Source organism: Anopheles funestus, chromosome 2RL (assembly GCF_943734845.2).
Source record: "Anopheles funestus chromosome 2RL, idAnoFuneDA-416_04, whole genome shotgun sequence".
Classification (NCBI taxonomy): Eukaryota; Metazoa; Arthropoda; class Insecta; order Diptera; family Culicidae; genus Anopheles; species Anopheles funestus.
The window spans coordinates 5,160,829-5,281,622 of NC_064598.1; the positions used below are offsets into that span (position 1 = coordinate 5,160,829).

Here is a 120,794-nt window from a genome sequence, read left to right on the forward strand (position 1 = left end):
AGCAAGCTCGTTTCAGAGCGGAAACTTTGATGCCCCTCATTGTAGCCCCGGTTTTGCTTACGATGTCCTTTAGGGCTACCACTTTAAGAAAACGATCATAAATCAATTTCATCTTGCCGCACGTAACCATCACTCAAGCTGACGACGTGAAAAATCACCAGCTAGGTGGGGTGAAAATTTATGTTGCACGCGGCAATGTTGTTCACCCAGCCATCCACCCACCCCGAAGCGTTTGTCGTTCTGCCGCCCGTATGCCGTGTCGAGCTTATGAGGAACCGTTTCCAAGGATTAACGGTAAGCCGAAAACCAGTTGCCCGGATATGTTTGAGCAAAAACCGAACCCCGGCTAGAAGGAAACTGGAAAGAGAAAATATAGAGCAGCAAAGGCAGTGGAAGCGAATGAAAATGGGTTCGCAAACGGTGGGAGGGAGGAAACGGTGGTGAAGGGAAATCTGTGTTACGTACTACCCGTGGTTGAATATTGCCGCCATTATATCGAGACGCGTCTATCAATGACGTGTAACGGTAGCGGATTGTGTGCAGTTAGAGATTTTGGGATAGCTAGAACCATGCCTTGTTGCAAACAAACCCTGCAGTTCGATGGATAAGCAACTTCAAGCCAATCTCGTCGGGTTTTGTTGCGAATCCATAATCACAACCGTATGTTCTATACTATCGCAATCACTAATCTGAGCCTTCCAGTTTCGTTTTGCTATACCGGTCCCAGCGAAACAGTTATACTTTTTTATTCTCTTTTTTTATGAAAAAAATCGAAAAAAGACCACCAGTGGAAGCTCTAAGAATCTGGGCTCTGTTACGGTTTTGGCACTATGTTTTGCCCGCCGGCACGTGCACGAGCATTCGCGAGATCTGGAGTCTTTTTTCTTTGGCTATCACTGACTCAGATCGCATGATGTATTTTCAACCGATTTATTGCGTTCTTAGGTTGTACATTAAGTAGCGATAGTTTGTTTGCCCTTAAGACGAGTAAAAGAATAGACAGTTCTTTTATGAATTATTATACTTTTGAGACTACCGAAACTATTCCAATAAGTTATTGTTAGACAATTGTTCTAGAAGCGGCTACAACTAAGATCTCTATTAGCTTTAAAAAGACACTTTAAATTTGACAGCTGTCAGAAAGAAAATAAAATGCGATAAGTAATATTACAGTTGTAGAAAATGATATGTACAGTGTGATTTTTGTAGTCTTTTTCCAGGTTTAACCCAACTGTGAATGTGCCCAAGTGCTCTAACCTAAAGCTGTCAAAGTTTTATTCTCGCATTCCATTTGCATTGACCCTGCGCTCGGTACTTGATCCGACCTGAAGTGGAGCAAGTATCAGCATGGAATTCGGCAACAGGATCACCAGTAAAGCAGAGATGAAGAAACACAACAGCAAAAAAAACATCATCACAAACAGCGTTAAGCCACATGGCGGGGCGTTCATAATCATAAGTCTCGTCTCGGTGCTGAAACGGCAGCATTGGCGACCAGTATCCGAAACCTTTGCAATCCATCATTTATCTTCCCTCCCGGCCGTAGAACTGTGCGGCGGCAGATTAACGGTCGTCGGGTTCTCGGAAGTCCGGCCAAGAACGGAGTTCTTTCAACGGAAAATAAACCATGTAAAAAAATAATATCGCTCGACAACCGGCCAACAGGAGGGAGTAAGGTTGCGCACCGTATGGAAACTGTTTTCGCAGCACGTTTTGTTTTTGTGTTTTATTTTGGGGGTGCTGTTCTTACAGTGCTGATACTTTCTTAAGAATGAAGTTTTTTAACTCATTCTGTTGGCTGCACACCAAGAAAAGGGTGTGAAAGCGCCGGAGATCATTCCGGAGGTGCCCTTTAATCGTTTCCCCGTTCGGTTGCAATTTGGAGTGAAGCGTCCTAAATCGTGGATGTTCCGCTGGGCATTCCACGAATGGTTGCTAGTGGATTCATTCAACTTGAGACATAACATATTTCATCGTTCGCTTAGTGAAATGTTTGAAAATAACGTGACCGTTGCATTCGGAGCTATCGATATCCGTCTGTGTCTTGATGTCGCCCGTTGAAGAGCCCCCCAATAAAGCGCACGACACAGTGACATATTGACCATCGTTATAAAATGGTCGTATTTCATCAATCAAGCCATTATATGTAAACTATGTATTGCTTTTGATCCATTCTACTGCTCACTAGAGATGTGCAAAGTGAGTAAGAGTGAGTTGAAACGTATTTAGGTATTGAAAGTATTTAGGATATTTACTATCCTAGTCCGAGGCCAATCATCCACTTCGCAAACTAAGCGGCCACGAGGGACCCCGAGGCAAAAGGGGTCATGAAATTTTTGGCGCTTGTAGAGTTCAATATGCATGTTTTACAATATTGTAATACTTTACTTATTATCTTTCATTGGTTGAGCCCCCCCCGCCCTCCCCCCCAACCTAAGTTTGATCCGCCACTGCTCCTAAGGCTATAGCCTTTTTTGAGTAATTAAAAAAAAAATTAAACATTGATTTATTTTGATGCGAATTGGTTGGAACAAGTTTCTTTTCACTCAAATAATGCTTTAAATAGAAGAAAGCATAAAAAATAAGAAAAAAATAAAAAAAATCTGAAAACCCCAAAATTTCCTAAGGGGTTATCCTTGGTTTTTTTGGGAAATTTAGCAAAATTTTAAAAATTGATTTATTTTGATGCGAATTGGTTGGAATAAGTTTCTTTTCACTCAAATAATGCTTTAAATAGAAGAAAGCATAAAAAATAAGACAAAAATTAAAAAAATCTGAAAATCCGAAAATTTTATAAGGGGTTAGCCTTGGTTTTTATTGGGAAATTTTGCAAAATTTTAAAAATTGATTTATTTTGATGCGAATTGGTTGGAATAAGTTACTTTTCACTCAAATAATGCTTTAAACACAAAAAAGAAAAAAAATCGGAAAAAAATTAAAAAAAAAATTTCAACTCGAAAATTTTATAAGGCTTACCCCTTACGATTTTTTTGGGAAATTTTGCAAAAAAAATAAAATTGTTTTATTTTAATGCCAATGGGTTGCAATGAGTTTCTTTTCACTCAAATAATGCTTGAAATAAAAAAAAGAGTGAAAAATAATTTAAAAAATCAAAAAATTGAAAAAAATGAAAATTTTCCTCATTTTTGCACCAAATTTTGCCTATAACTCGGTCGGTATCCAACGGATCGCCAAACTTTAACCTGTGGTCGATAGATGGCACCAATGGCTACATTTTCTTCTTGGACGGCCATGCCCTCAGATGTCTGTGCCAGAAGTTATTCGAGGAACCAAGTTCCTTACCCTGTTTGAGAAAATGTAAAATTTTCTTCATTTTTACACCAAGTTTTGCCTATAACTCGGTCGGTATCCAACGGATCGCCAATCTTTAACCTGTGGTCGATAGATGGCACCAATGGCTACATTTTCTTCTTGGACAGCCATGCCCTCAGATGTCTGTGCCAGAAGTTATTCGAGGAACTAAGTTCCTTACCCTGTTTGAGAAAATGTAAAATTTTCTTCATTTTTGCACCAAGTTTTGCCTATAACTCGGTCGGTATCCAACGGATCGCCAATCTTTAACCTGTGGTCGATAGATGGCACCAATGGCTACATTTTCTTCTTGGACGGCCATGCCCTCAGATGTCTGTGCCAGAAGTTATTCGAGGAACCAAGTTCCATACCCTGTTTGAGAAAATGTAAAATTTTCCTAATTTTTGAGCAATGTAGCAAAAATTTTAAATGTGATATATTTTGATGGGAATTTATTCCAATAAGTTTCTTTTCACTCAAATAATGCTTTAAACACAAAAAAGAATAAAAAATCGGAAAAAAATTTAAAAAAAAATTTTAACTCGAAAATTTCATAAGGCTTACCCCTTACGATTTTTTTGGGAAATGTTGCAAAAAAAATAAAATTGTTTTGTTTTAATGCCAATGGGTTGCAATGAGTTTCTTTTCACTCAAATAATGCTTGAAATAAAAAATAGAGTGAAAAATAATTTAAAAAAATCAGAAAATTAAAAAAAAAATGGAAATTTTCCTCATTTTTGCACCAAGTTTTGCCTATAACTCGGTCGGTATCCAACGGATCGCCAATCTTTGCCTGTGGTCGATAGATGGCATCAATGGCTACATTGTCTTCTTGGACGGCCATGTCCTCAGATGTCTGTATGTCTGTTTTGATGTCTCAGATGTTTCTATAAATATGCCAATATTCTAAGGCTAAAGCTTTTTTTAAAAGTAATATCGCAAAATTTATAAATTTGATATATCCCAAGTAGCCAAATTAATAAAAATGCAACCATAACGCTGCTTGCAGGCTGCTTAACGAAAAAACGAACCTTGCCCGAACCTTGGGGTCGTTTAAACTGCACACCGTACTCGATAGAACTATGGCGCTTGTTAGTGGTCGGTTAATGGTTCGTTATGGAACTATAAGGTCCATCAATAAGCACACGGTACTCGATGGAACTATGGGGCTTGTTATTGGTCGGTTAGTGGTTCAAAATGGAACTACAAGGTTCAACAAGAAGCACACGGTACTCGATGGCATTTTGTTTACAATCCCATCGCTAATCTGTCAAATGTCGGCATCGCAAAACGACGCCATGTGCTCCGAAAAGTGAATTTTAATAATGCAATGTTTTCCGGTGGAAAAAAAAATCGGTGGAAATTTAACGTAAACGCGATCAAATGAAAGCGCTGTCGTCTTCTGTGCGTTAATGTAAACGTTTCTTGTGTCGTTTATTTTACCTCAAATGATAAGTTTTGCCTTGACTGCTAACTGCTAACAGTTCCTTATGCCCTCAAGCGTCCACAGTTTCAACGATGTTAAACGGCATCTTTCGACATTCAAAGAAAATATTGTGATTGTGACTGATGTCTGGAGGATGTATAAATGCAACTCCAAGCAGAAATGAGTCATTTTTTCACATTTTCTTTGGTTTTTTGTAATATAATGATATAATAACATTAACAATAATAATAATAACATAATCTTGCGTGAAAATAAAACTTGCATAAATACTTTCTTTAACATTTTGACGTTCAGGCTGCTTAAGGGTCGGTTAAAAGTACGGCGAACTTTGAAGCTGTTTATCTACTGCAAAAGTCGTATTAGAGAAGCGATCTTTAGCGGGCTCAAAATAGCTGCTTAAGATAATTTGGCTATTTGGGATGTTAATGCAAAATTGTTGCAATGAGTTTCTTTTCACTCAAATAATGCTTTAAAAGAAGAAAAGAATAAAAAATAACAAAAAAATAAAATAAATATTTTCAACTCGAAAATTTCATAAGGCTTACCCCTTGCCATTTTTTTGAGAAATTTTGAAAAAAAAAAATTAAATTGGTTTATGTTAATGCCAATCGGTTGAAATAAGTTTCATTTCACTCAAATAATGTTTTAAATAAAAAAAAGAATAAAAAATCGAAAAAAAATTTAAAAAAAATTTCAACTCGAAAATTTCATAAGGCTTACCCCTTGCCATTTTTTTGAGCAATTTATCAAAACTTAAAAATTTGTTTTATTTTAATGCGAAATTGTTGCACTAAGTTTCTTTTCACTCAAATAATGCTTTAAAAGAAGAAAAGAATAAAAAATAACAAAAAAATCAAAAAATTTGAAAATTTTCACTCAAATAATGCTTTAGTAAAAAATACAACCATAAAAAAAATTGAAAATTTTCTGAGGCTTGAGCCTTAGCTTTTCTTTTGAGTAATTTAGCAAAATTTTAAAAATTGATTGAAATAGGTTTCTTTTCACTAAAATAATGCTTTAAATTATGCTTAAAACTAAAGTAATGCTCCTGATTGCCTCCTAACCATCACTCATATGCGACCATCATATCCAACAAGAAGTCCCGACATACTTTGGCCAATTTGCCACCAAACACGCAATGCACGATGCACAGTTGATTTCACTCAATGTGACTGAGCCACAAACACAATTGAACCAGTCGCATTGGGAACTGGTTAAAAATTCTTCGTTACTCTTTTTTTTTGTAGAGCACTTTTCGGGATTACGCTCCGTTCCGTGCACTTGAGTTAATATTTGCATGTTATTGTATCATTAAGTTCATTCAGAAACGTTGCTTGCCATTACCTCCGGGTGTAGCAGAAATTGAAATAATAGTACCCATCAAAATTATCTTCCGCACGACCAAGGTTTTGTTGTGCATGTAAGCGCAGTAGCAGTACGTTTGGAAGAAGTGCAAGAATTTCGGCAACTGTGTAAGTGCTACTTACTGCGCTTGGCAAAGGGATTGCTCATCTTTAACTTTTTGTTGGTAACGTTCAGTCTGCGCCGTTAGGAAGGCGTTTGGCATTTGTCTTCCCTCTGCTCAAATCGGTACAATCGGTACAAGTCTATATTTCGGTTAGCTGACTACGCCGAGTTGATGATCCTGATCCACTTTACCAGTCTACAATATTCCCAGTCACTTGCCGTTTTGGAGAACGCCCGGTGGGAAATGGTTTTGTGAGAACAATGCACGGTGTTTCCTGCGCATTTCGCGATCATACGGAAAACTTGCAAAGGATTATGCTTTGCGCGAACATACCACGAAGCGTTGCATATCTTCCACCGTGCCCCGGGGCAATATTTGTGGGTCAATTATGTAGGCAATGGTTTGTGTTCACGATTTTTCGGCCAACGTCTCAACGGCTAATGATTCATCCGCGTTGCGTAGTGCTTTTGCTTTTGTTTTTCTTCTGCGCTCGGTGCAACGGTGTGGTGCGGCAGTTATTAATTTTTCCGGGATCCTCCTCCCGTTTGAGTCATTGAGAATTTTTTGTTCTACCGGTTCAGCCCTTACCGTAACGTTCAACTGAATGGATTTGGCAGTGGCGATTAGTGCATCTCCGCATCGTAACACCATCAGCCCGTATGGGTGCACTGGTCGGAGTGGATTGATCTTTTACGAGGGTTTTCTTCTTGCTTGGTTTTAAGATGCACCACAGACGCAGTGTGTATGGTTTGCCACCAGTTTGGATACCAGTCAACACAGTAGGGCCACACAAACGGACCAAAAATTCAACGTGTAGCATATAATTTTCTTTGTTGCTTTTTCTCTCTTTTGGTCCGTTGTCGAAGGACATTGGAATCGATTTCGCAGGGGGCAGTTGAACCGAACGCATCAAACCGGAGTTGATTTTTGGCCTGGCAAACGATTGAAATCTAATAAAATTTGTACAATTGAGAAAATTAGCGATTTATTGCAAAGCAATTTTAAAATCTTCCCCTTTTTAGTTTCGACTCGCGGAATGTGTTCCTGTTATTGGGATGATGGGGTCCGTACGATAATTGAAGTGATATTTGATAAATTTATGTTTCTTTTCGACCTGAATCGTACGATCGTGAAGCGGACAAAAACATATCTGGCTGTGAAATGTATTGTTATCAAGAAAATAATGAGCAATAACGAGCAATAAAAGTAACGCCCCGATAGCGAAACTGTAATTTTAAGTGAATTAATGTTAGGTAATTTCCTCTGTTTCAAACAAATGTTACTTTTAAAGAGACAAAACTTTTTTTTGAGTTTTTTCCAAAGAATATTTTAGCTACAATTAATCGCAAAAATCGTAAAATCGCTAAACCAACTGATGATGACACAAAACTCAATAGGATGAAAAGTAATCAATCATTGCCATCTTCCTTGAATAAAGCTGATATGAAATTCAGAAATTAATTGATAACCTCCAAATGGTTGCCAACGGGCAGAAAATTGAAATGACAACAACTCGCACAAATTCCCGTTCCCCTGCAAGCATAGCCCGGGTAAGCTGCAACGGCTACAAGTGGGTGGCGTGTTTTTGAAAAAAAGGATACAACAAAAATATCCTCCCCACCGCAAGTGGGCACAGATCGACAAGTCGGCGATTGTGGCGAGGAGGCACTAACAATTGTGTGCTTGACGGGAACCGCCTGACAGGGGCCAGCTGTGGCTAGAAGTCAAGTACAAAGTAAACTTTTCCCCGGGTGTCGTTCGGTTTTCATTTATCATCGATCTCGCCCCGTTTAGCGTGAGTGTTGGTACTCGGTTGTTGGCACTGTGGTGGAAGGACGAAAATGTTACACCTGCTCGATGCAACATCGTTGGTTTCAAACGTGACATTCTTGGGAGGAATGCACGAGAGAGAAATGTAAACGCGAGAGCGCGAATAATCGTGCGTACCGGCTTCGGTTTGTTGTTGGTAAGCCTCAAAAACAAAAACAAAATCAAAACAAAAGAGAAAAATGGATGATAAATCAAACTGGTTGAAGAAGAAAACACAGAATATTATAAAACAACATTACAATTACATAGACGAAAAAGAATTAACAACTATAATTACATAATTGTATAAAAAATACAAGCGTTTGTTTCATGTTTGTTCCCTACAAAGCATTTGCTACAATTCTTTTAGGGTATGCAGTATATTCGAGCCCCTAACTAGCTACATTTTCTGCCTCTACGACAAGACTTGAAACTCGTTTGGCATAAATTTAGAAACAAGACGAAAATGTTTAATGCTTGACCGAAGTTCGACACCTTTGATTTGGGAACCACATCTCAGTTGATTGAGTGATTTTCTCACAGTGAGTGCCAGAGAGAAACACTCATTCTCTGGAATGAGTGCACTTCTCATTGGAGTGCATGCAAGCAATGCGTGACATGCGTAACAGAGAAGTTACAAATAAGTTTAACGGTTAAATACTTTTAAACAAACAAATGGCAAACACATAAAATTTAAGTGGCATAAAAAGGATGTTTTTTACGATTGCTGCAATACCTGAAACATATGTGATTGATCAGTCTATCCTTACATCAACACGGTTTGCTTAAATTCATGACTTTTTACTTTATTATTATTATTGATGAGTCGATTTTAAGGTCACCGTTTATGCTACAAAACCCTTATCATTGAAGCCAATCCATTTGAAGCTTCATGATTTGGAAAGGTATGTTAAACACTTTTACATCAAACCTACAGCAAATGTTTTAAACATTTAGTCATGTTTTTTATTTCATGCGAAACAAACACGTTGACGGTTACAAGTAAGCAAGCAAGTAGAAAATTAATCAGGAGAGCAAACTATTCAAAAAGGTAACTCACTCATGTTGCTCAGCGTTTGCTGCTTGGGCTGTGAGTTGGCCGCCGTGGCGCAACATGGTACGTTTGTTGCGCGGTTTCTCTCGGCACGTTTTGTTGGGGTCCGATGCCGCATCTCCATGGCCGCGCTCAGCAATTCTCGTCAAGCAGCAAAGACGAACGAACGAATTCGAGCGTCCGGTGCGTGTGGTTGTGAAGCTATCTCCGAAGTCTTGCTAGGGATTGTATGTTAACCCGCGGAAAACGATACCTAATTTTCCACCAGCAGTACACGCTTGTACGCTAGTACTGGCAGTAAAACCCTTGACGGGAGGTGTGTGCGCCGCGTGTGCCCTGTTTTCGTGCAAGGAAGTGAACATCCCCGGTGCAGGTAGGCCGTTGTGTGCGAGTGTGTTCGGATTACGCTGCAGCAGAACGTGATTTGTTTCGACACAACAAACGCCGGCAATTGGCCCGGTGTGTGCATTCGTTATGCACATCGCGGGTGGATCCAGTGTAAAGCTGCCGTGTGCATTATGCTGCGTTGTGTAGCAACCCCGTGGTGCGTGCGTGTTATACTGGCGCAGGTCTGACCAGTGGGCGGTGTGTAAACGTGCACGTGCAGTGTTTAGCGTGGTGATCTAATTTTGCGTGCATGGTGCATTTCGGTTGCGAAAAGCAAAGGAAAATAGTTCGAAAATTGATAGCCCCATGTACACAGGCCCCCAGCTGTAATCCGTGAAGCGTGAAGCGTACGGTTCGCGGTTTACCGCGCATCGCTTAATGTGCTGGTGCATCTAGCTATTGTTGATCTGAGCGGCAGCGTACGCAGAGCGCCTGATGAAAGTGAGATTGGCAGATTTGAAAGGAGTACAAAGAAAAGGTAATAGAAAAATGCACCACCAAAAAGGATGAATTCGCTTCTCAAATTCGCCAATGTTTTGTGCGTGATTGTATTTCGGTGGATGTAAAGGTTACGTTTGCTATCCGAATCGAAAGTGTTGGTGTGTAAGCGTAGACTGTCTTTTGTTAATTGGCCTTGCAGTAAGAAGATAATCACCTGTTTGGATTGATTCTTCTCACCAAACGTTGGTTGCAAATAATTATGGGAACGGTCGTTACGTTTGTTTGATGGTTATACACGATAAAGCTGACACGGTGACGGAACGCGGATTTTTCCACCGATCGGCATGATTTGAATTGAGTGAAAGTACATGCTTGTTGGTGATTAAACCGATTTCCTTCGTGGGATGTCCTGTGCAAACCAGTTCAATGTAATGCTGTGTCCGACGGTTACATCCTACTTAGTGCGTTGAACGTGAAAGTGATCCTCAAGCAAACAATAGGACGTGTACGGTGGGATCTTTGCTGGTGTGGATTCTGCAGATTAAACAAAACAAAAAAACACGCATAGTGAGTTTGTGGCGGTTCGTGAGAATAATTCCCCACCATAGTGAGTGAGGCAACATGTTCCAAACAAAACAGTAAAATAGGAAAAGATAAGTCGTTGTTAGGTCCAAAAGCTTCTCAGCATTGTTGTGGGGCGCCTTGTAGGTGGATCATCTTGTTTTGGTAAAGGTCTTCGGTATTTCCATTGCGTGTTTCGTTCATTACGCCCTTGGAGTAACGAATATCCATTCCACTTTGACAAGTGAGACACCGGAGAAAACTTTGGTGTTGGAATATGTACATCCAAATTTTAATAATGCAACACACATTTATACGAATTAATCTGGTTTGTAAAAAATCGAACCACAATCGCTCTTTAGCTTAATTTGCAATATTATATTACCAGATTTCGCTAGTCTTGTTACTTCTTTTATCCCGTAAGATGCCACACACCAGCCCCGAAAAAAAAAACAAAGATGTGAACTTTCGGTGTACAAATCTCAGCTTTCAACGCTGGGAAAGGTCAACCGGTAAGCTTATAATTGAATTGTTCCTCACAGATAAAACATAGTTGCATCTCGTGTACAACATTGCTTGTTGCTGCTAAACGCACAAACAAACGTACAAACGTACAAACGTACAAACGTAAACGTACAAGAGAAATGCAACCCCTCCTGCGGGATGGGGATGAACAGGGCAGGTTCTTCTGTGCGAAGGTACAGGAAAAGGCTAATTGTTTGTTGCTTTCCAGCTTGTTCCGAAATTGTGTGCCGTTTTGAGATGCTTGCGCCATAATTAAAAGCCATTCCAATGAAACAATCGCTGCGAGATCTTCCGAGAAGATGTTGCCACAACGACGCAAGTCGTCTCCCACGCGGTACTACACTTTCGGAGGACTTTTGTCGCTGTTTGGCTGGGAAAATGTATGCTGGCAAATGACAAGAGCGAAACACAGTTTGTGCGAAAGGGTGTGATTTTTGGCAAAACGAGAGTTGAGAACGTGCTGCAAAATGACTGGTTAAGGTAGTTGATAAACTCCCAAACTCCAGCAGCATGGATCGTTTGATTAATGAAGGGTGGCTAATTACTCTACACTGCTGCTGCTGCTGATGCACGATGCTCGGAGCGCGATAAGATAACTTTAAACCAGATCTTTTGTTGTGTTCCAAAAATGTGTTCCAATATATCAACAGTTGCAATGGGCACTGTCAGGTGCATGTCAGATGTCTTTCAATGTACTACGTCCTAGAAGTCAAACTCATCGTCAGCTTCTCAAGCGCAACTAGTTGCTGTCGGGGATGTCGAGGATGATCGTACATTTTATTCTCGTTGCCGGTTTAGTCTGCTTAGCAACTCAATGATCAAACTCGCACGCCCTCCTACCTGAAGGAGAGACGCCGTTCTAGCAATGGAACGCGTGCACAAACATACTCTAGAGAAAACTAACCAATTTTGAAGTCGACCGATTTGAAAACTCATTAAAATTTTATAATAAAAATCCCACCCCAAAAAGACACGAACGGATGGACGGTTAGGTAAAAAGGGTTCGTCCCTTTACCCCGCTCGCGTGGGGGTCTTTACCCCCTTTCCCCCACTCGGCTATTTCTCACCCATGACTGGCGTGATTCTCTTCCCGAACTTGCAAGCCGAAAGACGACTTAGTAATATCGTGAAAGTTTTTCAATTAAAATTAATAATTTTCCTCCCTTTTGCACGGCCACTCGTTAGCTGTACCACACCCAACGAGTGTTTTGTGTGTGTGTGTGTGTGTGTGTGCGATAACGCAAGGAAAGGTTGCTTGTTTGTCGATTGCAGTCATTCGTCGTTGATCCGTAACGCATGCTAGAAGATACAAGATGTTACGGATTGCACCGAACCGACATAGACGCGCGTGTTTCCCAAGCAGGTGGATTATGCAGGTAGCAACGTGCATCCAGTGAAAGCTAGCAAGGTATTGCGCAGAAGAACTGCATTATACAAAGTGTAGCTTTCGAGATTTCGCGACACATCTTCATTAGCTTCAAGAAGTGGAATGAAAACGGAACATATTTGCAGGCAAAAAAATTGACTTACCCTCTGGAATTGGTTTGTCCAGGTGTGGTGTGATAAATGTTAGCCAACATCTTGTACATTGTAGATCTCACATCATCACCGCAACGGAACACCATCCCAGTTATAAGAAACTTCACGCAACTCGCAAGCATGCGTCCGGTGCAGAACAGAACGTTAACAAAATTCTCCCATTACCAAGGCAGCCAAACAAATATATCATCGGTTATCGTGCCAATTTGTTACGTTTCCTTCTAGTGATGACTACCTCCTCCGAAACTTCGAACACCTCTCTTGCTTCCGTTTGTTTTTGGCAGCGCACTATCATCGGGCTGTGATTATTAGATTGATACTTTCATCCCCGATTTGTTCAATCCGAGTATCCATAATCTTGTGCCATATTTCACCCGTAATCTGCCGTACGTCGGAAGAGAAACTCGTGTTTATTTGCCCGTTTGCCGGCAAGATTAGAACTCTTCAAGGCGGCGGCGAATAGATGGCGCCACTAACAGCCACGCGGCTCGAAAGCGAAAACCTCCGTTCCGGGAGGGTACAACGCGCGGAAGATGAGATTTATCTGTTTACTCAAGTTGGGAGAAAAATTTGATTGACAAATTGATCATGGTGTGTTTGTGTGTGTGGGTGATAGGAATTGCTCGGGTCTCACATCTCGTACTTATGCGTAATCGAACGTTGATAAGCGAGGGTAGTTAAATTGAATTATTGTAATTTATTGACTGGTTGGAAGTTTGCTATTTGATTCACATCCATTTGTGTTTTTTTTTGGCAAACTCAACGAACGGCGCCGGGATTATTGTTGAGATTGAAAAATGAATACGGTAAAAAGAAAACAGGAGACAAAAAACAAATACTTTGCTGGTTTGCCCATAGGAGCTCCATCTGTTAAAGGTGTCGTTTGAATGTCGAATTGAAACATCGTTATACAGTATGTTAAATAAGCAAAAAACCCCAAGAGAGACTTTGTTAAGGAAACATTAAAGATTTAAACGGCAGGCAAGAAATTAAGACCACCGCTACAATGGAACGAATGTGAGAAGTAAAAAAGGACATAATTAAAAATTCTTTAGAAAACTTTCGGCACTACGGTCATTCCACGAATCGTTCGAATCTTCGCCTCCACGGTCGGCCTATTAATTGTTGCCAATTAAAACCGATCGCAACTACTGACCAGCGCTGCGCGCATTAGTTATGCACAAAGGAATGCGATCAAAGGAAAGCCAACGTTGGACGTGGAACGAGGTGGCATATTTTCTTCTGATTAATTTACGGAAAGCGTCACCGTTTTTGGATTACAGTGCGGTAGCAGGGAAAACGTTTGCTAAAAAAACACAATGCTCAGAGAAAAGGGAAATCAACAAAAGCGGCCGAAAACAACACACAGACACATTAGCCTAGTGGAGCGCTCCAATTAGTGATAACCACGAGACGAAGGTCCTGGGCGGTGTCGTCTAGGTTTTTCCGTTTATGAAGCTTTGAAGCGTCCGATTCGGTGGCCGGGTATAGAAGGTTGGAGAATTGGAGGAGTGAGGTTTTACTTCTAATTTGATTCCTTTCAATGTACGTGCCAACTCCGGAGGGTTTGCCCAAGGACATCAAAACAAAACCATTAGTGCGTGCGCTGAACGGCCCGAAGCGACGATGGGCAACAGTGGTCTAAAGAGAGGAAAAGCGTGCCCTTAAGTGGTCTACCGGTGGGCATGAAAAGGTGCAGTATTTATTTGCAACTGGCAAAAAAAACAGACTCACACAAACGGAGATCTCTAGCACTCGGGCACCTTAGCAATTGATAATGGGATATAATATTCTTCACATAATTAGTGTAGCTGGGCTTATCGTGAATTTAGGTATCAACAGAAATGGAAACGTCAAGCTTAACAAGTAACGAACAGTCCCTCTCGGTACGTTATTTATCTTTCCGCTCTTGTTGCTTGAATTTGAATTTTCGTTGAAGTCAAAAAGTGAATCCCTCCTACACGATCCGATCACTTCCCGCAGAGCCTAACGTTTGCACAATAATTTGGCTATGATATGTTTACATTTGCAGTGAATTCGGGCATGAATGATGTGGGCGAGCATTGCAAAGCGCGTGTTTCATGCTGTGTTCTTTGGCAGTGGATGTTTTTCTTGCTCAGGGTACACTCTGCCCTTCTTGCTTTTTGGAAATGTTACCAGCTAGAAGGTTGTTTCAGTTTTGTAATAGAATAATTATGTATATCGGAGATGGAAGGCTCGTCTTCCAATGATGAATATGTATGGAGTCAAGAGTCAAGAACTCTTAGAACAACAATTCTAAGTAAAGAGACAATAATGCGTAATTTTTGTTTTGTTTTTTCTTGCTTATGTTGCGCTCAACTAGTCTTAAGATTCGTTTTCATTCTTGTCGTTTTTACCAATTGTTTCACCAATGTTTCACCAAATTATATAAAGATCACGACTCCCTGCTGCCTCTCAAACTCATCTCACTGGGCAAGAATTCATAGTGCATTTTTGTTTGTAAACCAGTCAAACAATTATGTTACGCAAATGGTACAATCTGTTTTAGATGCCATTCCTTCAACCAACTTTAAGTGTTTTTACTCCTTTAATGAACCGAAACATTGAGTATCAAAACTACCAATCCGTTTCAATACACATCCCAAAACAACTCCAAATGATGACCCGGTTGTTGTGTTTTTTTCCCGATTTTCAACCTTTTTCCCCCGCCCCACTTTTCAACTGATTTCATTGAACCTACAACAAATGGTGACCGGTCAGCCGGCGGCCCCCCTTTAAAGGTACAGGGCACCGATAATTTTCCAGATGAATAAATAATGAAGCAGTTTCCGATGAGATTTCCAAATCCTACCCTCACTCAAACCCTACTACACAGACGCGTGTCTCGCTTGGTGCACGCACGCACGGTGAATTACGGTCGTTATCTAATTTTCTCTCGTTCGTGTGGCTGACCTTTTGTAGCAGACTTGGGTGGGTGGTCTTTGGGATTGTTCTGCCGGAAATCAGGTCGAAGGAAAAATGCCCCCCACCAAACTGGGATGGCAAACAAACGGCAAACGGGAAAGAACAGCTTTCCGATTTTGCCACCATTTTTCCGTTTCCCATTTTCCCCCAAAAATTCCAAAACACACAGCAGACAACTTTTCCGATTGTCCGATATTGTTGTTGCCTCGCACAAGTGTACCGCGCCGGTGGTGTACAATAAATGATAGATCCTGTATAACAAAGATCGTGTAGCTGTGGTGTGTGATTTTGGTTCATACTTTTTTGTGTTGTTTCGATTTGTTTGCCTCCAACCAACCACCGGAGCGTGCTTCTGTTTCCTTACGGTGCTTGAATTCTGGCAAACGAGGCAAACATTTTTGCACCATCCCCTGGAACGCTCTCGTTGTTGTTGGTGGCTGCGGGTTTTGTATGTTCCGGGTTGTTTCCTTCGCTCGAAGCATGACGTTGACAGGAAAGCGATAGCGAAGATTTACGTGCCCTTCCGGTCGGTGTAGGCAAGCAAGGATATTTCATATTTTCTCTCCCCGGCGTTGGAGGGCTTTGAACGTGGCCACATTAATGGGTATGAAGCTGTTATTTAATGCCTTGTTCATCGTGCAAGTGTGAACCGGGGATAAAACGTGGCGTATTCGAGAAAAGGGAAACGTACAAAGGAAATACGATGACAAGCCCTGTTTCCGATGGTTCCGATGTACCTCAAATCAAATTCGCATGTAGCATCCGGACGTTTCCTGACTTGGGTATCGGATTACGAATGGGATAATTTGATATGATGCGTATGCCATATTGCATGATGTTTGCAAATTGACACTGTCGATAAGGCGCACTAGCGAAAGGCGAGTTTGTCGAACATTAGCCTTAGCTACTGGTCGGCCTAAACATGATATTAGCATTGATGGATACAAAGCATCGATGGGTATTGAAAAGTAGTTCGGTTTGCAGTCGCAAATGTTACATTCTCGACGTGAAAGCCCGTCAATCCAGGACTTCCGACCCTTCGTTCGCGCTTGTGGGTGTGTTACACACATCCTGTCAATCCTCTTTGATATTGGAGCACCAAACTGTTGCGCCTCGTACGAATCGGACGCCATTTTCTATCCCGAGTTTATGTTTGCGGTAAATTCCAGGACCAAGCAAACATTCCTCCTTATACAGGGTGGGAGTGAAAAAGAAGGTGAATAGTAGTATGAGAGTAAGAGAGCTAAACGAACGTCATGTGTCGATGCCGAGTGGAAGATAAAGATTTTCCCAAATCCAGAGCATGCGGGGAAAATGAAATTTGCTTCTCGCTTGCTTTCCATTCCGCTCACAAACGACCGAATTGGGACCGATGAGATCTTTCTGCCTAGGGTGGACGTTACGTCCAAAAACAACGCCAGGATACCGGGATGTCCATCATGCTTGTTTGAGGCTTTCGTCTTTTCCAAACGGTCGGCTAAATTGTTCACTACGGGATGAATTTACTGCCTCTTCCCATCGGCGAGGGTTGATGAGAAAACATCACCAGAAAAAGCATGTCCGAGAGGATGATGAAAACATCGTCCCATCGTTCGGTATAGCACATCCCTGTGCAACAAAAACGACCAAAGGGAAATGGACATCATGAGGAGGAGAAAAATCAAATGAATAAACGAAAGTCTGTACCACCACCGACAACCCCAAAAGCACATGAGATGGCGTGATGAGATGACCGGTGCGGAAAAGGAGATTTTCTTGATCCGAACTCCAGGGAAGGTTGGCTTAATGAATAAATTAGCAATTTTTCCACCAATCACTACCATTCCCCTGTCCATCCGGTCTCGAGGGAAGAAAGAAAAATCATCCCATTGCCTAGCGAACGGAGGTGGGGCACCTGTTTGCTTTGGCACTCACTCGACTGCAGAATTTTCTGCGGTGAGAAAATGCGGCAAAAATTGGCGACTAATTATTTCCTTCAGTGCAAGGACAAGAGGCTTTACTTGTCACATCCGCTGTGAAGAAAATGGTGTCTTATCGATCGACGCTTGGAAAAAGGCCTGGCGGTCGTCAGAGGATCACCGTAATGACAGCCCCCGGACGGGGTGTGACATTGTAACACTTCAATCCCCTAATCAGCAGTTTGTTCGATGTCGACCGTTTGAAGGCACACACGCTGGTGTGTGTGTGTGTGGCTGTCAACGATGGTTGTCAGCCGGACGAAGCAACGGAACCGTGTCGCGCTTTGCACAGCAACTTCCGCTAAGTTTGCCGATGCCGTTGCTATCGTTGGAGGACTGGTTTTTCTTTTCTTTTCATTTTTTTTTTCTCGCCACTCCGAAACGTGTCCCGAGCGTCATGCTCTGGTGTGCACTTGTTGAACTTGTTATGCAAATAGCTGCCGTGGCACCGTAATCGATTTGAAGATGACAAGACATCTTACGGCGATAACGATATGTGTATATGTGTGTGTGTGTGCGTGTGTGTGCCGGGTGACGACGCGTCCGTACCGTAATAGTCGTTTCAGGTTGACACCAGTCGTTACAGTATCCTTCACCCTTGCGCCTTCCACCGTATGTGATCTCCAAGTTGCCGATGCCTCACATCGCAAATATTGATCCTGAGCTGACGAACAAGTGTCACCGTTGGTGGAGTGTTTGGAGGTGAAAATGATAGCCTTTTCTTCGGTTCGGGCGCATCTCTTCCTGGCTCGTGTGCATGTACGTTCTTTGCAAGCGAAGCACTACTCGTTAGCCGTAAGGGGTACGTCAAGTGCACACCATCCCGAATCCCGAAAGGGTACAATCGGTGGATGAAGTTATGTCTTTTTCAAGCATCCAGCACAGAAATATGATTCCGTGTTTTGTTCCTTTTTTTTCTGTCGTGTATGCTCTCGCTATTGAGTATGCTCTTTGAAGGTGGAGATGGGAAAGAAACACGTTCCCCCGTTTATAGTTTGCCCTTTGATCAGCATGTCAGCGCCGGGTGATGTCTTTTTGTTCGCCCTCTTTCGCTGCTCCCCCGCGTTTCCATATGCTTTGGCTGACTTTCTTCATCCTGTTTCTTGAGCTGTCAACGATTGAAGTTGTGTTCATCGTCCTAATGAAGACCTTTTGTACGCGTTGCGTTGCAGGTGGGCCCCCGGCATGCGATGGTTGGAAGTTTGGTTTGGCCCCCCCCTTCTGCAATAGGCATTCCGCTTCCGGTCAAACACCGGCCGGCACTTTCATCCGGAGCGCGTCGAAATTATTCTAATGATATCGCGAACCGATCGGGGAACTTTTGGGCGGAAACAATCTACCGATGATAATCTGCGATGACGCATCTCGGAGTTCGAATCCCTCCCCTTCCAAAAAGGCTGATGCCCGTTGATGATGATGATCTTATGCTTCATCGGTTCGATTCGATTTTTCGCCGGAGATTTGGATGGAAACTAGGGAAAAAGAAAATCACAACGTTAATCATGGTGCGTGGAATGGGGAGATGGGGTTTGGAAAGTTCTTTAACGAATCCGTAGAACGGAAGAGAATAAACGGGAGGCATTAGCGAACTGTACGTATGAAGAAAAAAATCCCCCTCCGAACCCGAATTCCCCAGCCATGATGCGTACTGACCGAGAACGAGTTAACATGGGGCGAAGAACGCAAAGGGAACGAAACAGAAAGAACCGTTCGTTGTGAGACGCTTTTTTTTTAAATAGTTTTCTCCGTTTCCATCTCTAATCCGCTGAAAAGGTCTGTTTTATGTTCGCTTTATTTCTCGCCTCATTTCCTCATTCGCTCTCCCTACCATCCAACCTCCCTCCCCCCCCTTGCCTTTATCAAGTTCTTGTTCCGGATCGGGGGTTTGACCCATTCAGCGGACGGCTTTATCGCTGATATGCTTGAAAATCGTTTTCTTTTATCATTTAAATTGGATTGATTTCCCGGTGCTCTCTCTCACTCTCTACTTACCAAATTCTGTTCCAGGTTCCAGTTTGTCTCTCTATCTGTCCCACACTGGAGCATTGGAGTCGCACATACATCCAGAAGATCAGCATTGGCACTGTTGTGTCTGTGTGTTTACATGCAACAGACTGTTACGTAAAGGACTGGCCGTTGCTATCGCGTTCATCTGGATTTTTATGCTCGCGCTCGGCAAACTCCCGTCACACACTGGCCGGCCTTTCCCACCTTTTCACGTCCAGGTGACCTCCGGGGTTTGGCGCGATTCGCGCAATCGAGCGAAAGAATTTGAACGAATGACCCATTTTTTAGGGGAGGCCCGCGGAACACCGACAGGACCCTGGAGATTGGAACTGGTGGCAGCGACGTCGATGATGATGATTATTATTATGATGGGTGCTTTATACGGTCGCAATCGATCGGTTGTTTGGTGAGGCGAATCGGTTTCTCTAAACTGTTATGATTGTTGTGAAGGTTTTCGGGTTTAACGGGTTTTTCCCTTTGCTGTCCTTTCTGGCGTCATTTCATCGAAATGAAGATTCACGAACGTAACGGGCATTTAATGGATTTTTGTTTTCGGCCCAATGGGCATGTGAAGGAAATGTGAGGCGAGGCAACCAATCTATGACATCTTGGTACGGTTATGTTTTACGACGCTTTAAAAATTGAATCTAGCCCCCTTTTTGATGATCGGCTGACACCGCAAGATGCTGACCGAACCGCGCCGGTCCCTTTGCTGCTCCAACAATTTTACAAACCGTGATAATGGTACTCAAACAGTTTTTTTAGCATCATTGTGTGGAAACAAAAGTGCACGATTTCCCTTTCGAAACAAAAACAACGAAAAAAACTCCTCCTTAATGAATGCATTCTTCCTAAAGGCCGTTCTAAAGAAGCGATAATGTGTTAATTGACAGCAAAGTGTATCTTCATTAGCACGTGGCTCCCACACGCTTTCAGGAGGCGCCCGCCAACTTGTCTCGGCCCAAGCTAGTCAGGTGTATGTGTGTACGTGCACTTGCCGCGGTAATTGTCGTTGCTGTCGCCTTCGAGTACTTCTTTGTGCAAATTTGAGCAGTAGCAATGTTGGCCGTATAGAGACAAGCAAACAGAGCAAAAAATTGCCTAGTGATTTAAGGGTGTAGATTGCAAGGCGAAGGTTTCACCAAAACTGCGAAGAGCTGATGACAAAGTAATTTCAAACCCATCCAAAGTTGTCCGGTTTATCCGAAAAGAAGAAAAAAGCCCTGCTTGCTGATCCACTTGGCAATGGTTTAAGCGAACGAAGGAAAGTAAAGTAGATGAGTTCTCGTGGCTATTTTTTACTTGCTTTGTTCAAATGTGTGCAAAGTTGCTCCGATACCCCGGGACAAAACCCTCTGGCAGGGAGAGTATCATCGCATCGGTTTGCGGTCGAAAGACAAACAGCTTCCATTTAGTTCTCGGTTCTGCCTGCCTTCCAACCCTCCCCAAAAGGTCCATCCGGGGTGGATGTGGCTGGCTAGCTGGCTCGTATTACGTTCGGAGTTCGCTTTTGAACGCACGTTTGCGACGAAACATTCAACAACCAAACTTCCTGGATCTGGACCACTCAGCGTTCTGTTCTGTGTGTTCGAGTGAAGCGTTTAATTAATTAATTAAAGAAAGATAAACACCATTCCATGCATCTGGAAAGCACAAGACGCCAAAAGCCAACGCTCGGCATGGTTGTCGATGGTGGAGAAAGCAAGCGTGTGCGTGTACAAGGGACACAACAGACGGAAGAAATCATTCGCCAAGGGGAGAAAAGAATGTATTTTCCCCCGGCCTTCTGGAAGATCATGCCGGACAACGATTTAAAAAAAATACAAGCCACTAAAAGTTCCCTCCTGACCACACTGTTTGAATGTGTGTGAGGTAAAGTGGTAAACTTCACCAACCGGATGGTTCCGGTTGAGCGCTACTCCAACGGTTCTTCTTCGCTTTGAGCAACCGTGCCAAGATGTTTTCGTTTTAGCACGTTTTGTTTGGGCCCGTTTTGAGGCAGACCTTGTTGATGCCTGAACCAATCTAGCGGGCCCGAAACGAGGTGAGTTGGAAGGCATTTGAGCAGTATTAGCATGGCCGCGGTTGGTTCAGCATACGCACTATGTTTCAGCGTGTGAAGCCATCGTACTGGCTCCCGAGCGAGAATACGGTTCCCAACAGGGCCAGGGAACAACCTGAACCACTTCCTGGGAACCGAAATCCAACTCGTTGGATCTCCAATAGATTTGTAAGCAGCGCTCCGTCTCATCTTCACCCTGGTAGCCCCCTGTTTTATGGTTCATTTGAATTTATACTGTAATCTGCGATCCATCAACCTCCAGCATGGAAAACAATAAGAGCCTTCAGATCCCTTCTGTCCGCGTGCTGACCTCTTTTTCCGCGGGTTACGGGTTTCAATCAAAAACAGGTCAAACGGTTCAGCTATTCTCTGCACCGTTTTGCAACGCTGACTGTCAGCCATGGATAACGGCAGCGATTGGCTGACATTTCCGAGTGACAGCCGAGCCGATCTTCACATATCGCTCGCACATTCCGGCCCGTAATAAAGCGTAACGTTTAATCTCGTCTTTTGCGTGCGGCGATGAGCACGTTGCCGCATCTTCAACCGGGCACGCCATGAACAATCGGTCAGCATGGTATGGGGCTCAGAGGCACCGCAACAAAAGTAGGACCCCTAACGGGCTAGCGGGACACACGTGAGCGCGTGTGCTTAAAGATGATGTTTGTGTTTAATTTTCTCTTTCGATTGAGGATCACTTACTCATCAACCAACCCCCAACAACCAATGTGCGAAATGTGCGTGTGTGAACACGGCTGTGTTGCTTTCGTTGATCGTTTTCCACCGTGACAATGCGCGCAGTGGGAGGCAGCGTTTGTAAAGCGAACTACAAATGAGTGCCGGAGTGTCGGTTTTTTTTCTCAACATTTGTTCGACCGCAATTTGTGGTCTAGGGGAGATATGAAACGTCTCATTGCGTTCATTTCATTAACCTCCTTACGCGATCGTAGCTAATTGTGTTTGTGTACACGAAGACTGGTGGGGACAACAGGGGGCTAGGGGAGGGAGGGGTTTGGGGGTTGGTTTCTTGTCACCTGCTTTGATTCTGGAATACCACTCCAGCTGCATGTCATCGTGTTCCATGTTCCGTTGTATTTTGCCAGTGACTCCGAGCTGAGTCATTTTAGTTTTGGGTATCGTAGAAACTCCTGGCCTGGAACTAAGTGTAAACATTCCTGAAGCGTAACATTTGGTTTCGATTCTTCCCCGTACGCCTGGCGTTGGTGTGTTTGCGGTGTAAAAATATATCCCATTAACTATCCACACAGTCACTGTTGGTGAGTCTTGGCGCCTTAGCTGCAATAAGAAGAAACACACATAGAAAGTAGTAAATGGCAACCATCTGGATAGCGAATGTGTTCTCACCAGTGACGAAGGGCGTTGTCAACCTTTTGCCAGCGACATTAGTTCCGGTGCATTGGCATCGACCGAACATTATGGTCCTGCGTGTTTACGGTAGCAAGACAGACAGCAGCCAAACGGCGAATAGATGTTGTGTAGCGAATTCCAAGTACTCGGTTACGTCGACACGCACGTCCACGGAATGCGTCTTCCTTCGCGCATTTGCTGCGAACTCTTTCACAAGTCATTGGTTTTAATGTATCGGTCCATCCGGGCAAATGACCTCGGGCAGCGAGAAGTGCCGGAAAGTGAATCGTAGATCAAATATTTATAATTAAAGAACCTTTCACCGAAAGCGGACCAATAGAGGCAGTAGAACGGTAGGATTGCGTATGCTGGCTTGGAACAGCTCCACTCACTCACGGTTCTTCTTCTGAACCGAAGCTCTTGTTCAGACGCCACACATTTTTCTGCCTACAGCATCCACTAAGTGGCACAGTATTTACAATTTAGCTCTGCCGTAGCTTCTGGGTTTCGCACACTGGACGATCAGCTGGTCAAAAACACCAAGAAAAGCTAATTTAGTTTGTGTTTTGTGAACTAAAATTTAAAGTGCAATTAAAATAACACATGAGATATACATACAGTTGGTGTTGGGTAATATTGTAGTCCTGGCATTATATAATTTTAGTGCGCAAAAGTGTTTATATGATGTGCTTCTGTATCGCGAATTTCTACAGTAGACTCAAACGCAGAAGCATCACCGAGGAAAAGCACGCACGAGATGAGCATCTGAACGAGGCCTACCGCTGGTCAGTAATAACTAGGTATCGGTTTTCCTTTGCTTGAAACGTTTTACTTGTCTTTGCCTTAGTCTGGTGGAATCTTTGCCCAAGACTGCCACGATCCACCAGCAAGATATCAATCATCTAATGAGAAAACATCTCCCGCTACTAACGAAAAAAAAGGGAGAATGATGCTGATGGGGCATCGAAAGTGACGCTAAGCTTTCGTCTAATGTTGGAAGCAACGTCTAGAATCGAATCCACTTTTGTCGGAACCGTTTTCCTTCACGTGCACGGCAACGCAGCCACTTGCTAGTAGTTGGTGCCGGTGCTGGTCAACGTTCGTTACGTTTCGTTACGTTTTTCGTGGTGTCCATCACCACTGATTGAGATATGTGATTATGGGTACGGGTGTTCAGCATACTCCATTTTTTCTTCATCTTTGATTAGCTTCCAAGCATACGCTCTCTCACTCTGGCTGCTGCCGAGCCGGAATTCGCCCGTTTGTGTCGATAGATGATTGAAAACCGCAACCTCCGGAGGTTGGAAATCCAGAAGGTAAACATATATTTGTTTGCGCTTTTTTCCCTCCAATCCGGCAAGATGCTGCTCTTCTTAATTTTGCTTAACGCTTCTGGTCAGTGACTCGTACGGCGGCTGTCATGCATACATCAGAACAGCAAGCAGTAGCGCAGAATTCTTTACATCCTCGCCAAGATGCACCTGTTATTTCCCTCCCAAGCGGCCAAGACGGTGGCCGGTAAGTAAGAATACGGGAGGGAGAAAAATGTACGATCGTACGAAAAGAATTATATCTCATCCCGCAACCGAAACCACCCGTACGATCCATTGGGTGGTGAATTAAAGATATTTCCGTTAATCGTTTGCTGTTTGCAAATGAGGCCTCATCGAGACAAAGCGCACTGGAAAGCGGGATGTGGAAAATAAATTTACCATTGACAAATAGCCGTTAACGAGATGAAATGGCCGGCAAGGAGTTGGATTGGCTGTGGGTTCCGTCTTTGCGTTGTTGTGTTCCAATGCTTCGGTGCTAATTATGTCGAACGCTACTCTTTCCTTACCGGTGGTTTAACTATTTCGATAAATCAACAAGAATTGCCTTCCGTTTGTGCAATCGCTCTAGGGTCGAGGTTCGGTGTTATTAGTGATAATTAATTACCTTATGTTTAGTACAGCTGGGTTGATTGCCGTGCCGGCGCAGTCTTGGATCTTGCATTGGTAGTGGAAAAGAAGCAGCAAATGCAAAGAAAAGGTGGGCGAAATATTAGAGCAAATTTTACCCCTTTCGATACCTGTAGCTTTTCGTTCAGGCAGGCACGTAGCCCGATCTGGAGCGGAATTGGTGCTAAGATGAGCTGTACCGTAACCGCAACCGAGCAGTTGGACCACCAACCACTGACCGCAAGCGTCGGTGTCGACGGGAAGAACAAGTTTGACCCATCAGAATCCCGAACCCGCCCGAGGTTAATACGATAACGGACGGCGTATCTCGTTCCGGATGCACTTGCGCTCTGTTCCCTTTCGCTTCATTCGCAAACGCATCCGGGCATCGGGCCAGGCTACTTTTTATTTGCCCCCGGTGAACGATGAGCGTACTGTCGCTCAAGATGTGCTCCGTTTTGTGTTTGAAAAGGCGTGATCTCAGCAAGGTACAAAGAGGGATTCGGAGTCGGTATGGCATAATCCCCACCGGAAACCACAAATTATCCGTTCGCCTTTCGCCGGCCGTGAAGTTGGATAAGACGGCACGACATCTTTCCCACCCTGCTGATCCACACCAGACGGATGTTGTTATCCTGCAAAGTTGGCAAGTGACGTGGTACGTGACTGCTTCGGTTCTGCCATCGCAACGGGTTGCACTTTGTAGCGGTACACACGTTCGCTCAAGTAATCTCACCTCTCACCGAGCAGATGTACCTTATCCGTGGGTTTCTTTTTTCGGGACCAGCAGTGTCGTGGTACGATGGTCCCCAAAAACCGCAAGTAGCACTGGATGTTGTTCGAAGATGGTCGCGTTCCGGTCGCAATGGCCACCGGTACCTGAAGTGAAGGTAGAAATTTGCATGGAAAGAGGAAATTGAATCATAAAATTTATACCCTTAATGGAAGAAATTCATAAATTTTCCACCACAACCCCACCCCAGAGCAACTCCCCCGCTAGAGGACGGGATGGCGTAGTGTTGTCCTCATTCATCGGCCTGTCGTTCATTCTTTTGGCGTTTGGGAATGGATCGGGAAGGCACACGGGAAGGCACGGTACAGATTAAGCGGCAGAATTGATGAGAATGGGTCCACCGGTAGAGGGACAGAACCAGGCATAGGCTTGCTGTTCCCGTTTCCCTGCTGCTGTTGCTACCATCGCTCATGATGATGATGATGGTGATGAAGTTGGCCACACTTCACCACGCTCTATTCTATTCAAATTTTACGTAACGTGAAGCAAACGTGGTGCGAAAAAAAGGGTTCCTGCGGGTCTGTAGAGCGACCAGAGAAATGAGCACACCCACCGGTTTGATGCTTTCTTCGCGTAATAAACATCTGCGAATGGTTCCCGGTACCCGGTACCTTATTCCACCGTATTAGCGCTTCAGCTGAATCTTTTCGCTGCGCGTAATTGAAAGAAAATACGGTCAAGCGGGAACGGACCGGGCGCGCTAGTGGATGTGCCAGACTGGAAATTACACTTACCAACCCTGCTACTACCGTTCGGAACGGAGTCGGTCACCGTACATCACATCGTGGTTCGAAGTGTGGTACGTTCGTTTGCGGGGTGTTATTTGGGGCGAATGGATCATTCACTAGCTGGATTAGTGCTTCACAACCTCGAATGTCAGCCGTCCTGCCATATGTGGCCGAAGGGCATTGGGAAAGAATGGAAGAGTAGGCATCCCGTTTACACTTAATGTGAGACGGAAAAAGACATTTATGCTTGCACAGTTGATTTTCTTTAGTGCAGGAAATGCTTACTACGGCCCAAACGATGCCCATGTGTACGTCGATCGTAAAAGTGTCCCGGCAGAACGCCAGAACATCTGCAATCACAATCGAGCTGAACCGTGTTTTCGATTTGGTTTGGGGAGGAAAAGAGCATAAAAAAGAAAGGGATGTTTGGAAGGTAAACCATCCGGTGGATGAGCTCGTGTCGTTGTGAAATGATTGTGTACGTTCGAACCGACTGCCCCGAGAAGTTAAAGTCGTGGTCATAAATGACGTTCAGACCACTTGCGTTATTTATTGATGTTTATGAAGCTATTCTTTGAAGAGTGGACTTTTGATCTTCGCTCATAAAATCATTAATGTGAGGAAAAAGTTAATATAACGAGTTGGTTCTTTTACGTGTATAAAAACCACTAACTTAACTTTGGTTTTATAATAATGTTATTTTATTGGTCAATTTGGTAAATTATTCAATTTGATTTGATATAACTTGTTTGGTATATTTAATTTTAGTTTGAGTGTTTATTTATTGCCTGCAATATTGTCACTAAGAAAATAGTCCTGTTCGTGAACCAAAACTAAAAGTCCTTTGGCGTATATAATTTGTTTGCCAGTCGTAACATTCGCTCTACGATCTTTCAAGAACTTCTACCAAAAAATGTTGGGGTATCTGTGTACTTTAGTTATAGTAGCTCAAAGTACACAATGCTTGATTAATCCCACCAAATACAGCAATAAACAATAAACTTTCGGATGGAGCTTTATGCACTTTGGAGCCCAATTTGCATCTCAACGCCATTTTAACAAAATACAACATTGTGGCTGTTAAAAATTGCAATCGAAATCAATCTGCCATCAACTGCATCTTCGCCAGATTAAAAACCGTGACCGAATTGATACAGCACAGCTGGTGGGACGATTGCCGCAATGTTGACGATCTACTTTGCAAAGATCATTTTCTTCTCGCCTTCCCATAACATCTCGCAGCTCATCTTCCATTTTCCACCGAAAAGGATGAGTGAATCGGGCCGGTTTGATTGGGAGATTATTTTATTTTGATCGACCAGCAGACTCCCTTCCCAGCGGTTGACCTCCGAACCGTACCATTACATCAGCTCGGTACCGAAGAAGCGTGCGATCGTTTGTGGGAAGATTAATGAATCACCTTCAAATGTGGCGGTGCAAGCACTTTTTGGCAGGCCGCAGATCGCACTGTTCACGAGTTCACGGGGTGGAAACTTCTTCTACCGAGCACCGAAAGATGAGCTGCGGGTATTTCTCACGAACCGTCACTGTCCACGGCGCGTACTAAATTGTTGTTAATAAAATTCACTTCGTTTTACGTTCGCGTGGTTTGTGGTGGAAGCTTTTGCGACGATTCGCTTGTCGTTTGCGATTCTTTCATCCGTTGCGCAAAAGCAACCGGACCGTAAAAGCTTGCTGATGATGCTTTTCTGGGGCGGAGTGAGAGGAACCACGAGGAGGACACCATAAAGCCAGGTGTGGAGTTTATGGTATTATACGCTTTTGTGTGTGCGCGCACGCTTGTGCGTACTGGTTCGTCGGTTCGCGAGTGAGAGATTTTAATCTTCTTTCGGTTTCCAAATCAAATCAAATTACAATCATAGCGACCGGTCGGTTGACCGGACCGGGAGAATTAGCCTGAGCGCGCCTTGCGCGTACGCCATCTTCTGCCGGTGTCGGCGGATGGCGCGGTAGCGGGTAGATGGCAAGGGTCGAACACTGGCCAAGGGTTGTAAAGTCAGCGATGCGCAGCGAGGGATTTGTGCGGATGCGGTCAGTCAACGCGTAGTTATGGTGTAGTCATCATCGGGCGTTACGCAGTCGCTGGTACTTGTCCAAAACATGGTCGAACGAAACTGGTGGTTCCAGCGGTGGCAGGGGTCCTGGTGAAGGTGATGTCTTGAATATTTAATTTTCCCCGAAACGGCGAGAAAAAAGGGATTGGAAAATCCTAAAATAACATCAGACGCGCGTGCAAGAACGTGCCGGTACAAAGGGAGGCACAGTTCCCGGGGGTGCGCGGGGAACTTAGAACGCACGGGTCTGTATCATGGGTCAGTGGGAGCCAGCAGTAGATTGACCGGAGCGTAGGATGTGTATAGTTTTAGTTACTCTTTCGTAAGCAGCGCAAGCAAAGTACCAGCGTCGAGGGATCGATCGTGCACAAACACCGAACAAGAGGTGAATGTAAATTACTCCCAAATGCGTTCTTTCTCGATCGCTGCCAGTACGAGCACCCCTTTGGATGGTGGAGGCACCGGGTCGGTTTTTGTTGGGAAAGAACAACAAAGTCCAGAAGTTCGGGAAAAAGTGTTCGCGATGATGGAATATAGACAGGCGGACGGACAGCCAGACAGCAGGCGAGAGTGTACGGCGAGCTGCAAGCGAAGAGAAACCCGAAGAAGCTGGGGCGAGATGTAAGAAGAATGGGAAAAAAAGCTGAAGGGAGTAACAACTCCGCCGGCAGACAGTAAATATTTTTCCCGTTATTTATGATTTTATTGAAGTTGAATGAATTTTTTTTCTTCACTTTTTCCTCCCCTTTTCGAAACCACGGAACTGGGAGAGCACGTTGCACCGTGGCATCCGCAGGTCGCATAAAAACGATCTTGACGGATGGATGGATGGCTGGATGGATGGGAGATGAGTTGCCATAGGGGACGTAACACGCTTGCAGGGATGAAAGAGTAGTGCAGAGGTGCAACATAGGAATGCGCTGTACGCAGAAGGAATGAAGAAAGATGCTCAACTGTTTATAGTTCATGCATCACCTCCGGATGTGGATCGGTGCTGCTTGTTTACCAGAGACACTCCGGTTCGGTCCAAACGGCTAAGGAAAGTGTTTGACTTATCTTAGTGTAGTGCAGTTAGAATAGGGGGTTTTCTTCACTCTTTTACGGGATGAAAGAATTACACTCTGGAGTGGAACGGACGACCAAGCAAGAAGTGTACATGAGCTAGCTTTAAGTCAGCAAAACTTTTGCCAGATTTCATTGAGCGTGAAGGTAGTTTTTAATAACGTAAAGCCATCGTAGAATGGAGTACACTTCTTGTCTTCCTCTATTGACACACATTTCTTCCGCATATTGCAATGCGCTTCCGGAAACGATGACTCATACCGAGGGCCAAAGCACGGGTTTGTCGAGAGAAAAAAAAAAACTACAAGCAGAAGGCATCATAATCGGGTAAAGGCAAGCTGAAGGGTTCAAAAAGTTGGTCACACCGGTCAACAGCATCAAGTGGCAAAGGAAGGACGAAGCAGCGAACCTTATTGAAACCGACTTGCACTTCCATTTTACCGGACTTGAAAGTAATGGCTTTGAAAGCGATATGAGAAAAGTTTTCCATTTTCTTCCTGTGTCTTGCAGCTAGACACTGCGGCAGAATTAAATCTACCGTCTTGTGTTCCTGCCAGTGGCGTAGACATGGCGCCACGGTCCAGTTGTGTCATCCCGTGTCAGCCACCGTGAGGTAAATGCTAGATCCAAGGCGTAAGTCGCGGCTTTTAGCAAAGCAAGAAAACTCGCATCCAAACACACACACACACACATACAAAGTTATCGTGGTAAAGAAAAGTGCATCGTGGCATATACAGTACGGTCGGGTGCTCACTGAGTGTGGAGCAAACAAAAAAAAAGAAAGAAAGAAAAATTTTGCCTTTTTTATGTAACCGTTTGCCTCACGGAGCTTCACTTTTCCGTCGGGGTGGCCCTTTTTTTTTTGCTTTCCTTCAGCACCATTACCACCCGTGGCCATCCGAGGCGCGTGAGTGTGGTGCCGGATTGCACCATTGTAACCATATGGTACGGGGCTAACCGTCTTCGGACCCAGCCAATCGAAACTGACTGATGGCGCATCGGGCGTGTGTGTGTGTGCGTGTTTGTGTGTGACGACAGCTAACCGAGGGCGACATGGAATGGTAAAGAATTTTGCAATTCCCAATTGCATTATAAATCACACCGTCCATTTGTGTGTTTTCCTTCCTCCTACTCTGTGTGTTTTATTATTTCACCCGTGTGGCTCGCTTTCTTAGCTACAATGAGCACGAAGATACCCCCTGCTGGTATGCAACTCAGCGCGACCATAAGAACAGCTGCCCGCTGCTCTGGACGACGGATTCAATCTGGACCGTCCATGGAACCCGGGAAGGAGGTTGCCCGATTCCACATGCTGACGATGGCCATTATTGCAATCGTGACGTTCCGTTCCGTCCCGTTCCATTCCTTTTGCCAATGTTTTGCCGGATCCTCAAATTACCGGATAAACCGTCACCGTCAACTACGTCAACTAGGGGAACTGACTGTAGGAAATCGAAACGACTAAACTTGGAATGGTTCCGAATTTCCATCCGTGCATGGTAGTATAATCGAAAACCGAAAAAAAAAAACGGTACCAATCCGTGACTCCGGAAGACTTGAAGCTTGTAAAACTCTACCAACAAACACACTTACACACGGAGTCAGGAAGAACGATTTGGATCTTAAGCGATTGAAATGGTTAGGAAGGAGAAGGGACAGAATTCCGACAGAAGTAATCACGAACTCACAAAATGGTACATTTTATTGCTATTGCTTTGAACCGATGACAGAAGGGTGTACTAAAACGTCTTGAGTCGCTGTTGGAAAACGTAAGATCGCAGCACAGCAACAGTCCCTCCTGAGCACGATCGCGTTGGAGTGTTTGAATCGATAAATGCCACTTTTAGACATTCCCTTGTTTGTGTTCAGTAAATGATACTTTTTGATCATATTTCATTATTCTCATGCGAGTGCATTTGTTTCAATGTGACAGACCCGTTAAAAGTGATAAATGAGCTATTATAGCCTTAGATAAATTTTAGAACAGCCCGAAGTATGCAATTCGCCCTACAGAATTGCTTTGTTAGTTAAGTTTGACGAGGGTCTCACCTAGATTTGTTAGTCTCATCAACTGATAAATTATTGCTAGTGGCAGAAAAATTCAATGTCACGCCGCGCTGTGAAGGCTTGCTGTGAAGTGAAAAGATGTCACCAACATCACTTCCAATATGACATAATTCGTAGGGATTTTTACGAATGTACCGGATCTCGACCTCCGAAAGCCGAGTAGAAGGTCTTCTAAACGAGATGTCATTTGTTCGTCGTCCTAAAGTTCGAAGCAATCGTCCAAAACGTAATGCCAGAACCAAGATGAATGGGTTTGTTGTCACTTGTTCTCTTTCGGCCAGTCTGCTTAATTTTATGTCATACCACTTTTCCGTAGTCGGGCTTTTACGGTGTTTCTTATTAATATGACGAGTCCGCAGTCCCAACCAGCTGTATGTATTTACGCCCGGTGGGCCCCGGGTCTAGATAATGACTGTTCCAAATTTGTTCGTTAGCTTTTGCACACTTTGTCCGCACCGTTCCTGTTCGTTTGGTGTTGCTTTTTGCTCCCGCCTGGCTGAGGAAGGTATCGTTGTGTTCTGACGAGCAGCAGCCGCAGGAGGAGGATTACTTGAAGACGTGGGCTTTTCATCATCGCGTCGCTACTGCGTCGTCTCGTTTGACCCCGGTACGCTGGGCGGGTGCGATCACATCTGTGACAAACAAAGGTGACAAGCCGAATGACCATCTTCAGTCATCGTTCAGGTTTCTCCTTCCCGAGGGAATGGAATTGGATTTGTGAGCTGCCTAACGGGGGGAAATGTGCAGTACTCTCCGTGAGTTCAGAGGCGTGCGCGCTGCCTCGTTCCAGTTATGCAATGATTTATTGTACGCGCATCCATCATGGTTTGTTGGAGCACGAATGCCGCCAGGCCGTTGTTGGACACGCCTGAGACACAAACCACAAAACCTGTGTTTGATCGCTGGTAGGTACACATGCCATGCACGCGTGTTTGTGTGTGCTTCGAATGTCATCAACCCGCACCCATGATCCGGCGTGTCGTTTGCCGTTACTGGGTGGTATTAATTTTCCGCCTGGTAGAAATTCTACATTGAAGCTAGCCGGTGTCGCATGTGATGGGGTCGGTTCACAGTGGGACATCGCCTTAGTGAGATGGACAAATTGTAACGATTGAAGTACTGTTCGTGGATTTATGGTAATCGTATGGATACCGCTTGATTGGAGATCGCCTCAGTTGTGTCTGAGATTTGAAAAAAGTGTATTTCATCAAACTGACACTTACTATATCAAGACGATCGTATCGATCACATTGATGGTTTATCGTTCAATCGATCCTACCAGTTATCTCGTTACGGCAGCTAATCATAGAGAACCGTCGTATCTTATAAATACGTCCTCCGGGATATTTTCTCACCCGCAGGGGCAATGAACCAAAGGCAAGTGATAAGTGGAATTAATTAGCTCGAACGAACTGCATGGAACTCCCGTTACTCCGGCCCTGCAGGAACAGGGCGCAAGGAGGAATCCTGATGAACCTAGCGGCCCGATGAACGAAGAGAAACGAAGCTGACGTAATGCGTAAGTCGGCTGAGTAACCGTTTATGGGCATTCCTGCTGTCGACATTGTTGTGCCTTCAGGTTGCAGTGCGTCGGGGTTTTGAACTCGATCAGGTTTGCACCGGGTGTCCAACAGCCGGTAAGTGTGGACGATCGCGTGCACTGGCGGTGATAGCGTGTGTGATGATCGGCTAGCTGAGTTTGCGGTGTGATCGAAGTTGCTGGAGTCTACTGGGTCAAAGGTATTCGGTGACGTGATTGGTGCGCATTCCTGCTACTTAAACTCGTGTCGGTTAGCCTCGAACTTGACGAAAGTGGTGGAGCCGTTGGTTACCGTTGTGAAGTCTGCCTGTGCCTTCCAGACGTAGTGCTATGGAGCAGCTTGTTCGATGTGTTTCTTAACAAGGTCTTTGTGCTTTGGGGCAGCCGATGTGTGTTCGTTTTGTTTTGCTAGCTCCCGGTTGTTTTCATGCAGTTGTGGATGGGAGGAAACTATTAAATCACCAGCTGCTATGCTGCCGCTGCAGGTACGCCCGGAAAGATGGTAGCTCGCGAAATGGTTGCAAGTGGATCACGACTAAAAAGAAAGAAAAAAAGCCAGCATACACTCACACTACACGGGACCTATAAAACTGAAACCCATTTCGTGTTTTGCTAACGGGGTCTCGTCGGAGGTGCTTAAATTAGATCCATCTTTTTTCCCCCCTGCTTCAATGGCGTACGTGTCGATGCACTGCGTGGCTCTCTATTAAATCTCGGTAGCCCTAGGACGGTTGCATTCGCAACTCCAACGTTACCTCATCCCATCCAGCGCCAGGGTGGTCAGTGACCGGTTGGCTAGGTCTAGTACCAAACAGCGAAAGAAAATGCGAAAAATCGTTCCTCACGCGCTGGGTGACGCATGCCTGCATCGAGACAACATTACGACAAAAAATGAGCGTGTAAAATTCGCAACGAAGACACAAACCGTCTGCCATCGAGATGAATGTACTAATAAAAACGTCACCCCCGTAGCTCGCTAACGGAAATGGGGAAGGTGTCGGTAGCTGTGTTGTGCACAATTTTTGCGACCGCGCGATCCCAACACGGGCGTACGTTCGGGGCGGCGTAATTCGATCACTTGATCACATCGCACATCGGATGGGGAGAGAGAACGAAAAAGAAACCGCCACTAACGATGCACTTTGCGCCGACCGACTTCTGGTCAACTTTGATGCCGAAGGAGATGATGAAGCACATAATACGATAATTGGCCGTCGGTTGGAGAAACCGTAATTGAAATGAATCTCCACCGCACCGTGCGCTGGAGAACTCCGCGGAACAGTCCGTCCCCTCCGACGGTGGATTACGTAGGAAGAGTACTGCATTTAGTGAGGTCTCTTCCGTTGGTAAATTATGGACTAAATGCACTAAATTCAACAGCAAACGAGCGGTACCGTACTATGTTGGTGTGGTTCGTTTCGCTTCATTTCGCCAACCCGGAAGTGTAGCAGAAGTGGAGATGCCTTTACGGGACGCGCTGTGATCTATGGATGATCGTGAATGAGCAGCCTCAATTTTTTTACAGAAGGCGTTATTTCGCCCCAAAAAAAATGTTTGCTCATCAACATGCGATCAGCCATAATAATAGCCATAGAAGAGATTTAGCAAAATTAGACGATCTGCTGAATCTTTAAGAAAACCGTTGTATATAAATTTGAAGAAAGCGTTTGCCTAGAGCTGGAAGAGCTGGAATACGATCGACACACTTTAATATTATCAGATATTTCGCATCTCACTAGCTTCTTTTGCACCGCAAAAGGAAAAAAGTCGTGTAGCAAAGTGTGTGATGACGGAACTAAAGATTGTTTGACGAAGACTGTCATCAGCTGCAAAATGGACGATGGCTGACCTACACTGTTTTGACCAGTGGGCTAGAAATGCTAACAATGAGTAGTTATATTATGACACCATAATTTGCTTCATCGCGATAAGTGTGTCTGACATGGCTTAACGAAGCAAGTTTTGTGACGTGACGCTCATCCTTAATGAAGATGATAGAATCTTCCTAAGAAAGGTTCGAGTTCTGGGAAATCTGTCCCGATCAGTCGTTCGTTTCCTGGTGATCACCATCATATGTTGATTCCGGATCGCCCGCACCACATCGGGGGACAGTTCATTGGCATACGCTTAAACAATCAGAGGAAAACATTGAGGCCATTGACTGATCTACAGCTGGATTAAGATAGAGCCCGATCACCTTCTGCCCTTCTTTTCAGGAAACATGAGCGTGACATTTTTGCTTGAGCACACATTTTACGCCATATGATCCGGAATTTATGCGTTCCTACCCCGATCGAATTCCATCCGGCTCCTCGTCGTTCGCCGTCGAGGAAATGAAAGGGAAAATGGTGACTCAATTAGAGCGCATAACCAACGTACCCCACCACCTCTACCGAAAGCCCTAAATACCGCACTGGAAGGGTTTGCCAACCTGGAAAAAATAGCTGGACAGTAATTCGTTGTGACAAAGTAGGCAGCAAAACAATTAACAATAACCAAATTAAGGAAAACCCCGCAAATATCCTTCTCCCGTCACCACTGTACCGAGCGGCACTGGAAATTGGACGCATTCTTTGCTTGTTCGAGTGTCAGGCAAATACCACAAGAACAAGACGTTACGTCGCTCGCGCCATTGGTAGAAAAGGTTGACGTAAGCCGGCCGGTCAAGCGTTCGCGAAAAGGCGAAAGCGAAAGTACTACAGTGGATATTGTTTCCATTCATTTCGCGCCCGTTTCTTGCACACTTCGGTTACATGGCAGGAGCATTAATTAAAGCCAATTGTGATGTAGAATGACTTATTCGCGGCGTAGGTTTGACGGTACCGGTGTCTGATGGAGGTTACAGCTGGACATCTCACCCACGGACTAGTTCGGTGAAGGAATGTAGACGTTCTAGACGTGCCTAGATGTGTTCCAGATTCCGTGTGTGTTCGGTCACTTCGGTCGACCAAGCGTGGTGTAGTGGAATTGAAAAATGATCGTACGAAAAAGCGTTTGCGTAGTCGTGAGATTAACATCAACATCCACAAATCGGGACACGCTGCAGCATAACTAGTACGAATGGGCTTTTCTAAATGACGTCCAGATTTGACAAACCCACTACAGAATGCAAATTTTGAAGCTAAATTTAGATCCAAATCTACAAATAAACGTGCTTGTATAGCACTTATCTTATACGAAAACGAACGTAAAATTTAAATCCCACCGAGATGTCAGCATGAAATTTCCTGAAGCTTTTACAGGGCAACGGTAGAAAAGATTGAGATAGCACACGTTCCACTCGAATTAATTTTCGCTTCCGAGCGTATTCGGTAACCATTCTAACCGTTTCCCATCCTTCCCATCCCGGCAGTCGGAAAGGTGTAAGCGATGAAATATGTAAGACAATTCCTTACAGCACCCCCACATTGCCTCAAACCGTCCACGAAAAAGAATGCCATACGCAGGGACGAACAGCAAACCAGTAAAGTTCAACGGAGAAACCGTTTCATCTTTCCATCTACCGGCAGTCTTTTCACGGGGAGTTTGTCAAGCCGAGCGCGCGTGTAAACTTTGTGTGCGCCATCCTTCCAGAAAAGGGCATAGAATTTCTTCCGCACCTCGGTTTCGGTGAAGCGCGATGAGACGAATTTTTGGAATGTTTTGGCAAATGTTTTGCAAAGATGCTATGTGATCATATAATTACGCTTCGCTTGTTGGTGGCTCGTTGTTGGCAACAATGTTGCAAAACTTGGGACGGGTTGGTGCGGGAAGTGATAAAGTTCTCAGCGCTCGTTTTTGGTAGTAGAAGTTAGCAAACTTTTCGGAGGGAATTTTACAGCTATTTGATAACTGTGCCTGTGGAACGATGAATTCTGGTAGTTCTAAAGCTATTTAAGATGTTGTTAAGTGACATTAATTCACGCTTTGCAGAAAATAAAGCTCTTTTTCTGCTCGCCAGCTACTATCCTTACCAGAGACACTAGGATAATTTACTAACAACTCTCACGCCGGACTGCAGATGCTTCACAAATTCCATGTTTGTCCAAAACCATGATCCCTATCACTGAACTGTAGCTAATGCAGCTCAAATCAGTGATGCGTTTTAGTTTAATGATATTCTCACCTCACCAGGCCACCATACACACCGTTCTCGGCTCGCTGTCCACGTACCGCTGTACTATGGTGACTTGTAGCAAAGCTGTCAACAATTATAGGGCAACTTACCCGGGCAGGCAACAGCCTGTACACTATAAGCACTCCCGGGCACACCATCACCATGACAACGGACGCTGCAGCATCGCGAGCATTATCCCACCTTCGCAACCAACAACCAGCATCCAAGTGCATTCTCGCGAGTGGACGGACCCGGGGGTCGTGTGGCAGTTGTTATGTTACCGTTGTTGTCATTCGAGTGAAAGTAGATCGACGATAATTGCCAACTTGTTTGGTTACCTCGATATTTATCCTCTGCTCCGTGCACAAGCCTCTCCCCTCGGGGAGACATGTCCATGCAGTGGGCCAGTTTTTATCAGCCTCTTTTTACTAGATTTGTTCCACTTTTTCGGTGAACGGTGAATATACTGTTTGTCTTCGGGCGAGTAAGAACTTCGACCGGGAATTGTTAACGCCGGGTTCAGCGACGAAGGTTCTTGCAGGCATGCGCCCGGTGCGTCATCCTACGGGAAGAAGTGAATGAGCCCACCCTTATACCAGACTGCACCGTATACCGTTAATGATGTGTCCCTGCCGTGCGCACCCGCTGATGATACGGGGTGTGTTCGCCGAAGGTGTATATAGATATATTCACGGCCGCGCTTTTTTACTACACACCTCTTCACTGGCACGAGCATCACGGCAGACGCAGACAGGAGGTTCCGGATCGGGCGGATCGTAATCATTGATTGGATGGAAGTATCATGGGACACGCGAATGTGTTATTAGCGTGATTTGGGATCACACCACACACACCACAGGACAGCCCGGTAGGTTGTAGGCTTTCAGTTCTTTCTTTTCTGCCCTGTTCACACCAATTCAATGGCGTGTCAAGGCGAAGACCGCGCCACAGTCGGCGATAAGCACCGCGGGACCAATTTTTGCGCCAAACCGAACACGGCGAACATCACGGGATGCATGTTAAGCGGATTTTAAACGCCCCGTTTGCTTATCGGAATTTGTATTTTTTTTTCGCCTTCCAAACTGCAGATGGTTTGAAGTTTTTTTCCCCCTCAGGAACGTTCTTTGATATTGCTGAGGTGTACGAAAGTTTATTTTGCGCTGGAGAAAAACTGGACACTACAAATACCTAATTAATGGTGGTTTTGAGAAGAACGCTTCCCTTGGCAAGGGAATGGCAACATGCGTCGCCATTAGGGCACATTTAGTGTGTGAAGCAAGTGTTTGAAAGTTTCATAATCACCCCGACGCACACAAGGCAATGGGCAATGGGAGTTTGGGACCAACCATTGGCATTTATGGCACTTCACTAGCACTTCATACATTCGTTAGGTCTTAATTTTGGGGCGTTTCAAGGTGCTTTCAGTGTGTGGTGTGTGTGTGCTGATCGTGTACTTCTTCTGCGAACTCAATGAAACTCCACTTAGGACGCCTTTTCGGAAGGTTGAACTTGAAACAAAATTGAAACGGGGAGATGTAGCCAAAAAAAGAAAAACGAGAAGCAAAAACCGATGCTCACCATTACCACCCAGGAACTCGAACCGCCTTGGTAATGGGCAGGCAAAAAGAGAGCCAATTTGGAGACGCACTGAATTAGGGGTTTATACAGTGTCATTGCTACTTTTGTAGCGCCACGGGTTTACAGTACAGCATTGTAGACAGTCTTTTCTTGGGTGGCCATGGACAACCATCACGACCTCGGTTGGAGATGGGCTGGTGGTGGAGCATAAAAATAAATCAGGATATTACGCTTCGTGCAAAGACAGACACCGACGACCACCAGTCACCGGCTGAATGGGGACTGTGGCACTTTACCGTGGCAGAAATGAAAGACAAAAAGGTAGGGGTGGCAAAAAAAAAACCATCCCGAATCCACCTTAACGACCGGAGATTGTAATTGAAATAGTTGGCCCAAAAGCGTTGTCCCTTGTCCGTACTCGAACCATGCGCGAAAGATGATGGTGGGCGTTCGTTTGTGTGGATTCTCAGCAAATCCACACCAGGCTGCCAGGTGCAGTGGTGGTACGATTAAGAAGCTTCACCGGTGCCGTTGCTGGTCGTTCAATCGCTGCCAATGACACCTTCAAGAGACAGTCCACTTGAACATGAGCTGCATAAGGTACGCCGGTAAAACGCTTCCGTCAGGTTATTCTGGTGTCGGAAAGGCGTAGAATAGTTTTCGAGCGCCACTTGAGCACCGGTTCGATTCAACAATGGTCTACAGCACAATTGCGGCTCGGGTCGGGAAGAGTAAGAGCCGTGTGTCCGTACTCGTTGAGGTCGTTACTTCCCAAGGATCCGAAAATGGTGTTGCCATGAACTTGGTTCAAGTGGAAGTCTAAATTTTCTAACTTCCAGCCCACTTTCTCAGTGCTCAGTAGCCTCAGGAAAATGTAGCCGCAGTTGCTTTGAAATCAGAGAATGACACTCCTCGTACGCCTGTCTACCGATACGGCATATCAGGCAGCAACCATCAATGGGGGGAGGGAAACTCGGTGTTGATAATTTATTTCAATTACTCTTCACGGTTTTTCTCACTTTTGTCCCCGTACGTGGATCGTATCGCAAACGCCGCGACAATCACATCGTTGCTGCCTGGGTCGTGCCTGGTATTGATATGCTGGCATCGCAATTGAATCATCGCATCGATGCTCCTTTTTTCTCGCTACTTCTCCGATGCTTGCCGGGAGATAAATACGGTATGCACACGGTGATGATGGTGCATGATTGAGCGACCTGCACCTCACGGAAGGAAACCATCCGTAGAGTCCTTTTCCGTAATTGCTGTATGATATCGTTCGTTTGAAATCGTTGACAGCGCTTTGCTGTGATAGCTCTCCGATGTCACCGTACGTCCTTGCTAGCCACAGTGGCGGCGACAAGGTTTGAACTGAAGTCCCTTTGCTGATGGTGGATAAGTTATGAACCACCACACCAGTGTGAGGCAGGGTGACGACATCATCAGCGCATAAGCTGGGGCCACGAACTCGTTATTTGCCGAGCTCTGTCTGCTGGGATCTGGGTCCACATACCATAGGGCTTGCTAGTTGTTGCCGAACGTGCAGATGCTTCCAAGATGATTAGTGTGGGGAAATGGAACACAAAATCTTGCCGCTGAAAGATACCTCCCTGCGCACTGAAGGTAGCAACGATTGCGGAAAGAAGTAATTGCCGTTCAGTGGAGTATGATGCGCTGAAAAATTGTGTTTTGCCGATTAAAATCTGGTGCTCAAATTGGAACTTGTTACTCGGACTGAAATGAAGCGCAAGTCTAAGTGCTTTGGGGGAATGTTTGGTTACCTAAGGCTGACGTAACACTCCACTGTAAAGCGTACGTCTTAGTTAATGTTTCCTTTATGATTTTGCATGTGAAAAAACAGCACTATGCTAGCGATCTGGTAGCCGGCACATGTTTTTTTGGGGTAGTGAATAATTTGATGAACCCGGATCTTTCCCACCACAACCGAGCAAGATCTCATCCAGTTTAACTTCATCCACCATTATTGCACCTTTCAACGCACATATGTTAACGTGGGCACGTCAATCTATCGACGGTCTCGCGAGACTCGCCTAATAACTCCAGAAGCTGCCATTCCATTGAAAACATCCAATAATAACCCGAGCATGGGGAAAGGGCTGTACTGGCTTTCCAGCCACATTACCCACCTCGGCCCGACGAAGAAGGGGTGCTTGATAATAAGTCTGCTTTTGATTCTACAACCCTACTGACATGACTTCTCTTCTTCTCATTCTCGTTACAGCTGCGCGAGATAATTGTGTGCGAGAGTTCAGGGCTTAATCGCAACAAACAATAACGCTGGCATGGCGCATTCCGGTGTGTAATTTATCAAGACTCCGAACCGAAACCTAAACCAATCAATCAATCAATCAAACAAGACGATCGTTTGATAGGTCGTTCAGGGATATCAGGATCATATGGTGAGCCATACTCCTGGAGGGAGGTGAAAAGACGGTGACGGTTCCCTGCTGTCTCTGCCTCCAAATGTGGAGTGTCGAACGCGCTAAATCTGGTGCACCTCCCGGTCTTCACCGTACAGAGCATGCCTTGACCTGGGCATGAGGTGTCCCTTGCGCGTGTTAAATACTCTCCGCAATGTCGAAGTGCAAAAATAACAGACTGAAATAAAATAAATAAAAATCAAGTGCGGTATCTCCGGTAGGGTGGAGAACGAAGAACGAATACACGGTACAGGTGAGATGCGGTGTGTGAAATGGCTGTCAAAGAACCTTGACCGTTGATACCTAACTGCCTAAACCTGAGCCGAGTGCGAGACAAGTGCTGCCTACCCAAGAATGTCGACCGATCGAAGAAATACATTTTTGACGTTCGCTGATGTGGAGTGATGAGTTTCGGTGCGTGTGTACCGTCCGAATCTGTGCGAATGGATGGTTTGGTGTGGTAAGTGATGAGTTCAAAGTCTTTCGTCAAGCGTGGAAGTTGCGTGTAGAGAGCTTAGAGAAACGGATTCGTAGAAACGCACTGTTTGCGATTGCGTGACGCTTTAGCAGTGAAAACAAAACGGTGACCCAGACAGGGTCAACAGTGCGAATAGTTCGATAGTGGTGTTTATCTTCCGAAAAGGACAAAGAAACGTGCTAGCAAAATGTATTGCCTTTGCCGATCGTCGAAAACCATCACGGTGCGGATCGTGCTGCTGGACGAGACGGATTTTCTCCACGAACTACAGGTAAGTTCAATTTGGTTGTTGCGTTGGCGTTCGGTTGTTGGGTTTCATTAATTTCTTCAAATCCTCCACCTGGTCCTCCACTCCGATCGGTAATCTTCCATCCCGGTGCCGGAAGTCAGATAATTCTTAGTAATTTCTCCGGAGGGGTGTTTGCGAGGTGAAAGAAAGCTAGCAACACCCAGAGCGTGTAGTATGCTGAAGCAATCCCACCCAATCGGCCTTAAGACGAATGGAAAATTGAATGGAAATTGAGCTCGTTAACAATCGGCACCTGTGCCAGCCGTGGCTACGCTACCACTGGTTCTACCCTTATTCCCGCCGTCGAACAGCCTTGAGCGCAAAAGTCACCGGGAGACATCGACTTTGGTGCGCTCTCGGTGCGCTCAACGAAACCGTAATCGGTCGTGCGCCATCTTTGCCGCTCCGGCACACCCGATTACCCCCCCTTGGTGTGGGGCGCACCTGCGGCGCACCGGATCAGATGAAATTTATTCGAATTGAAAATCAAATTTATTCAATTCGATACAATAGTTATATTATCGCCTCATTGTTCTAGCCTCAAGACGGTGGCCAGTCACCTTCCCGGTGGGTTTTCCGTTTGGGAATTTGTTCGTCTCGCTCAACCCATGGGTTTTGTGCGCGCTTGTGGTTCGATCGTAATTTTGCTTGCCACGTTCCTCGGGCATTCGGGAGGGAATGTGTCTTTCAGCATTATGGTATGGCTTCGGTTTGGAATTTTGCGTCCAGAGGACGGTGGAATGAATAATCCGCCACTCGAGCGCTGACCAGCAGACGGTAAAGGAGCTGTGTGGTACCGGGTGTTGAATACAATTGTAGAACGCAACCCGGTTGATCGGCCGGTACCGATAAACGTAGGCAGAGGAGTTTACGCGTCGCAAAATATTGAAAGAGTACTTGGAATCCCAGGCAAGTTTGCGCTTTCATGTTGCTGTATATTGAATAATTTACATTTCTGTTAAAACAAACCAAATTTGACAGAAAATTAGATAACTTTAACAGATCAAACGACACAATTGGAAGGAAGCGAAGACCTTACATGATCTTTTCCCAGTCTTTATACACAATTTAAACATTTTTTTTAACAATACACTTACATCTGTTTCTTCTTCTTTTTGTCCCATCAACATCCGTTTTTGCACCCAGCGTAAAACTCATTATTTCGTTCATTGTACATTTTTATCACCCAAGCACACCCAACGAAGCGAAATGCCAATTAAAACCGAATCGTTTCACCCGTCTTAAGTCGTCCGGGGTCCGGGTTCGTACGCTTCGAGCCCGTGTCCTTGACACAAGGGAAGCTTCCTTCTGTGGATTCATTTCACTTCGATAAGCCACTGCAAAAGGCAACGAAGTGCAATTTACAATTGCAAAATAAAACTGTCCTCTAAACCTTGTGTACTACGTGTGTGTGTGTGTGTCTCTGTGTCCTCCGGGTTCACATAGTTTCAATGCGATTTCAATAGGGTAAAAAAACTGCCCGATACGAACGAACTCCGAGGCGCTTATCGTCGCTTAGCAGAGCAAGGATGAGAGTAGAAGAGTGAAAATTATGTGCCTTAAATTCTGACCGTGGAAATGGATTCGTTAACAAGCGTCCGTGTCCGAGCATGGATGGGACAAACACGGGCATGTTGTTTTACCAGGACTTTGTCTACTTTATTGTTCTATCCTGAAGGCACTGGTTAGTGAGCATAAACATTGGCAGCGTGAAAATGGCACTAGCGATTGTAAAGTACTCGTACGCGGGAGTGTTTTCAGCGTTCGGGAACGATGCGCATGCTAATTGTAAATCGTAAAGTTGTACATGTCGTTATCTTCAGTGTATCATTTAAGCATGAAATTAAACCTATCTATCGAACGGGGAAGCATGTTTTTTTGTTGTTGTTGAAAGAGTTGCGCTAAGCGATAACTCGAAAGCTATAAAACTTCCAACTATTGATAGGGGAAATATTTAGTGCCAAGCGCGGGAGTCTGTCAAAAGTTATGTTGTTAAAAACCTACTCAATCCAATCAAATTGTAAAAGGGTCCGGTTCTAGATAATAAACCGCAAACAGACACGGATGCTGGTTCGCTCCGTTCCGACCGCCCGTACGTATCCTTTGTCAAACAGACGGATTGTGGATAATCGTTTCACACCTAGTGGAACAGTGCTAGAACACTATTTACTGATTCATTAGTCCATCTGGAAAACGAAGCTTCACGGAGCAGAACGGAACCGTATGTTCCTTGTGCTTCGTTCTTATTTATGTTTCGGCCAGTAAACCCCCCCGCGTTAAGTTTCATCCAGCCACATGGCAACCCTGCAACAATTATAGACCTATTTCTCTTTTCGAATGATACGAACAAAACTTTTACCGAAACACCGTACCGAAATGCCCGCATCACCAGGCAACATCGGTTGTATGTCTTTAAGATGAATGGTCCCAGTAGGATAAAGGGCCCAGAGCAGTGTTTGTTCTCACCGATGCAAAATAAGCCTGAGCTGCTTCCGAAAATGATGGTAAGGGTGTGAATTATGAAGACCTTTGCTGCTCCAATAATTCACGAGTTTTATGGAGTTTGCCATAGTTAATGTTTGGTGTCGTTCGGTGCGATGAAAGCTTGGTTCGATTTCATGGTCTAATTGCGACGAACGATCCTAGCGGCTGTAAACTAGGCCGATGGGTGCTTGTTCTTATCACAATGAGGATAAAAAAAGATAAACGCAAGAGTTAAAGCAGTGTAAGAAAGTTGTAGTATTTTAGCATAGATTTACTCACATTATATTCATTAATCTAGATGGAGATTATATAGAACGTAACAACCTCATAAAAGAAAAGAAAGTAATCGTTTAATCGGATCTGCTAGAAATAGGAAGGAAACATTGCTTAAATCTAGCGACCATGTACAGAAGGATGGAAGCAGTTCTGTTCCCACAATACCATCATAAAGTAACGATGCTTTGAGCTTAGTGTGTTCCAGTTTATTCTTGGTTAAGTCGGCAAGTCGGCAAACGCTGCTAATTAACTGCTGGATTATGGGTTTGGCATGTTGTTTACCGCTGATGGAAGTAAAAAGCACACGCTATGAACCGGGAATGGTGTTAGGGTGAGCTAAACATGAGCCTTATGGGTCACAGTAACGATGGGATATATCGGTAAGTAGTGCTCACCATTTTCCCGAAACAAAAAAAAAACAATGCTTGTTCTCGGTAGTCGCACAGGAAATAGGTCAACTCAAACTCCCAAAGAATGACAATGGTTGTTGGATGGTTTACAAGTATCTTCCCATGTTGGTGAAGGTTATAGATTAGGGGATAAATAAAAATAGAGCAACAGATATAGGTTGCGATCAAAATAAGTTTGATGAGAAAAAGAACAATATATCGGTAATTCTCAGCGAAATGGAATAATATGTGCAATAATTCAGGGAATTGACGGATAAACTTTACAATTCGATTGTAAAATATGTTATTATTCTCAAGTCACAAAATTTTATACTAACAGTACCTTCTTGCAGTTAGTGTTGGGTCAAGAGCGAAAGAGGTACTTCAATCGCTCCGCTCATCTTATTGTGCGCGCTGCCGTACAGCCCCCGAGGAAAAGAGGTAGCCCCATACGGAGCGTTACACACAGGAGCGATTGTGCGATGCGCTCCCACAAGCAAAGTTTCGCACCACAAGGAACGCTACACAAAGGAGCGATGCGCTTCACAGAGCGAAATTTCCTAAGGCTATAGCCTAACCTTTTTTTTTGGAAATTTAGCAAAATTTTAAAAATTGTTTTATTTTAATGCGAATCAATTGAAATTAGTTCCTTTTCACTCAAATAATGCTTTAAAAGAAGAAAAGAATAAAAAATCGGAAAAAAATTTAAAAAAATATTTCAACTCGAAAATTTCATAAGGCTTACCCCTTGCCATTTATTTGAGAAATTTTGCAAAAATAATAAAATTGATTTATTTTAATGCGAAATTGTTGCAATAAGTTTCTTTTCACTCAAATAATGCTTTAAACACAAAAAAGAACAAAAAATCGGAAAAAAATTAAAAAAAAAAATTCAACTCGAAAATTTCATGAGGGGTACCCCTTGCCATTTTTTTGAGAAATTTTGCAAAAAAAATTAAATTGATTTATTTTAAAGCCAATCGGTTGAAATAAGTTTCTTTTCACTCAAATAATGCTTTAAATAAAAAAAAAGAATAAAAAATTAAAGAAAATTAATAAAATTCTAAAAATTTTAAAATTTCATAAGGCTCATTTTTGCACCAAGTTTTGCCTATAACTCTGTTGGTGTCTATTGGATCGCCAATCTTTAACCTGTGGTCGGTAGATGGCACCAATGGCTACATTTTCTTGCTGGACGGCCATGCCTTCTGATGTCTGTGCCAGAAGTTATTCGAGGAACCAAGTTCCATACCCTGTTTGAGAAAATGTAAAATTTTCCTCATTTTTGCACCAAGTTTTGCCTATAACTCGATATATATCTAACAGATTGCCAATCTTTAACCTGTTGTCGATAGATGGCAACAATGGCTACATTTTCTTTTTGGACGGCCATGCCCTGAGATGTCTGTGCCAGAAGTTATTCGAGGAACCAAGTTCCATACCCTGTTTGAGAAAATGTAAAATTTTCCTCATTTTTGCACCAAGTTTTGGCTATAACTCGGTCGATATCCAACGGATCGCCAATCTTTAACCTTTGGTCGATAGATGGCACCAATGGCTACATTTTCTTCTTGGACGGCCATGCCCTCAGATGTCTGTGCCAGAACTTATTCGAGGAACCAAGTTCCATTCCCTATTTGAAAAAATGTAAAATTTTCCTCATTTTTGCACCAAGTTTTGTCTATAACTCGGTCGGTATCCACCGGATCGCCAATCTTTAACCTGTGGTCGATAGATGGCATCAATGGCTACAATTTCTTCTTGGACGGCCATGCCCTCAGATGTCTGTGCCAGAAGTTATTCGAGGAACCGAGTTCCATACCCTGTTTGAGAAAATGTAAAATTTTTCTCATTTTTGAAGCAAAAATTCAATGTCTCATTCAATGTAGCAAAAATTTTAAATGAGATATATTTTGATGGGAAGTTGTTGCAATAAGTTTCTTTTCACTCAAATAATGCTGTAAACACATAAAAGAACAAAAAATCGGAAAAAAATTAAAAAAAATATTTCAACTCGAAAATTTCATAAGGCTTACCCCTTGCCATTTTTTTGAGAAATTTTGCAAAAATACTAAAATTGATTTATTTTAATGCGAAATTGTTGCAATAAGTTTCTTTTCACTCAAATAATGCTTTAAACACAAAAAAGAACAAAAAATCGGAAAAAAATTAAAAAAAAAAAATTCAACTCGAAAATTTCATGAGGGGTACCCCTTGCCATTTTTTTGAGAAATTTTGCAAAAAAAATTAAATTGATTTATTTTAAAGCCAATCGGTTGAAATAAGTTTCTTTTCACTCAAATAATGCTTTAAATAAAAAAAAGAATAAAAAATTAAAGAAAATTAATAAAATTCTAAAAATTTTAAAATTTCATAAGGCTCATTTTTGCACCAAGTTTTGCCTATAACTCTGTTGGTGTCTATTGGATCGCCAATCTTTAACCTGTGGTCGATAGATGGCAACAATGGCTACATTTTCTTTTTGGACGGCCATGCCCTGAGATGTCTGTGCCAGAAGTTATTCGAGGAACCAAGTTCCATACCCTATTTGAGAAAATGTAAAATTTTCCTCATTTTTGCACCAAGTTTTGGCTATACCTCGGTCGATATCCAACGGATCGCCAATCTTTAACCTGTGGTCGATAGATGGGACCAATGGCTACATTTTCTTCTTGGACGGCCATGCCCTCAGATGTCTGTGCCAGAACTTATTCGAGGAACCAAGTTCCATACCCTATTTGAAAAAATGTAAAATTTTCCTCATTTTTGCACCAAGTTTTGTCTATAACTCGGTCGGTATCCACCGGATCGCCAATCTTTAACCTGTGGTCGATAGATGGCATCAATGGCTACAATTTCTTCTTGGACGGCCATGCCCTCAGATGTCTGTGCCAGAAGTTATTCGAGGAACCGAGTTCCATACCCTGTTTGAGAAAATGTAAAATTTTCCTCATTTTTGAGCAATGTAGCAAAAATTTTAAATGAGATATATTTTGATGGGAAGTTGTTGCAATAAGTTTCTTTTCACTCAAATAATGCTGTAAACACATAAAAGAATAAAAAATCGGAAAAAAATTAAAAAAAAAAATTCAACTCGAAAATTTCATGAGGGGTACCCCTTGCCATTTATTTGAGAAATTTTGCAAAAATAATAAAATTGATTTATTTTAATGCGAAATTGTTGCAATAAGTTTCTTTTCACTCAAATAATGCTTTAAACACAAAAAAGAACAAAAAATCGGAAAAAAATTAAAAAAAAAAATTCAACTCGAAAATTTCATGAGGGGTACCCCTTGCCATTTTTTTGAGAAATTTTGCAAAAAAAATTAAATTGATTTATTTTAATGCCAATCGATTGAAATAAGTTTCTTTTCACTCAAATAATGCTTTAAATAAAAAAAGAATAAAAAATTAAAGAAAATTAATAAAATTCTAAAAATTTTAAAATTTCATAAGGCTCATTTTTGCACCAAGTTTTGCCTATAACTCTGTTGGTGTCTATTGGATCGCCAATCTTTAACCTGTGGTCGGTAGATGGCACCAATGGCTACATTTTCTTGCTGGACGGCCATGCCTTCTGATGTCTGTGCCAGAAGTTATTCGAGGAACCAAGTTCCATACCCTATTTGAGAAAATGTAAAATTTTCCTCATTTTTGCACCAAGTTTTGGCTATAACTCGATATATATCTAACGGATCGCCAAACTTTAACCTGTGCTCGATAGATGGCATCAATGGCTACATTTTCTTTTTGGACGGCCATGCCCTCAGATGTCTGTGCCAGAAGTTATTCGAGGAACCAAGTTCCATACCCTATTTGAAAAAATGTAAAATTTTCCTCATTTTTGCACCAAGTTTTGTCTATAACTCGGTCGGTATCCACCGGATCGCCAATCTTTAACCTGTGGTCGATAGATGGCATCAATGGCTACATTTTCTTCTTGGACGGCCATGCCCTCAGATGTCTGTGCCAGAACTTATTCGAGGAACCGAGTTCCATACCCTGTTTGAGAAAATGTGAAATTTTCCTCATTTTTGAGCAATGTAGCAAAAATTTTAAATGAGATATATTTTGATGGGAAGTTGTTGCAATAAGTTTCTTTTCACTCAAATAATGCTGTAAACACATAAAAGAATAAAAAATCAGAAAAAATTAAAAAAAAAATTTCAACTTGAAAATTTCATAAGGCTTACCCCTTGCCATTTTTTTGAGAAATTTTGCAAAAAAAATAAAATTGAGATATTTTCATGCGAAATTGTTGCAATAAGTTTCTTTTCACTCAAATAATGCTGTAAACACATAAAAGAACAAAAAATCGGAAAAAAATTTAAAAAAAAATTTCAACTCGAAAATTTCATAAGGCTTACCCCTTGCCATTTTTTTGAGAAATTTTGCAAAAAAAATAAAATTGAGATATGTTCATGCGAAATTGTTGCAATAAGTTTCTTTTCACTCAAATCATGCTTTAAAAACAAAAAAGAACAAAAAATCGGAAAAAAATTTAAAAAAAATTTCAACTCGAAAATTTCATAAGGCTTACCCCTTGCCATTTTTTTGAGAAATTTTGCAAAAAAAAAATAAAATTGATTTATTTTAATGCGAAATTGTTGCAATAAGTTTCTTTTCACTCAAATAATGCTTTAAACACAAAAAAGAACAAAAAATCGGAAAAAAATTTAAAAAAAATTTCAACTCGAAAATTTCATAAGGCTTACCCCTTGCCATTTTTTTGAGAAATTTTGCAAAAAAAAAATAAAATTGATTTATTTTAATGCGAAATTGTTGCAATAAGTTTCTTTTCACTCAAATAATGCTTTAAACACAAAAAAGAACAAAAAATCGGAAAAAAATTTAAAAAAAATTTCAACTCGAAAATTTAATAAGGCTTACCCCTTGCCATTTTTTTGAGAAATTTTGCAAAAAAAATTAAATTGATTTATTTTAATGCGAAATTGTTGCAATAAGTTCCTTTTCACTCAAATAATGCGTTAAAAGAAGAAAAGAATAAAAAACAAAAAATAAATAAAAAAATTTTAAAAAATTTGAAATGTTCCTAAGTGGGTCAAGAGGGAAAGAGGTATTTCAATTGTTCCGCTCATCTTATCAAGAAGTATGAAACATTAGTGGAGTCATTTAGTAAACTGCTTGAAACTTCCCTTAATCAGCTGAGCAGATTTAATCCATTTTAATCGAAACGGTAATTGACAGTTTTGGTAACTTTTCTTGTCGAATGTTTTCGTTGAGTCAATAAGAGCATTTATCCGTCTTTCCTAAAAAAAATGAAATTTCATCAGGCTCATATGTCAGGATCACAGGATGAGTACCTAATATGAAATGGATGTAAGCAGCTGTTCGATTCATTAATTGCCCATTTTTAAGGAAATCCACACTGACGCTAGTTAACCATTACGCACGATGCTTTAGCATAACAGAACTCTATTGGAACCGGTATATTGTTTGCGCTTCAGCCAGCCAGGAAGGTTCCAGTTTCCAATCACGTACACTTTCTACGATATAATTAACTAACACACGTGCGTGAGTGTGCACTATATGGTCTAAAAGTGAGAGGACACATAGCCCCCTTCGGTATGACTTATATGGATTGTAGATAGTGTGGATGTGTGTACCGCTAGGTAACTGCATTCCGCACCACTGCACAGCAGCAGAAGTACCACACACGCTCGGTTGGATGGTTCCACAGCCAGGCACAAAGAAATCGTAATCGCTTTTGGGGTGAAAACAACCCCCCGGCCGAAGTGAAGACTCTTCACCATCCTCACAACCCTCAACCCCTTACCCCGACCTCACCACGATCATCCCCGGGAGCTTTTCCCCGTCGTATGAAAACACTCCTCGATCCAATTAGCTCGATCGTTATCGGCGACGGTAAGGTAAGATCGGTGTACGAGTTTTCACAGATATGCACGCTTAATGTTGCATCGCATTTGATTTTCCCTTTTTTGTTCACCAACCGTTTGCTCATCCGGCACAAATACGGGTGCTCGCGTTTAAAACACGGGATCGCGGATATAAATCAGTTTTCCACTTTTCACAACTCCCCAGTGTGCGAAGTGCAGCCACACTTCTGTTTCTTCTTCTGCAGAGCTGCATAATCGATAATGGGATGGGGGAAAGGGCCAGATTTCCCAAAAAGTTAATTATGCACGTACCCGGCTGGGCTGAAACGCATCAAACATGGGCAGTTTTCAAGTGGCTTGAAACCTCGCATCAGTCCCATTTGGAAATTATCGCCATTCCGATGAACCGTTTTATAGGCTTCATTGACGCTGTATGTTCTCGAGTGGCTTGTTGCAGCTTTAAGCACAGCTTTTTATTGTGCTCTCCAACCAACGGACTCACACTGCCCTTCCTCCCTCTCCTATCCCCGCACAGGAAGGGTGAATGCCCTCTTTGGTGCAGATAAATAGTTCGATTTTCAATAATTGCATCCGAAACGCATTCCGCTGACCAAGAACAATATGCAAACGGTGATAGGCGATCGGGGATGGGTAAATGAAAAACGGGGGGTAAACATTATTTTAAAAATCATTACCTCGTTTATAATGCAAATTTCATTTTTGATCTGTAAAGAACGATGGTAGGACGGGGTAGCGCACAAAGTGGTGCACTAAATTGCATTTTGTAAAGAGTGGATTGGCCGCAGGGTGGGTGACGCAACAGTGGGGATGGGAGCGGGGTTGTGGTTCACCGTGGTCACCTTATTTGGGTGTTGGATGTTGCGGTTGATTTTATTTGATGAGCTGACCGGCTTTTGATGGGAATAATGGTTTGTGATGCAAATAATTAAATCATATTTATTCTGGTATCGGCCGATTGTGTTTACAGTTCGAACGTTGGAGCATTATTTAACGTTTAAATGGTTTCGCTATTTAATGGAGTGTGGCGAACGTTTCATTAGCTAGGTATTAAATGTTAGAATAACTCTATTAGTTCGTTTGGGAAATGAAATCATAAGCGCAACACACAAAATAGAGCCACCATCGGGGGTGTCATTGGTGATGGTGATCAAACCGTGACAGGCCGTTCCAGTCGCGAGCGGTCCGGCAAGGAATTTGAATATTTTATCGTGCCCTCCTTTCGACCTTCACTCATCAATCAGTGTGTGCGGGGTCCGTGAGCTTTGCGTTCTAAAACAGCATCTTATAAAGCGGAATAAGTCATCCGTGAGCGGCAATATGGCGCGGGGTACGTTAACCCGTTGTCGATTGCTTTGGAACTGGTGTGCGTCCGCTTGGATTTGGTTTTTTATTTCGTTTTTGTTTGCTCCCTCTCCTTTTTTCCCGTTCTATAACCATTCTCCTTTCGATCTTTAACCGCCTGCTGGTGGAAGGTCGAGAAGCATCACCATCCCACTTCCTCGCAAACACTGTCCAGTTTTTCTCAACCCTCAACCGGGCCGGACGATTGCCGATGCTCGGAATGCTTCACATTCAACCCCCGGATTTGTTTAAGTTGAAATCGAACTTGATCCTGTGCCAAAAGTGTTTCAAAGGTAATCGATTCTGCTATCCGGAGATTGAGAGGTGGGAAAAAAGATGCCACGGGGCGGATAGTGGAACAGCGCACACAAAGTAAACCGGTGACCGGTAGAAAGGTGGAGTGGACGAGAAGAGGAAAAAAAGGTATTGAAGTATAAAGTTAAATAAAGCTACCTTTACTAGTTCTTCGATCGGAACTAGGTAGGTAAGACGCGCCGAATGTCTTCAGGGGATGGTTGGAAAAACTGAAATGTTCATCAACGATAGAGATGAATGTTTGGCCGATAGTATTGAAGTTTATATTGAAGCTCTAGTGGCAGCCGGCAGCCATCTTCAAACGAGGCTAAACTTCAGCACAATAGATGGCATGCGATGCGAGTACAAAATTGCACATTTTATCAAGCTTCATTCAAGGTCTCCAATGTACCATCAACGTCACATCAAAACAAATAGGTTACACAGTGGAAGCAAAAAAAACAACCAAAAATCCACCGCAACATAATCTTCTTTTAAAATCGCGCAAAAACTTCCTATCAATCATACACACAAAAAGGCACAAACAAAAAATAAAAAAAAAACCCACTTTTATTGACACACTATTCCCATCGTCCATTCTTCCGAAAACTCATCATTTAAAAGCGTTTTCTTTATTTTCGTTTAACCGCCATAAAACTACCCCTTTTGCGGGTGTGCTTATTTGCGTACATTTAGACAAAACGCCGTCCACCCTCGGTGTCAGGGTCGTTTTTTTTGTGTATCTGTTTTCTGACTTGCACTTTTCTTTGCGTGCTTTATACCACCAGACCAGTTTCGAGGTGCCATCCCTTGGTGGACTTTAAACGTTTTTTGTGGTTTTGTTTTCTTTTTTTTCATTTCTTTGTTTCTGTTTGTTTTTATTACTTTTACAGCCACACAAAGTGTTTTTTATTCCTTACCCCGCTTGTGCTTTTAATCGTATCTAATCGCGTGTTCGCCCATAATAGTAAGGTGAATCTTACTTTCATGAGATTCTGTGACGCTTTTAGGGGGACAATGTTTGGGACCTTTTTTGGGTTGTGTGAAAAACACTTTTACATTCAAATCTTCTATCCACCTGTGGATGGTCCAAATATTCTGTACAGGCAGGGTTGTTCGGTTTTATTCGAATGACATGGCCAGCCTAAAGGACTTGACCAATGGAATTCGTTTGTAATGGTGAGATTTTTAGTGATTTTAGAGAGGTAATTATGTCCAATTACCTCGAATGTGTTTACATCGATCGTAACAAAAGGCCTTAGTTTTTTTCAAGAGTACATAAAAGAATTTCTGTTCCATCTAGACATCTTCAGAATCTGGCGCACGGCGAAGATTTGTTCATGAATTGTTTGTTGCTCAGTTTTAGAGTTCTCGTTGATAGCATTTGCATATATCTCGTGGGAGTGGACTAGACCGATCTTGAAATATGAGAATGGTCGTCTGGTATTGGAAGCGATAATGCCAAGATTCCAATCACAAAGCATCAATTCACAAATACAATGAAGTTGTTTCTTGATAAAAAACGCATTTCGGACAGTCTTTGATTTGAATGCTCCGATCACTGTTATGTTCCTGTATCTTGTAAGCATGCCCGATAAAAATACCTTCAACTTACAAACAATTTACGAAAAATTAATGTTATGATATATGCTTTATTTATAAATAATCTGTTTGTTTTAGAAAAACAGTAAAGTATTCAACACGAAAAAGCTTCTCCCTGTATAATTCTAAAAAATAAACTGGAACAGGTTCTGCTACAGATCGTTTTGTCCCATTTTGCGCGATATGCTTTTCAATTTCAACTAATTAAATTATGTGAATAAAAATTTGATTCAATTTCACCAGCGCACCCGGTCACGAAGCATCCCAGCAAACGTCAACGAGAAGAAGCAAAACAAAAAATTGGAAAAAGTACATTTAAAACCGCTCCAACAGTCGAATTGCAAGCGCAATCAAAGCAAAACCTGCCCAGCACACCCCGGGTCGGTACACAGCTATAAAAGCCAATAAAAAGGAAAGGCACAAAACAAAAGTTTACCATCCGGCCACCTCAATCAAGTCGGGCCCCGTAGTCGAACAGGAAGGGTGCACAACAGCGCATAGGTCAAGCTCGTTATGTGTGTTTTGCACGCCGTGGCTTCATGTTATGGTTTGCAACTTTTATCGTTATTTTTATTTCCTCCGGTTTCCGACCAACGGGGACTGCACGTTTGCAACTGCACCGGTCTGGCCGCGTGTGTCGCCCTGGCGCACCGAAAACCGAAGGGCGAACCACGTTGTGTGCGCCATGTCCTGTCAGTTGCATCTGCATCTGCACGTTGGCATCCCACATCCGACATCGTGCGGCCAGATTCCGCAACAACGCTCAAAAGTTCAAAGTGAAGTCTGTGACGCTATGTGGCACTGACTGGAAGATGTGAGTGTTTTAACCCCCCCAATCCCTCATCCTATGCCTACCCCGCTGTGCGAAGTTGTCTGGTCTTGCTACGTCTTGCTGCTCTCATGATGAGTGCCTTGGTTGTGGTCTTGGGAATCTGGCCAAAAAATGGCCTTGGGTCAGCTGGGACGAATGTTTTCCGGTCGAGCAGGAATGTCCCCGACCATTCGCTGCACTTACCATAACCACGGCTGGCATACACATCCCATATCGGAATGATGTTTTATCCGTGTATCTTCTCGCTCAACTCCACCACTCCCTCCCGCCCGAGGTCACCCGGCCGATTGGTGTGAAGACAGTCCGGCGACTCTAGTGAACTCTTGTTACGGCCATTGCCTGGTCGACACGGGTTCACCGTTTCGATGCTGGGAAGATACTTTTGCCGAGATTGCTATCTACGCCGGCCCGGCTTTGCGGCGTATCGGCGCCAGCAGTTGTGAACCTCCGCAATTTCGCTGCAGAGTAACTATTCTCTGGGCAGGAAAAAAAGCCATAAGAACACAATGCTAATTCATTGTTGCCATAGGTTTTTTTTCCCTATCCGTTCCGTACCCAACCACAAACACACACACAAGCGGGCAAAATAAAACCATCAACACTCAGAGCACACTTGCCCTGGTTGGTTGCTTGCTACCTTTGCTGCTCTTGTTCCATATTCATGGTTGATAACGTTCCTTTGCCTCGGTTGTTAGAGAGTATGTATGTTAGAGTGGAATTTTCTTTTTTTTTCTTCATTTCATTAAATTTGTTTCCCCCATCCACAAGAAGAATCCCATCCGCTGGGAAGAAACCGGGCTGAAACAATAGGACCAGGCAAGATAAAGCCTAATGATTATTTAATTTCTTCCTCTGTTTATTGACTCGGGGCACTCTTTCGCTCTCTTCATGCTACCAAGAACAGAGCCGTAGGTTGGAGCATATGAGAAGTTACGAAGCTAAGTGTGGAAAGCGTTTTCCACCCCCGCATCACTGACGATATATTGAATATAAATAATTTATCAAAACTTACCCGTGCATGAAAAGTGCCGATGATGGAATATTTACGACTCGGTAAGCATCCGATCCAATTATTTCCGACCCGCTCATCCTTTTTCTTTGCTGAAGGATACCGGCCCCGATGTGCAGTATGCTAAAACGCTGCATATTTACTTTTCTGCTGATCAGTGCCGCTTATTGTATCATTGTGTTGTGCAAGTGGTTACGGTTTGCTAAGGAAGGAATCATTATCCACACCAGTTCTGTTTTTTTCTTGATACGGGAGTATATGAGGCAGAGAAAATAATTCAACTGTATGAAGTAATCTTTCTGCACACAAATGTAGACACTCCAGCGCAAATTGGTATAGTGACAGTCTGTTAAGATGGCAAACGAAATGTTTTATGCTTACTTCGAGAATCCAGTCATAGACATCGTTTATCCGTGGCACTGCTGATGACTATCCCCGTCTAGCATTATATCCTTCCCCTAATTTGGCTGCTTTGAATTAACATCCAGCCACTTGTTTAAAATGTCTGAAAGTTTTTCTTTTTTGCTGTTGTCGAATCATGGCGGGAGATACAATACACTTACTGGTCTGTACTTGAATACATAATCGAATAAAGTAAATTAAGGGCTTTTGGCAACGGAGAGTCGTCAACCGATCTTCCCTCTCCCTAGGTTAGATCCACGGTTGTTCAGATCATCACGGTGTATCAGATCGATCAATGATGTACGAGGCTATGTCATTAGAGATGAGAATAACAACTCGTTATTAGAAGTCAGTTCGTTTAACAACTCATTTCGGGTTCAAAAAAAAAACCCGGCATAAACGTATAAGTTAAGGTTCGGTTAATTGGATGAAATACGTTTTTTTCACTCAATTAATGCTTACAAGAATAAAATATAAAAAAATCTAAAAATTTGAAAATTTCCTAAGGGGTTAGCCTTGGTTTTTTTTTTGGGAAATTTAGCAAAATTTTTAAAATTGATTTATTTTGATGCGAATTGATTGGAATAAGTTTCTCTTCACTCAAATAATGCTTTAAATAGAAGAAAGCATTAAAAATAAGAAAAAAATAACAAAAATCTAAAAACTTGAAAATTTCCTAAGGGGTTAGCCTTGGTTTTTTTGGGAAATTTAGCAAAATTTTAAAAATTGATTTATTTTGATGCGAATTGGTTGGAATAAGTTTCTTTTCACTCAAATAACGCTTTAAATAGAAGAAAGCATAAAAAATAAGAAAAAAATAAAAAAATTCAAAAAACTTGAAAATTTCCTAAGGGGTTAGCCTTGGTTTTTTTTGGAAAATTTAGCAAAATTTTAAAAATTGATTTATTTTGATGCGAATTGGTTGGAATAAGTTTCTCTTCACTCAAATAACGCTTTAAATAGAAGAAAGCATAAAAAATACGAAAAAAATAAAAAAATTAAAAAAACTTGAAAATTTCCTAAAGGGTTAGCCTTGTTTTTTTTGGGAAATTTAGCAAAATTTTAAAAATTGATTTATTTTGATGCGAATTGGTTGGAATAAGTTTCTTTTTACTCAAATAACGCTTTAAATAGAAGAAAGCATAAAAAATAAGAAAAAAATAAAACAATTCAAAAAACTTGAAAATTTCCTAAGGGGTTAGCCTTGGTTTTTTTTGGGAAATTTAGCAAAATTTTAAAAATTGATTTATTTTGATGCGAATTGGTTGGAATAAGTTTCTTTTCACTCAAATAATGCTTTAAATAGAAGAAAGCATAAAAAATAAGAAAAAAATAAAAAAAAATCTAAAAATTTGAAAATTGAAACATGATTACACTTATGAGTGAGTAATTGAAAAAAGAGTCGCTAAAACTCCTCGTGGTGAGTGAACGAAACTCGTTCAATACATCGTTTCAACTCACTCCACAGTCACCATGTAGGTATCACAGCAGTGATGGTATCACTTTCTGCCAAGGGATAAATCTCTCAATTGTAGTTTTATTGTAATTCACCACCTTATGCTTACACCTTTTGAGTATCTTTCGTACAGAAGCGTATAAAAAACTAATTTGAATCAAGTTAGATTTTCGATAGTGAAACGTTAATCATTATGACAAAACATGTCACATTCCCACAACAACCTCGGACCACGCCGTGCCATTAGGTCCATCCTACAGTGGAAGCAAACACAGTCCAAACACTGCGGGTGGTTAAAACCCGTCACACACTGGCCGCACGCCTTCAGCACGGAAAGGCAGTGGCACTCTTCGGCGTGAATCAAACTATGCACCGTGGTGGTGCTACCGTGGGATCGTTTTCCGCGATTCGTTGCGCTTAGCTCCCGGGATGCGCGTAGGAAGCAAATGACGTCTCGGGGTACGTAGGAACAAAATCGGTCCCCAGGAACCCATGTGCTCTGTCGCAGCCGATTGTTGTAGCACGCGGCAGACGGTGATTTTGCCGTTGTTTCTGTTGCCTCGCGTTGTTTTGTTCAACCCTTCTTTTCATAAGCAATCATTAACAATTCAAAACAACTACATAAATTATATCACAAAAATGACAACGTGGTTCGGGGCGATAGCACCCATGTACCGAGATGAGGGAATGAGTCGCGCCTGGCCTCTGTAGTGGACCTGTGGAATAGTGAGGGAACGTTACGGAAGCATACCTTTGAATGCGTTTTTATTTCGGTTGTTGACATGCAAACACTCCGTGCAGAGAGACACGACATGTAAAGCCCTATTTTTGCCAGAAACAGCGATGTGACTCCATTAGCCTTGATTGTCTGGAATGAAATGCAGGTTTTTCCGTTCGGTGTGTGAAGTGCCGAAAAAAATAACACGTACAACCAGGAACAAATGTATGCACCCGGTACAGTTCGGTACCATGATTCCCTAGAGACCCACTTACTCGAGTTCTAGGTGTACGGTGGTTAGGTGTACCATCTGCATCCGTTTCGCGCAAAAGTGGTGAGCATCAACGTAAGCAAACAGTTAGTGCTCTCAGCACAACAGCGTACAATGCGCGTCCCTTTTCTATTTTTTGTTGTTGTTGTTGAGCATGATAGCAACAACCACTTACGTTTGCCGTGAGCCTAAAAGCTGGCCCCAAGAACCGCTCAACCGGCGTAGCATAATGACATGAAAACATTTTCAAAAATTCAGCAAGCGCAAAATGGTGGAGTGTTGCTAGTGAATTTTGTTTTTTACTGTTCAGATAACGATAATGGGACTTCAGTTTACAGTTGAGTGTAGTTAGGCAACGGCAAGAATATGATTTTTATTTGCGACACATTGCAAACTAAGCTAGGTTAAGTGTGGTCGAGTTTTCGTGTCGGTTCTGTGCACACTTAAAATTGGCCCTAAACCCTGATTAAGGTTGATGTTCAACTCTAAAATGGACTTTTTGTAGCTCTAGATGTAGTTCCGCCAATATAATCTGCTTCATTTAGAATAATTTTATTTCTTCGGCTGTAAAATGTAAAACAGTTTACATTTGTTTTAAATATGTCGTGAGAGTTCTACGCCTGGATGTATGCAATCACAGTCCATATAGTATGTTTTTATTGAATACGAAATTTAAGATGACAGTTCTAAAATGGTTGGATATCGTAGAAAATATTTAATGTATATTTAGGTACAATTATGGACTATTCCAATAATTCGTAAGCATCCCATTTTGTGAATATTTCTGGCAATGTACACACATTTAATATCGCTTGTTTTTAAATAATTGAAAGACTGACAAATACTTTAGAGTCACCAATCCTGTGGCGAAAAATAAATAAAAAGCAATTGTTGGATTAATGCTGTATCGGACGAAACTAACCACCGTACATATTAGATTACGGAAAAATGGAAGGCAAAGCGCATGTTTAACTTCTGTGCAATTTATCAGGAAAAATTATCTATAGCCAGCTTCCGTCCGATCCCATATCATATATCCACCTGCAATCGGCCAAGTGCACATGAGCAGGCAGAATTGTGGCTCAAGAACACTTCAGGACCTCCCGCCGACAGCACTTAATCCGTGTCGACCACGATCACAACACCAGCATATAATGTAATCCATTCGCAGTTATGCCGCGCAAGTATCCTCGAGCCACCGCCTGCATTAGCCTCGGGTTAACGAGGGAAAATAAATGGTACCACCGCGAGCAGCAACAGCAGAACCGCTGCTCTCGGGTGGCTTCGGTGGCGGTCGGTCTGGCGTCTTGGTCAATAATCGGCGAACGGGAGAGTCGTAATAAAATGGTATAAACAGCGATAATAGCTGTCGATTATAAGCGATTTCGTATAACTTAATATCGGCAATTATCATTCGTAATTATGGTAGAACACAAACACACAGCCACACACACACACATGCATGTATGTCCCGGAACCGGATACGATCCGGCAAGCGCCTAGTGTGTCGACTATTGGACCATTTTCCGTTTTGCTAGAATGCTGCCCTCGCATGCACAGAATCACATCCTCGCCCATGCAGCGAATGTGTTGATTCAGAATGCAAAAGCGCAATTTAGCATGCGAGTGCTGCAGGCTGCATATTAAACAAGACAAGAAGCGATTCTTCGCGCCCCAGCGACACTGGTAATCACGGCGACCACAATCATTGAATAAAGTTCAGTTAATGAGCTATAATTACGTCTCCTTGCCGTTTTCTGTGGGGAGGGTTCGTGTTCTGTAGCGCACTGGCGGGTCTGGCGGCTAGTTACATTCCCGGGGTATTTGCCACGCTAAGACGGGTTTTTGCCGAGGGACGTATATTTGATGTGCTGCGGTTTTTCGGATTTCTGCCCTCCATCCGAGCGGTTCGAGCGCGCGGGGTTAATTGAAGTGGTTTGCTGGTTTCGGCAACGCGTTCGCGTTCTGGACGAGCCATCCACCGAGGGGCAGGGATTGAAGAAAATCGCATTATTATTGACGGAAAATTGGTGTCGCTAGTGTGATGGGATAATCATTAGCACGCAGGTGTTGGCTCGAGTGTGTCAAAGTTCATTGGAGAAGAAGTGTTTAATTAAGTTTATGCACACACAATAGCGCGCCGTGTGGGCGAGGCGTTGGGTGACTGCTCCAATTTAGACGAGTTCTGGTTGCTATGGGTTTTCCAGTACCGCATGCCCTAGCGCCTAAATGTCTACTTTCTAAATCTCGCACACGATAGCTCGTTGCTTTGTACGCCACAAAACGGGCCATAACTTGGAAGTGCTGACAGCAAAACCTTTCCCTTATTAGGGTCGAGATTTAAGGAATGAATTATACGAGCCCAATCCTACCACGTATGACTCACTCTCGTGCCCGATTGCCTTATCTAACGCGCCTAGCGCTGGTTACCATTTATAACCCGGCTGAATGTTGAAGGTCACGGCATCGTCACAGTTCGCCGGGCTTTTCCGTTTGATGTCCGGACATACAGAGCAGTGTGGAACGCTTCGGGCGCCGTGACTGTGAGATGCAAAAAACCCGTGAAGACGACGACGACGGTGGGGGTTTTTTTTAGCTCCACTCTCACGACCGCTCATCTCGGAACCGCTTTTCCACACGCGTCCACCAGCAGCCCATTGCACCGGGGAGGTTTCCGGGGTCGTTATTTCGCCTGCCGCTGTCATGCCCGTTGCAACGGCAACGGATTCTTTATGCAGCCCGATGCAAGCGATGGGCTTTTGTTGCATTGCCGCGAATGCCATTGCCGTGATGTCTTAATTATGGAATTGCACTCGGTTACCTGTCGTCCCTTCGTCTTTGTCCATTGCGCCGCGCTATGGTTCGAGGCAGATTGGCAATGTGGAGTGCAATCGTATAGCTTCACGTAATTTCATGCTATTTTATTTTTTACCCTTTCCCAATCCCTTTTCCTTATCCTCCTCGGATTGGATAAAAGGGTAACAAAAAATTAAAAAAAAGCACACACACCCATCAGCTTACAATGCAGTGAACAGTGAGCAGTGAATGTACAAAAAATGCCACCATACAACCGACCAAGGCACTCTTGACGTGTAGGGACAAATGCAAATGAAGAATTGCATCTCACTTCGCTCTGAATTCCGGATTGCCCATTGAACACCGTCCGGTGAGTGTTTTCCGCGCAGATACGTTTTCGCGTTTTGTTCGCGAATCAATTGCTCCGGCACCTTCACGTGCGCCCATGTCAAGGGCCCAGATTCCGGAAGGTACCGCATCCGGAGTGGCGCATTTGTTCACGCCTTCCGATCACCACCACCCCCGGAAGACACCCCGTAATGAGCCAGTGCATGAGCAGTTTCCTGTTCTCGTATACTTTTTTTCTCGTGTTGTTGGTTTGTTGCCCTTCTGTTTGTCGTTTCATAATTTGCTTCGCTTGCGCTCTTCCATGGACCATCGTGTGGAGCATTATTATTTGAATATATTCTGGGCGCAACCGTGCTGGTAGCAGTTTTTTTTCGGTTTGTTTCACGAGCACGGTTTGTAATGTTCCGCGACTTCTTGCCATCCGGAAGGTTGAGCATCGGAATGGTTGGGCTGTATGATGGAGTTTGCCGGTAGTTGCGCATTTTGTAGGGTGAGCATCAGCCCACATTGTGCTGCCCATAAAGAAGACTTTATCGTCGTCTCCTGGACGAGCGAAGGCAATGTAGCGGAGAGTGTGAATTTACAATTAAATTATGTGTTTTATGCTCTGTTTTCCTGCACGTAATTAAATGTTTCCGTGTATGCCGCTAAAAAAGGCGGTGGGCGAAAAAAACCAGGAGCCTTGGAAAAGCTTCTGTCTTTACCACTGGTACTGACATTCTTGCTTTTTTTTGCACTTAAGTTTTTTTGTTTTGTTTTTGAATACCACAATGGGAAATAAACTTGAAGCCTAGCAATGGCAGAAACCATTTCCAGATGAACATGTCTAAAGTTTGTCCTGTTTTGCCAGCGGCTCGCAGAACGGGGGGTAAAAAAACTTTAAAATAGAAAAAAGAAAACATCAATTCTTGATTAAATCTTAATGTCTTGCCGAAACGCTACAGTTTAGTGCTGTTTAGGCGCAATAAAATGTCTGTTTTCTTAATCTTCTTACTCGGCGGCTACTGGGATGCCGCTTTTGATCGCAAAGTTAGCAAACCTCGTTAATAGCTTAGGCATAAGCGTTTGCAGTTAGCCTTTGGGGTCAGTTGAGACGTAAGATATTTTGGGCAGTTTGTAACGTATCGGTCCGATCAATCCGGCATGGTTTCATGTCAGCGGTGCCCATATAAAGTGTGCAAACAACCTCCAAACGCTCGCCAGATAATAACGACCAGTGATCGAGAGTGAGTGAAATATACGTCCACAAAACACACACTAAACACGAGCATAATACTCGGCTAGATTCCGGCTAGTAAAACGCACATTACGCCGGTTCGATTATTCCAACCTGTCAGGTCGGGGAACGAGTTCGATCACTCACATCACTTTATGACAACGTAGCATGATCGAGCTGGCCCAAATGCGTCGCAGTTTCACCTTCACTTTCATCGTTTGGAAAATTATCCGTCCCGTCCCCACCATCCCCTGGCGGCCGTCTGACCACCTAGACCACACCTCGCTGCAAACGCAAATGGTTCAAGGTTTTTTAAACTTTTAAAGTGCTAGGAGGATTCGCGTGCGCTTGCCTCGTAGATCACCCTTAGATATGCGCAAGTTCTCCGGTGCAGGCTCTCCCATCAAGCCCTTTAAAACAAAGCAACAAAATGGTCGCACAATTTATTATCGACCAGCACCAGCACAAGGACCCCTTACGATCGGTGTCGATGCCGGATGACGGATTTCTGACGAGCTTTTCCGCATTGATCGCGAGCTGGTTGCGATCGGATCGGATTAGCCGTCGGGCACAAATTAGCGGGCGATCGAATCGACGCGCAAGAATCAGAATCGCGCTTGTGTTTGGGCTTGCGAGGAGGTTTAAGTTAAGTGCACAACACCTAGCGCCTAGCAAAGCGCTCAATGGCTATCGAGATGGCTGCAGGGTCCGTAAGGCCGTTTAGAGGAATATCACGATTAGCCGAGATCAGCATTGGAACATTGACGGTCGGCGTACGGATGAAGGAAGAAACGAAGCTAAACGGAACAGAACAAGATTAGATTCCTACGCGTTTGTGTCAGCTCGCTTGGTGGTGGTGGTGGTGGTGCGTTGCCGCACGCTTATCTTACAGACATGATCTAGTCCGGTGCGTGCAAGGCCCCATGGTGACTTGATTGATGCCTAGCATTTGTGAGAACAGTTGTTGAATTAATTATGACTAGCCGCGCGTGGAGGTGGAGACGCTAGCAGGATGCAAGAGGTGCCCGATCAAGATCCGAAAGTTATTTAGTTGTACATTGAGCACGCGGTAATCGAGCGGATTCGCAAAAGATGGAACCACTTCAAGGTCTCTCGGCACGGTGCGGCGTTTATAGTAGCTCATCCAGCTCCGGACACACACTGGGAGCTTTTTTTCTGGTTTTTTTGCTAGTAAGGATAACATTTTACAACACCCCCGGTACGGCTTTATGGAGGAAATATGGTCGAAAGAGCAAGCAAGCAGGACACCATTTCGCCACGTGCGTTGCCTACCTTGAGAGTTAATTATGATTTTTCGAGCTCTGTTTTATTAGCCAAACCAGCTCAAAGCTCAATCTTCATCTCGATTTCGGACGAATTCGAAACCATTTTCGGTAGCCGGGAGTGCAAGATTGATAGGTTCGATTGAGTTTTCTGCTTTTTATAGACCGCAGTTAAACTTAGTGCATAGTGCTTTTTTTGAGTTCCGAACACGGCCGACCATTTTCGTTAACCATTATGATTTTTATTGATTTGTTGTGAGCGATTTAGCGAAAAGGTTGGTGATCGGGTTGGTTTGAGAGTGGAGAAAAAAAACCGGCAGCTCAACATCATAAACTCATTTCAAGGCTTTAAGCTGTCCATCTAGTGTGAAGAGTTGAGGATGGACCTCAAAAAAAATCTCCGCCAAGCCTATATTTATGGCCTGGCTTTACTTTTAATGGATACAGGTCGGTTTGTTTATATGCAGACAAAACCAATATTAAAATTAGTGTGCAGGGTTTCACACACGTTCACCACTGTTTGGCCTTTTTGGGGCGAGTTAAAACTGCTACAGTCACACATAAACCAGAGAAAAATTGTAAGCAAAAGATCATCTTTCTTACCACGGTTTTAACGAAATTAGTCAACCACAAGACGGAACGGTCATCATTAATTTACCATACTCTTTCCTTTTCTTCGCTCCATTTGCAGGTACGTTTACGCTACTTGGTCGGATGCGCCACAAACCCATCTACGGAATCCTCCCATTTCTCTGAATATAAGTAAGTAAGAAATGAGTGTTCCTCCCACTTGAGGCACATTAACCCGCGCCAAGAAGGTGTGTGTGTGTGTGTGGATACCTTGAGCTTGGGGGATACTTTGCTCTCCGATTGTAAGACAAATGTCGTACCATTCCCTGTTTTGTCGGTCCGAATGTGCGTGGCAATGTAGCTGGAACCTGGGCAAATGGATGGCAAACTTCTGGACACGATGTTCCAATGCCGAGGCTCATCGTGATCATCATCATCCTGTGCCGGCTGGTACTGGTCCGAGCGTCACCTACGATAGCGCATGCAACCAGATTCCGATAATTTGCTGCTGGTAACGAAATTAATTACACCATTAATCAGCTCCCATTTTCGGTCACCTCCGGTTCCATCCAGGCACGTATGGACGGCTACTTGGAACTGGCCGTTTTTATTTTTTGGCAGGTCACCTGCACAGCTTGTACCGTCGCGGTAACGGTGTAAGAGCGTACGGTGGATATCGTCTTATCGGTGATGTTCGATCTGTTGTTAAGATCAAAACCGAGCAACGAAACCGACGACGGGACAGTACTGAGAAAAATAAAAACCTCACACACAACCCACACGGATCGATTTCGTGAGTACCAAAGGGAAGTGGCTTTACCGTGCGACGGCAGGGCGAATAAACCCGGGGTGTACATACATATATAGCGAAGGGTTACAAGATTCGGGTAGGTTGTTGGACAAGCTTGTCAAAGTCGAGAACCGTTCGGGGCAGCGACACAACGCGATTTCTACGCGAGATCGATACGCACCGGAATCAACATTGACAGGTGGTCATAAATACTCATTAGCATTTTTGGCGGCTGCCGGTATGGTATGGTAACAGCACCCGACCATACCCTGAGCAGAGCAGTACAGCAAGGCGCGGCATTGATTGTTCGGTCGGGATTTTGCCTATAATCAGTCGCACCTCGGACCGGATTGAATTCATTGCATAAACGTGTTTAATGTTTCTGTTGCACTCTCTTCCTCTGTATCACTGTCGCTCTCTCTCTCTCTCTCTCTCTTTCTCTCTCTCTGGACGCAACAAAGTGATACAAAATCACAATTCTATGCTATATTCTATTCAATGAAACAGTACAGCAAACACACACTAGACACTTCGGCCCGCAGGCTTTGTTTACAATGTTTTATCAATCTGTCGAGGACTGGTCGCTATCCCGGTACATTGGCGGGCTGGCCAAAGCGATGCATAATTTATGGTCAAACCTTTTAAGTCCTTCAGCTACACCGTCTCTATCTCACGCCCTTTTTGCTCATGTTCAGACCATCCGCGGGATGGAATTTGCTAGCTGGAATGTTCTGGCTACGCACGGCGTTTTTTTTCGTTTGCCTTCTCCACAATGTCCCTTCCTTTGGGGGGGAAGTTGGTGTGATGCGTGTCGGTTGGATGAAAAATCCACATTCGCTTTTCAGTAATAATCGCACCCGGTGCATCGCGATACCCAATGCATTCCGACGTGGAAGAGCCGGTGTCAGGTCTCATTGAACTTATTGTGCACGATAAGATCGCGGCTTTGCGAAGTGGTGCATATAAAAGAAGGTGAGGCTATTCTTGGTCGTACCAACATCCACCACAACAACAACAACGGAGGGCTTATCGAAGTCGGTAGATAATGGAACATGGACAAGTTTATTAACGTTTTGTGTTGGAGGTGGATTCTCTTTTTTTTCTTGTGCCCTATTTTTCGTCCACCATCGTACAGGTGTGAGTAGACACAAAACAAAGGAGAGCATCTTGTACAGGGCACATAAGCTCCAACAGAACCTGATCAGAACTGCGCAAAGCAAAACGCAAACGTACTGTTGTTCTCTTGCTCCTTTAGGGCACACTACACCCTAAAAGAAATCTGCCGCCACGTCCGCTTATTTCTGGGTTTCATTTACTTTATTTATACGCAGAGCTGACTGTAATGTGTACAAAGAAAATGAGGGACAGATAGGATTTTGTACCCATCCTGTCTTGGGGAGACCGACACTTCTACCACTAAACCACCGTGCGTGTACTACGACCCTCAGTCAAAAGTCTATCCTCTTTACGTTCTTCAAAAAAAAGTGATCCAAAAGAAACGCTAGTTAATTGATTTTCGCAAACGAAACCACCAACTGCGAATAGATAGACCTTCCATCACGCGTATCATTGGTTCGTGCAATTTCAAATATAGAAGGACATTGTTTTATTGTCTGTCAGTGGAAAACCCACAATCATTGGCTATCCAATCAATGGCGAACTGCGGCATTGGTACATGCAAACAGGACAACTATTGCTCCACACGATCCGTCCCATCCGTGGTCGGTGGTTTCCAGACGATCTCCAGTACGGCGAGCTATCGTGATTTATTGTTTTCCGTCGCGCTGTTTGTAAATAAAAGCAATATAAGCGATATTTTACTTGCTTCTTATTATTTTCCATTAATAAATCCTCCAATAATCTCGCACATGGCTGTTGCACCTCAACCTCTCCTTCCGTACCGTTCCGAAGTGGGAGGATAAGGATGTGCATCGGCGCATATTTATCCTTTGCATCGGGCGATTGTTCGGTCTCCGTCCACTTCATAGGTAAGCGAAGAAAACGAAACGAAACACACACACAAAAAACTAGTTTCACTCCATCCATTTTTGCCGTATGTTTCTTGTGTTCGATGAGGTGAGTCTTGCGAAGGATTTATGGACCAATAAGTGGCAGCATTTGCTTCTCGCCACTAAACTCCCCAACCGTCCACTGGCCGTGCATTCAAACGTCCAACCGGCTAGTGTTAGTGTTTTTGGATAAGATGCATTTCGCGCTTCACCCAACCCGATCTCACGGGTTTACACCGCATGGTTAAAGTGTGTACGTGTGTTCGGGAAGTTTTTTTTCTTCTTTCGTATGGCTGCATGGTGTCTTATTTCACTGACTCTGCACACTGGTGGTAAAAGATGACCATCGAGCCCTTTCTGCACACGGCGGGAGTTGCGACCGGTGAATGGCTTTGACTTTATTATCTTATTACGCTAATCAATTTGACTTATAATTGCAAATTGGAGTAATTGTTCAAAGTCCGCCCAGTACGAGCAGTACGTAAAGGGAAACTTAAGAAAAGCTTTTCCACTCCCTTTCCCTGGTGTCCGGTCACAGAAAAAGTAACGAATTCATTATAACCTTTAAAGCGTGATTTACGATAGCAAGTGACTGAGAACCATTTGGTGGACTTTGGCGAACGTTTTGGAGCCAAACTCTAGGGTGCAAGTGCTTCCCCATGACCGTGTCGTAGTCGTACCAGACTGAAGGGTAAGCGTTTAGTTTTGATAAACAAAAAAGCTTACTGTCCCGGTTCTTGCAGTCGTCGGCAAGAGTATAATTAATACTCACTCTCGTACCGGTCTAGCCTTTGGGCGGTTTCGGTAATAGTCACAGAGTGGAGTAGATAGTGAATCTGTGCCGATATTTGCATCTCGCGGAACATCTCTTGCACACAGCTTCCGCTGCTTCTTATCCCGCTCTACTACTGCAAGCTAACAATTAACAGCAACACAGCAAACACACAAGCACGGAGAGTCAGAAAAATCAAACGACGATAAAACGAAACCAGCGCCACCAGTGTAACGAAGATCCCGGTAGAAAATCCATCCGACCGTTTTCCTTTTCGTTTGTCTCGTTTAAGGGGGGGGGGACGCTTTTGGCTTCCAGTCTTTTTCAATTTATGATAAAATGGTTTAAATAGTTTTAATTAATACACCGCCTTCGGATGGAAGGATGCAGCATGGGGCGTAACCTTTGCCTACGTATGTGTAACTCCTAGGAAGGGATTTTATCTCTCCCGAGCTCCTGTTACGTTGCAATTCCAGTTCCCGAAGATGGCAGTGCTAGGGAATGGGGAAAAAATGCATCTAATGAACACTTTTGGTCGATGACCGCTGGTAAGAAATTGCTGAGATGACGCTAGATTATGCCTGCGAGTAGAACTATTGTTTTTTGTATAAATTATTAGTTTAAGTCTTTAAAAAATGTTTTTTAAATCGTAACCGCTATCTATTATATGTATCCATCAACCATTAAGAAAATTAATTGTATGCACCATTATCACATTATCGTTATCAAGCAAACACGGTCACATAAGTAATTAAAATTCCATAAAAAGTGCATTACAATTTTCTTTACAATCCAACCAGCTTTGGTTTCGGCACATCACGCATAGTATTGGGAAAAAAACCCTGGCCACAACGCCACCACCATTATCCAATGGTGCGTTTGCAACAACATTCATCCATTCATTGAACTGATAATGAGCTCGAAAAATTCATAACCATCACTGGGTGCAGTTCGATGAGATGCAGTTTATCTCGCGTTGGTTTTTTTCGTTTGATTTTTCGGTCTGTTTTCGTTTCCCTTTCACTGTTGCGCGTTATTTACATGTTCGCAGTGCTGGAAAAGCGTTTTCCACCTCCAGTTCCGGCTGCTCGTCATTGTCTATTCAAAAACCAGGTCTGCATTTGATCGATTGAAGGTAAATGCGAAAGGATGTTTGGTGAAACGAACTCCCGCCCCAATTCCCGTTTGCAGTTAAATTGTTTTAAAAGGATGCGCACATACATACAGCTTACGCTTTTGAATGTACGGAAAGTTGAGGATTTGCTATACACATATATCAGGCGGGTCTCACCTTTCCCCCCTCGCCGTCCATTTATCGCGCACGAAAGCGCGTTGCGTTTTAATAATGTGCTCTATTCACTTTCCGTTCGATGGAATGCGTCCATTTTGTGTGTGTGAGTGGGCTCCATGCACGGAACGATGGTGCACGATGGGCTGGGATTATTTCAACATGTGATTAAAATGTAAAAGGCTTTCCACCAGGGGATGGTTTTTCCTTTCACTGTTTTTGGTGTGGGTATCGGCGGTTCGAGCTTTTCAATATCGATCGTTAAACGATATTGATAATTTTGCAAGAAAGATCTCCCTGATGAACTAAACGGTTTCGGAGTGGACCTACCCAGCGGGAAAATCAAACTGTCGTTTTCCATAGCAGCGGTTTAAATTTACCGGAAAGTTGTACAACAAACCGCTGGCCATTCGATGTGGTAGATTTATTTCCAGAAAGGTCTATTTACGATGTAAAGGCATTCGATCTCAAGGAAAATTCTGCCCAAAATCCTAGCCACAAACATATCCCTTGACCTTAAAATCAATACTCGGCGTAATATTCGCATCATAAGCCGTATCTTCCTTTCCGCCTTAAGTGCCAAAGTAAAGCGTAAGGTCCGGTGGTTCAAGTTTTCAAGAAGTAATACACATTTCTATTAACGATATGGGTTTTAATCCACTTTATGGATACTTTACATTCATGCACCCGATCATATTTAACGGGGAAAATTCCTTACTTTATAGGCGTGGAAAGTTTACCGTCCGTACGGCAATCCGCCCAGCCGCCGCACGTTTAGACGCCGTGCCATTTTGTCCTTTCCGTGTTCGCAAATCCACAAATCCAAATTTATAACACATCTCTGGCGATTTTTCTTGCGCTTCCCTGTGTGCTCTGCCTGGTGGGAAAAATGTTTTGCCTTTGCAGAAACGGGCACATGTCGGAAACATTCCGGCTATTGCACCCGAAATAACAGAGCGAAAATGTCGCAATAAAAATTCATGAATTATTTTATGCTCACACACAACGGTGACGCAGGGTTATGTTTGGTGCGAAAAGAAACTCGCAAAAACAATAACTGGCTGCTAAAAAAACAAAAAAAAAACAAGAACAAAAATCCCCCTCCAGAAAGTCCATTGGCAATTCTTATCCGAAACCAAGCGGCGAAAGTAAAACAACAGACACACAAAAGTGTAAGTAAGCAGCATTTAGGTTGTCGGTGTGATCGAAGGCATAAACCGCACCACGTGGCATACTTTCGCCAGCCATAATCGTTAAGTTTAATTTTCTTCCCCCAACAACATTGCCAGGCTTTTTGTTTCGCATCCCCAGCAACGACTCCGACGTTTGGAACGATTTGATTAGATGTTTGGTTTTAGGTTTCGTTTTGTTTTTATTTTTTCCTGCTTTTGCTCTTATTACGCCCACCGCTTATCGGTTGTACTTTGGCTTGGTGTTGCGTTGATCGAAGGGATGGATAACAGCACCCTTGTTCGAAGGGGTTGGTTTAAGGGCAGGTATGAGCCACCAACGAATACGTTCGATTGCTCCAGTTTTGCTGCAGGTTAAGTGTCCTGCATGATCATTATCGGTTTCGATCGGTTTCGCTTCACCGTATGCATTCGGTTCGACCCCATCCGGCAGTCCATTGGAAGGAAATTGTATTAAAATGCGCAACACCAACAGCGCGTAGCCCAGCGTCTAATGCATTAGCTCAAAGCGATGTGCTGGCGCGGTGCTTTAATCAAGAACCGGCCACACCTTGGTTATGGGCCGTGGTACACTATGGGCTGTTGTCCGGTTCTTGCGTGACGGATAGACCGACACTCGGTACACGACAGCTTCTTGGCTTTTAGTCGCCTAATCGTACCGTACGGTGGAGTTTTATTAAGGGGGCGTTTACTTCAACATCAGGGGTGTTTCATTTCATCAACGAAACAGTGTTGTGCAGAACATTAGTTTTCAAAAAAAACGGATAAGAAATTTTAAATTCGTTAGTTGTAATATCAAAATTCTTAGTAGTTACAGAACCTTACAAATGTCACCTGTCAAATGTGACATATCAAGAGACTTCAGCCAATAGCTTAATTTTGATAAAAAAATGTAATGGAAAATAAGACAATTTTAATCTTTCGTTAGTCGTTTTAAATAATTTAATAAACAAGAGTTATTTTTTCTCCCAATCTAATGCGATTTTTCCCATCCAAAAATAATTCTTCCATTACTGTGAAATAGCAAAGTAGATGCAGGAACATGGGATTGCAATGGAAATCGTCGGAAATGGAAATAGAAACCAAGAGCGAAGGTGTTCCATTCGACTGGCTGTAATAAAATGTACCAGAGCAGTAAAATCTTCTTTAATAAATAATTTGTAAGCTGTATCTTGCGCTCGACGAAACGCACTAGAGGAAAAACTGGGTCGACTGGTGGGGGTCGGGAAAACTCATTCGCCATCCTCTTCCTCCGCTTTGTAGTAGAAACATTTCCTACGCATACACGTGCAAAGTAATTGAGTAACCGAAGGGAACGCTATACGACTCATCCCACTACTGGCCAGAGTTTCCCGGAACGACACGCAACTTCATAGAAACCAGACGAAAGAACACAGTGAAACCAGAACACTCCTGCAGGACAAACATACAACGTGTCGATGGTGAATAAAGGAGAGAAGGAAGGGCAGACACAGAAACGGGGCATCGAAAAGAAAATCTTTCCCCAAGGAGTTCGTGTTCGTAATGTGTTTCCTTTTTCCTTGTACAGAACGATCACGTGAAAAGACGGTGTGTCGTTTTTCTTGGCTTTGCTTTGCACTGCGCAAAGGGCAAAAAAGCCGGAGGAAAAAAAGGGTGCGACTGTGAATGGGGGAAAACCGTACCACCAGGAGTGCCCATAAAATTTCCTTATGTGGGAGGCGAAGTGTATTTCCTTATCGCATCACCAGGCAAAAGGCAGGCACATGCGTGCCCCACATGCGGGGCATTTCGAGTTTTCATCCTTGCCGATGACGGTTGTCGCTCGTTTTGCAGCTAAATGGTAAGCCTAAACGGTGGTTTTGACTGGTGTGTGTCTGTGTTATCTAACAACAAATTGAAAGTTATTGCGGTCAACTTTTCGGCCTTGCTGTCTTAGAACGTTCGCGCTGCTGTTTGATGGGCTTTGAAATGGATGAAGCTGAAATTGATGGAGTAACAACTACACAACACAAGTAAAAAAGAAGAAGTATAACGAACAAACATATACATCCTTCTACGCGTGAATTTCTACAACTCATTCGATCGGAATCCTTTTATCAAATCCTTTTTTGCGGATCCAAATCCGCAGTGAAGAAAGCATGCGTGTGTATCAGGACGATTTCGGAAGGGAAAAGTTTGTTATCAGTATCCTACCCGTTAGCGCGCTTCAGTGCCCCGACGGATGGTAAAAGACCACTAGTTCTTGATGATTTTCGACCCAAAATGGGGATGGGAAAATGAAAATGAAATGGTGTCCTTAAACCGGTTGAAAAGCTTTCCAATTAACTAGTCGCCAACTTTTCGAACAAACTTCTTTACCGTGTGGGTTGATTGTTTGTTGGGCAAAAAGGGAGGAACATCTCTGTACCACGTATGGATGAAGAAGTTGAATCAAACAAAAATGAACGTTCGCTTTGATTAGAAATTCTCAGACACGGACGTGGAAGATATGAAATAATTTAGAGCCTAGATTTTACAAGAATTATGAGAAGGTTTCGTTAGTGGAATGAAATGAACATGCGGGAAAATGTTCTCCAATAAATAATGTGATTGAAAAGGGCATGTTAAAGAGCGATAGGTTTGGCAAGAGGTGACCCAATGCCTATGGGAGTAGAGCAATTATTAAAATTATTGTTATACATTAATATTTACTTTTAGGTAACGCAACCTGCCGATTATAATTCCACAATAAATAATTAAAACCGATCCATTTTCATTCGCATTATTTTAATTGTTTTATAAATTGTTTTAATAGTATGGATATGAATTTATAGACACCTTTGGTGGTATAAACAATATATCGATCGTTTACCGTATAAAACATGACTCAAGTGTTACCCATACGTAGGCCGATCGTACCAGACCAGAATGACACACGGCACAGCAAAACAGTGCGCGCGGGTCGTAAATAGTCCGGCACCAGTCCAGTAACACCGCCGGGTTGTAAAAAGGTGGACAGTTGGGTAGCGAATGTCATGTCCATGCAAGGTAACGAAGCATTGTGCAGCGAGTCTTGTTTCGCTGAGACGGTTTGCAATAACTGGCACTTGTCCACCATGTACCCGGGCCCTCCTTACCATCCCGGTCGAAGATGCAAATGCCATCCACCAGTGTGGGACCCTGCGGAAAGGGAACGTTTCTGTGATCAAACATATTGCACCGAGTTCGTTCTCTTTTTGTGTGCTTCCTTACAGCAGAGAAGAACTAAATAAAAAAGTGAACCGAACACGTTTACTACAATAAACGTATTATAGCAACACGAAAAAAGCTATAAATTTCTCAATCGCCCGTCAACACCTAGCAAAAATGTACACGTTCCGGGTACGTTGGTTGTGTTCCTTGGTTGATTCCTTCAGAGGATGGTCATAATGTGTCGAAATTTGGATCACAATTAACCTTGTTTACCCAACAACTCGAACCCTGGGGATGGTGGAATTGATCCCTGTGGTGGGTAGCTTACCGTGAACTAAAGTCCGAACATATCACTTTTCCTTTCACACATTTTACACCCCAATCGAAGTGAAATTTATGACCGTATCGTTAAAATCCAAGGTTCCGTCGGATGTTGATGCTGAAGAATAATCATCATTGTGTGGAGGATTATTCGATTCGAACTGGAAAATCAACTCCGCTCCAAAAAGGACATAAACAGAAACATAAATAAAATCTCTTTTTAATGTACTGCAAACCATTACCTGTTGTGTCGTACAATGAGTGCAATAGTGCAAAAAATCGCTCCCAAATGTAGTGCATTTTCTATTTCTGCACTTGCCTTGATCTATAGCCATCTCCATTCCGAGCGAGCAGATATTGAAGATGACGGCTTCAGAATATGTGCATCGTGAGCATATTAATATTGGAGGACATATTTGCAGTGAAATGAGTGCGAGTTTTGCAACAGAGGCCCCCTTGCCCTGTGCCGGCGGGTGGGAACGCATGTCAATCACATCCTGGTGGAAACTTCAAATACCGGAACCGTTGCGTTGGTAATTCAAGAATTAATTATTTGCTTCCCACCGTGCAAACAACATGATGAATATACACGCACACACGGTGTACCGTACCCTTTTACCCTCGCTTTTGAGGGATGACGGCGAGCGAAAGAGAGATGGAGCAACCTTTCAGGATGAAAGTAATCCTGCGCCATCGTCGCTAGGAATAGGATGCCCGGGATGTGGTTGCGGTTGCAACGTAGCGTGGTAAACCACATTAAATACTACTCACTTGCCGGTGGTGGATATACACCCGGAGGGGGTTGCTTCGTTGCGCACATTGTCTCAGACCCTGGCAGTTTGAAACACGGCTATGGTAATGGTATGGGCCTCCATCACATCACAAAGGGAGGTCGCAGTTTGTTGGCTTTGATTCGGATTTTGAATTTGTAAATGAGATTTTACGTGCCAGGGCGAACGCATGTAAGCCTGTTTCTCTCTCTCTCGCTTTGTCTGTGTGTGGTTTTGTTGTGTATGTGCACTCCCAAACGGGGAAGCTTTGGAAGCTTTGATGAATTTTGCAGCCCTTTCATCAAGCCTTCTTACACGGAGGGAGACACAAGGATCAATCTGCACTCCTGCATCCAAAGCACAAATACACACACACACACAAGGTGCAGCATAAATGAGGGAGAAAATCATAATGCAATTAAAAGCACACTACAAGCAACTTCATAGTTCCTTCAGAGCGTAATAAGCGAAAGCATCTACCTTCATGTCACGTTGAATAACTTCACGAGTGGTAAATTTGTAGCTGATTTTTTCTTGTTTGAAAAAAAAGAAAACAAAAGCATAAGTATTTTCCTCACATGCTACCCAATCATAAGGTACTAAGGTTGATGGGAAAAAAAGAGAAATTCACCTTTTCGCTACTCCATTGCCCTAAGAGGATCGACTTACCCTACTCGAAGGTCAAAGACGTAGGAGGATGGTGACCGAGGAAAAGGGTAAAGGTTATGCCCATTTACCACGTACATTTACTTTGAGCCCGGCCAAAGAAAACCGAGCTTTACTGTTGCTTCTTTGAATGTTTTTTCCCTCCCACTGTCTGTGTTGCTTTTTTTCCATCACCCCCTGAGACCCCTGAGTGCCTGACAGCCTGCTCCCTAGGAGGGGAAAAAAGGATCTTCTTTACGGTGCCGGACGGTTAAGAAATGTTTCTCAAACAAGAAAAAAGGTAACCGGCTTTAGCGGAAAGAAATGGTATAGGATACTTTCAATACAAATTTCCAGCTTGCTAGCGTTGCATTTCTTTACTTTTTCTTTCCACCCCCCCCCCCGTGGAACCGTGGGGAAGTGGAGATAGAGGGAGGAAGGGAAGAAAGGTTTTTGCTAAGTGAAAAGCGAGAGGACATGAAAATGGTTGAAACGAAAACTCTGATGTAAAGATGGAGGCATAATACATACGCGGTTTTGTTTTCATAACAAAAGCCACTTTTATCCTTCGTCAATTTCAAGATTTTGAGGGGTGTAATAAGTAGAAAACATTGCGTAGAAAAGCATGGGGCAGTAAGAAACAACCAAAATAAGAGAGCCCAACTGAGCAAGCCTCTTGTACTCCTATTTTTTTTGCTTTTCCACATTGTCCAAACTCCACAGTTCTGGCAGCTTGTTATTACTAAGCTTAGAAAAAAAGGTACGTTCATGATTTTGCCACTCCATTTGTCACGGTTGTGCAGATACTTCAAGCTCCACCAGAAGGATACGTTTGATAGTGAAAGAAGACAAAAAAGCGAGCTGGGTAAATTAATTTAATCATAGCTTTAAAAATCTCTGCCCGCACCATTCCGACACGCAACAACATGGCCATGGATGGACACCCTGTAATGCAACGCGAAAACAAATATTTGCACAAAAACAAAAGTACACTCACCGGGACGGAAGTAGTAGGACGTACGGTGAGAAGCATTATTGTGTTTCCCGTATCGGTGTGGACAGAGGAAAGAGAGAGAAAGAGAGAGAGAGAGAGAGAGAGAGAGAGAGAGAGAGAACAAGAGTCGGACGGAAGTATAAAAATGTGAACAGATGAAAGCCACCTAGCCAGGGCTCGGAGTTTTCCAACAATTTTCCCATCTGCGAAAGGTGCGATTTTGATGGGGAAGGACATCCATGAGAGGGGAAGCATCGTGTGGACGGGTTGGTTGGTTTTGAGAAATAGATGAGATAAGAGAGTTGACAGCCGCCAGGGTTGATGACGGGCTAATGGTTAGGATAAGACCGGCGAAAGGAACAACGCGTTGGTTGAAAGTTGAGGGAAAAATGTGAAAAATGATTTTAAAAGTCAACGTTAAAAAAAAAACACACACACACACATCCACACATCGGTACGCAAGTCAGCAGACCGAAGAATGCAAGTGCCACTCATTCTTCTCAAACCGCCCAAGCCACCACTCATGAACGCAACTTTCCTTGTTCACTCATTTATCCATGATGCTTTTTTTTCTTTCAAGAGACGAGTGGGGTTTTGTTTTGTACTTCCCTTTTGTGCCTCATAAAGCAGGTGGAAAGAAAGAAAACCCAGGTAAACCATATTACGGATGCGGAAGTGTACGATGTCTAGTTTCCCATCCAACCGGAGGCAATTTATGCTGTCTTTATGGATGGATGTGAATTGTGGGGTTCTACGGATCCATTGCGGTATGCATATTCTGCTTACCATTAAAGTGAATTGTCCTCGGAGCAAGGCGAAACGTATTAATGCTACAATGAGAGAAATGTGTTATTTTGCTGTAAGAATTGTACCAAACTCAGCCAGTGTTCGCAAAACTATCTATACTAACCTCACCCCGTTACTAAACGCTTTTACGATTCAGAAAATGTTTGCGAACGCGAAAACCATAAACTTGTCTATCTTCTAAGGCTATAGCCTTACTTTTTTTGAGAAAATTTACAAAATTTTATAAATTGATATATTTTAATGCAAATTTGTTGAAATGAACTTCTTTTCACTCAAATAATGCTTTAGGTCGAAAAAAAACAAACAAAAAAATTAAAAAACTAAAAAATTCTAAAAATTTGAAAATTTCCTTAGGGGTTAGCCTTGGTTTTTTTTGGGAAATTTTGCAAAATTTTTAAAATTGATTTATTTTGATGCGAATTAGTTGCAAAAAGTTTCTTTTCACTCAAATAATGCTTTAAATAGAAGAAAGCATAAAAAATAAGAAAAAAATAAAAAAAAACTGAAAACCCGAAAATTTCCTAAGGGGTTAGCCTTGGTTTTTTTTTGGGAAATTTAGCAAAATTTTATAAATTGATTTATTTTGATTCGAGTTGGTTGGAATAAGTTTCTATTCACTCAAATAATGCTTTAAATAGAAGAAAGCATAAAAAATAAGAAAAAAATAAAAAAATTCTGAAAACCCGAAAATTTCCTAAGGGGTTAGCCTTGGTTTTTTTGGAAAATTTAGCAAAATTTTAAAAATTGATTTATTTTGATTCGAGTTGGTTGGAATAAGTTTGTTTTCACTCAAATAATGCTTTAAATAAAAGAAAGCATAAAAAATAAGAAAATAATAAAAAAATTCTGAAAACCCGAAAATTTCCTAAGGGGTTAGCCTTGGTTTTTTTTGGGAAGTTTAGCAAAATTTTAAAAATTGATTTATTTTGATGCGAATTGGTTGGAATAAGTTTCTTTTCACTCAAATAACGCTTTAAATAGAAGAAAGCATAAAAAATAAGAAAAAAAAATAAAAAAAAACTGAAAACCCGAAAATTTCCTAAGGGGTTAGCCTTGTTTTTTTTTTGGGAAATTTAGCAAAATTTTAAAAATTGATTTATTTTGATTCGAATTGGTTGGAATAAGTTTGTCTTCACTCAAATAATGCTTTAAATAAAAGAAAGCATAAAAAATAAGAAAAAAATAAAAAAATTCTGAAAACCCGGAAATTTCCTAAGGGGTTAGCCTTGGTTTTTTTTGGGAAATTTAGCAAAATTTTAAAAATTGATTTATTTTGATTCGAGTTGGTTGGAATAAGTTTCTTTTCACTCAAATAATGCTTTAAATAGAAGAAAGCATAAAAAATAAGAAAAAAATAAAAAAATTCTGAAAACCCGAAAATTTCCTAAGGGGTTAGCCTTGGTTTTTTTTGGGAAATTTAGCAAAATGTTAAAAATTGATTTATGTTGATTCGAATTGGTTGCATAAGTTTCTTTTCACTCAAATAATGCTTTAAATAGAAGAAAGCATAAAAAATAAGAAAAAAATAAAAAAAATCTGAAAACCCGAAAATTTCCTAAGGGTCTTGGTTTTTTTTTGGGGAAATTTAGCAAAATTTTAAAAATTGATTTATTTTGATGCGAATTGGTTGGAATAAGTTTCTCTTCACTCAAATAATGCTTTAAATAGAAGAAAGCATAAAAAATAAGAAAAAAAAATAAAAAAAAACTGAAAACCCGAAAATTTCCTAAGGGGTTAGCCTTGTTTTTTTTTTGGGAAATTTAGCAAAATTTTAAAAATTAATTTATTTTGATTCGAGTTGGTTGGAATAAGTTTCTTTTCACTCAAATAATGCTTTAAATAGAAGAAAGCATAAAAAATAAGAAAAAAATAAAAAAAATCTGAAAACCCGAAAATTTCCTAAGGGGTTAGCCTTGGTTTTTTTGGGAAATTTAGCAAAATTTTAAAAATTGATTTATTTTGATTCGAATTGGTTGCAATAAGTTTCTTTTCACTCAAATAATGCTTTAAGTCGAAAAAAAAACAAAAAAAAATCAAAAAACTAAAAAATTCTAAAAATTTGAAAATTTCCTAAGGGGTTAGCCTTGGTTTTTTTTGGGAAATTTTGCAAAATTTTTAAAATTGATTTATTTTGATGCGAATTAGTTGCAATAAGTTTCTTTTCACTCAAATAATGCTTTAAATAGAAGAAAGCATAAAAAATAAGAAAAAAATAAAAAAAATCTGAAAACCCGAAAATTTCCTAAGGGGTTAGCCTTGGTTTTTTTTGGGAAATTTAGCAAAATTTTAAAAATTGATTTATTTTGATGCGAATTGGTTGGAATAAGTTTCTTTTCACTCAAATAATGCTTTAAATAGAAGAAAGCATAAAAAATAAGAAAAAAATAAAAAAATTCTGAAAACCCGAAAATTTCCTAAGGGGTTAGCCTTGGTTTTTTTTGGGAAATTTAAAAAATTTTAAAAATTGATTTATTTTGATGCGAATTGGTTGGAATAAGTTTCTCTTCACTCAAATAATGCTTTAAATAGAAGAAAGCATAAAAAATAAGAAAAAAAATAAAAAAAATCTGAAAACCCGGAAATTTCCTAAGGGGTTAGCCTTGGTTTTTTTTGGGAAATTTAGCAAAATTTTAAAAATTGATTTATTTTGATTCGAGTTGGTTGGAATAAGTTTCTTTTCACTCAAATAATGCTTTAAATAGAAGAAAGCATAAAAAATAAGAAAAAAATTCTGAAAACCCGAAAATTTCCTAAGGGGTTAGCCTTGGTTTTTTTTGGGAAATTTAGCAAAATTTTATAAATTGATTTATTTTGATGCGAATTGGTTGGAATAAGTTTCTCTTCACTCAAATAATGCTTTAAATAGAAGAAAGCATAAAAAATAAGAAAAAAATAAAAAAATTCTGAAAACCCGAAAATTTCCTAAAGGGTTAGCCTTGGTTTTTTTTTGGGAAATTTAGCAAAATTTTAAAAATTGATTTATTTTGATTCGAGTTGGTTGCAATAAGTTTCTTTTCACTCAAATAATGCTTTAAATAGAAGAAAGCATAAAAAATAAGAAAAAAAAATTCTGAAAACCCGAAAATTTCCTAAAGCTGTAGCCTAAGCATTTTTTGGGAGCTACTTTTGTCGCGTTTGCAAACGAGACAATTGCTAAGCATGTAGTGACGGGGTCAAAGACGAAACAAATTACAATGAAAATATTGATCCTGAGGTTTTTCCCGGGGTTTTTGGTTATTGTTATTTTTGATTTAAACGTTCCAAAACCCACAGCAACCGGATCATTACTGCAGTCGGTTCGAAATGTATTCTCTCTACCCATCGAAGCGTAGCAGTAGTGTATCATGTTGCCGGAAGTGGATAAATTTTTCGAAACAGCACCGAAACCACCGGTAAAGCTCTCCGGCTTAGAACCTCCGTTGGGAATTGTTGGGAACACAAACAATAGCACACGAGACCGGTGACACACCCGGAGAAGAATTGTTGGAAAGAACCCATGCTCACATTACCATAAATTCGACCATAAAGACGCACCGGGACACAGTTGGCAATGGTTCCGTAAACAAAAAACGCCCAAGCACACGAAGCACCGGATGGCGCAGTTCCGGAATTTATGCCCAACCAGTGCAGACACATCCACACAGGGGAGGGTGGACATGGAAGGAGTGCGGTTGGATCCTTTGCTTGAAGTTGGATTTCTTGATGCCACCGAGCCACAGCATACTATCGATACATGACATTCGACCTGTATGACCACGGCATTGGAACTAGCCGACCGGTAAACCGATGTCATACAAAACACGACCAGAGAAATGAGGGTACAAGAGTAACAGGGGATGAAGACTCCACTACCATTCCTACTGCTCAATTGCCAACAAGAGTTCCCAAAAACCGAACCCCAATGAACACACATACAACCGGTGTGAAGCGTTTACTACTGCGACGTTCGAGCGAACACACACGCCAAGCATCGGAAGTATCGCATTAAATTGAGACAAATAAATTACACCCCCGTTTGAATTTCCCCCTTGCATCGGTTTTGTGGTGTGTGCCCTCCCTGTGAAATGATGTTGTCCATGATTGGAAGCTAACTCTTGGTGTAATGGAATCAAAGACCATACCCGTACGCGTACAAGGATTCTCGTGTACCGAAATCTTTCGAAAGGTTCCCATTGTTAGTTGGCTTCACGTGTAATATGGCTGCATGGGGAGATCAGGAAAATGAAAGCGATAACCGCAAATCCGTCCGTTCTAGTGTGTATTGGAACTTGCCCGCACTCGAGACCAGCTGGGAAGCGGTTTTTCGATATAGAAAAGCGAACCATTTCCACCACACAACGGCTCATCATCAGGTCTGTTGTTGAGAGCGGTCTGTTTACTAGCCTGAATTGTTCGTACACTCCTCAATCACAGACACACACACACACTAACGCCGGATATGGGATTTGTTCACTCCTTTGGCGTAAAAGTTTGCCAGGTTCTTGATACATTCGTCTTGATTTGTGAACTGGACGAGGTTTCCGATTAAGGAATCGAATTGCACCGAGAACAAAAGAGTTGTGCTGAGCACGTACCATAAAACGGTACGAGATTGCTAAGCGGTTTTGGGTACAGTGTCGAAACGATTGTTGAGAATTTACAGATTGCAACTGTCAGAAAAATAGCGTTTTATTGACAAGTACAAGCATTACATTATGTTGACACTAACTTGAATCTTGGCTACTGTTGCTATAATTTACTTAGCTCTTATTCGGATGTTTTCGGAACACTACAAAAGTTTTTGTTTATGGATGTCGACTTAGTCGACATTCAATTCGGATCTGATTATTTTATAAACCATTACAGGTAGGGACTCTGTTTGTAACATTTTGAAGAATAAACAATGCTAGTTATAGTTAAATTGAAATTACATAAGGCAAGAATATCTCTTATTCGCCGATTTCATTGTATTGTGAATTATACTCTTTCTTACGTCACAAGTTGCTTATCACCATGGTTAATCCCGCAACCAACGCAGAGTTCAGAAAGAAAATAATTTCCACGTGATTAACTTGAACAGCGTATCTAAAACCTTGACGATTCCAGACTAGCAAACGAATCACGATAAAAACGATCCTTACCTGTCGTCGGCAGCTGGATAAACATTTTATGCAAGCAACGTGACAGAAAAGACAGCCCGAACACAAACACTTACTCTCTCTCTCCCCACTTAATTAGAACCGTCACTACCCGTTTAGTTCTAATTGACTCACACCCTTACACAGCCGTAGAGTAGACACAGCTGGATACTAACCGATGTCGTTGACAAATGACAAACACAACATTTGTAATCCGGTTCGTAGCGCGGAGTGTGCAAAAAGGAAGGTCACTGTAATTACTGTCACCGTCCATGATGAACGTTCATTGTAATGACGATTTTTTGTACATTCGTGTTTTTCTTTTCCTTCACTTGCAGGTACGATGGAATGGTTGAAAATCCCCGGGGCAGCAGCTTATCAGCAGGAAGTGAATGGTTTAAATTGGAACATTTCTACATACCTTGGCAAAAGTAGCGAAAGATACCATATGTCCTGATATGGATCGCTTTAATATCAGTATCCACTTACAACTACTTTAGCATCTTGCCTGCTGCTGCTGCTGTTGCTGCACTCATCTTGTGGCCTGATGCTTATCCAACCTTGAGCGTAACAGAAAGCAATCAGCGAAATGATACGACGGTTTTATCATAAAACTGGCTTGAGAAAGCACCCCATTACCACCCCATGTGGAAGGGATTGCATAACTACGATGTTGCCATATCGTACCGTTACCGCAATCGAGTGTCGTTTAGTGGTTCTGGTGGGGATGGTTCTCCGCGCACTGGCTACCGTAACGTAATCGGGCGCACTCTCGGTAACGTGAACATGATCGAAACATTCAAATTAATAGATTATTAAATTGATATAAATTCCTCGCACCATCTTCTTCTGCCGCCCTGTGCTGCGATGGATAGGCCCGGCTCTATATCGATGGGAAAATGTATCGGCGAACGATCCCCAATCCCACGTGTGGCTCACGTCCGGTACGGTTGAAGCCGCAAAGCAGTTTAGCCACAGGTTCGATGCGATGCGAGATGGTGCGAGAAGCGCGGTCCACCGCGTTATCGATCGGGCGGCAAAATAAGATATGTACTTATCAAACGGCCGCACTAGGATGCACACGTCTTTCTTCTGGGAGAAACTATAAACGGGCCGAGGAAAATTGTCTATTGACTTTTGATGCTATCGGTGGTAACGGTGGTAACGTGATGGTGGTACATGAACCGACACCGGGGCACGGATAAATAAGGGCCCCGGAGATGATTAATCGATACGCGGTGTGCAATTAACCGGCGTCGTTTGTAGGTTTTTAATAAACTAGAAACCGTTTTTCCTTCTTTCGCAAAGGGTTGAAGGATGGCCGGAGGGCCCTCGTGATGATGATGCACTGCCCCCGTCCGTTGCTTTCCTTCTGACTTTCTGGATGCGTAATGCGTAACAATGAATGGGATTCTCTAACGGTACACACATACACACCCGTTTGGAGTTCCGAAGAGTTCAAGATAAATGATGGCAGCCACCCTTGTTAGTAGGAAAATGGCAACTTAACCACGATGCACTGGATGCAGTTCATCCATGAGGAGTTTAACGAACGATTGAATGATGGTGATGGCCTGCATTGCTTGTAGCGCTTGATGATTTTTATTACTTAAAGCGAGAAAGAGAAAGAGAGAGCGGAGGCAGCACACCATAAGTTCAAGGAAATCATATTTTACTGTAATTACCATGTGCAACGAATGATACAGCAGGCAACTGGACGTTTCTTGGGAGCTGCGCGACATTTGCAGAGAATTGAATTCGGTACCAAACGCCATCGGTACGAGCTTTTGCCGACGGAGACACTAAACTAAAGTGACATGTGTCAAATTAGTCACCGGCTACTACACATTTGGTCCTGGAACGTTCACCAACATAACTTACCCTCTCTCTCCTCTCCCTCTCTCTCTCCCCATGACAGTTCTACGTTGTCACACACGCCCGTGCATTACTTCATTTCCATTGCACGATGTGGTGGAGTCGAATTGCAGTCACGATTAATTTTTCAACACGTTCAACCCAACCCGTCCCATACTGTCCACATGCACTTACCGTGTGGCTCGTAAGCTCCGCTTTAGAGGAGAAGAAAAAAAAGTACCCCACAATGTTTCAATGCAATTCAGCAAGAATGGAATATCTCAATTGATATTAGCGTGTGGCTTTTTTTTGCTGCGAGTAAATGTACATAAATTTATCATGTCGCCGATGGGAACTCGTGCAGACAGTTGGGGACCCGCTACCAGTCTTTACTCAGATGTCTAATCAATAGTGCGGCACGATCTGTTAGTAAACGTTTCTTTTTTTCGTCGTACTTCTTTTTTGACAACCAAAGTTCGTACTCCTGCTGTTTACAATCGAGGGTCGGCTTCTAAGACAGGGCGGTACCAATATCGATTCCTTAGCAATTACGCTCCCTCCCAAAATGGACTATTGAATTATTAATGAGTTCACTCAGGGCTAGCATGATTGGGCCTCGCCTTTGATTTTTCCCTCACCACTCACCCTTTCTCTCTCCTGAATCCCCAACATCTTTCGCACACTTCTCACGCACAGTGGTGTGGAGAAAAATCACCCGAAGCATATTGCTTTACCACCGAGAGCACCCTTACTTGATGATAATTTTATCACATTACACGATCATTTCACCACGACAAATCAACAACAAAAAATCAACGCCGTAACCCATTCGGATTCGGGTGATAAACGACCATTGTATTTGAGTAAATATTGTCAATTTTCCCTTGCAGCCCCGGTGATGTGATTTATCGAGCGTATTAAATAAAGATAGCCCTCTCAGCGCGGCTGCAAATGTGGTTCGATTTATATGATACGAATGCGATTCGTTACTTGCCGCGCGTTCCCCTTGCCGATGTCGCTCGATCTTTTAAAGCCCCTCGTGTTCTTTAACTTAATCGAGTGTATCGAAAGCGAAACAAAAAAAAACAGGCGCAAGGCACACCATCCTTCGCTGTGTTACTGTTACTAAAGCTCTCTAGGGGTGTACTAGGGAGTACCCGGTGCGCTCCATAAATCAAGCACGGAAGCACACACACCGTACCGCGTGTGCCAATTGGTTTATTCAACCATTCCCGCGCAAATGAACACCCAAGTGCCCCCGCGTGAGTGAGAGTACCATGATGCATCCGACTGGGTACTGTAGCAATTGCAGCTGGTCTTCGGTGGCGTCCGAATAGTGCAAGCGCAACCACCGTCCGCAAGCGAACGTGTTCCGATGGTGGTGTGAATCGAACGACGATGTAAACGATTCCATTAAAAGAATGTACAGTGAGGGAAGCAAAGAAGAAAGAAGAAAAAAACAAGCAATCCTATTAAAAAGTGGTAAATAAAGAAGATTACCAGTGCGCGATACAACGCGATGCACAATGACCATAATTATGTCGATGCTGGGAGAAGCTGGAATTGTGCTCGTGGGAGGCACGATTGTGTGCCTCAATGGGCAACCGTATTCAGTCTGCAACAGGGTAGGGTAGTGGATTAAGAGGTGGCAAAGCAGGGTAGAACTGTTGCTGAAGAAAGATTCGCAAAATAAAAACATATTGATTGAGATACGGTGCAGCGGTGCCCGTTGAAAAGTGCATCGTGGTGCTGTTTGGGTTCGGTCACACTATACTATCGCTTTTCCTTCGTGCGGTTATGAATGGGTTTTAATTAAAACTTATCGAAATCCTGAAGTGAATCATCAAGCTCCTCTGGCGTGGGGGAACATTTCTTGTACTCCTCCCTCCCGAAGTAATGTGGTCGTGCGATGGGGATGTTACTAGTCAATTTTTCATCACAGAACGATCATTAATGTCACATAAAAACGATCGTAGGTGCGGTTGTTTTCTTCATTCTGAACGGCCGATACAGCGAATCAAATGGTTGAATGGTGCTTTGTTTCCATTTCCAAGTGCAACGCTTTAAAATTGTTACCCACAATCGAGTAATGTTTTCGGAAAATTTATGAAAATAAGATGATAAAAATCAGCCAATTAATGCAAAAAAAATACAATGAGTAAAAAGTCGTGCCCATGATGGTTGCATTTTCATTTCAATTCACTTCCACTGTACATGAGAGTCAAGGAGATTTGGCCATAAAAAGCACCGCATCCGGTCGAGCGAAAGCTTTTGCAAGGTTTGACGTTACATTATTTTATGTGTTCCTGTTTTGTCGAGATGCATTTTTTCTGAACGACACTGTTGCTGGTGCAACTTTTCTCGGCAACCTGCTGCAAAAATGTCAACTAGCCAACGTAACGTTTCCTACCGTTTCCCGTTCACGCTAGTTTTAATTAATGTAATTTATGTTGGTGTCTATTTACGGTTGGTTGAGTTTCCACTTTCAAGCCCTGCGCTGTGTTAGAGGTTAAAGGTTTTATATTTGTTTTTCCATGATTGTACCTAGCAAAGAGGAAAGTGCAAAGTTGCATCCTTGCAAGATCTCACCCCGGTTAGCGAATGATAGCCGGATCTCAGTTTCACCGTTATTGTTATCAAGTGTCCTTTCCGGGATGGAGTTGATAGCAGTTGATAAAGGTACCCTTCGCTACGATTGGGTTAAAGTTTCGCCACGGCACATTTCTCCGCCCAGTGCACTTAATATTGTGACTGATTTAAGATGACCCTCCTCTGTCGTCTCGTCCTGGCAATAGAGGTCACTATTAGAGATGTGGAAAGTGAGCAAAAGTGAGATTGAAAGTGAGTTGAGTGAGTTGAAACGTTGTAGTGAACGAGTTTCGTTCACTCACCACGAGGAGTTTTAACGACTCTTTTTTTCACTTACTCACTCATGAGTGTAAGCATGTAGCCGTGGTGAGTCGAGTTGCAAAAAGAGTAAATACGTGAGTTGAAACGAAACTTTTGATACAAATGAGTTGAAACGGAATACATGTGTACAATACCCAAACCAGTCAAATAAATATGCTGCTCGCACTGTATAGAAAAAAATTCTATAAATTTGAAAATTTCCTAAGGCCTTACGATGTTTTGGGAAATTTTGCTAAAATTTTTAAATTGATTTATTTTAATGCAAAATTGTTGCAATGAGTTTCTTTTCACTCAAATAATGCTTTAAAAGAAGAAAAGAATAAAAAATATCAAAAAAATTAAAAAAAAATTCTACTCGAAAATTTCATAAGGCTTACCCCTTGCCATTTTTTTGAGCAATTTATCAAAATTTATAAATGTGATATATTTTAATGCGAATTTATTGCAATAAGTTTCTTTTCACTCAAATACTGCTTTAAACACAAAAAAGAATAAAAAATCGGAAAAAAAATTAAAAAAAAATTTCAACTCGAAAATTTCATAAGGCTTACCCCTTGCCATTTTTTTGAGAAATTTTGCAAAAAAAATTAAATTGATTTATTTTAATGCCAATCGGTTGAAATAAGTTTATTTTCACACAAATAATGCTTTAAACACAAAAAAGAATAAAAAATCAGAAAAAAATTTAAAAAAAAAATTTCAACTCGAAAATTATATAAGGCTTACCCCTTGCCATTCTTTGAGCAATTTAGCAAAATTTAAAAATTTGTTTTATTTTAATGCGAAATTGTTACAATAAGTTCCTTTTCACTCAAATAATGCTTGAAATTAAAAAAAAAAAACAAAATATAATTTAAAAAATTAAAAAAATGTATAAATTTGCTAATCTCCTAAGGCTCATTTTTGACAATTAAGACCTATTTTTGTCTATAACTCGGTCGGTATCTAACGGATCGCCAATCTTTAAGCTGTGGTCGATAGATGGTACCAATGGCTATATTTTCTTCTTGGACGGCCATGCCCTCAGATGTCTGTATGTCTGTATAGATGTCTCAGATGTTTCTATAAATATGCCAATATCTCAAGGCTAAGGCTTTTTTAAAGTAATATCGCAAAATTTAAATATTTGATATATTTTAATGCAAAATTGTTGCAATGGTATACAATCTAAACATATGGTTGAGCCAGAAAATGAGAATTTCCGATATCATAGTGCATAAACTTGCTTCCAGAAAGAAACTTATTCTAAGTACGTAAATGTTTAGCAAAAAAAGCCCAGGTTCTATCGTCCTCAGTCGAGTTGTGTTCTTGCTGCACGCCCCCAAAAGTTATGCAAATTTTATTTTAAATTTCTTCCTTTGAACGGTGACAAAGAAGAATGTAAAGAAAAACCCCAATTGAATGTAAAATGTATTATTCAAATGATATATTATCAAACAATAATTTTCCTTTTGCTTTTATGTGTGTAAAAAGCAATCATTGCAGAGCAACATCGATTGATTCATTTTCCCCCTGATAAAAGCCGCTTATCAAATGAAGCCATTTTTATGGTAATTAAATTCATTGCAAACCAATGTTATTTATTCGCGTATATCTTACACTTTCCTCTCAGCACATCGTTTAATGTGCTCATTGAACAGGAAGCGTGTGCACTGTGGAGCTTTTAAAATGGGTCACATAAATAAATACGTGACGGGAATGTGCAATAAAACAAGGTGATTCGAAACCATTTTACCACCGTATACACCACGGATGGTTAAATGGCGAAACCGATCATTGTTTAATTGATTTGGTACGCCATTTGATTGTGTGTGTGTGTGTGTGTGTGTGTGTGTGTGTGTGTGTGTGTTTTTTTTTTTTGGTTTAATGCACACGACTCGTTCTCACCACTCGGAGCAGATCTTGACAAATGGGACCAGTATTCCAGTATTGAGTGAATGCTAACACCTTCTTCCAAAACGGATCATGTTTTGTCAGGTGTTGAGTTGATCGTTCGACAGTTCGGTTACTTCTCACACATTCCTTAACCGTTTGTTCGCGAAGCTCGGCTTCGATGCAACCGAGTGCAGCTGCCGCGGCCCAAACTCGTCGCAGCGAACGTTGGGCGAAGAAATCCATTCCACACGGCATGTCAGTGACGCTGACAGGTCTGTCGGTGTTTAGCCGAAGCGATCAATTAGCGTCGATGAAAGGGTAAAATCAGCGACACCGTCACACTCGATGCCGAATGCCACAAAACGCAACCGGAGTTGGATCGGCTCGGGGTTTTGTGTGAGTGGTTTGCCAAGTTTTGTGGTCTTGGCGAAGGCGTACTGTACGGCTGAGCCCGGCCCAAGACGATTGCAGCTTGAGCTGTGTGATTAATGCTTAATTTCTCTCCTCCCATCCCTACCGATTTACCCACCGTTACCCGCCGTCGCAAACGATTCGCGAATACATTACGCCATTTTTCACCCATTCGATGGGCCGCTTAAGTTGATGTACAACGCGATCGTACCGAATGCTTTTAATGAGCTTTTTTTTCTTCTTTTTCGAAATTGAATTAAGAATCATTAGCCCGGTGGCGTATGAGTGCGACCTGTCACGGACCGAAATGGAGAACGGCGCGATCGTCTCGCTCGGTGGGTGGGATGGAATTTAATCCATCCCAAGTAGCTCCCACCGAGGTGTCTGGCCGGAAACGCGGTTGATTGAGTTTTGAAACTGTCCCAAAAGGTGTTTCCTTTGCCTTTGCCTCACCCATGACGCTACTACGCACTTAAGCGTGCAACGTTGATTAATGACAGGCATTGTCCGGATTCACCATTCCGGACGGGGCAGATCATTGTACCTAGAGGCGTTTGCAGTTCAATTGAAGCCCGATCGACCAAAGCACACCAAGGCACATAATTAAGTCAAATGGGGCAGACACAATCGAACGGGGTAAGCAAATTACCGTCCCGCCCGCATCCACATCGTCTGAGAAATGGGCCACATCAAGGTCATCGTTTGGGCCAAGGACATATCAGCTTCATCCCTCTCTCGATTGACAGTTGCCATTGGCCAACAAATTATAATTCAACGCTTTCCTACCGCTAATGAAGCACAAAAAAAGCTCGCTCAGTCCTATTTCCTTCTCAACCACCGAAAAGATTTCCCTGGCAAACACAGGCAGCGAAGGTTCGAAGGTCGAAGCTAGACCGCCGAGTGTAATAGCCCCATCTCATTGGTCACTTTAATGAGCGTCGTCGTCTGAACGCGTCGTCCTTACGAACCATCCAGTGCCGGAATGCATCAGGTTGGCGTGATTGATGCGTTTATACAAATTATGTTTCCTTCTTTTGGTTTCACAACCGTTCAACGGTTCCAGCCGCACGCTGACGATACGTTGACGGTTCATGACGATGCGCCTGAACAGTATGCAATCGTCAAAGCATTCGCTCGCTGCACACGGCTAATCGTGTGCAATGAGATGCATAATTGTGGCTATTTATCTTTCTCTTTAGCTTCGGTGTCATCGCGACTTTTCAAACCACCAAAACACACCGAGATCCACTGCCCAGAAGATTCAAAACTGATTTATACGAAACGACTTCATTATCGCGTGTGAGCAAAAGGCTAACGCAAACAAGCTGCAAAGCACACCAACTGCTTAGCGGAAGATTGTACGTTTGAAATGAGCATCGCGAAAGGCGCTTATAAATTGGTCTGCTTTTTGCCAAACTAACTACCAAACCACAAGCTTCCCTGCACATGGGAACGTGCTCTATTCAATGCAAAGTAGCGTCAACAAATTAGATAAAATGTTTACCTTTGAGGAGCATGTATAATTATTCCATGGTTCGTGACAGACAACCGGGAACCATGATGATGATGATCAGGTTCCGTTTGGGCACATATTGTAAGTAAAGCGGAAGCGCCCCGAAACCGGAATAGATGGCCATCGTCAAAATGGGGGAAGCCTTTTGTTTGAGTGTTTATGACATTGAATAAAACATGACCTTACTGCGTGGTTGCGAACTTCTCACGCATAATTCGTGACCACCGTGCGGAGAAGTCGTTAAGCTGATGTCTCTATTATTAATGAATTGTAATAAGATTCTTAAAAGTCAGACCTTCCAGCGGCTGATTCCATTAGAACACTTTGCAAGAACAATGAACCAGCTGACAAAATGAAACTGCACACCCATTTTGTTGCACAGATTGTTCTCTCTTACCACTACTTCCAAAAAGGTGTATATTTGTGTGTTCAATTTTCCTTATTCCGGTGCACGAAACTGATTTTTTTTTCGTTTCTGCTTCTCATTTTCCCGTAAAAACCATCTCCCATCCAGTTTAATTCCCATTAAACTCTCACAAAAAGAAGAAGTCAAAAAAAAACGCCCTAAAGTCAAAAGCAGCAAAAGGGCACACAATTCGGCCGGAAAATGGAGCACAAAAGTTCACTTAAATAGATGATGACAGAGTCTTGACGGAGGTTCCGTATCCCGGGCGTATCGGATCCTGGAGATTACGCGCCCGAAGCGCACGAAGGAAGTACGGGGAAATACGAACAGAAAGTCAACCACCGTTTTCAACCACCTGTTAACGTGAGCTTTCCACCAGGGCGGATGAACTGAAGGCTGTGGAGGCGCTCACGTTTCGCTCCGGTACCTCCTTTCTGCTGCTTCATCGAGAAAATTCGGTCACAGACCGAACTCGTTCGCCAAACCCGAAAGCGAGTGAAGCTGCTGGGAAAACGTCACGTTTTCAATTATCTCTACGATCTTTGGCGAAGATTAAATGACACATCAAAGAGATGAACGGGAACGGATGGTTAGTGTACTTCAGTGGCAATAGTTCATTGCATTGGTGAAGAAGTGCATTCGCTCTGTTCGATTGATTTTTTCATACATTCTTTCTTTTTGATCGGAAAACTCAATCACAATCATGTTTGCAATTTATAACCTGTGAGAACTTAGCAAATTAAGGTAAAACCTTCTGCAAAACTGCATATGGCAGCTCGAGTGCGGAATATCGAAACTTCTGTTTTGATTTATTTACCTTGGGTTCAACAGTCACCCCGAAGGCTGCGGATGAGAAGAGACCGATTAGTTCCGACAGGAACAGTAATCGATTGTGACCCAGGTGCACCCGCTGGCAAACGGATGATCGATGAATCGCGTTGCATCCATCACTTACAACGTTGCGCTTCACCTCCCAAAACGCCACCGAGATGGTTAACCGATGCGTTACAGTGCACATTCCACCAATTCGTACCTTAAGCTGGGAGACGTGTAAGACACTATTGTTACCGCCAGAATTCCGTGCAGCTCGGAACGTAATTTAAATCCCATCAATATTAATGCAAGGCCACCGGGTGCAGTCAGTTTGTCTGCACCGATCGGCAATTGAAAAGCCTCCGCTCGCAGAACAGAATCACATCAGCGGAACCGTCTTATCAATGCCGCGTCCTGTGTACGAGGGCTGTCTGCAGCGCGTTTACAGCGGTGCATATTAATGATCTGCCCTTCCAGTAAGTCCCTGCAGCTTTTCCCGGTAGTCGATGGCGTGTTTGTGTTGTGGTTCGCATCATTTGTCGTGTGTTTGTAGAACAATAAGCAAGCCTCATGCTGGAGGCATTTTGTCGTATGATAAGCATTGTGGTGGTTGCTCATACTATTGCTTGCCGAATGTTTTATAAGCGTATGCCAATGTAATGTCATCCATGTTAATGGGATGTTTATGAAAGCGCCAACTGTTGGAACATGCGTATGACTAAATGATTTACATGACGAGCTTCGTGAAGCACTGCTCACGATATGTGTGATGGAAGTGATTTAAAACTGTATGTGAAATTTAATTCTATTACGCTTCTCCAAGGAACGTTCTCCTGAGGCTTTCACGCGCGTTCATAAAACTACACAGCCAAGCGGAACTTCAGAGAACTGATAGAATTTTCTCTCCTCACAAATAAAGATAAATTGTTGAAACTTTGCAAACCACTTCTTTTACAACTTATTATTTGACGATCAAAAGAGGTGAGTTCCTATTGCGTGAAGCTCTTGAAACTCAAGCCTTGCCAATTAGCACTAAAGGGAGCTGTATACGTCACTTTAGTCCTTCTTTTTTATTCTATTTGGATTGTTAGATATTTCTAAAAACTTAACAAAATATTTTAAAAATTAAGAACTACTAAAGTTAAAAAAATCTATAAATTAATTTTATTTTATTTATTTAACAACCAAAAACGTCAGTATAAAGTTGGAAATAGGTAGTCCTGTGCCACGTTCCGTACAAACTCTGGTCGTTATAGTGTTAACGTACCAATCCACGGTGTGTCCAAGAATGTTTGCTGTACGAGAATCCACCCCTATTCCCATGTTGTGGGTGAAAATGCAAAGCGTACAGCAGTCGCTATCGTCGCTCGATCCGTTTGGTGGTTGTGAAAAATGAGTGCACAATAAGTCTTGAAATAAGATTAACGACATCATAAACCAACGCCTCACGGGTACACGCAAAAGGCTTCCGGGGAAACTAAGGCAAATGTGCACCAACGTAACCATCGTGGCCCAGAATATCTGGAGCACTTTCCACTTGCGGGGGAAGAAAAAAATGGTTCCCCTTTCTCCTCTGGCTTTGTGCGAGGTGCAGAAAAGTTAATTTGCACTGATAACAGAAAAGTTGTGCTTCGCGTAGAACAAGCGCGTAGCAACACGAGTTACTACTCTTTTCAGTACTATTAAGGACACACTGCTCTAAAGGTACTATTGAATCGAATCAGGAATTTTGCACCAAAAAAAAAATGGATTCTAAAGAGTGGTTGTGCAGCTTGATAATGAGCCACTAGTTCACACCTCAGAAGATTACTCTAATTAGGTACTTATAGACAAAAGCATGCCAATCTCATCTACCAGCTAGTTTTGGCTTTTCGCACCTTTTTGTTTGGACACAAAAAATTAATAAAAGAATAACGCACTTCAAACAGCCGCTATTCAAACAGAGCTTCAAAACACGTCCCCTCATCTGTGTGCCCGTGTTGTAACGTGTCGATGTGTATCGCAGCTTTGGTGAGGCACTCGTAAAAGCATACTAACCAACAAATGCAAATTCCCACCAACATGAATTCTATCAAAGCTCCCAGCAGACAATTTATCATTTCGTATTGCCCGGACGAAGTTCAAGTGCTGAGTGTGGCGCATAACCATTGCTTCGCTGACTCATGGCAAGCTGACGGACGAACGAAGGAAAGGAGAGTTATGCGCAGCAGGAAGTCCTAGTTCTCACCGTACGCGCTCGCTATTGTGCTTAGCACCATCGGTCTTTCAGAGATTGGCATGCGATAGTGATGTGCCAGGTTTGCTTGAGCGAAATAAGATTCCCATTTTGTAGCGGATACTTCCAGCTGGTTGAACTATACTGTGCCCGCTTCCGTGCTTAGTTCGTGGATGCTTCCCCACTTTGGAAGGTATCGTACATCGGTCAATGGACATTACACTTCCCGGACACCAACATATCCTCAGACACACACATATTGGCCCGCACTAAGAAGCGGGACTGTTTCGCAAGATGTCAGAACGCGTGGGTCTAGCGTGACGCTGCAAATCGTTCCAATGGTTTCTTTAATGACAGTCACGTAGAATGGGCCCCTCTAACATAGGGGTTCACATTACTATGTTTGAAAGAAGTAGAGGAGAAAAAAATCCTCAAGCATAGAAAAAAACGGAACGAAAACGGTTCGTAAACTGCCCAAACGATCAGGAAGTATAAATCAAAGAAACCTCCTCTACCGGGGATACTTTACCATCGATCATCTTGTTGAATACATCCGTCGCATGTGTTGCATGTGTCAGCATGCAGGCTGTCACGCGGTGCAACCCTTATTATTGACCTCGTTTCCTGGGGAGGGGGGTTGTAGAATGCAATACGATTGCTCTTTTGCTTCGACCTGGATTGACCCGGTGGTGGGTACAATCAAATTAGTGAGCCCCATATCCATACGCCATACAAATTTCGACTCACAGGCCTCTGTGAAAATTGGAATCCCATATCCGAACCACCAAAAACCCTCCCCCAACCCGTTGTGGTTTGATATTAATTGAACTTTTGCATTGTTTTGCAATTTACCCACCCCCCAGGGGGTGGGGGACGCAATCATCGTCCCCCAAAAATGGGGTGGGTGCTGGTGAACATTTTGTTTATTTTATATTTTCCCCAAAAACGGACTGCTGACGTTTCGAATCCTTTATGCCGACGTCAATGTTCAACCAACATTTATCATCATAACAATGCCACCGGTACCATTAGCCAGCAAACAGAACGGTCCGGCGCGCTTATAAAGCTTCTTTTGCCAAGCCAGAAATGATGAAACGCAAATAATCCTGATCCCGGTTTCCGGCTGGTGTCCTGTGCTGCGGTCGGCCGAACGGTCGCGCAAATGTTTGCGAAATGAACTTCAATTTCGCAATACACGCAACAACGCGCGAGCCGCACGCACGGTAAAATCCTGGAATGACATTACAGCATCCTGATCCCGATGCGAACGAAACCAGAAATCCGCCAATGTGACCCATCCGCTAACAAATCATTAATTTCTGACTTACAGCGACGGCGGGGTTCCCGGGAATCGTGTCCCAATGTCTGCAGGGGATTTTGATTGTCAAATATTTATTTTTCATTCTCTTCCTTCCATTTCATGCGGTCAACTCGGGCAGGATGATTTACCCGGCCAAGCCTTGCTGGATGTGGTTTTTGCGCGGCTGAATCTGATAGAGACTGCCTACTTTGGGATACGGTACATCGATCAGGACAACCAGACGGTAAGTAGATGGATGGTGTTTAGTTGTGGACATAGTGGACACAGCCCTTAGTGTTGTCTATTGTGACACATCTTGGTGCTTTCTTCCCCCTCCATTTAGCATTGGTTGGATCCGGGTGCAAGACTTTCCCGACAGTTAAAAGCTGGCAAAGTGCCGTACGATCTCTACTTTGGTGTTAAATTCTACGCCTGCGATCCTTGCAAGCTTGTCGAAGAAATCACAAGGTAAGATCCGACACGTCCGACACGCCGTCCTCGACGTCGGCACAGTGAGCTTTGCAAACAAAGGACAATAAATTTGAAGGAATTAATTATCAACCCAACTTCCGGCTTTTGCCGCTTCCCAGGTACCAGTTGTATTTGCAGGTGAAGCAGGACATTCTTCAAGGACGATTGCCCGTTTCGTTTGAGCTTGCTGCCGAACTGGGAGCGTATGTCATACAGGGTACGGAACGGAAACGTATGTTTCAACAATCTAGCTAACAATAACCGCCGTACCTTCCTGTACCGTTTACAGCCGAGCTCGGTAACTATGATCCACGCAAACATCCGCCCGGATACGTGTCCGAGTTCCGGTTGCTCAACAACCAAACGAAGGAAATCGAAAGCCGCATCCACGAGCTACACATTCAGCTGGAAGGAATGTCCCCGTCGCAGGCCGAGTTTAACTATCTGGACAAGGTCAAGTGGCATGACATGTACGGTGTGGATCTGCATCCGGTGCTGGTATGTGATGGATGGATATCCTCCTCTTTATTATATGTATTCAACTCTCAGACCTTAATCCCTACGAATCTCTCTCTCTCTACCCATTTTATTGAACCATAGGGCGAAGATAGTGTGGAATATTTTCTCGGCCTTACGCCGGGTGGAATTGTGGTGCTGCGTAATAAAACCACCGTCGCACACTACTACTGGCCTCGGATAGCGAAGGTCTACTACAAGGGACGATACTTTATGCTTCGCGTCTGTGATAAAAACGTAAGCGATTGAAACGGTGACGCGGTACAGCAACCTTTTTATGCAATTGTTCTCCACTCCTCAGAATGAAGTTAGTACTTACGGTTTCGAGACACCAAAAAAGAGCGCCTGCAAGCATCTGTGGAAATGTTGCGTGGAACATCATTCGTTCTTCCGGCTGGTACGAGTAGCGCCGATGCAAGCCACCGGTACCCTTGCCAGCAAGTACAGGTATATCTCGTTGAATCCTGTTTTCCACTTGAAAACACTTCACCAGCACCAAACACGGCTAAGCGGCACTTTTTTGTACGGTTTTGCTCGCTTTCAGTACCCGGTCGGAGCGTCAATCGATGAAGGACCTCTCGACGCAACAGCGCGTTCCACCTGCGTTTACCAGGACACCGTCCCGCCGACAGCCGCGGCGCGTTATAAACGAACCACCGCCAGAGGACAAGATGTTCGATGCACCGAAATACATTCAGCAGGAAATCAAATCCGTTTCAATACCTCAACCGGCACAGTCGTAAGTTTTCCTAGCGGTGTTCCATTTTTCGACGCAATTTTAACACATGCTCATCTCACCGTGTTTCTTTCTTGCCCTCTCCCATGGCGCACTTCACATTTTCTGCACACCCATGCGTCCTTTGTTGTCGTGTTGTTCTCGTGTGATTTTCGCGCTGATACATTACGCGCTGTACAGCTTTGAGAGCCCTTATCGTTCTACTTGCAGTATACCGGCTGCATTGAATGGTGGTGGTGGCAAATCGCAGACCACGGTCCCACCGGACTCGCCGCGCAGTACCCGCAGCGCACCCTGGATGCGGTCACAGCAGCGAGGTTTGTTTGGGATTAACTCGAGCCCAAAGTCGGTACGGTCCGCATCGACGCGTATGAGTGCACCGGCCAATAACAGCCGGATGCGGTCGAGCTCCGTCGAGAGTCATTCGTCGAACGAATCACGCTCGGGGCGTCGACGTCGACACAGAAGTCGCCGGGTGTCGGACAACGAGAGTGAAATGAGTCGCGGCTCGGGACGTTCGGGACGTTCGCACAATTCGCACCGTAAGCATCGGCGCCATCGTTCCAAGAATCGACGCAACCGTTCCGATACGGAGAGCCGCGATCGTAGCTACTCCGGACATCGGCGATCGACGGATTCGATCGAGCTGGTCGATTCGGGTGAGCAGTGGTTGGAGGTACAGCGCAAGCAACACTCCGATGCCGTACCGAAGGCGGCCGTCATCAAGAGCAGCCAGGTGATGAAGGGTACGCATCCCGATTCTGGCATTATACAGCATCATCATCGCAGTCGGCGACACCGCAAGCACCGATCGCCCTCGGAGAAGATCTGGTCGAGCGAGTTGACGAAGCATCTGCAGTTCGATCTGGTCGATACGACCGGCATGACGGAGGATCAGCTGCGCGAGATACCGTACACGGTCGTGGAGACGAATCATGCCGCCAAAAAGCCCAACACACTGAAGGTGCACAAGACTAGTCATCAATCGTCGACATCGTTATCGCACCATCATCATCAACCGCACCAGGCGAGCAATAATCGGATCGATCGAATACGGGACCCGTACTCGAAGGGTGGCGATGGCAGTTTGGTGGAGAACGGCATCAACGGAGGCTCGATACGATCGGCTAGTACGATCAGTTCATCGAGGGACTACGATCGTAACTCGGGACTTATAAGGTACGGGTGCAAAGAGGTTGGAATTTACGCAAGTGCGGCACTGAATCGATCTATTTCTCCACAGAATGATGTCCAGCATGAGTATGGGAGACTTCATTTCCCCAACTGGATCAAGCCTGAGCCCGTTGGACAGTTCGGGGTTGCGAGTGTCCCACGAACACACTGATTCAGGCCTTGGAGCTGATCAGGACTATGCGTACTCATCGGAACGGTAAGTAGATGCAGTGGTTCACCGTTAACGCAAAAGTGAGAATCGGGTTTGATGAATCTTCCGTTCGTACTTCCCAGATCCAGCGACAGTGCCAAGTACGGTACGAAAAAATCATCCGGAGCATCCGTAACGTCGGGCCACACGAAGTCGTCCTCGTCGAACACGATGAAGCCACACCATCATACCGTGAGTAGTAGGAAACCTCCACTCTGTCCGGGTCGTACCGGGCCATTGCAAACCAACCCACCAGCTATAACGCAACAGCCACAGTCACAGCAACAACAGCCATCACAGCAACAGCAACAGCAAACACTTGTTCAGAGCAAATTTTCCTCGGTACCTGGTGTACATAGTGCCAACGGCAGTAACAGTCGCTTGATTAATACTAACAACACACACTATCAAAACAATCATTACACCTTCAGTCTAACCCGAAACCCTCACCAGAACCATCACCATCTGCAGCATCATCAGCAACAACCGCATCAACAGCATCATCAGTATCGGCACAATTTCACTAACAATCTTGGTGGCCGCGTCCATCCGGTCGGTGGTGTCGGTAGTATAGGCAGTGGGTTAAGCACTAGCACATACCTGGACACGGTGGCAACGCTGTCGTCATCCGCCGCGCCCTACCACTATTACTTCGATGGGACCGGTTTCCGGTCGAACGTCGGTCCGGCCGGTAGCGGTATCCCTGCACTGGGTGGACTGGGCCCGGGTACTGGGGGTACCCGCGGTACCAAGTCCGACATCGGTGTACCGATACGCCCGAAGCGCCACTATCAGCATCATCATCAGCATCATCATCAGCAACAGCAGCAACAGGCACACCAGTACAACATCACCAGTGTGCACAATTTCAGTCGCTCGTCCGTTGCCACCGGTGCGGACCGGAAGCAGCGGAACCCGATGGCCCATTCGCCATCATTCAACAAGTCGATCGACTATCTGGAAAACTATAAGACTGGCGTGGAAAGACTTAACCAGGGCGGCAGTAGCTTAAATAATAACAATCCGGAAAGTTTCACCGGGCTGCTCGGGATGGGTGTGACCGGCAGTCAGAATGTTCTGAACAACAACAATAACACACAGCAATCGATGAGCAATGGACCGTGGGAGGTTATCAACGGTACCAAGGGTGACGGGGTCGATCAGGTTGGTCCATTGATTTGTTTCGATTCGAACCGAAATCAGGATGGTACACGGTCGTCGGAACTTGAACAAACCGTAACCACACCGGCCCGTACGAACGAGGGCAATGTAAGTAGCTGAACTTTAGCTTATAGCTTGCATGTGTCGCTTGTCCTTAGTGTGACCTACCAGGTATCAGCAGCTACAATGCATGAAGAATGTGGTGAAGAAACCATATTTCACCCATTTCGTATCGTAATGATTCGCATCGATTTGCATGATTTTTTGTTTTGTTTTCTCCGTTCTTTTTGTGCACGAAAATCCTACCCGTGCGTTACCAATTTACTTTCTCAAGGTGGTGCTCGAGCACTTGCTAAAGCCCCTGGAGTGTATGCAATTCGCTGCTCCGTTGTTGTTTTTGCTCGTCAGCGTTTTTTCCTCTTTCAGTATTCCTTGTTTTCAGTGCTTTTTATCAATGTTTCCAACCTTTCCCGTCCCGAAATTGCATGAAATGTGACATCCTTAACACAAGAGCTAGAAGGAACATTTTTACTCAGCGTTACTTTTGCACCGGTTTTGTTCTAGTTGTTCACGAAAGCGTTTGGCTTTCCAGCGGGAAAGTTTCGCTTACCCTGTTCTCTGTTCCTACTCTGCTTACAATGCAACAACATGGAAGGTGAAAATAATAACAAAAAAAGCCGGTAGGAGGTTTGAATGAATGAGCAAAAGCACGGCACAAAACAAAGCACAAAAAAAGTTCTTCTCAACTTCCAACCCAACCCTGGCTGAGTAGTAGAAAATACACGGAAAGCTTAACAGTACGGTAAAGCAAAACATGTTTCCACATCCGGCCCACTGAGTGCATTCGCAAGCCCCGGCTTTTCCGCACCCCGTTCCCGGTTAGACTTCTTGTACTTATTATTGATCCTTTCCCCTTGGCCAGGCCCCAGTGCTTGCTTTTGTCGGCACTCCATGAACCGTTTGATGCATTTGATGCAATGCTTCAGCGAACAAAGGAAGCATCGCATCGTTTCTGCTCTTTCGTTTCGAGCTAGTAGCGATCCCATTTTCCACATCAATCTCCACCATCATCAATTCTCTCAACACGCGTGTGTGTGTGTGCTGGTGTAATGAGAGCCCGGAAAAACCGGGAAGGGCAATCGGGAAAGAATGGCGAGGCGGGAAAAATGAGCAGAGAATTTGGATGCAACTTGTGCGCCTGCAGTATTATCACGGACCGGACGCGAACACGGTCCAGGGGGGTTTTTGGTGGGTGGTTGTGCATTTTTTCCCCCTCTTCGGTTCTTGGCTTTTCATAAGCATTCTTCAATGTTCCGGTTCCTTTTTCCCCTTTTGCACAGGTGCATACCGTGCAGCACGTGTTGCTTCCACGAACAAAACACAGCCATGACAGTCATGAAGGAGGACCACCCCGCGTGTCAGCAACCGACCGGGAGTGAAAGTTGTGTATGCGTTTTTTGTTGTTGTTTTGTTCACCCTCTTTTTAACTCCCGACAAAACGGGTACGGTAACAGTTCGTTTGTTTTGTGGGATAAGTAAACGATGTAAAAGTTTTCCTTTAACGTTCCTTCGCGTTTCACCGTCGCTTCCGTGTTGCAAAAACCCCTTCATCGTGGCAGTTTTCTAGAAAGCTTTTCGACTTTCCGTGACTAAAATGCATGCAGCGTGTTCGTAGCCCCGGAAATATTCTAGGACATTCGTACTGGGGAAAGCTTTGTGTTTTTTTTTTGCTGTTCTCTTTTCACTCCTTATGCCATTGCTGTTGCTTTCCCCGGTTTTTTTGGGATCCGTTGAAGCGAAACCAATAACTGCCCTAGTTTACTTGTGCAATAGTTATGTTATTTTGTGTTTGCCATAAATTGGATCAAGCTCGGAGAGAGATTCCCAATCGATTTGTTAAAAGTTGTTTCCCTGTGTTTTTTTGGGGGGTACTAAAAGCTTTATAAACAATGCTGAATTAAACAAGCGAACGACAGTAAACATGATTGCTTATTAATCATGGCTTGTAGAGTTCTTTTTCGTTTTTTTTTCTCAATAGAAACATTTTTGCTACATCAATCAGCAACGCAAAACGCACTGTTGTAATACTGGACAAAATAAAAATTGTCCTTTCTTTTATATCAGCATTTACCAGCATTGGGTTTCAATTGGAATAAATTAGTTTAAATTCTAGTGTCCTTTTCCTTACTTTTTGCATGTCCATTCACGTATAAATGTTGCATGTTTTTAAGTGTTAAATTATGTGTTTTTTGTGTATCAGTTGGAAAATTATTATTATTATTTTTAATTTTTATTGTTGTGTTTTAACTATCACACCAAACCTGCACAATGTCCAATCCTTCTAACATTGCATGTTCTTTTGTGTTGTTGTCGTTTTACGTTCGGTTCAATCATTTTGCTGATCCGAAACCAAAACAATCCGTCGACGATCGACTTCGTCTAATAAAGCGTTTGCGCTTATTTTCTTTCCCTCCAAAACAAAACAAAAATCAACCAAAAACCACTAGAATGCCACCCGATCTGTTGGTCCGACCAGTGGTGAAAATGGAAACATGCAAACCGAGGTGAGCACTAGCTCGCCCACTGGCCAGCAGCCGGCCAACGGTGGGATGCCGGGTGCGCAGGGTACGCGTAACAGTCCGACCAAAGCCAGCACCGAATCAGTACGGTTGACCAAGCGGTCCCAGATCGGGTCCAGTCCGGCTCGGTTCGGTCTCGGTAAGAACAGCAACCATCGTTCGTCCAGCTTAGAACTGATACTAACACCTATCATACAGAGCCGACGGTAAGTAGCACCGGGTGATGGGATGTTTTTTTTTTGGTTTATGATTTCGAGTGTCAACCACACGATTCGGATGGATCAACGTTTTGGGTATTATAGGTTTAGATATAGTTTAAGATGCTTTGTAAAACGTAGCTGCTTTGTCTTTATTTACAATTAAAAAAATTAATTCGAGTTTTTATCAGTCTCTTGAGTGCCTACATCGCGCATTAGTAAATTGATCAACACATAAACTAACGATCTTAGACTTTGTCTTAGCTGCTAATTGATGCTCTTGATTAGCAAAGATATGTATTATATCTCTAGATATTAACTCTGCCATACAAAATTATCCAGCTGACTGTATATCAAAAGACTTCTTCATGATGGAAACATTATTTGACAACATTTCTAGAATATTACATTTTGGAAAAAAAATGGTAATTCCATGCTCCATGCAAGAAATATAAATGTACTAGAAAATAACAACATCACAGGCCATAGAAAAAACACACATTCCCAGCCTGACTACAGTACATTAAACTCGTGTGATAAAAGCACATCATTAAGAAGCAGAATCGTTTTTCGGTATGTTTTCACAAGTGCTCTTAATTAATCCCTTAACCATTACCGTCACGATCACAAGAAAACGTTATCCTGTCGTTTTTTTTTCTTTATACTTATGTACATGAACTCTTTCGAAATTTGTATAGCCCCTCACAAAACGTGGCCCCCGTTTTTTGTAGCTCGTGTTGCCAAGCTTATCATAACAGCGTCGAGGTTGATGCCATCCCCTTGGTAACCAAATTCTCGGGTGGGTCGAGATTGACATTGGTGGTAGAAAGTTGAAAGAAAATTCCAACCGACGACTTACACCGGTTGCGCACAATCTCGGCTCGGCTTTGAACTTTCTGCCGGGCAGAGAGACACACGTTGATAAGAACGGGTGTTGATTATATCTTGCGCTCCGGGATAGCAGTTATGATGATAGCCCGATGTTCTTGGAAGTTCACAAAAATAGACGCAATTCTGTGACTTCATGGACATGCAGAGATGGCTCGATGGTACATATGACGCTGCATGGGTAGGGAAACGATAAAGGCAAAATAATGGCAAAACATTGAAAGAATCCTGCTGGGTTAGGGATACAGTAGTGCAAAAACCATTCTTCTCTTCCAGCATATTGCTTAGTTTTTGTGGAATATGTAGAAACGTTCGCTTACACTACACAAGCGTTCATCATTCTAGCCCCAAAACCATTGGCAGAAAGGTTCTGCGGATTGCATAACTTTCAAAACCTCTCCGTCCCCGAAAAACCGTCGACGGTGTGTCCTTGCGTGGAGGCTATTATTAAAAAAAATGCCCATCAAACATTCCACTGCCCCAAAATACCGGGGCACACGGCCGCTATGCTTCGCTGTCAGTGACTCGCTCTATTGAAATTACAGCTCATTAGGCGGACTGTACGCTATACGCAAAGGATAATTCCGAACGGTACAAAACCGACAGATTTTTTCGATGTTGCTTCGAAAAGCAGCAACCTTTCCCCCATAGGATTGCACTTTCGTGCAAATAAGTCTAGCAACGGGAAAGTGCTTCAGGTTAGCTGTTTTATTGTGCGAGTTTATTCCATCGTCTACCATACGCCCACCTACCGGACCGGTGGCAGGTGGTTGGTTTTCCTAATTCAACTTTAGCCCGAAAGTTGATATTTCAAAAATTTCTGCTAACAAAAACATAACGATGCTCGAGGTAATCGTCCCGCATCTCACGAAAACCGCGCGAAAAAGAACGAAACGAACTCCAACCACATGGCGCGGCCATGCTGGCTCACTGTTCTACAGTGCCCACCAGTAGCATGAGCATCATCATCATCACCATCATCGTCATCGGTGAAAAGGGTTCGAGCAGGGCGTACTCTACAACCGCTGAAAAGGTAGAATTCGCTTCAAGGGACGGCGTGTACAGGCACTTGAAAAAATTAACAGTTCGTACTGCAATACTCGCGCTACAGTGAGCATGTCTGATTGGCAGTGCTGCCAACAGGATGAATGTTCAGTTCGTGGAATAAGGATGTACCGCAAACGATTCACACTTTGCTTTGCTCGGGCTTTGCTCGGTGAGATTGGAGCACACAACAACACGCAGGATAAAAAAAGCCTCAAGGATGTTGGCAGCCACAAAGGCTAAGGTTTGCTTTTCACCTTCTCAGCAAGTGAAGCGCTAATGTGAAACGGTCTGACCGGATGGGAATTGGTTGTTCACATGCATTGTGCAGGTTGAGCTTTGTAACGAACACGATTAATCAGTCTGTCAGCGCAAAACAGAGGTTGAAATGGTTCACATATTTTGGTTCGAAACATGACCGACAGGAGCTAGAAGTACAATTGTGCTTGAAATGTGAAGTGGAACAGAAGTTGCTTGTAACAGACAAAATGATCAGTCATGCTACTCTTCATGCTGTATGCAAAGTACATAATGATTTTGGGTGCGAACATTTTAGAGAAATAACGCACAATGATAAATGTGTTGTAAAATGGAAAACAAATAGAATACAACTAATTTAAGAAAAGAAAACTCCACATTTTCTGGGTGTTGTTTGCATATCAACATCAAATCAAGGATTGTTTTCAAATAAGTCGACTAAGTCGACTTTCATTTCAATACATAAATTATAGCGAATGACAGCTGCTATAATTCATTAGTAACAAAACGGTTTTTTTGTGTTTCGTCCTTATTGTTATCGCAGAAATTATTCTTAACGAAAAAACATACATTTTTTGCTCATTTAACAATAATTTTTCATTAAAGTTTGGCTGTTCCCAATCTTCCCGCTTAGGTAACTAAAAGAAGTGAAGTTTCAGAGTGTTTTAAATCTAATTACTGTCAAACCCTCGGTCAAGGCATGTAAATATAATAATGAAGGGACAGATGAGATAATAAAGCTCATTTTACCGATTACCATTGATGGAAGAACAAAACTAATGTTTGAAAAAATCCAGTTCAGTAAACTAGCATTCAATTATGTACAGTTGAATTATCGTCAGCTACCATTGAGTAAAATTCATCAAATAGAACTCCATCGGCCATTCTATGTAATCTTTTATTTAGCATCACGGTAGTTACATTATTGCTCTTTACTATTCATGTAACTCACTCCTAGGCAACGCTTCCAACAAAGGAACAAAACCCCAGCACAGCAAACGGCAAGCAAGCATAGATTATATTTCAAACAAATAAGCTTTACCCGATGCAGCTCAATTCCGGCCCCCGCCAAAGCTCTTATAGCACGGTTTAGGCTACATGACACTGGCCTATACCGTGTTTATTTGAGCTGTCGATGGTAATATGATATTGATTCACATTCACCATTTGCGTCGTTCCACCTATCCTCCACCTATGTGGGATAGCTTTTCGGAAATTTTCCATACCAAACACCCAAACCTAACTGCGCTGATAGATAAGTCTAAATGTGAAATACCATTCACCACATCATCCTCGAGCCATTTGAAATCGGCACATCGACACAAGGGATTAGGCAGCAGCTCCGAACACCAACTCGTTTTATAGAAACTGGCAAACGTAAACAATTATTTCGAAATCAAATCGCCTCCTGCCGTTAAACTCCCGCCGAGAAACGAACGACCAACATGACAACCAACTAATAGAGCAATCTATTTGCTTTTAAAACTATGATTAATTATTCAAACCACCCGACACCCATCCTCGGTGTCGGATGAATAACGTGTGCACCAGTTTCTGCTCGTATCGGTGCATGTTCCTTCGCACAAATCGACGACGCCAGGATACAACAATACCAGCATAGTTTATCGATGATGTTTTATTTCCCCCGACAAAATACAGCGAGCCTCGCACCGAGCTCAGCGCCGAAAAGCAAACGCTTTACTCACTTATTTATCAAACGCATCCTATCCCTTCAAAATAGGCCGTGAATAGGCTGGGGCGTGAATGTGAATCATTATTCACTTAGTGTTCACACCACCACCACCGTTACGCGCTGCCGACGAACACAAATTCAGTTCAAATTAGTTGAACAAATTTAATTTAATCCCTGCTCCATCACCACTCCATTTAAATGCGTCCTCGCTTTTGCAACATCCCAGACACTCACCTTTGTGCTCGGTTCGAAGGGAAGTTGTAAAATAAATTGTTGTAAAATCGACTCTCCACACGTGTGCCCACCCGTGTAGTTCATCATCATTTCCGTGTTTTTTTTTGTTACCCGATGAATAAATGATAACGCAACCTCACGTCGTAATTCTCTAACGGTGTTGGCGGGAAGCGACTCTTTTGGGGTGAGTCGCGAACCGATTCGCATACAACGGATGGCTTGTTTTCGCATCAAAGGAAAACCGGAACGGCGGAAAATCCATCATTAGCGAGTGCGTTTTGTTGTGAGAGGGGTTTTTTTTAAAACCCTTGTCAACCTTTATTCTACCCGTTAGAGGATTACTAACCCCATTCATTGACAGTGTCATAGTTTATATGACACAATTGGTAATCGTTATAGAAAGATAAAATTTGTGCTCTCGTGAGTTGTTCAGAATGACATCGATGTGAGCTTTAAGCTGTATATTTATAAAAGTAGTTGATGTATAGTGTATATCCTACATAGTTATTAAGCTCCACAGTAGTTAAAATGAGTTTCTAGCAGTATGCATGACGTTTTGTGATAAATTTATTAGAAATTATCATACTTTTATCAGCAGATCCAATAGCACTAAAACATTCAAAATTATAGTAATTAAAATGAGATCGTTGTTACACTTTATTAGACGACATGTGAAGTAACGTACAACGAGTTCTAAGTGTAATTTTCTCATACATGCTGCTATAAAACTCTGTTAAATAAGTTGATAAATCATACGGGGAGGGAAACTATAATGTAAAGATTGTTCCAATAGTTATGTTAAGAATGCTTTGACACAGGAACCATTCCCACAATACACGACAATACACAATGTCTGCTGATGAGAACACTGATCAACTGACAACTATTGAACGCTATTGAACCACCCTATAGTATGCCAAATGGATGAATACCAAATGACTAATTAGTTCCCTTTTTCTTTCTCCCTTCACAGGGCCCAGTAATCATGGGTGAAATGAGCACGGAATTATAATGGCATCGAACGCCGCTTCATTCATGCTTCCCGTAGCCTTAGGAAACAACGCTGTCAAATTGAACTGTCAACATGACAAATAGAAAACGGCTCTACTACTTGCTATAAAACCATCGATGTGTGGATACGATCCGAATTACTTATGTATGTCACTTGAAGCAACATTAACAAACAAAAAAACTCGTAAACGTTGTTTGAACATTTTTCCCCCGTATAATAGTTTTTTACTGTTTAATATTTAAAAATTACAATCAAAATTTAATAAACACACAAAACGATTGCCTCGTCATACAGTTCAGGAAACTCCAAACTGTACCGTATCGATGTGCAAGTGCCACGAGATTGTAAATGCGAAAGGCTAAAAGTAGATATATGTACGTGCACATGCTCTTCGAGATGAGCTGTGAGTATGGGAGTGGACGAATTTTTGTACCAATTCTTTGTACCAGTGCAATCGAATGCTAGATAGAATGATGATTCGGGACGATTCAGCTTCATGGGGTATTACATATATAGAAGAAGGCGCACGTTTTATTTTTACTTCACTGTATTACTTATCAATGTATTAACCTCGGTTACCGGGGACTGCCGCCTGTGTAAAGGGCTGCCAGGGACAGTGCAGTGTCATTACACGCTAGTGTTAGGTATGTTTTAACAGAAACGTAATATGCAGTACCACTAAATGCAATCCAGAACCAAAAAATGAAGCGAAACGTAAACGACACTTAAATCAAAATAAAGGGATAATCGACCCGTACACTAAGAAGGTAAGCTAGACACTAACGGTATGAACTAACGAAGAGTGAGACATTCTCGATGTGTATGTGTGCTTAGGTGTAAGGAGTGTATTTGTCCTATAACAACCCGCCCAGACGCAACGGCAACGAAGGCACTGCCAATACTCTCAAGGTGCAGACGATGGCGTTGGCTGAGGGTGAAGTGTTTGGACAACCATTTATTATCCAATCGATAGTGGCTAAGTTTTCGGTGTACGTATTTTGTATTTTTCCGGTACTTAGTAGCTTGGACGATATGTTTCGTCTGTTTAGCCACGCTTAATCTTACTGTTAGGTGTTTTCGACGATTCGACGATTGTGTACTCCAATGTGTTCAATCTGTTCTGTTTCAAACCCGTTTTTACGAATGCAGACTTTTGCTGCAATAAAGCGTTCCCTATATCTGTTTGCTGTTCTGCACACATTTTATCACTATCCCAGCAGGCGTTTGTTCGATGTTGTATTGAAAGACGATTAATGGCATCGGGAAGACTCATTACAAGCTATAACCAACCAGGAAGACCGAACGTCTTCCACATACATACACGGAATACGAAGTGCTCTTGATGTTGGAACCTTGTCATTTTTTTGTAAAGTAGATGTCAATAGTCGCCAAAAACCGAAAGAAAATCATTGCATGTATGTATGTAAGTTCATTTATATTGATCCACACACGAGAAAAAAAGCACATCTTCATCCTCATGAAACAAAATAAATTGAAAATTGGATTGTAAACATAATATTCAATGTTTTGAATTGATTGTTCTTGTGTTTCATTTAAGTTGCATCCAAAATGGTGACGATTATTTCTTTCAAAGTTCACTAACGATTTTGTATGTTATTAATAACGTAAAATGGGAAATATTATATTTCTTTATCAGGCATATGGAAAGAGTCGTCAGAGTAAGTATGACGGGCAAACAGAAAAGAAACTTGCCATCTCTTACTATTCATTTTGGACACAGGAGCGATTGTGCGATGCGCTCCCATTTGAAAATTTCATAAGGCCATTTCATAGCCTTACCTGTTTTTCAGCAATTTAGCAAAATTTTTAAATGTGATATATTTTAATGCGAATTTGTTGCAATGAGTTTCTTTTCACTCAAATAATGCTTTAAACACAAAAAAGAATAAAAAAAGGAAAAAAAATTCAACTCGAAAATTTCATAAGGCTTACCCCTTGCCATTTTTTTGAGAAATTCTGCATAAAAATTAAATTGATTTATTTTAATGCCAATCGGTTGAAATAAGTTTCTTTTCACTCAAATAATGTTTTAAATAAAAAAAGAATAAAAATTTTGAGAAAATCAAAAAAGTCTAAACATTTGAAAAATTCATAAGGCTCATTTTTGCACCAAGTTTTGGATAAAACTCTCTAGGTATCCAACGGATCGCTAATGTTTAACCTGTGGTCGATAGATGGCACCAACGGCTACATTTTCTTGCTGGACGGCCATGCCTTCAGATGTCTGTGCCAGAAGTTATTCGAGGAACCAAGTTCCATACCCTGTTTGAGAAAATGTAAAATTTTCCTCATTTTTGCACCAAGTTTTGGCTATAACTCGGTCGGTATCTAACGGATCGCCAATCTTTAACCTGTGGTCGATAGATGGCACCAATGGCTACATTTGCTTCTTGGACGGCCATGCCCTCAGATGTCTGTGCCAGAAGTTATTCGAGGAACCAAGTTCCATACCCTGTTTGAGAAAATGTAAAATTTTCCTCATTTTTCAGCAATTTAGCAAAATTTATAAATATGATATATGTTAATGCGAATTTGTTGCAATAAATTTCTTTTCACTCAAATAATGCTTTAAACACAAAAAAGAATAAAAAAACGGGAAAAAATTTAAAAAAAAATTCAACTCGAAAATTTTATAAGGTTTACCCCTTGCCATTTTTTTGAGAAATTTTGCAAAAAAAATAAAATTGATTTATTTTAATGCGAAATTGTTGCAATAAGTTTCTTTTCACTCAAATAATGCTTTAAACACAAAAAAGAACAAAAAATCGGAAAAAAATTTAAAAAAAAATTTCAACTCGAAAATTTCATAAGGCTTACCCCTTGCCATTTTTTTGAGAAATTTTGCAAAAAAAATAAAATTGATTTATTTTAATGCGAAATTGTTGCAATAAGTTTCTTTTCACTCAAATAATGCTTTAAACACAAAAAAGAACAAAAAATCGGAAAAAAATTAAAGAAAAAATTTCAACTCGAAAATTTCATAAGGCTTACCCATTGCCATTTTTTTGAGAAATTTTGCAAAAAAAATTAAATTGATTTATTTTAATGCGAAATTGTTGCAATAAGTTTCTTTTCACTCAAATAGTGCGTTAAAAGAAGAAAAGAATAAAAAACAAAAAATAAATAAAAAAATTTAAAAAATTTGAAAATATCCTAAGGCTATAGTTAGTGGGTCAAGAGCGAAAGAGGTATTTCAATCGCTCCGGTCTTCTTATTGTGCTCCAGTTATCGCTCTTGCGTGCAGCGCTCCTTGTGGTGCGAAACTTCGCTCCTAGGAGCGCATCGCACACTTGCTCCTGTGTGCAGCGCTCCGTGTGGAGCTACCTCAAGCGCACCGCACACTTTAGAGAGCGAGAGCGGTGCGCTCCGCTCTTGCAAAAGAGCTACTTGACCCAACACTAATGATAGTACTTATTAAAATGGTTCAACAGTAAGAAAACATAACCGTTCATTCTATGATTCATAATGATTGCAATACCATTCATTAAAGCTAATTACTTTGGTACAACTTTCCCAATAATAACTTTCATTATTACAGAAACATGTACGCCGCTTTATTACACGACCTTCCCAAAACGACATTCAACCGCCCGTGTTTCACCTTGCTGTGCCAGTCCTTTAGTGAGTGATAAAATATGGAAATAACCATTTCCACAAGCTATATAGACAGAAAGTAAAACAAAAGAAAAACCATAATATGGTGAACAGAATCGATACTAAAATTCAAAATGATGTTGATTTCTTTCCACTTTCCGTCAAGTTCGGTACGACTAGCGGTATGAAATCTACTAAGGTCGTGGGTAATGGTGGAATGAATATTAATGACAGTACTAGGATGTAACCGAACGATGAGTGAACATGTCATTACCGGAAACTGATGTCGCCATCCTAGCTTATTGAGAAAAACGTTGGGGAACCGCCCAAAGCGGTTGGGGGAAGTTTTGACTTTTTTTGCCACACAAATCATTCGTAATGATTTTTTCCACCCTTCCCGCGTTCTAAGCGTGTTTCCCCTTTTTCTTTCCACTGTTGTTGCACTTTTGTACCACCTCATCCTTATCGTTCATGTTAAATAAATATTTGATACCCAAAACCAAACACCGGCCCGGAAGCGGTGTAAAACAGCAACGGGCGCACCGGTGATGGAGAGGGTTGTAAAAACAATCAACCTCCTACGGTTACCCGTATCGTATTGACATTCGTCGATTCGTTCGACTCACCAGTCCTGGAGCAATCTCCCGCAGTGTGACTTTGATCTCGGTACCGGTACGGTGTGGGGCCACAGACAGCCCGTGCATGCTGTGACTCGGGATAAGGAATGCATTCGTGCACGGGTACGAAAAGAATCACTGATGACTGTGTTGTCTGTTATTAAAAGGATTGCCTCCCTCTATCCCGGTTTTCACGAGCAATCCTTACCAGACAGACCTTCTCGTTGGTGCAAAAGTTTTGAGTGAAGTGTCTTTTGAAATCGATATTTAAATAAAAACACTACCACCGCCCACAGCCATAATGATAAAAGCGAATGCACAGAAGCGTAGGAAATTATCCACCATTTCCAGTGGGACAGTTGCCACCGTGAATGAACGGGACGAGCCACCTCCAACGCGTGGGGGTCTTCGGGAAAGGTATCGCTTGACGGAGGAGCTGTTTCAACTGTTCAACAGCATTACCGCCCACTGCTATCGTCAGCTTGCCCAGAAGGATCGGTCCGTGTGGGAGCGATTGTTTTGGCTGCTAATGCTAATCCTGGAAGCGGCCACACTCGTTGCGATCATCATTTCTGCCTGGGGGAAATTCACCGCCAATCCACTGATAACGACACTGCACGATACGATCTACCCGATCGAGCACGTACCCTTTCCGGCGATCTCGCTGTGTAACAACAACCGCATTTCACGTTCGGCTGCCGTACGATACGCCCGCCAGCTGGCGGAAAAGTCGGATACGGCCGAACATCGGAATGCTAGCTACTTTCTCGAGCAGATCGTACTGCTCGGGAAGCTGTACGACTTTGACTACGAGAATTTGCACCAGATGACCAAATTCCAGGAGTATCTCGATTTGCATGACGTGAGCAACGGAACCGGAATGTACAATGCGCTGGAAACGCTTACCAAGGTAAAGTGGCCTGCACCAAGCATCCGAGCTTCACGGCCTTAACTAGCGGCGCATCTTTCCAGCTATCGCCCCGTTGCGAGGATATGCTGTTGCGGTGCTTTTGGAAAAGTATCGAACTACCGTGCATGCTGCGAAACGATATGGTCGAGGTACGCCGCACTCAGTACGGATTTTGCTGCACGTTCAACTTTATCGGACACAACGAAGATAACGAGTAAGACTTTTCCTTTACACATAATGCACGCAGTCGATACGGGAGTTACGGCAAGCTCCCAGCAAGTATGTCTTAATTTTTGTTCGATAATATTACACACAGACATCCGATGAAGTTATGCTGCTCTTGATGAGCCAACCTTGTGGTACATGGATTTATGTTCTTCGTACATGACAACCGATGCTGAAGAGGAGAACTTTTTGAGCTAAAAAAATGTTTTAAGAAAGTTTTCACTACTGACGAGAACTTGTTAGTATTGGAAGAGGTTTTGAATTTTAGTATAGTATAGATACAAAAGTCATAATTACCTCTATTATAGTTAAACTTGAACAAGAGTTGTAAAAGAAGTAGATTGATAGAAGGAAAAATTCGTAATAGACGACTCTACCGGAAGATATTAAAATCAAAAGAGAACAAACCTTAAGGAACTAATTTCTTTCCATAACTAATGCTCTTTATCTTATCTTTTGACGGGCTGCGAGTTCGAATTCCAGAGCTAATTATGCTTTTATAGCAACCAAATTTTTATTTAATTGTAAAAAAAGCTATAAATTAACTTTCAAAACACGTAAGAATTTTCTAGCATAAAATTAAAAGGTACTTTTGTATATAGAAAACCCCTCATCATACACATACCAATAATCAAGTCACACGTATTAGCTCGTGCTAAAAATTGAAATCCTCCTCCTGGTGCAATCTGTCCAATCTGTTGCCAGTTGTGATTTTTTTTCTATGTGTTGTATGCTCTACCTATCGTCTTCTCCAGAATTCACCCGCCATCGTACTTTTTGGACGTAACTGGACCGGAAATGGGATTGGTGCTGCTGCTGAATGGATCCTCTAATGACTATTTCTACAACTTGTTCAACAACATTGGCTTCAACGTACGGGTTCCCCGCTCCCTGGAAATGTTTTCCCCCCACTTCCAATAATGACTTCCCTTTCCTGCTGCTACCCTCCTTAAGGGCAGTAGTGGTGATCCTCATCACTGTTGTCCCCAGCTCGAAAGCTCTGTGTAACGGTCTGTGTCTTTTTATTTCGTCTGTTTTTGCCGCCATACACTAGCTTCAAATTTTCAACCCCCACGAAGTACCGGACAGTACTGCCGGCGGGGTAAACGAGCAATTCGTCCACCTCGGTACGGAAACGTTCATACGAATTGATGCCATCACCATCAACAGTGAGCCGGATGTGCTGCGCTACTCGAGACAGAAGGTAAGCATTGCATTGCTACCGATGTACCGGCACCCACCTGCACCGGCATACATCTTTTGGCTGGTGCCATCGGTGTTTTTCTCCAGTAAAACCCCGAAAAGTGTCCGTACCGAAACGAACTGGACTCGGCTAATGTGGGCGCTGTGGTTGAGCCACATAGAGCCGTGTACATGGGAGCCACATGAAGCAGATGGAAGGTAATTAATTTATTTCGAAGCAACCCTATTGCATTCGGATGCACTTTGGACAGGAACAGGAACACAGTGGTGCACTCACTATTCAATGGTTAAATCCACTGTTCCAGTCCGTCCGTGTTTTCCATCGTAACGAAGCGGAATTTGCAGTTGCATGTTCATTCGCATGGAATCTGATCGACTGGTGGAGCAAGCATCCCGGAGAATGCATCATCCATCGATACCGGTGCGGAACTCGGTGCATATATCGACAAGCGCAAAGAGCTTGGCATCGGAATTGCATTCGAGAGTGCTCTAGTGCATCGTGTATGGGCGAGGGTTAGGGTTATAAAAACGGCCAGTTTGCTCATAATCCAATTAAGGAGCACTGCGGCAAAAGGAAAGGTAAAGCAGGTTGTTGTAAAATAGTGCACCCGAAAACTTACAATCCGATGGAATTTCTCAATTTTACAGTCATTTGACGCGGAACTAGTTGAGTATTAGGATTGTGCAATAAAATTCCAACCCGTGCACAAGTAGCAAAGTTTCGTCCCAACAATTCTTAATTTGAGGTGTGATGAAACCAAATCGACATACTGGAATACAAGACAACCGCGATCTTTATTTATTTGGAACGCAATAATTAGGGCCAAAAATGAACAAATAATGCCCTAGCTCTCACGAGCTGCCGATCAGTTAGCTCATGAGCCATGAATTACTTATTTCGAGCTAGCTTTGTATTATTATTTTTCTGTGTTGCTAATTTGACAGAAATAAATGAGTAGTAAATAAGTAGTTAGATAGACTCCAAGGAGTTGGCTGAATTGAATTAGAAATTAGAAAGGGGATGAAACTGTCTATAAAACCGATCACTCTCTTGTTAATTGAGGAGGATCTTCAATTTTGATCGATTATGACATGTGAAAACGGGAACACCGCAAAAAATAGATTGAATGAGCATACCTACTGCAAGATCATCTTTGCCATCCCTTTGAATCACACATGATATCAGTAGCTATATCTATAAAATAAATCAATTTATAAAATTTTGCAAAATTACTAAAAGGCAAAAGCTAAGGCAAATTTTTCGATTTTTTTAATTTTTTTATTATTTTTTATTCTTTTTTTCACTTAGAGCATTATTTGAGTGAAAAGAAACTTATTTCAACCAATTGGCATTAAAATAAATCAATTTATAAAATTTTGCAAGATTTCCCAAAAAAAAGCTAAGGCTATATAGCCTTAGGAGATTTTCAAGTTTCGCAATTCGTTCCTTAATCATTGACATCAGGAACAAATTGGCTCCAACAAAACCTTCTCCACACACACACACACACAATCACTCCAGTTCCTTAACCGACAAGAACAACATGTTTTGTGGCATCTTTTTACGGTACCATCCGCCCAACGGGGTCGTCGAAACCACATCGTTACGCGTTTGTTTCTCATTTGCCATTCCCCGTTTCTGCTAGACAACATGTTTTAGCGACCGACAACCGCAGAACAATATTTATGCACCGTGCAACTTTGCATACATGCCGCTCGTTGCAGCATCGGTATCGCACAAAGGCGACCGCTTCACGACAGATGCTACCGAGTGTTGGACGATTCCCACGATTTCGCTCGAGCTCGAAAGTGGCCACGTGGTGGTTGTGCAAGCGAAGGACCATTATCACCATCGTCCCAACAACGAACGGAGGCACAACTCCAACTTCCCCTGATGCACGATAATTTATGCACTGCGGACTCCAGCAAATGTGGGAGTTGAACAGTAACCTGCCAATTCTTGCCGATTTTCAGCGCCAGTGCGTGTTCCGTAGCGAGCTGCTAAAGTACGGTGCCAACTATGGCCGAAGTAACTGTGTCGCCGCCTGTCGGCTCCGTAGCGTGATGGCACTGTGCGAGTGCGTACCGTTCTACATGCCGACGGCCGGAGCGTCGGCCAGCAGCAAATCCATAACGACCTGCAATCTCCAACATATCGCCTGCCTGAACAAGTACAAGAGTAAGTATGGCAGTGGCAATACGACGGAACCACCACGACCATAAAATTATCCTTAACAGAATTAATCGCTCGGAATGCTGAGCGGGTGCTTTTTTGGTGAAGGGTGATAATAATGTTTTTGATATCTTTCCCCCTCTCTCGTCCCAATCAACGGGGTTCTGTTTAACTTCCACACGTTTGTGTGTGTGTGTGTGTGTGTGTGGGATTTGGAATTGTAAATGCACACCATTCCACTTCGGCCACAGTCAAGTGGTCAACCGTGATAACGGACATCGTGCGGATACCGGGGCTGGAGAAGGAGATGGAAGAATCGCTCTACTGTCCGGAATGTTTGCCCTCGTGCTCGGATAGCAAGTATCAGATCACCGCGTCGGAGCTACCCCTGATTCGTTCCCGTCGCGACGGATTCAGCATAACGGCCGGCATCGAGAACGTGGAGGACGTCGCGGTGGTGCGGATATTCTTCGGCCAGCCGGAAACGTGGATGTACAAGCAGAATGTGGCCTACTACTGGTTCGAGATATTCAGCAACTTCGGTGGGATGTTCGGCATCATGGCCGGTATGTCACTGATAACCCTAATGGAGGTTGTTTACTTTGTTGGCCGGCAGCTGGTGCTGGTGTTTGCGACCCGCTCGTGGAGTGCCCGTCTCCGCGCACGCAAACCAACGAAACTAGAGCTGCTGCAGTAAAGTGTGGCCGTGAATGTTTTGCCCAAAACGGCCCAAAAGTTCCCTCCCTGCTGGTAGGCATGGCCATTGTTTTTCACCACTCCAATTAACACCACTACGTACGCTTTTAGCGGCACTTAACTATCATGCACACACAGAGAGAGAAACACTGTGGTATTGTCCTCCAGTTGTTCAAACCAACAAAACGGTTTACTCGTTAGTGGAGAGATTTTTTTGAATGCTTAGATGATGCTGCTTTGGCCGTGAGTAAATTTATTCAACAAGCTCTTTGAAAAACACGACAAACAGCGATCACACGCATTGGCACTTTACCAAAGTGCTATAAAAAGCTTAACATTATAGCAAGTAGTACAGGAATTCAATAAATCCACCTTTTGGCAACATAATAAGAATTTGTAACATTACTTTGGAAGAAATTTAATTGAAAGGTTTAGCCTTCATCACACGAAACGAAATGAGCAGTAACTCTGTCATCCTTGTTTTCCAATTTCCGCGATAATCTTGGGTAGATATTGAGAAGACAAACCACCCTTAGTACTCGATGTAAACACGTGTTTGTACTTCCACATTTTTTCGCTTCTTTTTCTTATTCACATTCAGTTTATTCGGTCAATCGATTTCGATCTAACTGATTCCAGACGGTCACTTGGCTTTTGCTGTGACAGTTAGAAACAACAGCACGGTCACTAAATACTTCCTCTTCGGCGCAGATGCTCATTCAAGCGCGACATGGATGACGCAGCTCATTACCACGCGTATGGATAATTTTCTTGGCGGTCCATTTTGTGTCCTCCAGCAGCGGACAGAGGCTGTACTTCATCAATTGATTTGCTACACCGGTCTCCATCAGATTGTACCAGAAAGCTACCGTACCTTTCCGGGGTGGAATAGCGACCTGCAGCTTGGGGAAAATTATGCTACCCCCCTTGGAAACGTCGTTCATCTGCAAAAAACGAAAACTTTAATCACTTATTTGACACAAAAAAGGCAACCGAGGTATGATACGTACGAAGAACAACACCGTTGCTAGCCGATTACCTGCATAGGAGAAACGATGGAATTGCTCCTTCGTCTGGATGACATCTATTGCGCTCGTCTTAAACGCACCGACCTCGTTGTAGATCACTTTCAGATCTTCTGCCGTTTCGCAGCTCAATCCGGTAATCCTTTCGATGCGCTGGGTCAACCGTTCTACCACCGGATGATCGCGATCGTGCAGGGTGAATGTTTGATGGTTTTCGTAAAATACCGGCATCCAGCTATCATTGGTTAGACCGGACTGTTTAATGTGAGTATCACCCAGTAACTGTAGCTGTGCGATCTCACCATCGTATATGGCATCGTGGAACAGTGCCACGAACGGGTCGTTATTGATGACTTCCACCTTACTGGGCGAGATCACGCTGTGATCGTTGCGGACATCGTACCAGCAGAACAGTTGACTGGTTATGGCAGGATGTTGTTCGAACGTTCCTCGACAGAGTTCCATGTATGGGTCGAATTTGATATTCACGGTCTTCTCGCCTTTCTCGACCTTTTTCACTTCACCTTCAGCTGCATTATCGTTCTCTTGTGCACTAATGTGTACGAATACAAACACTGCTACCGATAATAATATCACAAACCACTGGCCCGATCTATTAGACATCATCTTTCGCTTCAGTTGGTAATGCTTCCGGGGGAGAAGTTCAAAATCCGACTGAGAGTACAGTTACCAACAGTGAATCGATACCTCAAGAATACGACGTGTCTTTGCACGCCTTATGTTGACAGTTGTTCAAACATTCAACCAACACCGGCGCAGGAAATATTCTCCGCACGAATATCTTCACCTTTTTACCACTCCACGAACGTGGCCTAAGAACATGGGTTCTGTGACCATCGTTGAGGTTTGTCTACCTCAAATAGCTCAATAATCCTTTAATTACAGTGAAACACAAACCCCATTCCAACCACTTTTCATGTATGCTCAGTCCCTGAAAGAACACACAAACAATCTTGCGTGACCTCAAACCATTCACCGGTTTCCAATGTGCTTTCCGTGATGGTGATCCCAAGGTGATGAAACCAACCATTATGTCGGTGATGATTTTCCACTCCTAGAAGCGACCAACAACAAAAAAATAAACCCCGCTCAATACGCCACCTGGAACAATTGATGTTGATCCCTTCCACATCGAACTCCAAACATCCAATACCATACGTACGAATCAATATAAATTCCACTCTGCCGTACTGTGCTGTGGATGAACTCAAAAGCCTTTCGGAGTGTTTGGGATAAGCAACGGAGCTGCTGGATGGATGATACATATCAATGGATGGTGTGCGTTCGAGTTCCAAAAGAAAAACAAAAAGAGGAAAAATACCATCTCACCATTTCCAATACCAGGTTGGCATACGCTTCATTTCATATGCACCCTACAGTTTTTGTTTTTTGAGTGTTTTTTTTTTTGGTCCGATCCGGCCATCGCGAATTGATCGATTTCACGAAGTGCATTTGCATTCATTCGCGATGTACACGGGGGACACGTGCGGTGCGGCAAATTGTCGACGATGAAACTCCCATAGCTTTCCAGAGGTTCTCGTCACCCGGCCACTGCATATTGTTGGTGCATTTTTAGTTTTCCCCCTTTTGTTTGGTGCGCGGGAATGGTTTTGTTTGAACACCGGGACACGAGACAAAAGCCACCCCGTACCAGTCCAATGGACCAATATCAAACAGCAATGAAATGAATCTCTTTCTCGCTTTGCAAGGGAGGATTTTTTTTGTTTTGTTTTTGGGTGGAATGAAACGAATGAAATGCATGAAATATTTAGTTGTTATGAAATCCAATCATAACGATAAATGTACCCTTGGATAAATTGTTTTCCCAATCCATAGCGGGACATTG

At 42.9% G+C, this 120,794-nt stretch overlaps 2 protein-coding genes and 1 pseudogene across 4 annotated transcripts; 2 read left to right on the forward strand and 1 right to left on the reverse strand.

Annotated features, from left to right (window-relative positions):
- The first annotated feature begins 9,193 nt into the window (after positions 1 to 9,193).
- Positions 9,194 to 109,995, forward strand: LOC125774828 (homeobox protein 5). 3 transcript variants are annotated; one of them, XM_049445108.1, is made up of 14 exons: positions 9,194 to 9,955; positions 41,006 to 41,953; positions 96,430 to 96,534; positions 96,634 to 96,758; positions 96,881 to 96,978; positions 97,051 to 97,259; positions 97,362 to 97,514; positions 97,579 to 97,724; positions 97,822 to 98,016; positions 98,194 to 99,192; positions 99,257 to 99,403; positions 99,481 to 100,666; positions 103,066 to 103,343; positions 108,425 to 109,995. In XM_049445108.1, the coding sequence occupies exons 2-14, from the start codon at positions 41,870 to 41,872 to the stop codon at positions 108,432 to 108,434; spliced, it is 3,735 nt and encodes a 1,244-aa protein (XP_049301065.1). In that variant the 5' UTR covers positions 9,194 to 9,955; positions 41,006 to 41,869; the 3' UTR covers positions 108,435 to 109,995. The 3 variants fall into 3 exon arrangements, with proteins under 3 accessions (XP_049301065.1, XP_049301067.1, XP_049301066.1); XM_049445110.1 differs by having other exon boundaries at positions 103,066 to 103,276; XM_049445109.1 differs by having other exon boundaries at positions 98,224 to 99,192.
- Positions 109,996 to 111,129: 1,134 nt separating this feature from the next.
- LOC125774891 (pickpocket protein 28-like) lies at positions 111,130 to 118,283 on the forward strand (annotated as a pseudogene).
- Positions 118,284 to 118,429: 146 nt separating this feature from the next.
- On the reverse strand, positions 118,430 to 120,355 carry LOC125774872 (prolyl 4-hydroxylase subunit alpha-1-like). The gene is made up of 2 exons (XM_049445227.1): positions 118,913 to 120,355; positions 118,430 to 118,846 (listed from the first exon to the last, which is right to left on the reverse strand). The coding sequence occupies exons 1-2, from the start codon at positions 119,552 to 119,554 to the stop codon at positions 118,622 to 118,624; spliced, it is 867 nt and encodes a 288-aa protein (XP_049301184.1). The 5' UTR covers positions 119,555 to 120,355; the 3' UTR covers positions 118,430 to 118,621.
- Between the last annotated feature and the right edge of the window lie 439 nt (positions 120,356 to 120,794).

Excerpts from the sequence above, each read along its gene's own strand:
- LOC125774872 (XM_049445227.1), bottom strand. The coding sequence starts at position 119,554 with ATGATGTCTAATAGATCGGGCCAGTGGTTTGTGATATTATTATCGGTA. Across the intron at positions 118,847-118,912 it reads TAGCAACGGTGTTGTTCTTC|ATGAACGACGTTTCCAAGGG; the intron begins GTACGTATCATA and ends CGTTTTTTGCAG.
- LOC125774828 (XM_049445108.1), top strand. The coding sequence starts at position 41,870 with ATGTATTGCCTTTGCCGATCGTCGAAAACCATCACGGTGCGGATCGTG. Across the intron at positions 97,515-97,578 it reads TTCGCGTCTGTGATAAAAAC|AATGAAGTTAGTACTTACGG; the intron begins GTAAGCGATTGA and ends TCCACTCCTCAG. Across the intron at positions 100,667-103,065 it reads CCCGTACGAACGAGGGCAAT|AATGCCACCCGATCTGTTGG; the intron begins GTAAGTAGCTGA and ends AAAAACCACTAG.